Source organism: Scyliorhinus canicula, chromosome 25, assembly GCF_902713615.1.
Source record: "Scyliorhinus canicula chromosome 25, sScyCan1.1, whole genome shotgun sequence".
NCBI classification, from domain to species: domain Eukaryota; kingdom Metazoa; phylum Chordata; class Chondrichthyes; order Carcharhiniformes; family Scyliorhinidae; genus Scyliorhinus; species Scyliorhinus canicula.
This window is the reverse complement of record NC_052170.1, coordinates 24,324,306-24,444,075: the sequence shown is the minus strand read 5'-3', so window position 1 is coordinate 24,444,075 and position 119,770 is coordinate 24,324,306. Positions and strand designations below refer to the sequence as shown.

Genomic DNA, 119,770 nt, shown 5'->3' with positions numbered 1-119,770 from the left:
AGTTATTTTCTCCCTCTTATCTTTGCATTACACATATTAGCAGCAATTTCCCCCCGTTCCTTACATCCTGTCCCGTTCCAGCCAGTGATTGGCAGTGAAGGTGACTTTTTGTCCCCAAACTCTACCCCCCCCCCCCGACTCACTGCAATACTAACCATGTCTCCTGTCTGTGATGTAGGTGGAGCTGACGCTCAAGGATCAATTCCCGCACCTGAAGCTTCAGTTGAGTCTCGGAAAATATTAGCCCTGGGCTGTGGCTTCTCCAGAAGATTGACGGTGATGGATTTTACCAGTGAGCACCTGGTGACCTGTGTGTTTACAGCTTCGCTCAGTAATAGCCCTGCCTTACAGCGTTAAGCAGCGAGCAAAGGGTTAATCGCTCGCTGTATGTTAATGTTACATTGGGATTGATTCTTCTCCATATTAGGGAATGTGGGAGCTTTTAGTTTTGGCTTTGTGGAATAGGGAAGTATAACCTCCATTTGGAAGTCCTGACCACTGGGCTGTTGGACAGAGACTGACCCCAAATGACCCTTTTTAACCTTCTGCTAAATGAGAGGATTTTATAAAGATCTGTGTCCAGTTGCTGAATTCCGAGATTTGTCAGCACCGAGAATGGGTGTCCTGACAACAGTTAATCCCAACACAATCTCTGGGTAGATATCATCCTTTCCCTCAGGGTTCCTCGAGAATGGTGTTGTTGGCACAGAATAAAATCCAGGATTCTTGTTTTCTTCACAGAAACATCTTTCTGTTGAGCAAAGTGAAATATTTGGTAACTGATCCCAGGAGCCCAATGAAACAAGGGAAGGAATCAGCTTTTCTGATATGTGGTGGGTCCAATCAGATCCTCCTTATCTGGAGGAGCGACATTCCTGACGGAGCAGAGAGCAATGTGTTCCCACCTTCACTCATGACAACCAATAGACCCGGTGAAAATGTCCTGTTGGTCACATCTCTGCAGCGTGAAGCTGGGAAACTGCTGGTGTGAGCAAGACATGATCAGGACTGATATCAGGGAAAACTCCTGCAGACACTGAACTCTCAGCCAGTCAGGCAGCGGCTGTGGAGAAAAACCCAGACCATGTTTCAGCTCAATGCTTTAGCTCCTGACCCTGAAACAGTAACTGTGATTCTCTCCACAGTTACTGCCTGACCGGCTCAGCATTTACAGCTCGTTGGTTTTTCTCTTGTTTCTATGACACAATCAGGTCTGTGAGCTTCCCATTAATGGACTTTTACAGACACAAACCTGGGGTCAAAAAGGTCTCGAATGAAGCAGTCGACTGTCCTGAGGATTTGGATTGTGGACAGTTTGTTTCACTGAATATTCAGCTGGGAAGTTTAACATGTCCGAGTCTCTCACCATCACATGTGGGCCGATCGGTTAAGCGGGTGTTTCAATGTTATTGCATAAAGTGTGTGCTCAATAAATCTATAAATGCTCAACCACAATGTGTGAAAGGTGTTTCTTTTGGAGAAATGTACAGATGGTCTGATTGGGAGTGAAAACCATCCTGTTCCAGATTGAAACTCATTCTGACGCTGAGACTGATGTTTGGCTTGGTTCTCCGAGTGGGATCTTTCTGTTCTTCTGTCCTCCACCTGCTTCATCTTCCTCTCTTCCACAGCCCACTGTGAACTTAGTGCCCCCAAGCCACCCCCTCGGTGCCCTCTGGCCCCAGCCAACCCATCAGCTGAATGGGCGCACTCCAGCACAGCCAGTGCCACCTTGTTGGCTGGGATGTTGTGTGTGGGGAGTGTAATGTGTACAGGCAGCTGCAGCGTGTCAGCCTCCCGAGGGTCAATCACGGACCCGGCGGCTCCTGCACCGCTTCCCATTGGAATCGATTGTGTTCCACCTGGCGCTGGTTCAAACCCCCCACGGTCGCTGAATCGGTCCGGGCTCAGCAACAGTTTTGATGTTGTGAAAGTTCCGAATCCTGACCCGGCGTCAGCTCTTAGACTGAGAAACGGGAAATCCAGCCCATAGAATTCCTACGATGCAGAAGGAGGCCATTCAGCCCATTGAGTCTGCAGAATCACAGAATAATACAGCACAGAAGGAGGCCATTCGGCCCATCGAGTCTGCAGAATCACAGAGTAATACAGCACAGAAGGAGGCCATTCGGCCCACCGGGTCTGCACCGACACGAGAAACACCTGAGCTGCCAACCCAATCCCATTTGCCAGCAATTGGCCCATTGCCTTGAATGTTAAGATGTGTTAACTGCTTATCCAGGTACATAGAACATAGAACAGTACAGCACAGAACAGGCCCTTCGGCCCTCAATGTTGTGCCGAGCCATGATCACCCTACTCAAACCCACATATTCACCCTATACCCGTAACCCAACAACCCTCCCCCGTAACCTTACATTTATTAGGACACTACGGGCAATTTAGCATGGCCAATCCACCTAACCCGCACATCTTTGGACTGTGGGAGGAAACCGGAGCACCCGGAGGAAACCCACGCACACAGGGGGAGGACGTGCAGACTCCACACAGACAGTGGCCCAGCCGGGAATCGAACCTGGGACCCTGGAGCTGTGAAGCATTTATGCTAACCACCATGCTACCCTGCTGCCCCTCATTTTAAAGGATGTGAGGCAACCCGCCTCTACCCCCCCCCCCCCCACCACTCCCCTTCCCAGGGTAAAAATGGTTTATCCTCAAATTCCCCTAAACCTCCCGCCCCTCACCTTGAACTTGTGTCTCCTCATAACTGACCCTCCAACGAAGGGGAATAGCTGCTCCCTATCCACCCTGTCCAACATCCTTTGATGTTGGGACGTTGTCCTCCCTCATTCTCCCGTCTCTATGTCCCTTATTTCCAGGTGAAGCTGTCGTTCCAACTCTGCCACCCAAACCAGAGACCACTCTGCCACCCAAACCAGAGACCACCTTGCCACCCAAACCAGAGACCACTCTGCCACCCAAACCAGAGACCCCTCTGCCACCCAATCCAGAGGCCACTCTGTTACCCACACCAGAGACCACTCTGCCACCCAAACCAGAGACCACTCTGCCACCCAGACTAGAGACCACTCTGCCACCCACACCAGAGGCCACTCTGCTACCCACACCAGAGACCACTCTGCCACCCAGACCAGAGACCACTCTGCCACCCAAGCCAGAGACCACTCTGCCACCCACACCAGAGACCACTCTGCCACCCAAGCCAGAGACCACTCTGCCACCCACACCAGAGACCACTCTGCCACCCACACCAGAGACCACTCTGCAACCCACACCAGAGCCCACTCTGCCACCCACACCAGAGACCACTCTGCCACCCACACCATAGACCACTCTGCCGCCCACAGGAGGATTGGCTGACTGGCAGAAGGCAGAGAGTGGGGATAAAGGGGTCTTTTTCAGGATGGCAGTCGGTGACTGATGGTGTTCCGCAGGGGTCAGTATTGGGACAACTATTCACAACATACATTAACGATCTGGAAGGAGGAACTGAGGATATTGGTCATGGAATAGAATCCCGACAGTGCAGAAGGAGGCCATTCTGCCCATAGAGTCTGTACCGACCCCCTACACAGGCCCAATCCCCCACCCTATCCCCACTATCCCACGTCGGGATATTTTAGCATGGCCAAGCCACCAAGCTGTACATCTTTGGATTATGGGAAGAAATCTACGCAGACACAGTAAGAACATGCAAACTTCACACAGAGTTACCCGAGGTTGGAATCGAACGATGGGTCACTGGCATTGTGAGGTAACAGTGCTAACCACTGTGCTGCCCCACTGTGCCACCGTGGGGCAAAGTTTGTAGATGATTCAAAGATATACAGAAACATAGATAGAAAATAGAAGCAGGAGGCCATTCGTCCCATCGAACCTGCCCTGCCATTCATGATGATCATCAAGTTCAATACCCTGATCTCGCCTCCCCACCCCCCATATCCCTCGATCCCTTTCGCTCTTATTCCTTCTTGAAATAACACAATGTTTTTGCCTCAGCGACTTTCTGTGGGAGTGAATTCCACAGATTCACCGCTCTCTGGGTGAAGACATTTCTCCTCACCTCAGTCCTAAAAGGTTCATCCCTTATCCTCAAACTATGACCCCTAGTTCTGGACTCCCCCACCACATAATAATAAAACAACAATAATATAATCATCAATTATTGTCACAAGTAGACTTCAATGAAGTTCCTGTGAAGAGCCCCTCGTTGCCACATTCCGGCATCTGTTCGGGGAGGCTGGTCCTGGAATTGAACCCGTGCTGCTGGCATTGTTCTGTATTACAGGCCAGCGATTTAACCCACTGTTCATTGGGAACATATCTTTCTGAATCTACCCTGTCTAATCCTGTTAGAATTTCTAAGTTTCTATAAGATCCCCTCTCACTCGTCTGAACTCCACTAAATATAATCCTAATTGACTTCGTCAATCCTCATTTGATAGTCCCGCCATCCCAGGAATCAGTCTGGTAAACCTGTGTTGCACTCCCGCTATCGCAAGAACATCCTTCCTCAGATGAGGAGACCAAAACTGCACACAATGCTCCAGTATGGCCTCACCAATGCCCTATTCAATTGTAGGATTCCTGTATTAAAATGCACACCGTTTGCCTTCTTTACTGCCTGCTGTACCTGTACGCTTACTTTCAGCGACTGATGCATGAGGATACCAAGGTCTCATTGACTATCCACCTCTCTCAATTTACACTCAAATCATAATCTGCCTTGCCAATTTTGGGACCAAAGTGGATAACCATATGTGGAGGGACAGATAGTGTTGAGGTACCGGGGCAGCGGAGGAAAAACATCGACAGGCAATTGTTAGGATATTGTTGTAACACCTTTTGTCTGCCCTGTGTTCCCCTTTTTATCCCCGCCCTGCTGCCTGCTTTGATCTACGATATTCTGGTTAGCTGCTACAACATTACTGCACCCTTTGGGATTTCCATTTACTTTACAGTCTTTGGACACCGGAACACCCCTGTCCTCATGGACCAGGCCAAGACGTCCCCTTTAGGTTCTGTGGCAGAGACTGTGTACTTGCAGGCACGGAGATGGGTTGAAGTGTGTCTACTTCAACACAAGAAGCATCAGGAATAAGGTGGGTGAACTGAAGGCATGGATCGGTACTTGGGACTACGATGTGGTGGCCATCACGGAAACTTGGATAGAAGAGGTAAATTAGTAAATTTGGTACTTGGTAATGAACCAGGGCAGGTGATAGATTTATTAGTGGGGGAACGTTTTGGAGATAGTGATCTCAATTTACTGTGTAGTAAAATTAAAAGGTAGCACAATTGCTTCACAGCTCCAGGGTCCCAGGTTCAATTCCCGGCTTGGGTCACTGTCTGTGCGGAGTCTGCACGTTCACCCCGTGTCTGCGTGGGTTTCCTCCGGGTGCTCCAGTTTCCTCCCACAGTCCAAAGATGTGCAGGTTAGGTGGATTGGCCATGATAAATTACCTTTAGTGTCCAAAATTGCCCTTAGTGTTGGGTGGGGTTACTGGGTGATAGGGATAGTGTGCTGTTGGGTAGGGTGCTCTTTCCAAGAGCCGGCGCAGATGGGCCGAATGGCCTCCTTCTGCACTGTATATTCTATTTTTAAAAATTCTATAATGGAGAGGGATAGGTGCCTGCAAAAGGGCAAGGTTTACAATTGGGGGAAGGGTAAATACAATGCTGTCAGACAAAAATTGAAGTGCATAAGTTGGGAACATAGGCTGTCACGGAAGGACACATTTTAGAAGATCCAATTCAAGAGCGAACTCTCCGGTAAATGAAAAAGCCCTGGGGAAAATTAATGTACAGAGAGATCTGGGTGTTCAGTTTCATTGTACCCTGAAGGTGGCTGTTTAGGTCGATAGAGTGGTCAAGAAGGCATACGGCATGCTTTCCTTCATCGGAAGGGATATTGAGTACAAGAGTTGGCAGGTCATGTTACAGTTGTATCGGACTTTGGATCAGCCACATTTGGAATACTGCGTACAGTTCTGGTCGCCACATTACCAAAAGGATGCTTTGGAGAAGGTGGAGAGGAGGTTCACCAGGATGTTGCCTGGTATGGAGGCCGCTAGCTATGAAGAAAGGTTGAGTAGACTAGGATTATTTTCATTAGAAAGACGGAGGTTGAGGGGGGGACCCCATTGAGGTACAAAATCATGAGATGTCTCGACAGGGTGGAGAGCAAGAAGCTTCGAATTCATAGGAATAGGAATCATAGAATTTACAGTGCAGAAGGAGGCCATTTGGCCCATCGAGTCTGCACTGGCTCTTGGAAAGAGCACCCTACCCAAGACCCCATCCACCCTATCCCCATTACCCAGTAACCCCACCCAACACTAAGGGCCATTTTGGACACTAAGGGAAATTTAGCATGGCCAGTCCACCTAAACTGCACATCTGTGGACTGTGGGACGAAACCGGAGCACCCGGAAGAAACCCACAAACACATGGGGAGAACATGCAGACTCCGCACAGACAGTGACCCAAGCCGGAATCGAATCTGGGACCCTGGAGCTGTGAAGCAATTGTGCTAAACACAATGTTACAGTGCTGTCCTAGTGGATGTAGTGTACATGGATTTTAGTGAGGCATTTGATAAGATTCCCCATGGTAGGCTGATGCATAAAGTAAGGAGGCATGGGATAGTGGGAATTTAGGGAAGTTGGATAACGAACTGGCTAACCAATAGAAGTCAGAGAGTGGTGGTGGATGGCAAATACTCAGCCTGGAGCTCAGTTACCAGTGGCGTACCACAGGGATCAGTTCTGGGTCCTCTGCCGTTTGTGATTTTCATTAATGACTTGGATGAGGGAGTTGAAGGGTGGGTCAGTGAATTTACAGATGATACAAAGATTGGTGGAGTTGTGGATAGTGAGGAGGGTTGTTGTTGGCTGCAAAGAGACATAGATAGGATGCAGAGTTGGGCTGAGAAGTGGCAGATGGAGTTTAATCCTGAAAAGTGTGAGGTTGGCCATTTTGGAAGGACAAATATGAATGCGGAATACAGGGTTAACGATAGGGTTCTTGGCAATGTGGAGCAGCAGAGAGATCTTGGAATCTATGTTCATAGATCTTTGAAAGTTGCCACTCAAGTTGACAGAGCTGTGCAGAAGGCCTATGGGGTGCTAGCTTCGTTAGCAGAAGATTTAAGAGCCGCGAGGTGATGATGCAACTGTACAAAACCTTGGAAGGGCCACATTTGGAGTACTGTTTGCAGTTCTGGTCTCCTCATTTTAGGAAGGATGTGGAAGCTTTGGAAAAGGTCGGTGGAGTTGTGGATAGTGCTGAAGGATGTTATAGGATACAGAGGGACATTGATAAGCTGCAGAGCTGGGCTGAGAGGTGGCAGATGGAGTTTAATGCGGAAAAGTGTGAGGTGGTTCACTTTGGAAGGAGTAACAGGAATGCAGAGTACTGGGCTAATGGCAAGATTCTTAGTAGTGTCGATGAACAGAGAGATCTCGGCATCCAGGTACATAAATCCCTGAAAGTTGCCACCCAGGTTAATAGGGCTGTTAAGAAGGCATATGGTGTGCTAGCCTTTATCAGCAGGGGGATTGAGTTTCGGAGTCACAAGGTCATGCTGCAGCTGTACATAACTCTGGTGCGGCCGCTCCTGGAGTACTGCGTGCAGTTCTGGTCACCACATTATAGGAAGGATGTGGAAGCTTTGGAAAGGGTTCAGAGGAGATTTACCTGGTTTGGCCTGATGTTGCCTGGTTTGGAGGGAAGGTCTTACGAGGAAAGTCTCAAGGACTTGAGGTTGTTTTCGTTAGAGAGGAGAAGGCTGAGAGGTGACTTAATAGAGACATATAAGATAGTCAGAGGGTTAGATAGGGTGGACAGTGAGAGTCTCTTTCCTCAGATGGTGATGACCAACACGAGGGGACATAGCTTTAAATTGAGGGGTGATAGATATAGGACAGATGTCAGAGGCAGTTTCTTTACTCAGAGAGTAGTAGGGGTGTGGAACGCCCTGCCTGCAACAGTAGTAGACTCACCAATTTTAAGGGCATTTAAGTGGTCACTGGATAGACTTATGGATGAAAATTGAATAGTGTAGGTCAGATAGGCTTCAGATGGTTTAACAGGTCGGCGCAACATCGAGGGCCGAAGGGTCCGTACTGCGCTGTAATGTTCTATATTCTATGTTCTAAAGGAGATTCAGGTTGGTGCAATTCTGTCCTTCTACCACCAGATGGTATTTTACCCAAGAGTTCCAGATCGGTGCACTTCCACCCATCTACCACCAGATGGAGTGAGACAACTAGGATGTTGCCTGGAATGTAGAGTAGGTCTTCCGAGGAAAGGTTGAGGGTGTTAGGCCTTTTCTCATTAGAACAGAGAAGGATGAGGGACGACTTGGTTTATAAGATGATCAGGGGAATAGATAGAGTAGACAGTCAGAGACTTTTTCCTCAGGTGGAACAAACCATTACAAGGGGACATGAATTTAATGTGAATGGTGGAAGATATAGAACAAAGAACAAAGAAAATTACAGCACAGGAACAGGCCCTTCGGCCCTCCCAGCCTGCGCAAATCCAGATCCTTTATCTAAGCCTGTTGCCTATTTTCCAATGATCTACTTCCTTCTGTTCCCGCCCGTTCATATATCTGTCCAGATGCTTCTTAAATTATGCTATCGTACCCGCCCTACCACCTCCGCTGGTAAAGCGTTCCAGGCACCAACCACCCTCTGCATAAAAAACGTTCCACGCACATCTCCCTTAAACTTTCCCCCTCTCACCTTGAAATCGTGACCCCTTGTAATTGACAACCCCACTCTTGGAAAAAGCTTGTTGCTATCCACCCTGTCCATACCTCTCATAATTTTGTATACCTCAATCAGGTCTCCCCTCAACCTCCGTCTTTCCAATGAAAACAATCCTAATCTACTCAACCTTTCTTCATAGCTAGCACCCTCCATACCAGGCAACATCCTGGTGAACCTCCTCTGCACCCTCTCTAAATCATCCGCATCCTTCTGGTAATGTGGCGACCAGAACTGCACGCAGTATTCCAAATGTGGCCTAACCAAAGTCCGATACAGCTGTATCATGCCCTGCCGACTCTTGTACTCAATACCCCGTCCGATTAAGGCAAGTATGCTGTATGCCTTCTTGACCAAACTATCGACCTGCGTTGCCACCTTCAGGGTACAATGGACATGAACTCCTAGATCTCTCTGTACATCAATTTTTCCCAGGGCTCTTCCATTGACCGTATAGTCCGCTCTTGAATTAGATCTTCCAAAATGCATCACCTCGCATTTGCCTGGATTGAACTCCATCTGCCATTTCTCTGCCCAACACTCCAATCTATCTATATTTTGCTGTATTCTCTGACAGTCCGCCTCGCTATCTGCAACTCCACCAATCTTAGTATCATCTGCAAACTTGCTAATCAGACCACCTTTACCTTCCTCCAGGTCATTTATGTAGATCACAAACAACAGTGGTCCGAGCACGGATCCCTGTGGAACACCACTAGTCACCTTTCTCCATTTTGAGACACTCCCTTCCACCACTGCTCTCTGCCTCCTGTTGCCCAGCCAGTTCTTTATCCATCTAGCTAGTACACCCTGAATTCCATACGTCTTCACTTTATCAAATGCTTTACTGAAGTCTATGTATATGACATCTACAGCCATTCCCTCATGAATTCACTTTGTCACTTCCTCAAAGAATTCTATTAGGTTTGTAAAACATGACCTTCCCTGCACAAAACCATGCTGTCTATCACTGATAAGTCTATTTTCTTCCAAATGTGAATAGATCCTATCCCTCAGTATCTTCTCCAACAGTTTTCCTACCACTGACGTCAAGCTCACAGGTCTATAATTCCCTGAGTTATCCCGGCTACCCTTCTGAAACAAAGGGACAACATTAGCTAATGTGCTCCGGGACGTCACCCATGCTCAAGGATGCTGCAAAGATAGCTGTTAAGGCCCCAGTTAATTCGTCCCTCACTTCCCTCAGTAACCTGGGATAGATCCCATCTGGTCCTGGGGACGTGTCCACCTTAATGCCTTTTAGAATACCCAAAACCTCCCCCTTCCTTATGCCGACATGACCTAGAGTATTTAAACATCCATCCCTAGCCTCAACATTCATCATGTCCCTTTCCTTGGTGAATACCGATGCAAAGTACTCATTAAGAATCTCACCCATTTCCTCTGATTCCACACATAAATTCCCTCTTTTGTCTTTGAGTGGGCCAATCCTTTCTCTGTTTACCCTCTTGCTCCTTATATACGAATAAAAGGCTTTGGGATTTTCCTTAACCCTGTTAGCCAAAGATATTTCATGACCCCTTTTAGCCCTCTTCATTGCGAGTTTGAGATTTGTCCTACTTTCCCGATATTCCTCCAAAGCTTCATCAGTTTTGAGTTGCCTCGATCCTATGTATGCTTCCTTTTTCATCTTAGCTAGTCTCACAATTCCACCCGTCATCCATGGTTCCCTAATCTTGCCATTTCTATCTCCCATTTTCACAGGAACATGTCTGTCCTGCACTCTAATCAACCTTTCCTGAAAAGACTCCCACACTTCAAATGTGGATTTACCCTTAAACAGCTGCTCCCAATCCACATTCCCGAGCTCCTGCCGAATTTAGTTATATTTGGCCTTTCCCCAATTTAGCACTCTCCCTTTAGGACCACTCTCGTCTTTGTCCATTAGTATTCTAAAATTTATGGAACTGTGATCGCTATTCCCAAAGCAATCGCCGACTGAAACGTCAACCACCTGGCCGGGATCATTCCCCAATACCAGGTCCAGTATGGCCCCTTCCCGAGTTGGACTATTTACATACTGCTCTAAATAACTCTCCTGGATGCGCCTTACAAACTCTGCTCCATCTATGCCTCCAACACTACATGAGTCCCATTCAATGTTGGGGAAGTTAAAATCTCCCATCACAACCACCCTATTGCTCCTGCATTGTTCTATAATCTGTCTACATATTTGTACCTCTACTTCACGCTCGCTTTTGGGAGGCCTATAGTAAAGTCCCAACCCTTCCTATTTCTTAGCTCTATCCATATTGCCTCAGTGTTCGAATCCTCCATCGTGCCCTCCTTAATCACAACTGTGATATCATCTCTGACCAGTAATACAACTCCTCCACCCCTTTTACCTCCCTCTATATCCCTCATGAAGCATCTATACCCTGTGATATTTAGTTGCCTGTCTTGCCCATCCCTCAACCAAATTTCAGTAATACCAATAACATCATATTCCCAGGTACTAATCCAAGCCCTAAATTCATCTGCCTTACCTGCTACACTTCTCGCATTAAAACAAATGCACCTCAGACCACCTGTCCCTTTGCGTTCATCATCTCTTCCCTGTCTACTCTTCCCCTTCGTCACAATGAGTTTATTATCCAGTACCTCACTGGCTTTAGTTACTGCCGCATTACTGACCTCTAACTTCCTAATCTGGTTCCCATCCCCCTGCCACATTAGTTTAAAACCTCCCCAACAGTGTTAGCAAAAGCACCCCCAGGACATTGGTTTCAGTCCTGCCCAGGTGTAGACATCCGATATAGGGGGGATGTCAGAGGTAGGTCCTTTACCCAGAGTAGTGGGGCATGGAATGCACTGCCTGTGCAGTAACCCACCAGTCACTGCCATTTGGAAAATGTTTATTCCTACTTTTCCCTGATGACCAGTTTTCTATCCGTCTCAATACACAACCCCAATCACATGTGGCACTTTGTCGAAAGCCTTCTGAAAGCCCAAATAAATCACATCCACTGGCTCCCCCTTGTGGTGATGTGCATCACTGTAAATACACAAGGGGTTAATGTAAATACATGTCGACTAGCTAGACACTAGAGGGAGCACCAGAGACAACATTCACACACACAACCAATAGATCAGTTAGATAGGCAAGCATCCAGCAGAGGGCAGCAGAGCAGAGCTACTGATTGGCTGTTCCGGGAAGATTTGCATACGTGCAGTGCGGTCAGCCTAATTTGAAGGTGGTTTGTGGAGGGGCTGTTGTCAAGTGACAGTTAAACCCGAAACACTTCCTCAGTGTTTCCCCCCCTACCTCCTCCTCTAACCAAAAAAAAACAACAACGGTCGTTGGGAAGTGGGAGCAGGGGCCTGACGTGAAGGTGAGTGAGTACTTTTAAATTTGCTTACCTTTCAGCGGGAGCAGCCTCCGGATTTTCAGCGGTAGCAGGGGCCTGTCAGGAAGGTGAGTGAGTGCCTTTAAATTTGCTTACCTTACAGCGGGAGCGGCCTCCGGATTTTCGGCGGGATCAGGGGCCTGTCGGGAAGGTGAGTGCCTGTAACAAGTCGGGCGGTTGCTAAACCCGAGACACTACACTTGCAGTGTCCCCCACTCTTCCACCTCCTCTAACCAAAGGGTTTGAGGGAATATCAGGTAAGAAGCTTGCGCAGGTCAAAGAGACACAGCCGGAGTGAGGCACATCCAGAGTGGGAATTGCAACTTGGTAATTTGATGCAGTGAGGTAATTCGGTGCAGAGTGGGAGAAGGTGCTTTTTCAGAGGTGCTTTTTGACCCTGGTAAGTGACTGGTAAGTAGTTTTTCTTTTCATTGTCTAATTTATCTATTTTGATTTTGAAATTGTCGTTGTATAAGTTTACCTAAGGTTTAAGACATGGCAGGAGATCCCAGATCCATGCCATGCTCCTCGTGTGCGATGTGGGAGCTCAGGGACACGTCCACTGTCCCTGGCTCCTTCACGTGCAGGAAGTGTGTTCAGTTGCAGCTCCTGTTAGACCGCTTGACGGCTCTGGAGCTGCGGATGGACTCACTTTGGAGCATCCGCGATGCTGAGGAGGTCGTGTACAGCACGTTTAGCGAGTTGGTCACACCGCAGGTGAAAATTAATGAGGGAGATAGAAAAAGGGTGACCAAAAGACAGAGCAAGAGTAGGAAGGCAGTGTAGGTGTCCCCTGCGGTCATCTCCCTGCAAAACAGATATACCGCTTTGGATACTGTTGAGGGAGATGGCTCACCAGGGGAAGGCAGCAGAAGCCAGGTTCATGGCACCGTGGCTGGCTCTGCTGCGCAGCAGGGCAGGAAGAAAAATGGCAGGACGATAGTGATAGGGGACTCGATCGTAAGAGGAATAGACAGGCGGTTCTGTGGATGCAATCGAGACTCCAGGATGGTATGTTGCCTCCCTGGTGCAAAGGTCAAGGATGTCTCGGAGCAGCTGCAGGACATTCTGGGGGGGGAGGGAGGGGGAAGGGTGAACAGCCAGCTGTCGTGCTGCACATAGGCACCAACGATATAGGTAAAAAACGGGATGAGGTCCTACAAGCTGAATTCAGGGAGTTAGGAGTTAAACTAAAAAGTAGGACCTCAAAGGTAGTAATCTCAGGATTGCTACCAGTGCCACGAGCTAGTCAGAGTAGGAATGTCAGGATAGATAGGATGAATGCGTGGCTCGAGAGATGGTGCAAGAGGGAGGGATTCAAATTCCTGGGGCATTGGGACCGGTTCTGGGGGAGGTGGGACCAGTACAAACCGGACGGTCTGCACCTGGGCAGGACTGGAACCAATGTCCTGGGGGGGGGTGTTTGCTAGAGCTGTTGGGGAGGGTTTAAACTAATGTGGCAGGGGGATGGGAACCGATGCAGCCAAGTTGGAAGGTAGTAAAACAGGGACAGAAGCAAAAGGAAGTAAGGGGAAAAGTGCAAGGCAGAGAAGACATAGTCAAAAATCAAAAAGGGCGACAGTACAAGGTACAGTGACTAAGGGGAGCTCAGTGAATAGGCCCAGTAATACTAAAAGGAGTAAAACTGGAGATGTTAAGATTCAAAACAGAGGTAAAAAAACCAACATAAGTGTACTTTACCTGAATGCTCGTAGTATTCGGAATAAAGTAAATGAGTTGATGGCGCAAATCATCGTGAATGACTATGATTTAGTGGCCATTACTGAAACATGGTTAAAGGATGGTCATGACTGGGAGTTAAATATCCAAGGGTATCAAACTATTCAGAAGGACAGAGTGGATGGTAAGGGAGGTGGTGTAGCTCTGTTATTTAAGGATGACATCCGGGCAATAGTTAGGGATGATACCGGTGCTATGGAGGATAAGGTTGAATCCATTTGGGTGGAAATCAGGAATAGTAAGGCGAAAAAGTCACTGATAGGAGTAGTCTATCGGCCACCAAATAGTAACGTTATGGTGGGGCAGGCAATAAACAAAGAGATAACTGATGCATGTAGAAATGGTACAGCAGTTATCATGGGGGATTTTAATCTACATGTCGATTGGTTTAACCAGGTCGGTCAAGGCAACCTTGAGGAGGAGTTTATAGAATGTATCCGCGATAGTTTCCTAGAACAGTATGTAATGGAACCTAAGAGGGGACAAGCGGTCCTAGATCTTGTCCTGTGTAATGAGACAGGATTGATTCATGATCTCATAGTTAGGGATCCTCTCGGAAGGAGCGATCACAATATGGTGGAATTTAAAATACAGATGGAGGGTGAGAAGGTAAAATCAAATACTTGTGTTTTGTGTTTAAACAAAGGAGATTACAATGGGATGAGAGAAGAACAAGCTAAGGTAGACTGGGAGCAAAGACTTTATGGTGGAACAGTTGAGGAACAGTGGAGAACCTTCCAAGCGATTTTTCACAGTGCTCAGCAAAGGTTTATACCAACAAAAAGGAAGGACGGTAGAAAGAGGGAAAATCGACCGTGGATATCGAAGGAAATAAGGGAGAGTATCAAATTGAAGGAAAGAGCATACAAAGTGGCAAAGATTGGTGGGAGACTAGAGGTCTGGGAAATATTTAAGGGGGAACAGAAAGCTACTAAAAAAGCTATAAAGAAGAGTAAGATAGAGTATGAGAGTAAACTTGCTCAGAATATAAAAGCAGACAGCAAAAGTTTTTACAGATATATAAAGCAAAAAAAAGTGGCTAAGGTAAATATTGGTCCTTTAGAGGATGAGAAGGGAGTTTTAATAATGGGAGATGAGGAAATGGCTGAGGAACTGAACAGGTTTTTTGGGTCGGTCTTCACAGTGGAAGACACAAATAACATGCCAGTGACTGATAGAAATGAGGCTATGACAGGTGATGACATTTGAGTGGATTGTTATCACTAAGGAGGTAGTGATGGGCAAGCTAATGGGGCTAAAGGTAGACAAGTCTCCTGGCCCTGATGGAATGCATCCCAGAGTGCTAAAAGAGATGGCTAGGGAAATTGCAGATGCACTAGTGATGATTTACCAAAATTCACTAGATCTCTGGGGTGGTCCCGGTGGATTGGAAATTAGCAAACGTGACACCACTGTTCAAAAAAGGAGGTCGGCAGAGAGCAGGAAATTATAGGCCAGTGAGCTTAACGTCGGTAATAGGGAAGATGCTGGAATCTATCATCAAGGAAGAAATAGCGAGGCATCTGAATAGAAATTGTCCCATTGGGCAGACGCAGAATGAGTTCATAAAGGGCAGGTCATGCCTAACTAATTTAGTGGAATTGTTTGAGGACATTACCAGTGCAGTGGATAACGGGGAGCCAATGGATGTGGTATATCTGGATTTCCAGAAAGCTTTTGACAAGGTGCCATACAAAAGTTTGCTGCATAAGATAAAGATGCATGGCATTAAGGGTAAAGTTGTAGCATGGATAGAGGATTGGTTAATTAATAGAAAGCAAAGAGTGGGGATTAATGGGTGCTTCTCTGGTTGGCGATCAGTAGATAGTGTTGTCCCTTAGGGATCCGTGTTGGGCCCACAATTGTTCACAATCTATATAGATGATTTGGAGTTGGGGACCAAGGGCAATGTGTCCAAGTTTGCAGATGACACTAAGATGAGTGGTAAAGCGAAAAGTGCAGAGGATACTGGAAGTCTGCAGAGGGATTTGGATAGGTTAAGTGAATGGGCTAGGGTCTGGCAAATGGAATACAATGTTGACAAATGTGAGGTTATCCATTTTGGTAGGAATAACAGCAAACGGGATTATTATTTAACCAATAAAATATTAAAGCATGCTGCTGTGCAGAGAGACCTGGGTGTGCTAGTGCATGAGTCACAGAAAGTTGTTTACAGGTGCAGCAGGTCATTAAGGCAAATGGAATTTTGTCCTTCATTGCTAGAGGGATGGAGTTTAAGACTAGGGAGGTTATGTTGCAATTGTATAAGGTGTTATTGAGGCCACACCTGGAGTATTGTGTTCAGTTTTGGTCTCCTTACTTGAGAAAGGATGTACTGGCACTGGAGGGTGTGCAGAGGAGATTCACGAGGTTAATCCCAGAGCTGAAGGGGTTGGATTACGAGGAGAGGTTGAGTAGACTGGGACTGTACTCATTGGAATTTAGAAGGATGAGGGGGGATCTTATCGAAACATTTAAAATTAATTTAAGGTAAAGATAGATAGTTTTTTGAAGAAAAAAGGGATTAAGGGTTATGGTGTTCGGGCCGGAAAGTGGAGCTGAGTCCACAAAAGATGAGCCATGATCTCATTGAATGGCGGAGCAGGCTCGAGGGGCCAGATGGCCAACTCCTGCTCCTAGTTCTTATGTTCTTATAGGACATGACCAATGGGCATCCATGATACACACAGAGGTGACACGACCACAGGAGGGCATTACACCAACTCATATATACTGTACACCACACACATGATCTGTCTCTTTCCAGTGGAGACAGTCAGTGAGTACAGACACAGGGTTGATTCGATATCATTCCCATCACGTGGATTGTAGCAGACTGGTTTGTCAGTCTGTGTAGCTATAGTAGGATTAAAGGTAGTGTTGAACCCGAGTTATATAAGTCTATATAGTTTAATAAACGTGTTGAAGTTATCTCCACGTCTGATCCTTCCTTTGTCAAGTGCACCACAAGGAAGCCGTTTATGCTACACCGAGAGCATAACAAGACATGGTACCAGGGGTGAAGTGTTTCAATCCGTATTGCCATACCTCAGCGTACAGTGACAACCAGCAACAATACCCAGACAAGATGTTCGAGTTCCAAGCTCCGCAGCAGCTCCAGTGCCACGGCAATCTCCGCGAAAACTGGTGGTCATTCCGGCAAAGGTTTGAACTCTTCCTGGTGGCATCCGACCTACAAGACGTGGCCGATGCTGAATAGACAGAGCTTCTGCTCACCACCGCCAGTGCCAGAGCAGAAGAAATCTTTGAAAACTTCTCCGAAAGTTCTCCAAAAAGCAAAACAGGAGCAACTTCCAGGCAGTCCTGGAAAAATTCGGTAAATACTGTGAAGAAAACATACTCCAACCAGCCAGAAAAGGTAAGAGAAGCGTCTGTACTTACCACGAGGCCAAGATCCTGGAGCTGAGAACAATTTTGATCGGCGGCCATCTTTGTGAAGGAACTGACGAACGGGAATGTCCGTTTGTGCATGCGCGGGAAGTCGTGCATGCGCAATGGCGAATACGGCCCGCAGTCCCGCGACAGCGATGTGCGCATGCGCAAACGCTTCCTAAGTCTGACGCCACATGCGTCATGGCGTCAAAGGCCCCGGACCACGCCCATTAAAGGGGAAATGTCGCAAATCACAGAAAAAATTTCTTAAAGCTGTAAACCAAACCTCTTTCACCTGGAATGACTGCACAATGCCTCAATTTGAACCAGAACATGAAACTTACCTCCAAAGAACCCTGCAACAAGCCCAAACAGATGATTCCAACCTGGAATACTTTGAGTCCGACCTTTATATTTTCTCTGGACCTCGTGATCCCCATGCCAGCTTCGACGGAGACAGTGATGATATGGTCCTTGAAGACGATGATGAACCTTTCACCTTGGGAGGCTACCCCCATACTGCATCCAACGCAGACGCGGATTCATCCTTCACATTTGAGGATCTTCAGCCCAGCATCTGCGACATCCCAACTCGCGAGTGCAGGATCTGCTGCGGCCGGAAACCAAGAGACAGAGAGCGGGACAAGCCCACAGAGAGCGGCCTGCTGCCACACAGAGTGTGGTCCACGCACCGCTTAAGGGTTCCCGACTCTACGAAAGAAGACTCCAGAGCGCAGTCCTTGCACACACAATACGTGACTCCAGTGTCACCAGCGGCGAGCTCGTGGACAGCCTCCCCGATAGAAGCAATGCAAGACTCCAACGCGCAGTCCTTGTAGGCACAAGACCATAAGGGTCTACCAACCTCCTCTGACCAACTAGCAGCAGACGATGCAAGTCTGCCATGCTCAAGCCAACAGCAAGAAGACCATGACGGTCTCTCATGCTCCAGTGCAGAACAAAGCGACGGTGACAGTCCAAACCCAAGTGAACAGCAAGCAGCTACTGAGGCTCTACCCACGGTATGTGAGACAAGTGACAACTGCATCCGACCTCCCATGCCAGATGTGCAAAGTGACAAACCTCAACTAGTGTGTACCGAGGCACTCGACGATCACTGTGACACCACAGGAGACTCCGCTGACACCACGATACTTCCAACCACATTCGCTCGAGCCTCTCTACAAGTCAATGCATTCCTGCATGTTCCAACTCCAGATGTGCAGCTTCAAGAAATCTCAGCGGACTCCAGTGAACCTGCTAAGACTCCGGACGAGGAGCACCGACAAACCACACCTGACTCGGGTGACACAAACGAGACTCCGGACGGGGAGCACCAACGAACCAACACTAACTCAGGTGAAACAGACCAGACTCCAGATGGGGAGCAACCAAACGCCAACGCTGATTCAAGTAAGCCGGACTTAACTCCAGACAGGGAGCGCCGTAACCACAGTGACGGCACGCTCAGGGTGACAGCAGATGCCACAACGCACACTGACACGGGTAACTGTGTGACGGACTGGTTTTATCCACAGAGTGTGGACCTTGAGTGCAGCGAACACAACATCACGACATCTGAATACCACATCAATCACACAATGCGTACCAACGACAGAGACTACACCAATGGAACTACGACTGGTACGACATGGTACGACTCTGCCCACGAAGGACACAGTTACTGCTCAGCTCAGTACATACCATGGCTGGAAGATGCATTTTCCCAATTCACGTGTGCTGCACTACCAACAGGCAACCTGGCTTTCAGGACAGATGCCATCCAACATCGCTATCACAAGCATCGGAAGAAAAAAAGACTCCAAATCAGACAACAAAGTGATTTGACCACTTCTTGTTTCCTTATGCACAGGAATAATGATGGCGTTATCAAGGACATGCCACCATCAAAATCACCAACTCACCAACCCAACAAGAAAGACATTCAGCCATGATAATGAGTTTTGGACTCACACATATGATTTGGACTTATTGTTTAATCACTGTTTTCCTGACTTGTACATACCACAATTTATCTTCCTGTTTTTATTTTGTGTTAAATTTTCTTAAAGTGTACAGAAAATATGTAACATATAAAAAAGGGGGATGTGGTGATGTGCATCACTGTAAATATACAAGGGGTTAATGTAAATACACGTCGACTAGCTAGACACTAGAGGGAGCACCAGAGACATCATGCACACACACACTCAACCAATAGATCAGTTAGATAGGACACGACCAATGGGCATCCACGATACACAAAGAGGTGACACGACCACAGGAGGGCATTACACCAACTCATATATACTGTACACCACACACATGATCTGTCTCTTTCCAGTGGAGACAGTCAGTGAGTACAGACACAGGGTTGATTCGATATCATTCCTACCACGTGGATTGTAGCAGTCTGGTTTGTCAGTCTGAGTAGCGAGAGTAGGATTAAAGGTAGTGTCGAACCCGAGTTATAGAAGTCTATATAGTTTAATAAACGTGTTGAAGTTATCTCCACGTCTGATCCTTCCTTTGTCAAGTGCACCACAAGGAAGCCGCTTATGCTACACCGAGAGCATAACAAGACACCTCTCATCAACTGCACTGGAATTCTGCAAGGGTGTACTAGTAGGTTTGTCAAGCAGAATTTCCCTTTTGCAAGTTCAACCCCAATTTCCCAACGCCATTTCCTGACTCATCCCAATTTCCTCCCTCTCACTAAACCCGATATTCCCAACTTCGCTGGGCTATAACTGGTGTCCTCCTTTGGAGGACTGAACCAAAGTAGGTATTTAGTTGGCCATTTTCATTTGACTGTAAAGGACCCAAATTTGTCTTCAATATTTTTCATTTTTCTTCACATACCTACAGAAACCTGTTACACAGTCAGTGTTTCCCCTCAATCTCATTCTATTTTCTACCTTGTGAATCAATCCCTTCGTCCTCCTCTGCCGAATTTTTAAACTTCTCCCAATCCTTGAGCTGCAGTCTTTTCTGCCCAATTTGTAACTCGCTAATTTTGCGACATGGATTGGCCACCTGCCATTTATTAATGTGCCAGACAGGAATGAAAAGTTGTTGCAGTTCACATGGGATCCTTGAATCCCTTTTGAAGTAACATTCCCCAGTCGATTGAAGCCAACCTCCAGAGCATTGTGGTTTCCTTTTGTTAGACTCGGGACGCTCGTCTCAATCAACGCCGTCACTCTCCATATTCGCATTTGTGCGAAGTCCCATGGGGATGGGTGACCATAACTGGATTTTCAATTATTCTTTTCCTTACGCAGGATCCAGTTGAGGATGGCCTGTTCTCCAGTTGGTTCTCCTGACAGAACAATTCAAGCTCATATCAACATTGAGAGCAGGGCCAGCAGACACAGGACTAACCATTGTGTCCAACCCGGACTGTAAATGTCCTGGGAGTGATTGATGGGAGTGTAGAGAGAGCTGGTCTAACCTGGGATGTCCATCCAGTGCTGTACCCACTTTGCAATGTAGATTCTCAATCTATTGGCTACTAAATAAGGAGTGAGTGAAAGCCATATTCCAGCTGGAGGTCCACAATGTTGAGATGCTGAGAGTTGGACGGCCGAGCTGAAAGATATTGGAAGGCTCACAAGAAATCTCAGCAGAATAGCAGAAAAACAAAGGAAAAAAATCAAGTGATTCCCAAAACCGGTGACATCTTAAGGTTTGGTTCCTGCAGATGTGGAAGAATCCTGAAGAAATGGGAATTCTGGACTGGAATTAATTTCAGAACGAGAAGAGGGGCTGTTCAGATGAAGGCGCAAGAAATACCAAAAACAGCGTTTATACAAAAAAGTCCTGCTTGGTTTAACTCTGGCAAAGTGAAAGATGGTTGAAATGTGAAGGCTCTGGTACAATTTCTTCAGTGGAATTTCACACTAATTCTTTCAGAGATCATTGTGAAGTCACATGGGCTTGTCACCTGTTCCAACAGGTTCACAAATCCACTGGTCAGATCCTGCTGCCTCTGTGATTTTAGACAGCTTTGACAATTACTGAAAAAGATGTGGTCCAAGTTAACCTATCCTGCTTCACTGTGAGCCACAGCCACTGCTTACAGCAAAGATCCAACATTCCAATACAGTGTGCCCCCTCCCCAGGGGGGGGTGAACAGCACCCTGGGAATACAGTGTTCCCCCTCCCCAGGGGGGGTGAACAGCACCCTGGGAATACAGTGTGCCCCCTCCCCAGGGGGTGAATACCACCCTGGGAATACAGTGTGCCCCCTCCCCAGGGGGGTGAACACCACCCTGGGAATACAGTGTGCCCCCTCCCCAGGGGGTGAATACCACCCTGGGAATACAGTGTGCCCCCTCCCCAGGGGGGTGAACAGCACCCTGGGAATACAGTGTGCCCCCTCCCCAGGGGGGTGAACACCACCCTGGGAATACAGTGTGCCCCCTCCCCAGGGGGTGAACAGCACCCTGGGAATACAGTGTGCCCCCTCCCCGGGGAGGGTGAACATCACCCTGGGAATACAGTGTGCCCCCTCCCCAGGGGGGTGAACAGCAGCCTGGGAATACAGTGTGCCCCCTCCCCGGGGAGGGTGAACATCACCCTGGGAATACAGTGTGCCCCCTCCCCAGGGGGGTGAACAGCACCCTGGGAATACAGTGTGCCCCCTCCCCAGGGGGGTGAACAGCACCCTGGGAATACAGTGTGCCCCCTCCCCAGGGGGGTGAACACCATCCTGGGAATACAGTGTGTCCCCTCCCCAGGGGGTGAACAGCACCCTGGGAATACAGTGTGCCCCCTCCCCAGGGGGGTGAACACCACCCTGGGAATACAGTGTGCCCCCTCCCCAGGGGGTGAACAGCACCCTGGGAATACAGTGTGCCCCCTCCCCAGGGGGTGAACAGCACCCTGGGAATACAATACTATATCGGAGAGACCAAACGCAGACTGGGTGATCGCTTTGCTGAGCATCTTCGGTCTGTGCGCATTCAGGATCCTGACCTTCCTGTTGCTTGCCATTTTAACAAAAGACCCTGCTCCCATGCCCACATATCTGTCCTTGGCCTGCTGCAATGTTCCAGTGAAGCGCAACGCAAACTGGAGGAACAACATCTCATCTTCCGGTTAGGCACGCTACAGCCTTCCAGCCTGAACATCGAATTCAACAACTTCAGATGATCAGCCCCACCTCGACCCATTTGTTTTCATTTCATTTTAACTGTCTTTTACCATTTCTTTCTTTCTTAATATACATTTAATTCCCCCCCCTCCAATCTTATCCACCTTTCCTGCACCTTTCTCCTCTTTGCTTCCCCCTTCCCCTCCCCCCACACCTACAGTTCATCCTCTGATGTTAGTTTCCTTGCTGTTTGACCTTTCACATCTTTTGTCCTCTCTGGGGTCTGCCCTTGGTATCTGTGGCCATTAGCACCCGGTTTCCCTGGGTTTCTGTGGCTATGATTCATCTTTCATTCTCACTCCACAGTATAAATATTTCCCACTTTCTCTGTCTGTTAGCTTTGACAAAGAGTCATCGGACTCGAAACGTTAGCTCTTTTCTCTCCCTACAGATGCTGCCAGACTTGCTGAGATTTTCCAGCATTTTCTCTTTCGTTATACATTTCCCGTGCTCCCTCTAGTGATTGCTTAGTTGTAGTGCATTTACATTGACCCCTTGTATCTATACATAGATATGCAGATCAGTACATCCCCCTTTTTGCTTTTACATATTTTCTGTACAGTGTTGAAGAAAATTGTACAAAACAGTGAGATTAATTATGATATGTATATCTATACAAGTGGTGATGATATTGGATATTATACAAAGCCAATTAATATTTGAGTCCAATCTTTACGAGTCCAAGCTGTATGAATTTATTTGGTTGATATTTTTTCCTGTTGTTGACGTGGTGATGTTGATATTGTAACTTCTTTGTGAATGTCGCCCATGTTCTTGGTTTGTAAAGTATCCAAGTAATCACAAGGTGTTCGAATGGTCGAACACTGTTGAGTGACGTGGACTTTTTTCTGTGCATGTGGTATCCATTAGTGTGTCATCTGCCTTGAAAGCTGGTGTGCTTGTTTGTTCTGGAGCAAATGTGAATTTGTGACATTTGTTGCCATGCCATGTTATGCTTGTCGTCTTGTCTTTGTTTTGAAGTGTGCTGTTGCATTGTCCTTCATGTGCCGAGTTGTACCATGTTGTACAGGTCGTCGTTTCATTGTTGTCATTTGTCTTTGTTGTTTTTGTTGTCGTACTTGTTTTTTTGTCAAGATTGTTGTTTTTGTTTTTGTTGTTGTTTTTGTCATGCTTGTTGTTGCTGTTGTCTTTGTTATGCTTCTTGTTGTAGTTTTTGTTGTGCTTGTTGTTTTTTATGGTTGTTCTTGTTTCTGTTGTGCTTGTGGTTTTTGTTCTTTTTGTTCTCACTGGACTCGAGTAGCTCTACTCCTCTGATCTGCTTCTGTACAGACGAGCTGAGATCTGTCAGTCTCGCTATGATCCTGCACATCCTGTCTGTCGATTGTGATCACATTGTCACTGTTTTCACATACAGTGGGTAGACTTGCATTGTCTTTTTGTTGATAATGTGAGCTGGGTAGACTTTCATAGTCTTTTTGTTGTTCATGTGAGTTGGATGTACCTTCATGATCTTGATCGTGCATGGAGTTCGCAATGGAGTCTTTAATTGCTTCTATTTAGGAGTCTGGCAATGACCCCTCTGTGGAGTATTTCATCACTGTGTGGAGTCATGCAGTGTCCTCTCTGTGGAGTCAATCTGTGCTCTCAACGGAGTTGGTCAGTATTCTTATGTCGCGTTGTGTTCTTGGGTACTTGACAGGTTGCTGTCATCCAATGTATCGATGATCTGTCATTGCATCATGGTATTGGATTCATGTACCATGAGTAGAGTCGTGTTGAGCGTTTTAACAGTGTTGCCGATGCTATGATTAGTATATCCGAATAACTCCACCATGTCTGAGTAGTATTTCTCGATAAACAAATCATCTTCTTGTTTCGGATCTGTCAATATTCACTTTGGGTGGTGCAAACTGCTTGTTCCAGGGTGCTGCAAAATATTTTCGCTGGTCGACGTTCAGGCATTGTTGTGCCTTTTTGAGGTTGAATTGTTTTGTGCCTTTAAAGGTCTTTGTGATTTTTGGGCATCTCCCCTTTAAGTGGGCGTGGTCTCAGTCTTCTGACACCGTGACGCTTGTGACGTAAAGCTTGGGATTGCATGTGCAATCGATTTTTCTTTACTGTGCGCTTTTTTGTAAACTGTGCTTGCGCATGCGCAGTTCCATCTTTGAACTGTGCGCTCTTTGTGTCCAACTGCGCATGCGCGACTTGCGGCCAAAACTACTTTTTTCAATTTGTGCTTGAACATGCACAGAACAATCTAAATCCAAAATGTATTTTTTAATAGCGCTTGCGCAGTTCCATCTTTGATCTGTGCGCTCTTTGTGTCCATCGGCGAATGGTGTTCGATCTTCTGCTAACTGTGCAGACTGTGCATGTGCAGGACGATCTGCGCCCAGAACTTCCTTTTTTTCAATTGCGCATGCACGGTTGTGGTTCCCTGCACATGCGCAGATCCAGATTTGCGTCTTTTGTTCCCCAGGCAGTTTAAAATGTGCTCAGACGCCATTTTAACTGCTTCAGACCCCTGGAGAAGATCTTTATCGGCCTTTTTACTTGTTTAAAAACTTAAGTTATTATTTTCTTGTGATGTGCACTTTCAATCGCGATTTCAAGCACATTCAATCACGATTCTGCGCGTCAAACCTTTGTTTTGGTAATGCATTACCAAATGAAAAATATTGAAGACAAATTTGGGTCCTTTACAGTGAAATGAAAATGGCCAACTAAATACCTACTTTGGTTCAGTCCTCCAAAGGAGGACACCAATTATAGCCCAGCGAAGTTGGGAATATCGGGTTTAGTGAGAGGGAGGAAATTGGGATTAGTCGGGAAATGGTGTTGGGAAATTGGGGTTGAACTTGCAAAAGGGAAATTCTGCTTGACAAATCTACTAGTACATCCTTGCAGAATTCCAGTGCAGTTGATGAGGGGGAGCCAGTGGATGTGATTTATTTGGACTTTCAGAAGGCTTTCGACAAAGTGCCACATGTGATTGGGGTTGTGTATTGAGACAGATAGAAAACTGGTCAGCTGGGAAAAGTAAGAATAAACTTTTTCCAAATGGCAGTGACAGGTGGGGGACGACAGGGATCCGTGCTCGCACCCCAGCTATTCACTATGAATGATTTTAGATCAGGCAACTACTTTATCTCCATTTGGTAGATGCAACCAAAGGGCAGCACTGTAGCATTCTGGATAGCACAATCGCTTCACAGCTCCAGGGTCCCAGGTTCGATTCCGGCTTGTCTGTGCGGAGTCTGCACATCCTCCCCGTGTGTGTGTGGGTTTCCTCCGGATGCTCCGGTTTCCTCCCACAGTCCAAAGATGTGCAGGTTAGCTGGATTGGCCATGATAAATTGCCCTTAGTGTTGGGTGGGGTTACTGGGTTATGGGGATAAGGTGGAGGTGTTGACTTTGGGTAGGGTGCTCTTTCCAAGAGCCAGTGGAGACTCGATGGGCCGAATGGCCTCCTTCTGCACTGGAAATTCTATGAAAACATCAGTCGTGGAGAGGAGATGTTCTTGAGAGAAGTGACTGTTCAACGAGTGTTGGTGGTAAAGAAGGCGAATGGTGTGTTGGCCTTCACAGCGAGGGTTAGAGTACAGGAGCCGGGATGTCTGACTGAAATTATACAGGGCCTTTGTGAGAGCACACCTGGAGTATTGTGTGTAGTTTTAGTCTCCTTCTCAGAGGAAGGATCTTCTAGCTATAGAGGGAATGCAAAGAGGGTTTACCAGACTAACTGCTGAGATGGCAGGACTGGTATGAGTGAGTCGGGAAGGATTAGATTAGATTAGTTTTGAATGAGGACGGATCTCAGAGAAACCTATAATCTTCTGTAAGGAGTTAAACTCTTTGAAGAAGGGAATCAAAAGGATTTTGGGTGGTAGGGAATTTGGGGACAGGTTAGGGGTTGGGTGGGGACAGATTGGGGTTGGTGAAGCGACCTCAGGCTTGAATGACCAACTCTACCTAATGATGTGTTGTGTAAGCTGGGTCTGCATACACAGTGCGGTCGAATGACGTACGCACCTCCGCAGGCTGGTCGTCGGCCTCGCTGTCCCCCCGGTCGTGGCGCGCATGCGCTGGAGTCCGGGAAAGTTCGCCAAATGGCCACTCTCATCATGACTCAGGCCGTGCATTTGTTTGATGGCCTGCACTCGTTCTGCCTCGTGGGGGTTTAGCTTTGCCGTTTCTGCCGCCCTGATGTGGGAGTACCGGTTGTTAGCGTGCTCGTGGAGAACGCACGTTTCGATGGAGATGGTGAGGGTGAGCTGCTTGATTTTCAGGAGCTGCTGGCGAAGTGAATCGGAGTGGATCCCGAAAACGATTTGATCCCGGATCATGGAATCAGTTGCTGAGTCATAGTTACATGGCTGCGCGAGGATGCGGAGATGGGTCAACAAGGACTGAAAAGGTTCATCCTTACCCTGAAGCCTCTGCTGGAAAATGTATCGTTCAAAGCTCTCATTCACCTCAATGTCGCAGTGGCTGTCGAACTTCAGCAAGACTGTTTTAAATTTCGTCTTGTCTTCGCCTTCAGTGAATATAAGGGAGTTGTAGATGTGGATGGCGTGGTCCCCGGCTGTAGAAAGGAAGAGTGCGATCTTCCTGGCATCCGATTTGGCCTCGAGGTCGGTGGCTGCGAGATAGAGTTGGAACTTCTGTTTGAAAACCTTCCAGTTTGCACCGAGGTTGCCGGCGATGCGGAGCTGCGGAGGAGGGCAGATGTTGTCCATGTTACTGGATGGCTGATTACGGATTAACGCTGATTACCTCAAGGCGAGTCTGTCAATTCTCAGCATCCAGACCTGGTACCATGATGTGTTGGGCTGGCTGCCTCTATGTGGACTGTATTTGATGCAGTGTCGAGAGAGAAGGCTTCCAACTCGATGAGATGCAACAAGATTTTATTTAACATCTAACTATATTACATGCTTAACTCTGGGTTGACACTATACTGACTTGGCTGGAATTATTGCTGACCAAATTATTGCTGAGCCAAACGCTGAATCAGCCAGTGCCATTCCCCTCCCAAGGCTGAATTCACAGACACTGGGAGAGTTTCTCTCTCTGCATCCTCAACATTGGATCCCATGAAGTCTCCCGCCTTCAGGGAAAACATGGGCAAGGAAACCTCCTGCTGATAACTACATACCAGCCACCATCAGCTGAGAAGTCAATTCTGCTGCTGAGCCCCACTTGGAGGAAGCACTGAGGGTGGCGAGGGTGCAGAATGTGCTCTGGGTGGGGGGACTTCAATGTCCATCACCAAGAGTGACTCAGTTGTACTGCTGCAGAGAGCTGGTTCTGCACTGAACCTGCAGAGACACTGCTGAATTAGGATTCCGAAACCCTTTTGTGTTTCAGATTTCCGGAAACCTTCCCCATTTAGAAAATGCCCCTATTCTACCTAATCCCAATACCCTCCACGCAGACAGCCACAAGAGGTAAGGGTTTGGGAGGATTTAAAAATGGGGATTAAAGGGAAAAGGTTGAGTGGAGTTAATGCTGCCGTTGCTGCCGCCTCTCGGAATAGATTTATTTGAGGTTCAGGTTGGTGCAATTCTGTCCTTCTACCACCAGATGGTGTTTTACCCAAGAGTTCCAGGTCGGTGCAATTCCACCCATCTACCACCAGATGGAGCTAGAATCAGGTTGTTCAGGTCAACGCTGCCCCCCAGGCCCTGACAAAATCTCCCCCTGCCCGCGGATCGGCTCTCCCAACTACGCCGGCTCTGGACTAACTCTACAGTTGTTTGCTGATTTCCCAACACAAAAAAGCACACGTGAACGGCCCACTATGTTGTGCCGAACTTTTGCCCTACATTAAGAACAAATCAAACTCCACCCCATCATTCTACCGTAATCCATGTACCTATCCAATAGCCGCTTGAAGGTCCCTAATGTTTCCGACTCAACTACTTCCACAGGCAGTGCATTCCATGCCCCACTACTCTCTGGGTAAAGATCCTACCTCTGACATCCCCCCTATATCTTCCACCATTCACCAGGCTAAATCGCTGGCTTTTAAAGCAGACCAAGCAGGCCAGCAGCACGGTTCGATTCCCATACCAGCCTCCCCGGACAGGAGCCGGAATGTGGCGACTAGGGGCTTTTCACAGTAACTTCATTGAAGCCTACTCGTGACAATAAGCGATTTTCATTTCATTCATTTCATTTATGTCCCCTTGTCATGGTGTGTTCCACCCGGGGAAAAAGTCTCTGACTGTCTACTCTATCTATTCCCCTGATCATCTTATAAACCTCTACATATTCGCCCCTCATCCTTCTCTGTTCTAATGAGAAAAGGCCTAACACCCTCAACCTTTCCTCGTAAGACCTACTCTACATTCCAGGCAACATCCGAGTTGTCTCGCTCCATCTGGTGGTAGATGGGTGGAAGTGCACCGATCTGGAACTCTTGGGAAAAACACCACAGAACATAGAACACTACAGCGCAGTACGGGCCCTTCGGCCCTCGATGTTGCGCCGACCTGTGAAACCATCTGAAGCCTATCTGACCTACACTATTCCATTTTCATCCATATGTCTATCCAGTGACCACTTAAATGCCCTTAAAGTTGGCGAGTCTACTACTGTTCCACACCCCTACTACTCTCTGAGTAAAGAAATTGCCTCTGACATCTGTCCTATATCTACCACCCCTCAATTTAAAGCTATGTCCCCTCATGTTGGTCATCACCATCCGAGCAAAAAGACTCTCACTGTCCACCTTATCTAACCCTCTGACTATCTTATATGTCTCTATTAAGTCACCTCTCAGTCTTCTCCTCTCTAACGAAAACAACCTCAAGTCCCTGAGCCTTTCCTCGTGAGACCTTCCCTCCATACCAGGCAACATCCTAGTAAATCTCCTCTGAACCCTTTCCAAAGCTTCCACATCCTTCCTATAATGTGGTGACCAGAACTGCACGCAGTACTCCAGGAGCGGCTGCACCAGAGTTTTGTACAGCTGCAGCATGACCTCGTGGCTCCGAAACTCAATCCCCCTGCTTATAAAGGCTAGCACACAATATGCCTTCTTAACAGCCCTATTAACCTGGGTGGCAACTTTCAGGGATTTATGTACCTGGATGCCGAGATCTCTCTGTTCATCTACACTACCAAGAATCTTGCCATTAGCCCAGTACTCTGCATTCCTGTTACTCCTTCCAAAGTTAACCACCTCACACTTTTCCGCATTAAACTCCATCTGCCACCTCTCAGCCCAGCTCTGCAGCTTATCTATATCCCTCTGTATCCTATAACATCCTTCAGCACTATCCACAACTCCACCGACCTTCGTGTCATCTGCAAATTTACTTACCCATCCTTCTACACCCTCTTCCAGGTCATTTATAAAAATGACAAACAGCAGTGGCCCCAAAACAGATCCTTGTGGTACACCTCTAGTAACAGAACTCCAGGATGAACATTTGCCATCAACCACCACCCTCTGTCTTCTTTCAGCTAGCCAATTACTGATCCAAACCGCTAAATCACCTTCAATCCCATACTTCCTTATTTTCTGCAATAGCCTACCGTGGGGAACCTTATCAAACGCCTTACTGAAATCCATATACACCACATCAACTGCTTTACCCTCATCCACCTGTTTGGTCACCTTCTCAAAAAACTCAATAAGGTTTCTGAGGCATGACCTACCCTTCACAAAACCGTGTTGACTATCGTTAATCAACTTGTTCTTTTCAAGATGATTATAAACCCTATCTCTTATAACCTTTTCCAACATTTTACCCACAACCGAAGTAAGGCACACAGGTCTATATTTACCAGGGTTGTCTCTACTCCCCTTCATGAACAAGGGGACAACATTTGCTATCCTCCAGTCTTCCGGCACTATTCCTGTCGACAAAGATGACATAAAGATCAAGGACAAAGGCTCTGCAATCTCCTCCCTGGCTTCCCAGAGAATCCTAGGATAAATCCCATCTGGCACAGGGGACTTATCTATTTTGACATTTTCCAAAATTGATACCACCTCCTCCTTTTGAACCTCAATTCCATCCAGCCTGGTCGACTGAACCTGAGTATTCTCCTCGACAGCATTGTCTTTCTCCAGTGTAAACACTGATGAAAAATATCCATTTAACGCTTCCCCTATCTCCTCTGATTCCACACACAACTTTCCACTACTATCCTTGATTGGCCCTAATCTTACTCTAGTCATTCTTTTGTTCCTGATATACCTAGAGAAAGCCTTAGGGTTTTCCATCTGGTGGTAGAAGGACAGAATTGCACCAACCTGAATCTCCTTTGCACCTTTTCCAAAGCTTCCACATCCTTCCTAAAATGAGGTGACCAGAACTGCAAACAGTACTCCAAATGTGGCCCTTCCAAGGTTTTGTACAGTTGCATCATCACCTAACGGCTCTTCAATTCAATCCCTCTGCTAATGAAGCTAGCACACCATAGGCCTTCTGCACAGCTCTGTCAACTTGAGTGGCAACTTTCAAAGATCTATGAACATAAGGGCATAAGAACATAAGAACTAGGAGCAGGAGTCGGCCATCTAGCCCCTCGAGCCTGCTCCGCCATTCAATGAGATCATGGCTGATCTTTTGTGGACTCAGCTCCACTTTCCGGCCCGAACAGCATTACCCTTAATCCCTTTTTCTTCAAAAAAACTATCTATCTTTACCTTAAAAACATTTAATGAAGAAAAACACAGACCCCAAGATCACTCTCCTCCTCCACATTGCCAAGAACCCTACCGTTAACCCTGTATTCCGCAAGCATATTTGTCCTTCCAAAATGGACAACCTCACACTTTTCAGGGTTAAACTCCATCTGCCACTTCTCAGCCCAACTCTGCATCCTATCTATGTCTCTTTGCAGCCGACAACAGCCCTCCTCACTACCACAACTCCACCAATCTTCGTATCATCTGTAAATTCACTGACCCACCCTTCAACTCCCTCATCCAAGTCATTAATGAAAATCACAAACGGCAGAGGACCCAGAACTGATCCCTGTGGTACGCCACTGATAACTGAGCTCCAAGCTGAATATTTGCCATCCACCACCACTCTCTGACTTCTATTGGTTAGCCAGTTCATTATCCAACTTCCCTAAATTCCCCACTATCCCATGCCTCCTTACTTTCTGCATAAGCCTACCATGGGGAATCTTATCAAATGCCTCACTAAAATCCATGTACACTACATCCACTAGGGCCGCACTGTAACATTGTGGTTAGCACAATTGCTTCACAGCTCCAGGGTCCCAGATTCGATTCCGGCTTGAGTCGCTGTCTGTGCAGAGTCTGCACGTTCTCCCCGTGTCTGCGTGGGTTTCCTCCGGGTACTCCGGTTTCCTCCCACAGTCCAAAGATGTGCAGGTTAGGTGGACTGGCCATGCTAAATTGCCTGTAGTGTCCAAAATTGCCCTTAGTGTTGGGTTGGGTTACTGGGTAATGGGGATAGGATGGATGGGGGGCTTGGGTAGGGTGCTCTTTCCAAGAACCAGTGCAGACTCGATGGGCCGAATGGCCTCCTTCTGCATTGTTAATTCTATGATTCTTATTCCTATAAATTCTAAGCTTCTTGCTCTCCACCCTATCGAGACATCTCATGATTTTGTACCTCAATGAGGTCCCCCCCTCAACCTCCGTCTTTCTAATGAAAATAATCCTAATCTACTCAACCTTTCTTCATAGCTAGCAGCCTCCATACCAGGCAACATCCTGGTGAACCTCCTCTCCACCTTCTCCAAAGCATCCACATCCTTTTGGTAATGTGGCGACCAGAACTGTACGCAGTATTCCAAATGTGGCTGATCCAACGTCCGATACAACTGTAACATGACCTGCCAACTCTTGTACTCAATATCCCTTCCGATGAAGGAAAGCATGCCGTATACCTTCTTGACCACTCTATCGACCTGCACATCCACCTTCAGGGTACAATGGACCTGAACACTCAGATCTCTCTGTACATCAATTTTCCCCAGGGCTTTTTCATTTACCGGAGAGTTCGCTCTTGAATTGGATCTTCTAAAATGTGTCCTTCCGTGACAGCCTTTGTTCCCACCTTATGCACTTCAATTCTTGTCTGACAGCATCGTATTTACCCTTCCCCCAATTGTAAACCTTGCCCTGTTGCACGCATCTATCCCTCTCCATTACTAAAGTGCAAGTCACAGAATTGTGGTCACTATCTCCAAAATGTTCTCCCACTAATAAATCTATCACTTGCCCTGGTTCATTACCAAGTACCAAATCAAATATGGCCTCTCCTCTGGTTGGACAATTTACATTCTGTGTTAGAAAAGCTTCCTGTACACACTGCACAAACACCACCCCATTCAAACTATTTGATTGAAAGAGTTTCCACTCAATATTTGGGAAGTTGAAGTCACCCAAGACTACTACCCTGTGACTTCTGCAAAATCCAAAATCTGTTTCCCAATCTGTTCCTCCACATCTCTGCTGCTATTGCGGGGCCTATAGAAAACCCCCAACAAGATGATTGCTCCTTTCCTTTTTCTGACTTCAACCCATCCTCCCTCAGTCGGCAGATCTGAGGAATTAAACAAATGAATGTGATAAAAAATAGGATTATTAGTTAAAATAGTATAGATAATAGGGCCGGTGCGATGGTAGTGAGCTCACAGACAAAGAACAAAGGAATTTAGCAAAGCCTGGCTAGAGGGGGAGGGTAGCCTCATGGAGAGAATGGTGAAAAGGATGCTGGGTAACAAGGGGCCCAGGATTGATAAATGCAAAGTGACCCAAGCAGGATATATGGCCAGGTCAGGAGGTGTATAGAATGACCAATGGGAAGCTTATATGTGAATCTTACTGTGATTTGGAATATATCTGTAGAGACCCTTTGTCCTCGGTCTCTCTTGCTCTGGGCTCCCAGAAGACAGCTGGGTGTGTGTTCTGAGGTCCTACAAGTAAGCCAGCCTTGCAAGTTGCTTATTATTAAATGATACTATACCTACAAATCCATCTCTCATTTTATTGAGCCAGACTACCGGGTGAAGAATTTAACTATATCAACATTTGGTGCCTGAAACCCGGGTTTCTCCAGACGATCACCGGCCAGCTGCGAACTCAAAATTAGGCTGATTTTGGACACGGAAAGTGGACATGGGCTCACAATGTGAGTAGCTTAAAATCACCACGTTGATCTCCCCTTTCTCATGGACTGATTGGCCTGGTCAATCGCGGCTGGTACGGTACGATAGTCTCGACGAAATCAAAGGTCAGTCTGGGGATTAGAAAAGTGGGAAAATCAGTCGATGTAGGTACGACTGAGAGTTGATTTAACTGATGGGATGTCTTAATCGTGACAGTTCAGTTAAGGGTTGGTTTAACTGATGGGATATCTTCATAGCGACAGTTCAGTTAAAGGTTGCTTGTGGGATTCAGTTCCACGTGTGTTTTGGAAACTATAGTTGGTTAAGTTAAAATTGTATCCTTCGACTGTAGTGGCGAACAACGCAGTCTAGAGGACTAGCTCGAGATAATGGGGAATTGCTTGGATAATACGAGTGATCCAAACAGTTCTTTGCAAATATTATGTGATATTTATCCGGATAAAGCGAGAGATTTTAGAAAACTATCAGCAACTTTAAGAAAGAAATTGGGAGACGGATGGCCACTAGGGGGCACTAAATATCTGGACTTAATTAAACAAATTCAGGGTGAAATTTGGAAGAAACATCAAAGCCTCCGAGCGAAAGAGTTGATTGGATTATGGAGACAATATTGTCAAGAGGAGAGGGATAAGATCATGTTGTCAAGTTGGCAAGACAATGCCCTTAAAATGGGGATTCCAATTAGTGAAGGCGGGACTCAGAAAACTCTAGAGGTCTTGAAAAAGGAGTGTGCATTCAAAAAACGCGCGAGTAAAGAGAGGGAGCTGCCTACTGGGGCAGACTCGAGTAAGAAAAATGGGCTACGTAGTTCAATGGCTGGCCTTGCATTGATAGAGGTAGACGGTGACTTAGATAATTGGACCATGTCGGGTAGAGTCCCCACTGCACCAGTAGCATTGCCTGCAGTAATTCCAGAGCCCTCAGGATATCATAAATTATATCCAGTTGCTCCTTCCCAGATTCACATCAAACCAGCCTCTCCAGTCCCTTCGGTTGCGGTTAGAGAAGAGGAGCTCGGTTCCACAAGCCCCGTTAGTTGTAGGACCAGATCCCGGACAATAAGAGAGGGGTCTGATCCTACACGGCAACAATTACCCATACCACAGGGATCCCTTAAGGCCGAAGTCTTGAGACAGACAAATGTAGGAACAAAGAAAACGGGGGGAATGGTTCTGAGGGGCCGGAGCTCCCCCTAGTGGAAGGGAAAGACGTTGAAGTCTCTGAGGAGCCAGAGGAATCCGCTAAAGCGCCCCCTAGTGAGACTCTGAGACAGTTGCCGGTTAGGAAGATACCGAATCCTGACGCTGAGACAGCCGCAGCCCAACCCACTATCGATATTTATTTCCCATGGAGACCCAGTGAGATGATGGCTATTCTGGCTGCAATCCCAGACAGGAAGAAATCTCCTGCTGCTTTCGTGGACTATCTGAGAACCACCATCTCGGTCTATCACGCTGATTCACGGGACCTCTGGGACCTCGTCCACCAGGTTTTAACCGCAGCAGAATACCGCAGTCACCTTAACCATTTACATTAGGCTAGCCACGCCGCACTCCAGCAAGCCCATGCCTTGGACGATGATAGACAGACACAGATCCTGAATGTGTTGAATGCCACGTTTCAAAAACCCATAAACATCTCTATTATCTTAGACCTCAAACCTAAAAAGCCTGAGGAGCCAGAGGAATTTCTGGAATGCTTTAATGAACTCTACCGTGCGCAGTCAGGCGACTTGCTGTATCAGAATGGCCAGAATTCCCCTCAGTACTGTGCTATGTTAATGCATTGCCTACCACCTTCTGTGGCTACTGCCGTGAAATGTAATAACATGAATTGGACAGAGAACGACCCTTCCCAGATGGCCCGGGCAGTCAGATTTTATTGGAAGGAGGGTGTAGGCCAGGAAGGAGGCTCAGTTACAAAGATTAAGACTGAGTACGTGATGAAAAAGGATGGTCTGAGACCCCAACCAGCAGCAGATACAGTGACTTCCCAGCTGGAACCCCAATATTGCCATCTTGGGTGGGTGGATCAACATGGGGGAGGATATCAAACCCACCCGAATGGACCCGCAGCCCCTATTTATGGCCCACCGTCTGCACCAACAGCTTTACAACTGCCGTCCCCTCTGAGGGGGGTCATTGGTCTACTGGGAAAAGAGGACGGGGCAGATATAGAGGGAACAATGCATGTTTTAATTGTGGCCGTACAGATCACTGGCATCAGGAATGCCCCTTTAAAAGACAGCCAGCAGGAGGAGACTACCTGAACCAAAGGAGGGGGTACCCACCGAGGGGAGGACAGACAATGTACACCGGCTTCTCCCAGGCAAACCCTTTCCCAACACAAGATTGACTAGCTAATTTAGTCATACGGGCTCTCCAATTGGACAGGGAACCTATTATCTCCCTGCAGATAGGAGATCAACATCACCCATTTGTAATCGACACTGGAGCAGCCATGTCTTCAGTGCAATCAGAACTTCAACTACCACTATCCCCCCACACCCAGCATTTGTCGGGGTTCCAAGGCCAGGTGTGTGAGTATCCTATCTCTGACCCTGTGGTAGTCACTTATGAGAATAAGTCTACAGATCATCGGTTTGTGGTGACTACTGGATTGGACTGTAACTTATAGAACATATAGAACAGTACAGCACAGAACAGGCCCTCCGGCCCTCGATGTTGTGCCGAGCTTTGTCCGAAACCAAGATCAAGCTATCCCACTCCCTGTCATTCTGGTGTGCTCCATGTGCCTATCCAATAACCGCTTGAAAGTTCCTAAAGTGTCCGACTCCATATCACAGCAGGCAGTCCATTCCACACCCTAACCGCTCTCTGAGTAAAGAACCTACCTCGGACATCCCTCCTATATCTCCCACCCTGAACTTTATAGTTATGCCCCCTTGTAACAGCCACATCCACCCGAGGAAATAGTCTCGAGTTGGGTGGTGGACAGGGGAGATTTGGATGAGCTTGGAATGTCTGAAGGGTATAAAGCAGGCGGGAGGCTGGGAGGCATTGGAACAGTCAAAGGTATGGATCAGGGTATCTGCAGCAGATGAGCTGAGGCAAGGAAGGGAGTCAACCTGGTCAGGCCCACATCTGTCAACACCAGCATGATGCCACCACAAAACACATCTGTCAGTATTCTGCACCCTGCTCTGCTCCTGTATCACCTACAACTCATCATCCCCCTTCCCACGGCACCTTGCAATCACAGAAGGTGCAACATCTGTCCCTTTACCTCCTGCCTCCTCACTGTCAATGGCCCGGAACACTCCTTTCAGGTTAAGCAGCACTTGCACCTCCTTCAATTTGGTCGACTGTAACCACTGCTCGCAATGCTGTCTCCTCTACATTGGGGAGACAAAATGCAGACTGGGTGGCCACTTTGCCAAACACCTTAGATCGACCGCAAGCATGACTCCAACTTTATTACTTGCAGTTGTAACTCAGCATCACACCCACATGACATAGAATCACTACAGTGCAGAAGGATGCCATTTGGCCCATTGAGACTGCACCAACCCTCTCAAAGAGTATCCCACCTAGGCCCCCTCCCCCACCCTTTCCCCGTAACCCAGGAACCACACCTAACCTTTAGACACTCAGGCGTGATTTATCATGGCCAATCCAGCTAACCCACACATCTTTGGACTGTGGGAGGAAATCGGAGCACCCGGGGGAAACCCATGTCGACACGGGGAAAAAGTACAAACCCCACATAGATCCAGGCTGGAATTGAACCTCGGTCCCTGGTGCTGTGAGACTGCAGTGCTGACCACTGTTTTTGGCCAGAGATTTACTGTGTATCTCCCAGCTACAGCTCGAGTGCGGGGATGAAGGGGTAACGGTTCAATCATGGAGGACGGGACAACAGTGCTGTATTTCTGTCATGCCACAGTGGTGGGCGTTAGATATTGAACATTCACTGTGCCAAGTTACACTGGCCTATGATCGAACCGGACAGAACAGGGAGTTGGAGGACAAATACCAGCCGTTAATTGGGACCGAATGGCGGATCAAGATTACAGCCACAGTCACGGGAAAAGAAGGTACAGCCGATTTTGTTACAATACCACCACATTTATGGCTACAGTCAGCTTCTGTAGGCCCTCACATTACACGTCAAGTCCAAGACCAATACCATGCCAAGGATTTGGGGCCTCTGGTAAGGAGGGCAGTGGATCATTCAGATCCAACAGAGTACACACTTCAAGTCATGCCAGACGGCACTTCCATAAAATATTTTGAGCTCCCTGAAACTATTAACACAACAGCATCATCTGGGACGTGACGTTTTGGAATATGTCAGCCCGCAGGTCTGGGCAGAATGCCCATCACAAGGGGACAGACAAATGTTACACCTATTAAGGTACCCATTCAGGACAATGTAACACTGCCTTCCATTCGGCAATATCCCCTGAAACCCCAAGCTGCCCCGTCTATAGACAAATTAATCCGAGAACTGTTGCAACAGGGTATTCTGGTCCTTTGCCAATCAGAATGTAACACCCCAATACTTGCGGTGCCCAAACCAGGCAAACCAGACCAGTACCGGTTAGTACAGGATTTACGTTCTATCAATGCCATCGCGCAGCCGTTACATGCTCTCGTCCCTAATCCCGCACACATACTGGCTCCAATTCCAGCTCGAGCCCGGGTCTTCACTATAGTTGACCCCCAGCACGCTTTCTTTGCCCTTCCGCTCGCATCTGAAAGTCAATATTTGTTTGCCTTCACTTATAATGGACAGCAGTATACCTGGACCCGACTGCCTCAGGGATTCATCAACTCACCTACGCTCTTCTCCAGATGTCTGCAGACCCAACTCCAGGCCTTGACGTTGGAGCATGGTTCCACTCTAGTTCAGTATGTTGATGACCTATTGGTAGCGAGTCTCGATGAGCCCAGTAACAGGGATGATGTGATCCAGTTATTAAACCACCTAGCCTCGTTGGGTTACGTTGTTTCACAATCAAAGGTCCTGGTGGCTCAGACAAAGGTCAAGTTCTTAGGGGTTTTACTTACAGCCACAGACAGAAGTCTTGAACCCAGTAGGCTTGAACCCATATGCTAATTCCCCGCCCCTACCACAGCCAAGGAGGTCCGTCATTGGCTGGGTATGGTGAATTATTGTAGGCAGTGGATACCAAACATCGCTGTCTATACAAAGCTGCTGACGCCTTACACGAGCGAAGGGGGGGATTTTACTCTCACCACCGAGGCACTCGAGGCCTTCCGTTGCCTAAAGCAGGCCTTGTTACAAGCACCGGCACTCGGCAGGCCCCTGTACGGCCGACCGTTCCAGATATACTGTACTGTTCTGGAAGGGTGTTTAACAGCGGTACTCACCCAGCAACATGGGGATAAGCACCGGCCCGTGGCATATTACTCTTCCAAACTTGATCCAGTGACGTTGGGCTACCCTGTTTGCACCCAGATCCTGGCAGCGATATACAATAGTCTGCAGGCTGCTGCCAATCTAACTCTCCAACAGGACATTACGGTGTATAGCTCCCACTCGGTCATCGCACTGTTGGGACAACTGCAGACTCAGCATCTTACCGCAGCTCGTCAGAATAGGTATGAAATATACCTTTTAAACAATCCACGTCTGACATTTAAATATTGTACCACTATCAATCCAGCCTGTTTTCTTAGCGGTCCCCCTGACCATGAAGACGCGCCTGGCCACGACTGTCCACCCCTGATTCAGGAAGCTACTTCGATAAGGGAAGATCTGAGCGATATTCCGTTAGATCAACCTGACATGATGATGTATGTTGATGGCAGTGCATTAATAAGCCCCACTGGCCGGAGACTATCCGGTTACCCAATCGTGGATCAGGATGGCCTGACCCTAGAAGCGGCCGCTTTTCAGACCCCTTATTCAGCCCAACAAGCCAAACTTTTTGCCCTTACCCGTGCATGTATACTTGGGGCAGATCGCCGGGTAAATATTTACACTGACTCACGATACGCCTTCGGGGTGGTTCATGACTTTGGACAGCTCTGGAAGCAATGGGGATTCCTTACCTCGGCAGGCACGGAGATATCACACCGGGGTTTAGTTAATGACCTACTGCAGGCCCTCCTTATGCCCGCGCAGATTTCCCTCATTAAATGCGCGGCCCATACAAACGGTGAGACCCCGGTTGACGTTGGTAATGAACGTGCAGATTGTGCAGCGTGGACAGCCGCGCAAATTCAGCAAGTGATGGTGCCTAAAATATTGAGTCAGACTAAACGTTCTGCACTAAATAGGTCTGCCTCTGACAAGCCAATGCCAACCATCCAAGACGTCATAAGGTTACAGGAGGACGCTCCGGAGCAAGGATACTATTTTTTCTTTAATGGCACAGCGACCAATGTTTTGTCACCCCCATTTCCCCGCCAAATTGCTATCGGGACTCTAGTCCCTACCACAGTCCCCTGCCCCACTGAGTGGATACTGAACCATCAATTGGCGCGCCGGGCAGTCTCAGCCGAATTCTGCGAAGGTTGGAAGAAACCTCAGGTCCCAGCACCCAACCGGGGCCACTCAGCCGGATGGGGAATTCTGAGCGCCTTGACACTGGGGGGTGTGGGGGGTTCCATGGCGGTCAACGAATGGAATTATTTTATTTGCGGCCTTACCATCCTGGGAAACGAGACCTTGGGGGCCCTTGGTGCAATAACAAAGGAACTATTTCAACTGCGGTTGTTTGCCATGCAGAACCGGTATGCTCTTGACTATCTTCTGGCCCGTGAAGGTGGGGTATGCGCCATAGTGCAGGGTAAGTGTATCACGGGAGTTCACTACATTTATGGATCGCATAAGGGGCCACCTGGACGGTATGCAGGACCCTGGCTCTTGGGGTAGCTGGGATTTCGGAGGTTGGAAGGATTGGTTGATAAATATGGCCATGTATCTAGCAGTGGCACTCGGCTGCATCTTTGTGGGCCTGGCCGTCCTAAAATGCGTGATGGGTAAAATGCGCTGGAACAGATAGCCGCCCCTAGAGTCTTGGCTGTTCGGATCCACGAGGATGCAGCGGATGATGGGGTGCTGCAACAGGAATTAGAAATACAGCGACGAATGTTCCTAGATGAGGGGCCGTGATTGCGGCTTGAACCGATAGGTTATCATGAAATGATAAAAGGAGGGAATGAGGAATTGAACAAATGAATGTGATACAAAATAGGATTATTAGTTAAAATAGTATAGATAATAGGGCCGGTGCGATGGTAGTGAGCTCACAGACAAAGAACAAAGGAATTTAGCAAAGCCTGGATAGAGACCCTTGGGGGAGGGTAGCCTCATGGAGAGAATGGTGAAAAGGATGCTGGGTAACAAGGGGCCCAGGATTGAGGAATGCAAAGTGACCCAATCAGGATATATGGCCAGGTCAGGAGGTGTAGAGAATGACCAAAGGGAAGCTTATATGTGAATCTTACTGTGATTTTGAATATATCTGTAGAGACCCTTTGTCCTCGGTCTCTCTTGCTCTGGGCTCCCAGAAGACGGCTGTGTGTGTGTTCTGAGGTCCTACAAGTAAGCCAGCCTTGCAAGTTGCTTATTATTAAATGATACTATACCTACAAATCCATCTCTCATTTTATTGAGCCAGACTATCGGGTGAAGAATTTAACTATCAATTCCTCTGTATCCTATAACATCCTTCAGCACTATCCTCAACTCCAGCGACCTTCGTGTCATCTGCAAATTTACTAACCCATCCTTCTGCACCCTCTTCCAGGTAATTTATAAAAATGACAAACAGCAGTGGCCCCAAAACACATCCTTGCGGTACACCACTAGTAACTGAACTCCAGGATGAACATTTGCCATCAACCACCACCCTCTGTCTTCTTTCAGCTAGCCAATTACTGATCCAAACCGCTAAATCACCTTCAATCACATACTTCCTTATTTTCTGCAATAGCCTACCATGGGGAACCTTATCAAACGCCTTACTGAAATCTATATACACCACATCAACCGCTTTACCCTGATCCACCTGTTTGGTCACCTTCTCAAAAAACTCAATAAGGTTTGTGAGGCATGACCTACCCTTCACAAAACCGTGTTGACTATCGCTAATCAACTTGTTCTTTTCAAGATGATTATAAACCATATATCTTATAACCTGTTCTAACATTTTACCCACAACCAAAGTAAGGCTCACAGGTCTATAATTACCAGGGTTGTCTCTACTCCCCTTCTTGAACAAGGGGACAACATTTCCTATCCTCCAATCTTCCGGCACTATTCCTGTTGACAAAGACGACATAAAGATCAAGGACAAAGGCTCTGCAATCTCCTCCCTGGCTTCCCAGAGAATCCTAGGATAAATCCCATTTGGCCCAGGGGACATATCCATTTTGACATTTTCCAAAATTAGTAACACCTCCTCCTTTTGAACCTCAGTCAGTCATGTGTCGGGGGGTCAGCCCTGTGTCGGGGGGTCAGTCCTGTGCCGGGGGGTCAGTCCTGTGTCTGGGGTCAGTCCTGTGTCGGGGGGTCAGTCCTGTGCCGGGGGGGGGGTCAGTCCTGTGCCGGGGGGGGGGTCAGTCCTGTGTCGGGGGGTCAGTCCTGTGCCGGGGGGGGGGGTCAGTCCTGTGCCGGGGGGGGTCAGTCCTGTGCCGGGGGGTCAGCCCTGGGTCGGGGGGTCAGCCCTGTGCCGGGGGGTCAGTCCTGTGTCTGGGGTCAGTCCTGTGTCGGGGGTTCAGTCCTGTGTCGGGGGGGTCAGTCCTGTGTTGGGGGGTCAGCCCTGTGCCGGGGGGTCAGCCCTGTGTCGGGGGGTCAGCCCTGTGCCGGGGGGGTCAGTCCTGTGTCGGGGGTCAGTCCTGTGCCGGGGGGGTCAGTCCTGTGTCGGGGGTCAGTCCTGTGTTGGGGGGTCAGCCCTGTGCCGGGGGGTCAGTCCTGTGTCGGGGGGGTCAGTCCTGTGTCAGGGGTCAGTCCTGTGTCTGGGGTCAGTCCTGTGTCGGGTGTTCAGTCCTGTGTCGGGGGGGTCAGTCCTGTGTCAGGGGTCAGTCCTGTGTCTGGGGTCAGTCCTGTGTCGGGTGTTCAGTCCTGTGTCGGGGGGGTCAGTCCTGTGTTGGGGGGGGTCAGCCCTGTGTCTGGGGTCAGTCCTGTGTCTGGGGTCAGTCCTGTGTCGGGGGGTCAGTCCTGTGCCGGGGGGTCAGTCCTGTGCCGGGGGGGTCAGTCCTGTGCCGGGGGGTCAGTCCTGTGTCGGGGGGGTCAGTCCTGTGTCGGGGGGTCAGCCCTGTGTCGGGGGGGTTAGTCCTGTGTCGGGGGGTCAGTCCTGTGCCGGGGGGGTTAGTCCTGTGTCGGGGGGTCAGTCCTGTGTTGGGGGGTCAGTCCTGTGCCGGGGGGTCAGTCCTGTGTCTGGGGTCAGTCCTGTGTCTGGGGTCAGTCCTGTGCCGGGGGGTCAGTCCTGTGCCGGGGGGTCAGTCCTGTGTCTGGGGTCAGTCCTGTGTCTGGGGTCAGTCCTGTGCCGGGGGGTCAGTCCTGTGCCGGGGGGTCAGTCCTGTGTCGGGGGGTCAGTCCTGTGTCGGGGGTCAGTCCTGTGTCGGGGGGGTCAGTCCTGTGTCTGGGGTCAGTCCTGTGTCGGGGGGTCAGTCCTGTGTCGGGGGGTCAGTCCTGTATCGGGGGGGGGGGGGGGTCAGATTATGAAACCACAAAGTGTAAAAGCAGCATCAGAATCTGTAAGTTATATTTTTAATTATTTTGAGTTCCTGTGGGTTGTGATCTGATTGGACCAGTGTCCTCCCAGAGTGAGACACAGGTCGACACGGTGGCACAGTGCTTAGCACTGCTGCCTGACAACACCTGGACCCAGGTTCGATTCCGACCTCGGATGACTGTCTGTGTGGAGTCTGTACGTTTTCCCCGTGTCTGTGTGGGTTCCTTCCGGATGTTCCGGATTCCTTCCACTGTCCCAAGATGTGCCGGTTCGGTGGATTGGCCATGCTAACTTGCCCTGAGTTGGAGCTACAGGGATGTGGTGGGGGGTTGGGCCGAGATGGGGTAACAGGGGAAGGATGGGGGGAGTGGGCCGAGGTAGGGTGCTCTTTCAGCGAGACTGTGCAAAGTCGATGGGCTGAGTGGCCTCCTTCTCCACTGTCGGGATCTGATGATTTTGTGGATCCCACTCACATTTCTGTCATTTTTGTCCATTTTGTGCTTCAATAAATCTTTGCTTAATCCTTTCCTCCTGTACCCAGCAGAAAGCCCCACCCCCCAGCTCCACACCCACTGTAACCGCGGAGATCCTAAAGATCAACAACGAGACCTTGGGTAAAATACAGGCAACAACATTTCCTACAGATGAATTGGGTGGATGTATATTTTTGGAAAGGAAGAGTTTATTTTGATGATTTCTGTAATGTTTAGTTTAATTGTGCCTTCACTGGAGTCAGTGAGTGGGACTTCCCGGCCATTCCTATTGGTGTGATTCCGGTCCCACTGACAGAGCCCCCTCCCCCTGCCGTGGGGCGGAGGGTGTAAACACCGGGAAGCCCCATTGACAGCGATGGGACTGAAAGATCCTTCCATTGGCCAATGGCCTCAGGAGCCACAAAACAGGCTGTAGGATGGCCAGGAAAATTGCCCCGTGCCCCGCAGATTCTCTGTTCGGGGTCTCCACTGTTTCACAGATCACCATGGAGATGTACCAGACATTTATCAGGGCTGGGTTATCCCCCAATCCACATCAACTCACAAACAACAACAGGGGACAATTACAAACAGATTTCTGCCAGGTTTTGATTGGTAGTTGTAATGTGTGTGGGTTGGTGGTTTCACTGGGCGTAGATTCTGGTGTGAAATAAGAACATCAGAACTAGGAGCAGGAGTCGGCCATCTGGCCCCTCGAGCCTGCTCTGCCATTCAATGAGATCACGGCTGATCTTTTGTGGACTCAGCTCCACTTTCCGGCCGGAAGACCATAACCCTTTTTTCCTTTATTCTTCAAAAAACGATCTATCTTTATCTTAAAAACATTTAATGAAGTAGCCTCAACTGCTTCACTGTGCAAGCAATTCCATAGATTCACAACCCTTTGGGTGAAGAAGTTCCTCCGAAGCTCAGTCCTAAATCTACTTCCCCTTATTGTGAGGCGATGCCCCCTAGTTCTGCTTTCACCCGCCAGTGGAAACAACCTGCCCCCATCTATCCTATGTATTCCCTTCATAATTGTATATGTTTCTGTATGATCCCCCCCCTCATCCTTCTAAATTCCAACGAGTACAGTCCCAGTCTACTCAGCCTCTCCTCATAATCCAACCCCTCCAACTCTGGGATTAACCTAGTGAATCTCCTCTGCAAACCCTCCAGCACCAGTACATTCTTTCTCAGGTAAGGAGATCAAAACTGAGCACAACACTCCAGGTGTGGCCTCACTAACACCTGATACAATTGCAGCATAACCTCCCTAGTCTTAAACTCCATCCCTCAAACAATGAAGGACAAAAAACCTGTTGCACCTGTAAACCAACTTGTTGTGACTCATGCACCAGCACAACCAGGTATTTCTGCACAGCAGCAGGTTTTAATATTTTATTATTGAAATAATAATCCCTTTTGCTGTTATTGCTACCAAAATGGATCTCCTCACAGTTGTCAACATTGTATTCCATCTGCCATACCCTAGCCCATTCACTTAACCTATCCAAATCCCTCTGCAGACTTCCGGTAAATGTGGTGATTTACATTTCAGAATCCAGGACTGTGAATGACAGGGGCTGGATTACATTACCCAATGCAGAGCACATGACACAAGGCACAGTCACATTTCCCCCTCCAGCCATTCTATTGGGTAAGCTTTGCTCTCCAGGGAGAATTGTCGTCCGCTCTGTTTTCCTCATAAGGAGACAGAGGGTCCCATAGAATGTAGTCAACACTGAGGAACAGGCAATCTTACTGAACCTCCTCCAGCACACACGGGAACACCTCATGAGGTGTGTCTGTAAGTAGTCAGGTATGAATTAGAATTTAGAATATGCTGAGAGGTGTATCACTGTTTTTAAAGATGGGCTCAGGTCTGTGTGTGTTCTCCAGTCCCAATACAGAGCTCCTGAATGAGCTGTGTCATTGAGGAGACTGGAGATGGGTCTGGATGCTGAATACAGCAAGTTACAAACAAGCATGGTTTAGAACAAAGAGAAGAAAGAACAAAGAAATATTACAGCACAGGAACAGGCCCTTCGGCCCTCCAAGCCTGCGCCGCTCCAGATCTAGGAGCAATAGGGTGGTTGTGATGGGAGATTTTAACTTCCCCAACATTGAATGGGATTCGTGTAGTGTTGGAGGCGTAGATGGAGCAGAGTTTGTAAGGAGCATCCAGGAGAGTTTTTTTTAGAGCAGGATGTAAATAGTCCATCTCGGGAAGGGGCCATGCTGGACCTGGTATTGGGGAATGATCCCGGCCAGGTGGTTGATGTTTCAGTCGGCGATTACTTTGGGAATAGCGATCACAATTCCATAAATTTTAGAATACTAATGGACAAAGATGAGAGTGGTCCTAAAGGAACAAAATTCGGCAGGAGCTCGGGAATGTGGATTGGGAGCAGCTGTTTAAGGATAAATCCACATTTGAAATGTGGGAGTCTTTTAAGGAAAGGTTGATTAGAGTGCAGGACAGACATGTTCCTGTGAAAATGAAAGATAGAAATGGCAAGATTAGGGAACCATGGATGACGGGTGAAATTGTGAGACTAGCTAAGATGAAAATGGAAGCATACATAGGATCGAGGCGACTCAAAACTGATGAAGCTTTGGAGGAATATCTGGAAAGTAGGACGAATCACAAACACGCATTAAAGAGGGCTAAAAGGGGTCATGAAATATCTTTGGCTAACAGGGTTAAGGAAAATCCCAAAGCATTTTATTCATATGTAAGGAGCAAGAGGGTAACTAGAGAAAGGGTTGGTCCACTTAAGGACAAAAGAGGGAATATATGTGTGGACTCAGAGGAAATGGGTGAGATTCTTAATGAGTACTTTGCATCAGTATTCACAAAGGAGAGGGAGAAGACGGATGTTGAGGCTAGGGATGGATGTTTAAATACTCTCGGTCAAGTAGTCATACGGAAGGGGGAAGTTTTGGGTATTCTAAAAGACATTAAGTTGGACAAGTCCCCAGGACCGGATGGGATCTATCCCAGGTTACTGAGGGAAGCGAGGGCCGACATAGCTGGGGCCTTAAAAAATATCTTTGCAGCATCCTTGAGCACGGGTGAGGTCCCGGAGGACTGGAGAATTGCTAATGTTGTCCCTTTGTTTAAGAAGGGTAGCAGGGATAATCCAGGGAATTATAGTCCTGTGAGCTTGACGTCAGTGGTAGGCAAACTGTTGGAGAATATACTGAGGGATAGGATCTATTCACATCTGGAAGAAAATAAACTTATCAGTGATAGGCAGAATGGTTTTGTGCAGAGAAGGTCATGTCTTACAAACCTAATAGAATTCTTTGAGGAAGTGACAAAGTTAATTGATGAGGGAAGGGCTGTAGATGTCGTATACATGGACTTTAGTAAGGTGTTTGATAAGGTTTCCCATGGCAGGTTGATGGAAAAAGTGAAGTCGTACGGGGTTCAGGGTGTACTAGTTAGATGGATAAAGAACTGGCTGGGCAACAGGAGACAGAGAGTAGTGGCGGAAGGGAGTGTCTCAAAATGGAGAAAGGTGACTATTGGTGTTCCACAGGGATCCGTGCTCGGACCACTGTTGTTTGTGATCTACATAAATGACCTGGAGGAAGGTATAGGTGGTCTGATTAGCAAGTTTGCAGATGATACTAAGATTGGTGGAGTTGCAGATAGCGAGGAGGACTGTCAGAGAATACAACAAAATATAGATAGATTGGAGAGTTGGGCAGAGAAATGGCAAGTGGAGTTCAATCCAGGCAAATGCGAGGTGATGCATTTTGGAAGAACAAATTCAAGAGCGGAAGGATCTTGGGGAAAATTGATGTGCAGAGAGATCTGGGAGTTCAGGTCCATTGTACTCTGAAGGTGGCAACGCAGGTTGATAGAGTGGTCAAGAAGGCAGACAGCATGCTTGCCTTCATCGGACGGGGTATTGAGTACAAGAGTTGGCAGGTCATGTTACAGTTGTATAGGACTTTGGTTCGGCCACATTTGGAATACTGCGTGCAGTTCTGGTCGCCACATTACCAGAAGGATGTGGATGCCTTGGAGAGGGTGCAGAGGAGGTTCACCAGGATGTTGTCTGGTATGGAGGGTGCTAGCTATGAAGAAAGGTTCAGTAGATTAGGATTGATTTCGTAGGAAGGACGGAGGTTGAGGGGGGACCTGATTGAGGTATACAAAATTATGAGAGGTATGGACAGGGTGGACAGCAACAAGCTTTTCCCAAGAGTGGGGGTATCAGTTACAAGGGGTCACGGGTTCAAGGTGAGAGGAGGAATGTTTAAGGGAGATATGCGTGGAAAGTTTTTTCCGCAGAGGGTGGTGGGTGCCTGGAACGCTTTACCAGCGGAGGTGGTAGAGGCGGGCACGATAGCATCATTTAAGAAGCATCTAGACAGGTATATGAATGGGCGGAACAAAGGGAAGTAGACCTTGGAAAATAGGAGACAGGTTTAGATAAAGGATCTGGATCGGCGCAGGCTGGGAGGGCCGAAGGGCCTGTTCCTGTGCTGTAATTTTCTTTGTTCTTTGTAAAACTGTCGCCTATTTTCTAAGGACCTGTATCCCTCTGCTCCCTGCCCTTTCATGTATCTGTCTAGATACACCTTAAATGACGCTATCGTGCCCGCCTCTACCACCTCCGTCGGCAATGCGTTCCAGGCACCCACCACCCTCTGCGTAAAGAACTTTCCATGCATATCTCCCTTAAACTTTTCCCCTCTCACTTGAACTTGTGACCCCTAGTAATTGAGTCCCCCACTCAGGGATAAAGCTTCTTGCTATCCACCCTGTCCATACCTCTCATGATTTTGTACCTCAATGGGGTCCCTCCCTCAACCACCGTCTTTCTAATGAAAATAATCCTAATTTACTGAGCCTCTCTTCATAGCTAGCACCCTCCATACCAGGCAACAACCTGGTGAACCTCCTCTGCACCTTCTCAAAAGCATCCACATCCTTTTGGTAATGTGGCGACCAGAACTGTACGCAGTATTCCAAATGTGGCCGAACCAAATCCGAACCGAACTTTGGCAGAGCAAAGTGTGCAGAGGACACTGAAAGCCTGCAGAGGGATATCGATAGTAGGAAGAAGGAACTGAAGGCACTGTTGCTAAGTTTGCAGATGATATAAAGATCTGTAGAGGGAGGGACAGGTAGTTTTGAGGAAGCAAGGGGGCTGCAGAAGTATTTGGACAAGCTGTGAGAGTGGGCAATGAATTGGCAAATTGAATACAATGTGGAGAAGTGTGAGGTTATGCACTTTGGAAGGAGGAATTTAGGCAAAGACTATTTTCTAAATAGGGAAATGCTTTGGAGATCAGAAGCACAAAGGGACTTGGGAGTCCTTGTTCACGATTCTCTTAAAGTTAATGCGCAGGTTCATTCGGCAGTTAGGAAGGCAAATGCAATGTTAGCATTCATGTCAAGAGGGCTAGAATACAAGACCAGAGATGTAATTCTGAGGCCGTAGAAGGCTCTGGTCAGACCCCATTTGGAGTATTCTGAACCGTTTTGGGCCCCGTATCTAAGTAAGGATGTGCTGGCCTTGAAAAGTGTCCAGAGGAGGTTTACAAGAATGATCCCTGGAATGAAGAGTTTGCCGTATGAGGAACGGTTGAGGACTCTGGGTCTGTACTGGTTGGAGTTCAGAAGGATGAGGGAGGATGAAACCTACAGGATGCTGCGAGGCCTGGATAGAGTGGACATCGAGAGGATATTTCCACTTGTAGGAAAAACTAGAACCAGAGAGCACCATCACAGACTAAAGGGACGATCCTTTAAAACAGACATGAGGTGGAAATTCTTCAGTCAGAGGGTGGTGTATCTGTGGAACTGTTGCACGTTTTACTTGAGTGTATTACGCGTTTATTGGAGTGTATTAACACGCCTCCGTTTAAAGGCCGTGTGCTTAACACTACTACAGCTCTGTGTATGTAATTCTGCTCGGAGTCGCCAGGTGCCGTATTTAGACACCTCACAAGTATATCAAGGTCAGGTTCAAAGTAATAAAACTGTACACCGATTAGTAAGTTCAAATGATTGATATTTATTATAACCAATATAATAAATACGCATGCATACGCTAAAGACTAATACTTATTTCTACTATTAAACGACTAAATACTTATCTAAGTAGGAACCAGCAAGGTCAGGGGACAATGCCTTTTGTTCCTTTCTGGACTGCACCTTCTGGTCACTAATAGTCGGCTAGAGTATAAGCAATGCCGGGGTCACGTAGCGAGCGTCGTTTTGGCACTTACTGATCTATGGCTGGTGCTCAACGGCCGGTGATGAAAGACAGGATCTGGAGGCTGGGGTCGGAGTCAGGATGCAACAGCCTAGGCCGGAGTCTGGAAGCAACAGAGCCGGAGAAAAACAGAACGGACCATGTGCGGGGTCTACTTTTATAGGTCCGAGAGGTCCGTGCCCTTTGGGGCGGGCTCTTTCACCTGCTAGGTATCGATTGGGTCTTCTCCCAATCGATATTTTCCAAACCCCCAATCTGAGGGTCTCTTCTCGATGGGTGGGGCGGTCTCTATGGTGCGTTGTGATGGATACTTATGGTGCCGTTTCGTCTGGGCGTCCACTCAAAGTATCCATTCAAACCCAAATGTTTCTATTGTGTGGGCCCAGATCTGGATCACCTCATTACTATGCAAATCGTTGTTGCCATTTACACCTTAAGCTGAGATCCTGCACCTGGACATAAACTGGTTTTTGTACGTGCAGAATGCTAATTAGCCTTCTGCAAACTGCTTGTCCTTACTAAGACTGTTTTCTCCCTGCAGCCTTAGCAGTTCTCCATTTTGGTAGCCCAGTGTCCATCTTAGGTGGCTACAGAACTCTTTGTCGTAGTAGGCTGGAGGCAAAATCACGCAGTGTCTTTAAGACAGAGATAGATAGGCCTTGATTAATAAGGGGATCAGGGGTTATGGGGAGAAGACAGGGGAATGGGGGTGAGAAACATATCAGCCATGATTGAATGGCGGAGCAGGCCTGATGGGCCGAGTGGCCTAATTCTGCTCCTATGTCTCATGGTCTTATGGTCAGTGGCAAAGTCCTGTGTTGTGGTCAGTCCAGTGCCGGGGGGTCAGCCCTGTGCCGGGGGGGGTCAGCCCTGTGTCTGGGGGGGTCAGCCCTGTGTCAGGTGGGTCAGTCCTGTGTCTGGGGTCAGTCCTGTGTCCGGGAGGGTCAGCCCTGTGTCGGGGGGTCAGCCCTGTGTCGGGGGGTCAGTCCTGTGTCTGGGGTCAGTCCTGTGCCGGGGGGGTCAGTCCTGTGTTGGGGGGTCAGTCCTGTGTTGGGGGGTCAGTCCTGTGTCGAGGGGGCGGGGGGGGGGGGGGGGGGGTCAGATTATGAAACCACAAAGTGAAAAAGCAGCGTCAGAATCTGTAAGTTATATTTTTAATTATTTTGAGTTCCTGTGGGTTGTGATTTGATTGGACCAGTGGCCTGCCAGAGTGAGACACAGGTCGACACGGTGGCACAGTGCTTCGCACTGCTGCCTGACAACACCAGCACCCAGGTTCGATTCCGACCTCGGATGACTGTCTGCGTGGAGTCTGTACGTTTTCCCCGTGTCTGTGTGGGTTCCTTCCGGATGTTCCGGGTTACTCCCACTGTCCCAAGATGTGCCGGTTCGGTGGATTGGCCATGCTAATTTGCCCCGAGTTGGGGCTACAGGGATATGGTGGGGGTCGGGCCGAGATGGGGTTACAGGGGAAGGACGGGGGGAGTGGGCCGAGGTAGGGTGCTCTTTCAGAGGGACGGTGCAAAGTCGATGGGCTGAGTGGCCTCCTTCTCCACTGTCGGGATCTGATGATTCTGTGGATCTCACTCACATTTCTGTCATTTTTGTCTATTTTGTGCTTCAATAAATCTTTGCTTAATCCTTTCCTCCTGTACCCAGCAGAAAGCCCCACCCCCCAGCTCCACACCCACTGTAACCGCGGAGATCCTGAAGATCAACAACGAGACCTTGGGTAAAATACAGGCAACAACATTTCCTACAGATGAATTGGGTGGATGTATATTTTTGGAAAGGAAGTGTTTATTTTGATGATTTCTGTAATGTTTAGTTTAATTGTGTCTTCACTGGAGTCAGTGAGTGGGACTTCCCGGCCATTCCTATTGGTGTGATTCCGGTCCCACTGACAGAGCCCCCTCCCCCTGCCGTGGGGCGGAGGGTGTAAACACCGGGAAGCCCCATTGACAGCGATGGGACTGAAAGATCCTTCCATTGGCCAATGGCCTCAGGAGCCACAAAACAGGCTGTAGGATGGCCAGGAAAATTGCCCCGTGCCCCGCAGATTCTCTGTTCGGGGTCTCCACTGTTTCACAGATCACCATGGAGATGTACCAGACATTTATCAGGGCTGGGTTATCCCCCAATCCACATCAACTCACAAACAACAACAGGGGACAATTACAAACAGATTTCTGCCAGGTTTTGATTGGTAGTTGGAATGTGTGTGGGCTGGTGGTATCACTGGGTGTGGATTCTGGTGTGAAATAAGAACATAAGACCTAGGAGCAGGAGTCGGCCATCTGGCCCCTCGAGCCTGCTCTGCCATTCAATGAGATCATGGCTGATCTTTTGTGGACTCAGCTCCACTTTCCGGCCGGAACACCATAACCCTTTTTTCCTTTATTCTTCAAAAAATGATCTATCTTTATCTTAAAAACATTTAATGAAGGAGCCTCAACTGCTTCACTGTGCAAGCAATTCCATAGATTCACAACCCTTTGGGTGAAGAAGTTCCTCCGAAGCTCAGTCCTAAATCTACTTCCCCTTATTGTGAGGCGATGCCCCCTAGTTCTGCTTTCACCCGCCAATGGAAACAACCTGCCCGCATCTATCCTATCTATTCCCTTCATAATTGTATATGTTTCTGTCTGATCCCCCCCCCCCCCTCATCCTTCTAAATTCCAACGAGTACAGTCCCAGTCTACTCAGCCTCTCCTCATACTCCAACCCCTCCAACTCTGGGATTAACCTAGTGAATCTCCTCTGCAAACCCTCCAGCACCAGTACATTCTTTCTCAGGTAAGGAGATCAAAACTGAGCACAACACTCCAGGTGTGGCCTCACTAACACCTGATACAATTGCAGCATAACCTCCCTAGTCTTAAACTCCATCCCTCAAACAATGAAGGACAAAAAACCTGTTGCACCTGTAAACCAACTTGTTGTGACTCATGCACCAGCACAACCAGGTATTTCTGCACAGCAGCAGGTTTTAATATTTTATTATTGAAATAATAATCCCTTTTGCTGTTATTGCTACCAAAATGGATCTCCTCACAGTTGTCAACATTGTATTCCATCTGCCATACCCTAGCCCATTCACTTAACCTATCCAAATCCCTCTGCAGACTTCCGGTAAATGTGGTGATTTACATTTCAGAATCCAGGACTATGAGTGACAGGGGCTGGATTACATTACCCAATGCAGAGCACATGACACAAGGCACAGTCACCTTTCCCCCTCCAGCCATTCTATTGGGTAAGCTTTGCTCTCCAGGGAGAATTGTCGTCCGCTCTGTTTCCCTCATAAGGAGACAGAGGGTCCCATAGAATGTAGTCAACACTGAGGAACAGGCAATCTTACTGAACCTCCTCCAGCACATATGGGAACACCTCCTGAGGTGTGTCTGTAAGTAGTCAGGTATGAATTAGAATTTAGAATATGCTGAGAGGTGTATCACTGTTTTTGAAGATGGGCTCAGGTCTGTGTGTGTTCTCCAGTCCCAATACAGAGCTCCTGAATGAGCTGTGTCATTGAGGAGACTGGAGATGGATCTGGATGATGAATCCAGCAAGTCACAAACAAGCATGGTTTAGAACAAAGAGAAGAAAGAACAAAGAAATATTACAGCACAGGAACAGGCCCTTCGGCCCTCCAAGCCTGCGCCGCTCCAGATCTAGGAGCAATAGGGTGGTTGTGATGGGAGATTTTAACTTCCCCAACATTGAATGGGATTCGTGTAGTGTTAATAGAACATAGAACGATACAGCGCAGTACAGGCCCTTCGGCCCTCGATGTTGCACCGACATGGAAAAAGAAAACTAAAGGCCATCTAACCTACACTATGCCCTTATCATCCATATGCTTATCCAATAAACTTTTAAATGCCCTCAATGTTGGCGAGTTCACTACTGTTGCAGGTAGGGCATTCCACGGCCTCACCACTCTTTGCGTAAAAAACCCACCTCTGACCTCTGTCCTATATCTATTACCCCTCAATTTAAGGCTATGTCCCCTCGTGCTAGCCACCTCCATCCGCGGGAGAAGGCTCTCGCTGTCCACCCTATCTAACTCTCTGATCATTTTGTATGCCTCTATTAAGTCACCTCTTAACCTTCTTCTCTCTAACGAAAACAACCTCAAGTCCATCAGCCTTTCCTCATAAGATTTTCCCTCCATACCAGGCAACATCCTGGTAAATCTCCTCTGCACCCGTTCCAAAGCTTCCACGTCCTTCCTATAATGAGGCGACCAGAACTGTACGCAATACTCCAAATGCGGCCGTACTAGAGTTTTGTACAACTGCAACATGACCTCATGGCTCCGGAACTCAATCCCTCTACCAATAAAGGCCAACACACCATAGGCCTTCTTCACAACCCTATAAAACTGGGTGGCAACTTTCAGGGATCTATGTACATGGACACCGAGATCCCTCTGCTCATCCACACTACCAAGAATTTTACCATCAGCCAAATATTCCGCATTCCTGTTATTCTTTCCAAAGTGAATCACCTCACACTTCTCCACATTAAACTCCATTTGCCACCTCTCAGCCCAGATCTGCAGCTTATCTATGTCCCTCTGTAACCTGCAACATCCTTCCGCACTGTCTACAACTCCACCGACTTTAGTGTCGTCTGCAAATTTACTCACCCATCCTTCTGCACCCTCCTCTAGGTCATTTATAAAAATGACAAACAGCAACGGCCCCAGAACAGATCCTTGTGGTACGCCACTCGTAACTGAACTCCATTCTGAACATTTCCCATCAACTACCACTCTCTGTCTTCTTTCAACTAGCCAATTTCTGATCCACATCTCTAAATCACCCTCAATCCCCAGCCTCCGTATTTTCTGCAATAGCCGACCGTGGGGAACCTTATCAAACGCTTTACTGAAATCCATATACACCACATCAACTACTCTACCCTCGTCTACCTGTTCAGTCACCTTCTCAAAGAACTCGATAAGGTTTGTGAGGCATGACCTACCCTTCACAAAACCATGCTGACTATCCCTAATCATATTATTCCTATCTAGATGATTATAAATCGTATCTTTTATAATCCTCTCCAAGACTTTACCCACAACAGACATTAGGCTCACCGGCCTATATTTACCGGGGTTATCTCTACTCCCCTTCTTGAACAAAGGGACCACATTTGCTATCCTCCAGTCCTCTGGCACTATTCCTGTAGCCAATGATGACCTAAAAATCAAAGCCAAAGGCTCAGCAATCTCTTCCCTGGCTTCCCAGAGAATCCTGGGATAAATCCCATCCGGCCCCGGGGACTTATCTATTTTCACCTTGTCCAGAATTGCCAACACTTCTTCCCTACGCAACTCAATGCCATCTACTCTAATAGCCTGGGTCTCAGCATTCTCCTCCACAATATTATCTTTTTCTTGAGTGAATACTGACGAAAAGTATTCATTTAGTAATGGAGGCGTAGATGGAGCAGAGTTTGTAAGGAGCATCCAGGAGAGTTTTTTTTAGAGCAGTATGTAAATAGTCCAACTCGGGAAGGGGCCATGCTGGACCTGCTATTGGGGAATGATCCCGGCCAGGTGGTTGATGTTACAGTCGGCGATTAATTTGGAAATAGCGATCACAATTCCATAAATCTTAGAATACTAATGGACAAAGATGAGAGTGGTCCTAAAGGAACAAAATTCGGCAGGAGCTCGGGAATGTGGATTGGGAGCAGCTGTTTAAGGATAAATCCACATTTGAAATGTGGAAGTCTTTTAAGGAAAGGTTGATTAGAGTGCAGGACAGACATGTTCCTGTGAAAATGAAAGATAGAAATGGCAAGATTAGGGAACCATGGATGACGGGTGAATTTGTGAGACTAGCTAAGATGAAAAAGGAAGCATACATAGGATCGAGGCAACTCAAAATTGATGAAGCTTTGGAGGAATATCGGGAAAGTAGGACGAATCTCAAACATGCAAGAAAGAGGGCTAAAAGGGGTCATGAAATATTTTTGGTTAACAGGGTTAAGGAAAATCCAAAAGCATTTTATTCGTATGTAAGGAGCAAGAGGGTAACTAGAGAAAGGATTGGCCCACTTAAAGACAAAAGAGGGAATTTATGTGTGGACTTAGAGGAAATGGGTGAGATTCTTAATGAGTACTTTGCATCGGTATTCACAAAGGAGAGGGAGAAGACGGATGTTGAGGCTAGGGATGGATGTTTAAATACTCTCGGTCAAGTTGTCATACGGAAGGGGGAAGTTTTAGGTATTCTAAAAGACATTAAGGTGGACAAGTCCCCAGGACCGGATGGGATCTATCCCAGGTTACTGACGGAAGCGAGGGTCGAAATAGCTGGGGCCTTAACTAATATCTTAGCAGCATCCTTGAGCACGGGTGAGGTCCCGGAGGACTGGAGAATTGCTAATGTTGTCCCTTTGTTTAAGGAGGGTAGCAGGGATAATCCAGGGAATTATAGACCTGTGAGATTGACGTCAGTGGTAGGCAAACTGTTGGAGAATATACTGAGGGATAGGATCTATTCACATATGGAAGAAAATAGACTTATCAGTGATAGGCAGCATGGTTTTGTGCAGAGAAGGTCATGTCTTACAAACCTAATAGAATTCTTTGAGGAAGTGAAAGTTAATTGATGAGGGAAGAGCTGTAGATGTCGTATGCATGGACTTTAGTAAGGCGTTTGATAAGGTTTCCCATGGCAGGTTGATGGAAAAAGTGAAGTCGTATGGGGTTCAGGGTGTACTAGCTAGATGGATAAAGAACTGGCTGGGCAACAGGAGACAGAGAGTAGTGGTGGAAGGGAGTGTCTCAAAATGGAGAAGGGTGACTAGTGGTGTTCCACAGGGATCCGTGCTCGGACCACTGTTGTTTGTGATCTACATAAATGACCTGGGGGAAGGTATAGGTGGTCTGATTAGCAAGTTTGCAGATGATACTAAGATTGGTGGAGTTGCAGATAGCGAGGAGGACTGTCAGAGAATACAACAAAATATAGATAGATTGGAGAGTTGGGCAGAGAAATGGCAGGTGGAGTTCAATCCAGGCATATGCGAGGTGATGCATTTTGGAAGATCAAATTCAAGAGCGGACTATATGGTCAATGGAAGGATCTTGGGGAAAATTGATGTGCAGAGAGATCTGGGAGTTCAGGTCCATTGTACCCTGAAGGTGGCAACGCAGGTTGATAGAGTGGTCAAGAAGGCATACAGCATGCTTGCCTTCATCGGAAGGAGTATTGAGTACAAGAGTCGGCAGGTCATGTTACAGTTATATAGGACTTTGGTTCGGCCACATTTGGAATACTGCGTGCAGTTCTGGTTGCCACATTACCAGAAGGATGTGGATGCCTTGGAGAGGGTGCAGAGGAGGTTCACCAGAATGTTGCCTGGTATGGAGGGTGCTAGCAATGAAGAAAGGTTAAGAAGATTAGGATTGTTTTCATTGGAAACCCGCATCTATCCTATCTATTCTGTTCTTGAAAATACAGAAAAATGTATCATTTGAAACATGGAAGTCTGGCAATATCTGATCTGAAAGGATACAGGGAAAGATCCCACAAAAGGTTAATAGCAGCTGCAAAGAGCAGGATTATAAAATGCAGATTCTTGCTCACAAGCAGGCTTATCAAACACACAGGTTTCATGTGGTAAGCTAAAACAATGGCTCACACCTTCATGGAATGTAACTATCTCACGAAGCATCTGGAAAGGTATGGATGAGAGTTTCAATTGAATTAAGTGACGAATGTTTAAAGCAGGCAGGTCTTTCAAGTCATAACCAAGTTAAATTTTAGCATACAGCTAAAAGCAAAGTCTCACACCTTAATTGAAATAAACTCTCTTAGTAAACAACTGGAAAATTAAACGATTCGAAATCACAGAATTAAAAGTAACACCTATTGAAACCAAAGGAACTTTGAACATCACAAAGGATAATGTAATCAGATCTGAGGTGACGCTATGCGCAAAATGAATAATTAGTTGTATTCAAATGTTTACATCAAAGATACTTTTTAACAATCAAAGGGAAATAAGTTAATTTACAATAAGTCTCTAAAAACTTAATAATTGTTAGAAAGAGAATTTAAACCCAGGGAGCAGAAGCAGAAGAGCAACAACAACAATAGAAACAGCAACAGGAGAGAAGTGGAGGAGAACTCAGAGAGAGAGAGAGCTCGGTCATGGGAAAGACAAGGCAAGCAGCCAAGTTTAAACAGTTATACATCTAAGGAAGACTAGAATTTAAACAGGAGTCAGAGTCAGCTTAGAGATAGCTAGCAGAGATGGCTCCTATAGCTCAGTACATGGATCAATAAGACACAGCAACAGAGCTAACCAGCGAATACATCCCAAAATGACCAGAATTTAAAGAAGATTGAGTGTCAAGGTGGGCCTGAAGGTCCCTACAACCAACCAGCGGGATCCAGAAGCAAGATCTTTTTACCTTTCTGTAAAGAAAGAGTTTGCAGCTTTTAAAAGAAAAAATATAATAATAAAATAACTTAACTTAACCTGAAAAAGTGGTTTATTCCTGAAAATCTACGTTACTTACTTAGCAGTGCAGGACCCAGGACATCGTGTTAATTACGCCCAGCCGGTTTTTTTTGCTTTCTCCATGGTATCCAGCGTGGAGGCCTAGAATATTAGAAGTTTCTAGGTAAAGCGAGGCTAGAATATTAGAAGTTTCTAGCTGTGCAGAATGGGGGCTAGAGTTGGGGCGAGAATATTAGAAGTTTCTAGCTGAGCAGAATGGGGGCTAGAGTAGGGGCTAGAATATTAGAAGTTTCTAGTTCCCAAGAAACGGTTGGAATATTAGAAATTTCTAACCGGCACAAAGGCTAAAATATTAGAAGTTTCTGGTCTACGTGTGAGTCAGACTTTACATGCCGAGTTTAGTCTGGAAAGTCATTTGTGATTGACTTTCGTAAGGATATTCTGTGGATCGAGGGGACTGAAACTCAGGTTGGGTGTGAATCAGCAGACTAGAAGATGCTGACCCTGAGTGAAAGTCTGCAAGACATCTTGGTGACAGCACTAAAAGTCTTGCATCCATTACTAGTAAAAGGAGGCCAAAAAATAAATCGTCCTTAGAGTAAGGCAGATTGTGCGGAAATTTTCTGGAAAATAGGGACGCCTAGAATCTTCAGAGACCAATAACCAATCGACCCTTAACTAAAACAGGAAGATAGCGCCTTAGTCAGCATTGGATAGGGCCCAGAAAGGGTACTTATCCTTAATTTCAGATTGCAACTGAAAGGGACAACCAGGAACAGAACTTGAATTCCGAAAAATGGCAATGAGAATAATCCTCTTGCTCTGAAATATGGTCAAGAGAGTTGTAACAATGAAACAAGAGTGGAAAAGCTTAACAGAGGCAAAAAAAAACTCCTGCAGAAGTGAAACTTATCAGCATGGAGGGGTCTCAATTTTTGTTAAGAGTAACTAAAACCCTGCAGAATAGAGGTCCAAGATCTCAGTGGATAAATGTGAGTGTGTGTTTAATAAGGATTTGTGAAATCCTGCAGAGTAAAGATCCAAGATCTGAGTGGATGAATGAGTGTGTGTATGTCTAATAAGGAATTGTGAATTTCCTTTAAATATAGAATTTACAGTGCAGAAGGAGGCCATTCGGCCTATCGAGTCTGCACCGGCTCTTGGAAAGAGCACCCTACCCAAGGTCAACACCTCCCCCTATCCCAATAACCCCCCACCCAACACTAAGGGCAATTTTGGACACTAAGGGCAATTTATCATGGCCAATCCACCTAACCTGCACATTTTTGGACTGTGGGAGGAAACCAGAGCACCCGGAGGAAACCCACGCAGACACGGGGAGGATGTGGAGACTTCGCACAGACAGTGACCCAAGCCGGAATCGAACCTGGGACCCTGGAGCTGTGAAGCCATTGTGCTATCCACAATGCTACCCTGCTGCACAAAATGTTTGTATTTTTAAAAAATGTTGTATTTTGTAAAGCTGATTTTCACATAAATTGGAAGTTATAAATGGCAGGAAGAAATGTGATCCGTATGATGAGTAAATCAGTATGTTCAGAACTAAATTGGTCTCAGAATAAACAGATAAAGAGTTTGTGCTGGGCAGCAGTCAGCTGTTGCAGACTTTGAAACTGCTGCCTTGAAATTGACACTGCAGGCTCCGCAGGGTCCTAGTGCCCGACCAACACTTAGTGTCACTATCTTAAATAATGATGTTTAGAATGTTAAATACCTTGAAGAAGGAGCATTAGAGAATAAAGATATTGGACCAGGAGTTAGATTAGGAGAATTAATTGCAGTATCAGGAAATGAGAATCTGATTGCAGGAAAAGATTTAATAAAAATTGATGCAGAAACATAAAGATATTAAAACCAATTGATAATACAGAGGAAATTTGTGTGAAGCTACCAATTAAAACTGCAGGAAAAATAATCCATGAAGTTGTAAAATGTAAAGATGAGATTGTTCAGATTCTGGGTAAACATACAGTTGAATTAGAGAAGCATGGTGTCTGGAGCAAAAGACATTGTATCACAATTAAAGCACATGATCCTATTGGTGGGAAGACAGTGAATTAAAACCTGTTAGCAGCATTGGTTGGACAGATGATCAAGTTAAAATGTCATGTTTGGAACTTACTTTCATAAAAATCCGGTCGTAATCAAAATAAAGTAATTAAAGTAAATGCAGTAGCAATATCAGGAAAGTATCGGTAAGGTATTGACCAGATTAGATCACTGGGTGAGCAGAGGAGGAGTTTGAGATTCTTCGAATCTCACTCAGGGGTGCAATGACAAAAGGAGGAAGCTTAACAGGCTTTAATTGCATGATGTACAACAATGATAAGGAAAATAAACCAGTTCAAAAAGAAATGGTGGCAAAAGAAATCCGGAAGTCCTGGAGAGGGCACTTCTGGGGGAATCCAAATGAAAACAGAAGGTACAAATTCAAGAATAGGGCCCTCTCCACCCTTGATCTGTTCATTTGATTTTTCAGATGGAAAAAATAAATAACAAACCAGTTTACAAGAAGGAAGAGAACTACACTCCAGAGAAGAATCTTTTAGACAGGATTTGGGGAAAACTAATGATACAATTGGCTACATATTTGAGGGAATTAAATGCCAAAATCCGGAGGAAAACTTTATGGGTTAGAAACAAATCAAAATATCAAATTATTACTGAACAGTGAAACCTCCGGTCAGACATCTCTAACTGGACATCAGCTGATGGATGATCTGTGGTTTCCACGGGGTATGTACTACGCGGTGGAGTTATTAAGGGTCTCGGCAGACAGCAGCGACTGATGAGGAACCCCAACATGATAAATGACAATCATTTAAGAATTTTTGTAGCTTGATGCCACGGTGGGAAAATTGTTACCAATGCAGCAAAACAATATTGCATTGAAGAGCTGTAATCGTTATTAAAGAAAGAAATGTCATGCAAATTGGTCGGGACTGCTATATGTATGATAAGGGGGGTATGTGTGTCGTTAAAGAACTTGATCCGCATTTCTAAACTGTGTGAATGTTTTAATAGAGGGGTAGTTTAGTGTGTTTTCTTGATTTAACTACATAGAACATTATGAATAATATTGATGTTGTTTATATGCCATATTTAGTATGTAATAATTATTCGTCCCAAAGCCACGAAGGGATGTTTCGATATTGTACTTTATTTCTAGTATTTAAATTGTGATAACAGTTGCAAATACATAAAGTTGCAACACAGTCTATTTGTGTGGTTAGGTAATGAGTATTGTGTTAAGGTAAGACTTAATTTTTTTTACTGTGTATTTAACAATAGGGAGAATTTATGTTGAAAAGTGACAGTTCAATGTGGTTTTGCAAATGCTGTAATGGAAAATATACACTTTAATGTTGTAAGGGAAATGATGACAGACGAAAGGGATTTGAAGGAAATTTGTCAGAAAGACATTCTCTCATGTAAACCAGGGGTTGGCAGACATACATGCTTCACGACAATGTTAGACATTAATGTGGGGAAGTTAGGAATATAAGCAGGATCAATTGAACCTTTTAAATTAATGAAGCAAGGGGATCAGTGGGTGGTACATGATATCATAATTACCATTCCAATGACAAACGGAAAGCAATTTGGATGACGGAAAAATGGGACACCTAACAGCCAGTGATGGACAAAAGACCTTTTTGGTTACTAATGGACTGAGGTGTGTGCTGTTTCTGAGGGACATGAGGAAGCTTCTATGGCGCTGCTACCCCAAGGAAGTAAAATGCTTTGGAGGTAGTAAAACACACGGAAAGCAATTGTGTTACTTTCCTGAGCGGCTATGGCTATGGTTCACGGTAATTGGACTTGAGGAAGAAAAACAAGACTCTTATCGACACTGGTCTGAGATATGGATACATATACGAGTTTATTTTGGTGCACAAATTAAAATTGCAACACATGCATACAAATGACAAAGATCGGGGATATATGTTAGTACAATTGGATGGGGGGGGGACAATTAACCAAATAATATAGTTATGTTTCAAATGTCAAGACGGGGTGTTCTTGAAAATACAGGAAAATGTGTCATTTGAAACATGGAAGTCTGGCAATATCTAGTCTGAGAGGATATATGGGAAAGATCCCACAAAAGGTTAATAGCAGCTGCAAAGAGCAGGATTATAAAATGCAGATTCTTGCTCACAAACAGGTTTATCAAACACACAGGTTTCATGTGGTAAGCTAAAACAATGGCTCACACCTTCATGGAATGTAACTATCTCAGGAAGCATCTGGAAAGGTATGGATGAGAGTTTCAATTGGATTAAGTGACGAATGTTTAAAGCAGGCAGGTCTTTCAACTCATAACCAAGTTAAATTATAGCATACAGCTAAAAGCAAAGTCTCACACCTTAATTGAAATAAACTCTCTTAGGAAACAACTGGAAAATTAATCGACTCAAAATCACAGAATAAAAAGTAACACCTATTGAAACCAAAGGAACTTTGAACATCACAAAGGATAATGCAATCAAATCTGAGGTGACGTTATGCCCAAAATGAATAATTAGTGGTATTCAAATGTTTACATCAAAGATACTTTTTAACAATCAGAGGGAAATAAGTTAATTTACAATAGGACTCTAAAAACTTAATAAGTGCCTTTTAAACACAAATTCTTTATTGGGTTTATTAGTCACGATCGATCTTCGATTGATGACCCTTAATTTTGGATGTCCCACAAACATAAACATTTGGTCTATGGTGTGCTAGCGTTCATTAGCAGAGGGATTGAATTTAAGAGCCGTGAGGTGATGATGCAGCTGTACAAAACCTTGGTAAGGCCACATTTGGAGTACTGTGTGCAGTTCTGGTCACCTCATTTTAGGAAGGATGTGGAAGCTTTGGAAAAGGTGCAAAGGAGATTTACCAGGATGTTGCCTGGAATGGAGAGTAGGTCTTACGAGGAAAGGTTGAGGGTGCTGGGCCTTTTCTCAATCGAAAGGAGAAGGATGAGGGGCGACTTGATAGATCAGGGGAATAGATAGAGTAGACAGTCAGAGACTTTTTCCCCGGGTGGAATAAACCATTACAAGGGGACATAAATTTAAGGTGAATGGTGGAAGATATAGGGGGGATGTCAGAGGTAGGTTCTTTACCCAGAGAGTAGTGGGCGCATGGAATGCACTGCCTGTGGAAATAGTTGAGTTGGAAACATTAGGGGCCTTCAAGCGGCAATTGGATAGATACATGGATTACGGTAGAATGATGGGGTGTAGATTAATTTGTTCTTAATCTGGGACAAAAGCTCAGCACAACATTGTGGGCCGAAGGGCCTGTTCTGTGCTGTATTTTTCTATGTTCTATGTTCTATGTAATTGTTAGAAAGAGAATATAAACCCAGGGGACAGAAACAGAAGAGCAACAACAACAAGAGAAACAGCAACATGAGAGAAGGGGAGGAGAACTCGGAGAGAGAGAGAGAGCACGGCCATGGGAAAGACAAGGCAAGCAGCCGAGTTTAAACAGTTATACATCTAAGGAAGACTAGAAATTACACAGGAGTCAGAGTCAGCTTAGAGATAGCTAGCAGAGTTGGCTCCTGTAGCTCAGTACATGGATCAACAAGACACAGCACAGAGCTAACCAGCGAATATAACTCAAAATGACCAGAATTTAAAGAAGATTGAGTGTCAAGGTGGGCCTGAAGGTCCCTACAACCAACCAGCAGGATCCAGAAGCAAGATCTTTTTACCTTTCTGTAAAGAAAGTGTTTGCAGCTTTTAAAAGAAAAAATATAATAATAAAATAACTTAACTTAACCTGAAAAAGTGGATTATTCCTGAAAATCTACGTTACTTACTTAGCAACACAGGACACAGGACATCGATGCTACTAAGTGGTAAGTAGATAAAATCTTCGGAGAAGGTATGGGTTATACTGGGGGATAACTTGAAAATATAGTTTGACCTGAATAGCACCCATCGAAGCCTGCATCGGAGTGAGGGAGTGAGAATCCCTGTTCACCATTTAGAATATCGACCCTTTTTTGGTATGGGGGGAATTCTAATAATGTGGTGAGTTTTCAAAAACAATTCCCTTCATAATTTTATATGTTTCTGTAAGGTCCCCCCCCCCCCCCACCCCCCCGTCATCCTTCTAAATTTCTAAATTCCAACGAGTACAGTCCAAGACTACTCAACCTCTCCTCATAATCCAACCCCTTCAGATTTGGGATTAAACTAGTCTCCTCTGCACACCCTCCAGCACCAGTACATTCTTTCTCAGGTAAGGAGACCAAAACTGAACACAACACTCCAGGTGTGGCCTCACTAACACCTGATACAATTGCAGCATAACCTCGCTAGTCTTAAACTCCATCCCTCAAACAATGAAGACAAAAAACCTGTTGCACCTGTAAACCAACTTGTTGTGACTCATGCACCAGCAAAACCAGGTCTTTCTGCACAGCAGCAGGTTTTAATATTTTATTATTCAAATAATAATCCCTTTTGCTGTTATTCCTACCAAAATGGATCTCCTCACAGTTTTCAACATTGTATTCCATCTGCCATACCCTAGCCCATTCACTTAACCTATCCAAATCCCTCTGCAGACTTCCGGTAAATGTGGTGATTTACATTTTAGAATCCAGGACTGTGAGTGACAGGGGCTGGATTACATTACCCAATGCAGAGCACATGACACAGGGCACAGTCACATTTCCCCCTCCAGCCATTCTATTGGGTAAGCTTTGCACTCCAGGGAGAATTGTTGTCCGCTCTGTTTCCCTCATAAGGAGACAGAGGGTCCCATAGGCAGAAGTCAACACTGAGGAACAGGCAATCTTACTGAACCTCCTCCAGCTCACACGGGACCACCTCCTGAGGTGTGTCTGTAAGTAGTCAGGTATGAATTAGAATGAATTTAGAATATGCTGAGAGGTGTATCACTGTTTTTGAAGATGGGCTCAGGTCTGTGTGTGTTCTCCAGTCCCAATACAGAGCCCCTGAATGAGCTGTGTCATTGAGGAGACTGGAGATGGATCTGGATGATGAATCCAGCAAGTCACAAACAAGCATGGTTTAGAACAAAGAGAAGAAAGAACAAAGAAATATTACAGCACAGGAACAGGCCCTTCGGCCCTCCAAGCCTGCGCCGTTCCAGATCTAGGAGCAATAGGGTGGTTGTGATGGGAGATTTTAACTTCCCCAACATTGAATGGGATTCATGTAGTGTTGGAGGCGTGGATGGAACAGAGTTTTTAAGGAGCATCCAGGAGAGTTTTTTTTAGAGCAGTATGTAAATAGTCCAACTCGGGAAGGGGCCATGCTGGACCTGGTATTGGGGAATGATCCCGGCCAGGTGGTTGATGTTTCAGTCGGCGATTACTTTGGGAATAGCGATTACAATTCCATAAATTTTAGAATACTAATGGACAAAGATGAGAGTGGTCCTAAAGGAACAAAATTCGGCAGGAGCTCTGGAATGTGGATTGGGAGCAGCTGTTTAAGGATAAATCCACATTTGAAATGTGGAAGTCTTTTAAGGAAAGGTTGATTAGAGTGCAGGACAGACATGTTCCTGTGAAAATGAAAGATAGAAATGGCAAGATTAGGGAACCATGGATGACAGGTGAAATTGTGAGACTAGCTAAGATGAAAAAGGAAGCATACATAGGATCGAGGCAACTCAAAACGGATGAAGCTTTGGAGGAAATTCGGGAAAGCTTCTTAATTGTGTCTTCACTGGAGTCAGTGTGTGGGACTTCCCGGCCATTCCTATTGGTGTGATTCCGGTCCCACTGACAGAGCCCCCTCCCCCTGCCGTGGGGCGGAGGGTGTAAACACCGGGAAGCCCCATTGACAGCGATGGGACTGAAAGATCCTTCCATTGGCCAATGGCCTCAGGAGCCACAAAACAGGCTGTAGGATGGCCAGGAAAATTGCCCCGTGCCCCTCAGATTCTCTGTTCGGGGTCTCCACTGTTTCACAGATCACCATGGAGATGTACCAGACATTTAGCAGGGCTGGGTTATCCCCCAATCCACATCAACTCACAAACAACAACAGGGGACAATTACAAACAAATTTCTATTAGGTTTCGATTGGCGGTTGGAATGTGTGTGGGTTGGTGGTTTAACTGGGCGTGGATTCTGGTGTGAAATAAGAACATAAGAACTAGGAGCAGAAGTCGGCCATCTGGCCCCTCGAGCCTGCTCTGCCATTCAATGAGATCATGGCTGATCTTTTGTGGACTCAGCTCCACTTTCTGGCCGGAACACCATAACCCTTTTTTCCTTTATTCATCAAAAAATAATCTATCTTTATCTTAAAAACATTTAATGAAGGAGCCTCAATTGCTTCACTGGGCAAGGAATTCCATTGATTCACAACCCTTTGGGTGAAGATGTTCCTCCGAAGCTCAGTCCTAAATCTACTTCCCCTTATTGTGAGGCGATGCCCCCTCGTTCTGCTTTCACCCGCCAGTGGAAACAACCTGCCCCCATCTATCCTATCTATTCCCTTCATAATTGTATATGTTTCTGTATGATCCACCCCCTCATCCTTCTAAATTCCAACGAGTACAGTCCCAGTCTACTCAACCTCTCCTCATAATCCAACTCCTTCAGTTCTGGGATTAACCTCGTGAATCTCCTCTACACCCTCCAGCACCAGTACATTCTTTCTCAGGTAAGGAGACCAAAACTGAGCACAACACTCCAGGTGTGGCCTCACTAACACCTGATACAATTGCAGCATAACCTCGCTAGTCTTAAATTCCATCCCTCAAACAATGAAGGACAAAAAACCTGATGCACCTGTAAACCAACTTGTTGTGACTCATGCACCAGCACAACCAGGTATTTCTGCACAGCAGCAGGTTTTAATATTTTATTATTGAAATAATAATCCCTTTTGCTGTTATTCCTACCAAAATGGATCTCCTCACAGTTGTCAACATTGTATTCCATCTGCCATACCCTAGCCCATTCACTTAACCTATCCAAATCCCTCTGCAGACTTCCGGTAAATGTGGTGATTTACATTTCAGAATCCAGCACTGTGAGTGACAGGGGCTGGATTACATTACCCAATGCAGAGCACATGACACAAGGCACAGTCACATTTCCCCCTCCAGCCATTCTATTGGATAAGCTTTGCTCTCCAGGGAGCAAATCAGAATTGTCGTCCGGTCTGTTTCCCTCATAAGGAGACAGAGGGTCCCATAGACAGTAGTCAACACTGAGGAACAGGCAATCTTACTGAACCTCCTCCAGCTCACACCGGAACACCAACTGAGGCTCCGGTAAGTAATCAGGTATGAATTAGAATTTAGAATATGTTGAGAGTTTTATCACTGTTTTTGAAGATGTGCTCAAGTCTGTGTGTGTTCTCCAGTCCCAATACAGAGCTCCTGAATGAGCTGTGTCATTGAGGAGACTGGAGATGGATCTGAATGATGAATCCAGTAAGTCACAAACAAGCATGGTTTAGAACAAAGAGAACAAAGAACAAAGAAATATTTAAGCACAGGAACAGGCCCTTCGGCCCTCCAAGCCTGTGCCGATCCAGATCCTCTATCTGAAACTGTCGCCTATTTTCTAAGGATCTGTATCCCTCTGCTCCCTGCCCTTTCATGTATCTGTCCAAAATACGCTATCGTGCCCACCTCTACCACCTCTGTCGGCAATGCGTTCCAGGCACCCACCACCCTCTGCGTAAAGGATTTTCCAGGCATATCTCCCTTAAACTTTTCCCCTCTCACCTTGAACTCGTGACCCCTAGTAATTGAGTCCCCCACTCAGGGATAAAGCTTCTTGCTATCCACCCTGTCCATACCTCTCATGATTTTGTACCTCAATGGGTTCCCTCCCTCAACCACCATCTTTCTAATGAAAATAATCCTAATTTACTGAGCCTCTCTTCATAGCTAGCACCCTCCATACCAGGCAACATCCTGGTGAATCTCCTCTGCACCTTCTCAAAAGCATCCACATCCTTTTGGTAATGTGGCGACCAGAACTGTACGCAGTATTCCAAATGTAGCCAAACCACATTCTTATACAACTGTAACATGACCTGCCAACTCTTGTAATCAATATCCGTTCCGATGAAGGAAAGCATGCCGTCTGCCTTCTTGACCACTCTATCGACCTAAACAGCCACCTTCAGTGTACAATGGACCTGAACCCCCAGATCTCTCTGTACATCAATTTTCCCCAGGGCTTTTTCATTTACCATATAGTTCACTCTTGAATTGGATCTTCCAAAATGTCTCACCTCGCATTTGCCCGGATTGAACTCAATCTGCCATTTCTCTGCCCAACTCTCCAATTTATCTATATTCTGCTGTGTTCTCTGACAGTCCCTTCACTATCTGCTATTCCACCAATCTTAGTGTCATCTCCAAACTTGCTAATCAGACAACCCGTACTTTCCTCCAGATCATTTATGTATATCACAAACAACAGTGGTCCCAGCACAGATCCCTGTGGAACACCACTAGTCACCTTTCTCCATTTTGAGAAACTCCCTTCCACCATTACTCTCTGTCTTGGGCTGCCCAGCTAATTCTTTATCCATCTACCTAGTCCACCCTGGACCCCACGAGACTTCACTTTCTCCATCAGCCTACCATGGGGAACCTTATCAAATGCCTTACTGAAGTCCGTGTATATGACATCTACAGCCCTTCCCTCTTCAATCAACTTTGTCACTTCCTCAAAGAATTCCATTACGTTGGTAAGACATGACCTTCCCTTCACAAAACCATGTTGCCTATCACTGATAAGCCCATTTTCTTCCAAATGGGAATAGGTCCTATCCCTCAGTATCTTCTCCAGCAGCTTCCCTACCACTGATGTCAGGCTCACCGGTCTAAAATTACCTGGATTATCCCTGCTACCCTTCTTAAACAAGGGAACAACATTAGCAATTCTCCAGTCCTCTGGGACCTCACCCATGCTCAAGGATGCTGCAAAGATGTTTGTTAAGGCCCCAACTATTTCCTCTCTCACTTCCTTCAGTAACCTGGGATAGATCCCATCCGGACCTGGGGACTTGTCCACCTGAATGCCTTTCAGAATACCCAACACATCCTCCCTCCTTATGCCGACTTGACCTAGAGGAATCAAACATCTACCGTATATACTCGCGTATCATGCGACTTTTGAGAACCTAAATTATAACCGAAATTTGGGGGGTCGCATGATACGCGAGATACAAAATTTGCGGGTGTGAAGTGCTGGCCAAGATTAGGCTGTTAGGCTGTTAAGCAGACCGTATCCATTTACGGTAAGTCAAATAGTACCCAGTAGTTAATGAAACTATTATATTTATGAAATATAAAACAGGAATACATATGTAGGTTAATTAACATTTAATAAAATAAAAACACTTTTAAAACAAACTATTACAGGTAAACTAAAATCCTTCAAATTCGCTTTCATTGTTATCAGTGTCATCATCGAATAAAGCTTGGAATTCTCCTTCATTTCGACCCGCGATTTGCGCATTTATAGGAAGGAGTTTCCTTCAATTTTTCTTTTTGTTTTCTCCAGTTTCGGACACAGCTTTCTCCGACACCAAACAGCTTTGCAGCTTTAACGTTGTTGCTTTGTTCCGCTTCGGCAACAACTTGCAGCTTCAATTTGGCAGTATATTTCTTCGCAGATCTTTTCTCCATAGTGGCTAAGGGTAGAATGTATTAGATCGTTGTTATGTGTTACGGTACTTGTTACGTGTTAGGTAACTGTTTATTATCGTGATTAGAAACAGCAAAACAGCTGTTTCTCATTCGGTTGTTTATAGCGGAAAGCCTAGCCCAGTGCCATCTGGTATCTCAAAAAAGCGACTCGCATGATACATAAGATATATGATAAAATCATGTTTTGGGGCCGAAAATTTAGGGGTCGCATGATACGCGAGATCGCAGGATACGCGAGTATATACGGTATCCCTAACCTCAACATCTGTAGATAGATAAACTCAATGTTTACTATCCCACTCCCAGAGAGACTTCACTGACTATAGATAGATAAACTCAATGTTTACTATCCCACTCCCAGAGAGACTTCACTGACTATAGATAGATAAACTCAATGTTTACTATCCCACTCCCAGAGAGACTTCACTGACTATAGATAGATAAACTCAATGTTTACTATCCCACTCCCAGAGAGACTTCACTGACTATAGATAGATAAACTCAATGTTTACTATCCCACTCCCAGAGAGATTTCACTGACTATAGATAGATAAACTCAATGTTTACTATCCCACTCCCAGAGAGACTTCACTGACTATAGATAGATAAACTCAATGTTTACTATCCCACTCCCAGAGAGACTTCACTGACTATAGATAGATAAACTCAATGTTTACTATCCCACTCCCAGTGAGACCACTGACTATAGATAGATAAACTCAATGTTTACTCTCCCACTCCCAGAGAGACTTCACTGACTATAGATAGATAAACTCAATGTTTACTATCCCACTCCCAGTGAGACCACTGACTATAGATAGATAAACTCAATGTTTACTATCCCTCTCCCAGTGAGACCACTGACTATAGATAGATAAACTCAATGTTTACTATCCCTCTCCCAGTGAGACCACTGACTATAGATAGATAAACTCAATGTTTACTATCCCTCTCCCAGTGAGACCACTGACTATAGATAGATAAACTCAATTGGGCGCGATTCTCCGCAAATGCGGCGAGTCGTAAAGGCTGACCGTGAAACTGCCCGTTTTTCACGGCAGCCTCCCCGCCCCCTTCCGGGACACGATTCACCCGCCCCGTGCGGGGCTAGCAGTGGGGCCCCGTGAAGCACGGCATCGCGGGCTTAGCGACTGTCGCTATGTCCGCGCGCCAAGCGTCACGCCGGCTGACGTCATCACGCAGGTGCGTCAAACCCGCGCATGCGCGGGACGTCATGCCCCTCAGCCGCCCCGCAGACTGATCCTGCGGGGTGGTGGAAGAACAAATAGTGCGTGGGTATCGGATCCGCTGCCCGCGATCGGTGCCCACCGATCGCAGGCCCATGCCACCCGTGGTGCGGCCGTGCCAATCGGTGCCATGGTTGTCCGGGACGGGCACTTTGCAGCCATTTTCACGAACGCTGAAAGCAGGTGTGATCGCAGCCGTGAAAACGGCCGTAAACTCCCCGGTACTCGGCCCATTGGCCCGCGGAGAATCGCACAATTCAGTATTGATCCGAGCTACAAAATATGGTCCATTGTCTGAGCTCACCATTTTGGAAACCCCAAAACAAGGAATGACTTCCGTTAACAACAACTTCACTACTGTATGTGCCGTAAAATTAGTGGTGGGGAAGGCTTCAATCCATTTACTAAACACATCGATTATTACTAAACAATATTTATAGCACTGTGCTTTTGGCAATTCGATAAAATCAAGCTGTGTACAAGCGAAAGGACCATCTGACAAGGGAGTGGTTCCTGGAGGGCATTTAATACCTTTACCCTTATTATGTTTCATGCAAATGACGCATCGATCCTGCCGTGTTTGCGCTGCTGTATTCAAATCTGGGTGTCACCAAGTTTTTAGGAGTAGCTGTACCACTCCCTCCTTGCCAAGATGGGTACAAGAATGCAATTAATCAACAAGTACCGGCAATAAAGAATTCGGAATACAAACTTGACCAGCTGGAGTCAGCCAGAGGTCTCGTGTCAAGGAGTGCGAACACCCCATTGACTTCCATAGTGTTCGCTCAGAATCAGAGGCGTCCCTCTGTAAATTTTGAACTTTAGTTATCTCTGGCATGCCCTTCGTCCTCAATGCAGGTACCTGGTTTAGAGCCTGATTAGCCCCACTGGGAACAATTAAAGAGGTTGATGAAGCTGCAGTTTTAGCAGCTGAATCAGCACGGGCATTTCCTAATTGAACAGGAGTGTCACCCTTCGTGTGCGCAACATATTTAATAACTGCCAATTGATGGGGAAGCTGAATAGTATCGAGGAGATTTTTAACCAAAATGCATTTTGAATGGGAGTTCCCGCAGAGGTGAGAAAACCTCGGTGTTGCCAGAGGCGGCCAAAATCATGGGTCACGCCAAAGGCATACCTAGAATCAGTGTAAACATTAGTACTTTTGTCTGTGGCCAAAATACATGCTTGAGTAAGGGCGACTAGCTCGGCTTTTTGTGCAGAGACAGGGGTCTGGGCGGCTGCTGCTTCCTGCACGTCAGTGTCGGTTACCACGGCATATCCCGACTGTGGGACGGGAAATGGAAGAACTGCCATCAACATCAAAAATTAGATCTGGATTATCAATAGGCCTGTCTGTTAAATCCGGGCGAGGCGTGGTAAGGAAGTGATTCCGAAGTAAACAATCGTGTGGTGGGTCCCCAAGGTTATCGGGGGGCTGTTCGAGGAACACAGCAGGATTTAAGGTTGAACAATAATGAAAAGAAAGGTGGGGTTTTGCAATAGTGAAACCTCATAGCGGCTCAAGCGCGCTTGAGTCAGATGCTGGGTTTGCTGAGCCGTTAGGAGAGACACAATAGAGTGCGAAGTATGCACTTGTACTGGCTGGTGAAGGGTCAGATTAGAGGCTGCCTGTGCTAACAAATGGACAGCCATAAGAATGTGGGTGCAGGGAGGTAGCCCCCAAGCTACAGGATCTAATTTAGTAGACCAGTAGGCGACCGGGCGACGCCGGTCACCGTGTTCTTGTGTAAGAACACCAGTGGCACATTGATCAAGAACATTAATGTACAGCTGAAAGGGTCTGTCATACATAGGTTGTCCTAGTGCTGGGGCGGTAGCCAGGGCATTTTTCAGAGTAATAAATGATTGCTTTGCTGAATCAGGTAGTTCAAACTTAAGAGGAGCATTTTGAGAGGAGTACGGAGTTAATTCTTTAGTATGTACAGTAACATTCGGAATCCATTGTCTGCGAAAGTTCACTAATCCTAAAAAGGCTCGCACCTGCTTGGGTGATGTAGGAAATGGGGTCTGCAGTATAGGAGTAATGCGTTCCTGAGTAAGCGAGCGATCAGTAGCACTTATTAGGACACCCAAATATTTGACCTGTCGTTGGCCTTTATGAACTTTAGCGGGCGGGATCACATATCTCCATGAATGAGGACGGATGAGCAGGTAAAAGGTGTCACACTGGTTAGCGATGAAATCAGGGCTGACAAGGAGTAAGTCATCAACATATTGAATGATGGTGGAGCCACCAGGAGGTGCTAATGTCGCTAACCGGGAGGGCAATGCCTGTGAGAAAATGGTTGGAGAATGAATGAAGCCCTGTGGGAGCCTAGTCCAAGTGTATTGCTTTCCCTTAAATGTAAAGGCAAACAAATACTGTGATTCAGGGGCGAGGGGTATCGCAAAAAAGGCATGTTGTAAATCAACAAGGGTGAAAATAGTGGCTTCCAGTGGGACATTACTAAGGATTGTCACCGGGTTTGGGACAATAGGATGTAAGGGTTCCACTATCTGATTAATACGCCGGAGGTCTTGGACCAAACGCCATTCGGATGGTCTTCCTATCTTTGGAACTGGAAGAATCGGGGTGTTACAGGGCGATTGGCATGGTATCAAAATTCCCTGTTGAAGGAACGATTGAATCATGACCGAGACTCCTTCTTCAGCCTCGGGGCGCAAAGGGTACTGTGAAATCAAGGGCAAGGGCATAGCAGGTTTGACTCTAATAACAACGGGAGGGACATTAGTGAGACCAGCTTCGTGTTTGGAGGCTGCCCATAAATCTGCGGGTAGTTCAGGAGTCGTAGATTGGGCTGAACGATGGTGGTGCAGTGTGCCAATGAGGACAAATGGGCGTTTAAAATATTCTAAAGTGCCTGCGGGTAGGGTTTGACTTCCATTAAGGAAAGGATCAGCTTGTCCTCTTAGTGCAGCTGCCAGAAATCCCAAGGACTTGGCACTGTAGCTTTCGTTGACAGAAAGGGTCACGTGGGGTGATACAAGTCTCGACTGACGCCATAGGCTGTGGGGTAAATCGGCAAGAAAGGCAGACCCTTCTTTTCTCTTAGCGAGGCCAACAAAGGAAACGGATTGTAGAGAACCGATGGCGTCTTGGTAAATGCTCTCCAAAGCGGGCGAGCATCCTGTATGATCGTAGCAAAGAGTGACATGTGGATTGGGAATATCTAAGGGAGGTGAAAAGTGTGAGGGATCAAAATTAATCGACCACCACTGTGGAGTAGTGAATAGGGGAAAATTTTGAAGCTGGGCCTGTGGGATAGGTGATATGGTAATGCCGTTATCAAGGCTTGGGTCACTATATTCTCTCATCTGGACTCTATCGGGTGTTTTAATAGCTGTGCCAAAGTGTCATTAATCTTTTGTAAGACTTCCTGCAGTTTGTAGATTTTTATTTTTTTAAACAATGGTACTCAGGGTTAACGTTAGCTGCCAGCATAGAACAGAGAGCAATCGGGCCCAGGCTTAGAAGTTATTAAATTCTGCAGCTGGTGACCTGGTATTTGAGACAGTTCTAGAAACATTCCATTATCAATGCACTTGTATTACCGCTCCGAATTTGCAGTGTCTGTCTGCCTAATAGAGATAGATAGAGAAATACAGCACAGAACAGGCCCTTCGGCCCACGATGTTGCGCCGAACTTTTGTCCTAGGTTAATCATAGAATTTTGGACAATTTTTCATGGCCAATCCACCCAACCTGCACATCTTTGGACTGTGGGAGGAAACCGGAGTACCCGGAGGAAACCCACGCACACACGGGGAGGATGTGCAGACTCCACACAGACAGTGACCCAAGTCGAAATCGAACTTGGGACCCTGGAGCTGTGAAGCAATTGTGCTATCCACAATGCTACCGTGCTGCCCTTAAGAAGTTAACCTACACTCCATTATTCTACCCTAATCCAAGTACCTATCCAATAGCCTCTTGAAGGTCCCTAACTTTTCCGACTCAACTACTACCACAGGCCCCCACTACTCTCTGGGTAAAGAACCTACCTCTGACATCCCCTCTATATCTTCCACCATTTATCTTAAATTTATGTCCCCTTGTAATAGGGTCAGGTGTCGCTAGTTGAGGTACATCCTTCCTGGGAGAGTGCTATGAGTAGTCAATTTTCAATGTTTGCTATTTAACCAGTTTTTTTTTTGAAAGAGACATTACTGGATGTTTATTATTTTTTTTATTTCAAATGAACTGAACCACCGCCGAGTCTATCTGGACGGCCTGAAATGATCTGAAGTTATTTTAGACAAGAATCCATTGTTAAGTTCCTAACCTTAATCTTGTATTGACTTTGCTCCCTTTTTTTCATTTTGGGCGATTTGTCATCCTCAGATATTCCTGAACAAAAACTAATGGAGTGTTTTAGCCCCTTTCTGATCAAGGTGGATAGCCTAACTTGGTTCTTTTCCCATATGCGCATTCCGTTTTCAAGACCTGTTAATTCTATACCCAATTTTAATTCTTTATCCTGCCAGTTGGCTAACAAGGGGGCATCCTTCAATTTTGGACAATAATCCCCCCATAGAGCAACTAACTTTTTAGCAGTTGATCCCCTATTATTTTCCCAAATCACTTGTTGAGCTTCTATGACTGTTGATAGGTCTTTAGTTCCCCCCAGTATTGTTCACACAGCGTTTGCAGTGCGCTGCCATTTTCAAAAGTTGTATCTAAACTTTTACCCATTGCACCCTTTGTCTGATGCCAGATGGTCCTTCCGATTACAATTTTAACAATTGATTAAGGAAATTACGTGTGTGATCTTTTATGTCAGTGTCCGCACGCATTCTGCCCTGTTTATGTGTTATTAAGCAGAGTTCTCCGCATCTGCAGGAGATTATAATTTAAATCACGGAGTAATCGCGCTCCGGGCAAACCAATTAACAGCTCGAAGGTAACACTGTAAATATTCTATGTCACCCGCCTTACAAAGTTAACGGGAACCTTTTATCGCGAAGGTTTCAGGTAATAACAAGGACCATGTTGGCATTGATATCTCTTTACCTCTTTCAAATAATCACAGCTTGAAACATAATTTTTAAAGTCAAAGTCTGATAAATGAAATATGAATTCTTTCCCTCTCTCTCTTATCTATCTCTCTCCCTCTCTACGTAACTCTGTCTGTCTTTGGAACTCTTGTTGCTCTTTCTCTTTATCTGCCTACCTCTCCATCTCTGCCTCTCCCTGACTCGCTCTCTTTCGCTCTCTCAACTTTCGTTGTCTCTAACAGATCCTGTCTCTGTCCCTGTCTCTCTCTCTCTCCTTCAACCTCTTCCTCTGTCTCTCTTTCTCTCTCTTGGATTCAGCCCTTGTCCTTGGGGAAAAATTTTGAACAAAAACATTTTTCATTCTCCTTCGAAAACTTTATCTGTGTTATTCCATTTAAGTCAATTTGCATTGATTAATTTAAGAGGCATTAGCTATTCTTAGAGACGTGTAGTTTTCTTTGTCAATTCAAAAAAGACCAACTGTCTGCTGAAATGGTTAATGTTTCCTGCAGAATCTAAGGGGCGGAGAACTTGGTGTGATGCCTTTTGCGTCTTTTCACGTAATCTAAAAGCTTATTCATAGTTAATTACTTCTATTCGTAAAGTTAATTCGAAAGGCATTTTCTTATAAACTGAAATAGTGTGAACTGAACAACTTTGAAGAGAGAAAGCTTAGGAACATTTACAAGAGGATATGTGAATGTTTTGCCCTTAGTTTAAAAACAATTCGAGTATTCATTTTGTTCTCCTTCAGAAGAACCACCTGTTATCATAATAAGGCCAGTACAACATACCAAGCAGTAGTTCGTTTACATTATCTGATCTACTAAATTTCATTCAAAATCAATGTTAAAATTCAGTCATTATCCCCAGCATGCTTCTAAATTGGTAACTCATTAACTTCACTTCCATAATTCCCTTCTTGTGGATCTTTTAATCAACACTTTTTAGTAAATTATCATGTCCTCCGTAGAAAAGGGTTGTTTATAATGTATGGAGAATGGACGTATGACAGTTCCCTATGTGTTATGAGCCTGGCAGCAAGGGGGCAAGGTCAAGGTGGCTAGGGCTGTTCTCCTGTGTCAGTAAAACAATATCTTACACATTACAAGGGGGAGGCTGGAGGAAAAGTTTCCTTCTCATTAGGTTGGAGTGATAAATCAAGAAAAGCCTGATTAACAGAGGTAAAGGGTTGTTGCATATTTACAGCTTGCGTATGTGACCGAGTGCGTGTCGCTACGGGGGAAACGTTAGCGGGCGTTTCATTGGTAATGGGATCAGAAGGGGGAGTCAGGACTTGGGACAGTGGCATTGTAGGATCGGGGAGTGCAGGATGAGGGTGGGGTCCAGGGTTGAAATCGTCCTCCCCTTCCGTATCACCTGAATAGTGGAACAACGGCATTCCAGAGCAACTGGGAGGATCCTCTTTTCCTATAATATTATGGGCCAGCCCTACATTACTGCCAACAGGAGGTTTGTTATTGCCAGATTGCTGTTTTAGTATTTTGACTGTTTTCTATCCCATTCACACAATCATCAATACCTCTTTTGCGGGCGTTATCTCTTCAACTCATAAACAGTGATTGTTCGTTGCGTTAAGTTTGAAGCTGGCGTTTCTCTGCCAAATAATTTTTTCAGCGACAATGCAATTATCGTAGTTCCAAGTTCCCTGTGTAACCTAGTGGCCAGATATCGTTACCTAATGTATTGTTTAAAGCAGCGCTGCAGACAGTCTACGTTCATGAGAAGGGTTTTCTAAACACATGAAAAATACAGGGGAATTGCCCCTAGTTTTGTCTAAAGTTTGTCCCATAATGTGTCCCTGGCAAAAATGTTTTTAAAAAATTTCTGGTACCAAATCAAATTGGAGGGTCCTTGACCCCCAAAAAAAATACTCACAGGGTCCCTGACCCCAAAACTTACTCACAGAATCCCTGACCCCAAAACTTAATCAAAGGGTCCCTGACCCAAATTTATTGACAGCCCGTATAAATCTGATCTGGATGGAAAACAAGATCAAAAAGGTCCCTGACCTGCGGCTAATCACAATCGGGTCCCTGACCCCAAAATTACTCACAGTCAAATTTAGATTCGAGAACCGTCACCTGTTTAGTTACTTCCGTCAGGGATGAGGGGTCAAGCCAGCAATCCGAGAGAGAGAGAGAGAGAGACCAAGGTGAATCATACCTTGTGTCGGCGTCTGTCTCTTTACTCCGGTCGTAGCTTCGATCACTTTTACTCAGTCCCTCACGGAAGATCACTCAGGATATTGGATTTTTTCTCGCAGCGCCAAATGTCGTAGTCAATATTTTCCCCGCTTCTGGACTGTGATAAAAAGATTCAACAAGGTTCGTTAGGAAAGCAAAACTAAGCTTTATTTACGAACTACAACTGCTAGCAGTATGGCTGAGACTTGAAGTCGGAAGGCAGCCAAGTACAAACTGCCAAGTCTGGATGTTACAGAAAATAGGTAGACATTTATACATTATAAAATCAAGATAACGTGAATACAGCTTGGTCAGGAATTTGATCAAAAGTAAAACATAAGTAATAATCATTAAAATGGCGTCACCTTGCTGACCTTTAGAGGACTCAGGATCTCATATCACTATCTTGTCTTTTGGTGCATGTTTAAGAAACGGAGCAGATTTGTTTCAGTATCGAAAATAACTATTTCTAGTTTATCTTGTGTATTTAGATTGCTCTGGGGTGGGACGACTGAGTTTTAATCTGAGTTTAGAGTCAGCAAGTTTTCGGGTCAAGTTTACCTTGGCTGCTTGTATTTGTGCCTTAGGTTATGCGAAGTCAGTTTAAACTTTATAGTACCAAGAAACATGACTAATTTTCCCATCATGCCATTATTTACTTAACACAATACCACGGGGGGGAGAATAGCGGGAGGCCGTGAAAATTGTCGGGAAGGCCCTCCCGCTATTCTCCGACCCGTCGTGGGCAGCGGAGAATCGGGCCCAATGTTTACTATCCCACTTCCAGAGAGACTTCACTGACTATAGATAGATAAACTCAATGATTACTATCCCACTCCCAGAGAGAGACTTCACTGACTATAGATAGATAAACTCAATGTTTACTATCACACCCACAGTTTAACATTCTCTCTCATTTTCCCATGGCCGGAATTCTCTCTCATACGGATTGTCTCTTTTCCTTTGCAGGATATGCCGAGTGAGATGAAGACATTGTTGCTGATTCTGGGATGTCTGAGTGAGTAACTTTCATTCAGGACGCTCGGCTATTGTACAACAAATACAATCTTCTCCATTCAGTATCTTCCCCTCAAAACCTCGAGAGCTTCTTCCTGACCAAAGAATTGGTTTGAAAGAGAGAATGTGGTTTTTGAAGAGATTTTATTGAAGGATGTGTATTTAGGAGGGTGTTCGGGGACGAGAGGAAGGTGGAGTGACTGAGAGTTTTCGGGAAGACATTCCCCAGCTCGGAATGTTGGGATGAGCTTGTGGCCTCCAGTGATTGGGTGACGGGGTTGTGTTGGACGCAGACGGATGAAGTTTTAGGCTCAGGTCAGAGGAGATTGTGACACAATGAATGGTTTGGGAGGATTGAAATTTGAGGATGATCGGGAGAGTTTGTACAATTATCTCAGTGAGAGAGTTTGCCGGGGAAGGTGACGCGCTGGAGGGAGGAGGCACACTGGAGGGTGGCGATGTGCTGGAGGGTGGCGATGTGCTTGAGGGTAGCGAGGTGCTGGAGGGTAGCGAGGTGCTGGAGGGAGAAGGTACCCTGGAGGGTGGCGACGTACTGGAGGGTAGCGAGGTGCTGGAGGGAGGTGGCACGCTGGAGGGTGGAGGCTCGCTGGAGGGATTAGGCACGCTGGAGGGTGGCGAGGTGCTGTAGGGAGGAGGCACATCAGAGGGAGGAGGCACGCTGGAGGGAGGAGGCACTCTGGAGGGTGGCGAAGTGCTGGAGGGAGGAGGCACATCGGAGGGAGGAGGCACGCTGGAGGGTGGCGAGGTGCTGGAGGAAGGAGGCACGTCGGAGGGAGGAGGCACGCTGGAGGGTGGCGAGGTGCTGGAGGGAGGAGGCATTCTGGAGGGAGTCGAGGTGTTGGAGGGAGGAGGCACATCAGAGGGAGCAGGCACGTCGGAGGGAGGAGGCACGCTGGAGGGTGGCGAGGTGCTGGAGGGAGGAGGCACGCTGGAGGGAGGAGGCACATCAGAGGGAGGAGGCACGTCGGAGGGAGGAGGCACGCTGGAGGAAGGAGGCACGCTGGAGGGAGGAGGCACATCAGAGGGAGGAGGCACGCTGGATAGGTGGCGAGGTGCTGGAGGGAGGAGGCACACTGGAGGGAGGAGGCAAGCTGGAGGGAGGAGGCAAGCTGGAGGGAGGAGGCACGCTGGAGGGAGGAGGCACGCTGGAGGGATGAGGCACGCTGGAGGAGGCAAGATGGAGGGAGGAGGCACGCTGGAGGGAGGAGGCAAGCTGGAGGGAGGAGGCACTCTGGAGGGAGGAGGCACGCTGGAGGGATGAGGCACGCTGGAGGAGGCAAGCTGGAGGGAGGAGGCACGCTGGAGGGATGAGGCACGCTGGAGGGAGGCGAGGTGCTGGAGGGAGGAGACACGTCGGAGTTGGAGGTTCGCTGGAGGGTGGAGGCACATTGGAGGAAGGAGGCACGCTGGAAGGTGGAGGCACGTCGGAGGGAGGAGGCACGCTGGAGGGAGGAGGCACGCTGGAGGGTGACGAGGTGCTGGAGGGAGGAGGCGCGCTGGAGGGAGGAGGCACGCTGGAGGGTGGCGAGGTGCTGGAGGGAGGAGGCACGCTAGAGGGAGGAGGCACGCTGGAGGGTGACGAGGTGCTGGAGGGAGGAGGCACGCTGGAGGGGGGCGACGTGCTGGAGGGACGCGGCGCGCTGGAGGGTGGAGGCACGTTGGAGGGAGGAGGCACGCTGGACGGTGACGAGGTGCTGGAGGGAGGAGACACGCTGGAGGGAGGTGAGGTGCTGGAGGGAGGAGGCACGCTGGAGGGAAGAGGCACGCTGGAGGGAGGAGGCACACTGGAGGGAGGAGGCACACTGGAGGGAGGAAGCACGCTGGAGGGAGGAGGCACACTGGAGGGAGGAGGCACATTGGACGGAGGAGGCACGTTGGAGGGAGGAGGCACGCTGGAGGGTGGCGAGGTGCTGGAGGGAGAAGGCACGCTGGAGGGAGGAGGCACGCTAGAGGGAGGAGGCACGCTTGAGGGAGACGAGGTGCTGGAGGGAGAAGGCACGCTGGAGGGAGGAGGCGCGCTGGAGGGAGGAGGCACGATGGAGGGAGGAGGCACGCTGGAGGGAGGAGGCACGCTGGAGGGAGGAGGCACGCTGGAGGGAGGAGGCACGCTGGAGGGTGGCGAGGTGCTGGAGGGAGGAGGCACTCTGGAGGGAGGAGGCAGCTGGAGGGAGGCGAGGTGCTGGAGGGAGAAGGCACGCTGGAGGGAAAAGGCACGCTGGAGGGAGGAGGCACGCTGGAGGGTGACGAGGAGCTGGAGGTAGGAGGCACGTCGGAGGGAAGAGGCACGCTAGAGGGAGGAGGCACGCTAGAGGGAGGCGAGGTGCTGGAGGGAGAAGGCACGCTGGAGAGAGGCGCGCGGTGGAGGGAGGAGGCACGATGGAGGGAGGAGGCACTCTGGAGGGAGTAGGCACGCTGGAGGGAGGCGAGGTGCTGGAGGGAGAAGGCACGCTGGAGGGAGGAGGCGCGCTGGAGGGATGAGGCACGCTGGAGGGTGGCGATGTCCTGGAGGGAGGAGGCACGTCGGAGGGAAGAGGCAAGCTGGAGGGTGACGAGGAGCTGGAGGGTGACGAGGAGCTGGAGGTAGGAGGCACGTCGGAGGGAAGAGGCACGCTGGAGGGTATCGAGTTCCTGGAGGGAGGAGGCACGCTGGAGAGTGGCGAGGTGCTGGAGGTAGGAGGCACGCTGGCGGGTGATGAGGTGCTGGAGGGTGACGAGGAGCTGGAGGGTAGCGAGGTGCTGGAGGTTGAAGGCACGGTGGAGGGAGGAGGCACGCTGTAGGGTATCGAGTTCCTGGAGGGAGGAGGCACGCTGGAGAGTGGCGAGGTGCTGGAGGTAGGAGGCACGCTGGCGGGTGATGAGGTGCTGGAGGGTGACGAGGAGCTGGAGGGTGGCGAGGTGCTGGAGGGAGGAAGCACGTCGGAGGGAAGAGGCACGCTGGTGGGTGGCGAGGTGCTGGAGGTAGGAGGCACGCTGGAGGGTGATGAGGTGCTGGAGGGTGACGAGGAGCTGGAGGGTAGCGAGGTGCTGGAGGTAGAAGGCACGTCGGAGGGAAGAGGCACGCTGGAGGGTATCGAGTTCCTGGAGGGAGGAGGCACGCTGGAGTGTGGCGAGGTGCTGGAGGGAGGACGCACGTCGGAGGGAGGAGGCACGCTGGAGGGTGGTGAGGTGCTGGAGGGAGGAGGCACGTCGGAGGGAGGAGGCACGTCGGAGGGAGGAGGCACGCTGGAGGGTGGCGAGGTGCTGGAGGGAGGAGGCACGTCGGAGGGTAGAGGCACGCTGGAGAGTGGCGAGGTGCTGGAGGGAGGAGGCACGTTGGAGGGAGGAGGCACGCTGGAGGGTGGTGAGGTGCTGGAGGGAGGTGGCACGTCGGAGGGTAGAGGCACGCTGGAGAGTGGCGAGGTGCTGGAGGGAGGAGGCACGTCGGAGGGTGGAGGCATGCTGGAGGGTGGCGAGGTGCTGGAGGGAGGAGGCACGTTGGAGGGTGGCGAGGTGCTGGAGGGAGGAGGCACTTCAGAGGGTGGAGGCACGCTGGAGGGTGGCAAGGTGCTGGAGGGAGGAGGCACGCTGGAGGGTGGAGGCACGCTGGAGAGTGGCGAGGTGCTGGAGGGAGGAGGCACGCTGGCAATTAGTGAAGAACTGGTGCGAGGTGGGTGTTGTTGGAAGGCAGGTGATGGATGGCGATGAGGCACTGGGGGAGGTGAGGTTCTGGAGGGAGGTGAGATGTTGGAGGGAGGGTTTGGGTGGAGGGAGGGATTTGGAGGCAGCATTTTGGATGGAGCGTTTTGGATGGAGGTTTTTAGGAGGGAGGGATTGAGTGGAGGGACTGTTCAAGAGGTGGAGGGTTTTGGGAAGGACGAGTTGGGTAGGGAGGGTTTTCAGAGGGAGTGTTTTCGGAGGGAGTGTTTAGCAAGGGAGGGTATTGAGGTGGAGGATTTGGCGAGGGGCGTTTTGTGAGGGGTTTCAGAGGGAAGGTTTGAGTGGAGGGAGGATTTAGTGAGGGGGATTTGTGATGGAGGGTTTAGAGAGGAGGTGTTTTGGTGGGTGGATTTTGGAAGCGGGGTTTGGGAGGGAGGGGTTTCAGAGGGAGGGTTTGAGTGGGAGGAGGGTTGGGGCAGAGGGAGGGAGGCATTTGGACTCCCTGGCACGACCCCCCCGTCCAGTCCCTGACCACCCTGGGGGTCTCCAATGGCCTAGGACACCCCCCCCCCCCCTCCCCCCAGGTGCCGTTACGTCTGCGCCACGTTTGTGTGGACCGGTATAAACGGAGGCCTGGTGAGCTCTCCCGGGCACGGCCGTTAAATCCTGGGAACCGGGAGATTCCAGCGTCTGGGAATTTAAATGAGCCGAAAGGATGTGGATCCCACAGAGTGAAACATGGGGAATATCGGGAGATTCCCAGGAGAAGTGAGGTCAACATCCTGGAAAGTTTGGGGGAATCTTGGGTGTGAAATTCACTGGAACAAGTTGTTGAGGTTTTCAGGCTGAAAGAATAAGTTTTAAAAATACAAAGGGGTCGATCCAATGGCCACGCTGAGCACTAGAATCAGCTCGCCATGGCGCAGGGCGGCCGGTAAATGCCAGGAGAGCCGGGATCGACCCGGCTCCCACCGTCTCCCGACATACATACACTGTGGGCGGGATCAGTATTTGGATCAGATTCCCGAGGAGTCTGAGGCTTTGGGATTCAGGCCCTTCACCTCTGAGACCTCGGGCGAGCGCTATTCAGCACTGCACCCCACAATCGGGAACCAGACCCAACGGCACTCGGGGGGAGGGTAGGGTCTCCCGTGGGGGTCTCCCGGGGGTCTGGAGACCCTCAGATGCATGCCCTTTGGGCAGGGTGGTGCCCCGGCACTGGTGACGTCCAGGGCGCCCTGGCTGTGCCACCTGGGTACCCTGGCTGTGCCACCTGGGCACCCTGGCTGTGCCACCTGGGCACCCTGGTTGTGCCACCTGGGCACCCTGGCTGTGCCACCTGGGCACCCTGGCCGTGCCACCTGTGCACACTGGCTGTGCCACCTGGGCACCCTGGCAGTGCCACCTGGGCACCCTGGCTGTGCCACCTGGGCACCCTGGCTGTGCCACCTGGGCACCCTGGCTGTGTCATTTGAAGTTGGCTTCCCGCTCTCTCGTTACACTGGGGAGTTCTGGCGAGCGGAGCTCCCTGATGTACAAAACGGGGCCTGTGTGCAGCCTCGGCCACGTGTTCCCCGCTGAGGCTCCATATACAGCGCGAGTCACGTTGTATATCCATGTGTGTCTCGGCATGGCGAGTACTCGGAAACATGCGGCTAAACCTGCTCCCAATGGAACATTCCCAATTAGTGAATCGAGCCAAAGTCTGATGTTTGATGGAGCTGGGAGTCGGGGGGTGAGGGTGGGGAGTTCCGGGTGCTGGTCTCGGGAAGGAGCAGACATTCCCGCTTTCATTTCAGGGATTTGATAGCAGAGCAGTGGGTGAAACGGAGGTTTTTAATGTTTCAATGGAGACGAGTCAGTGTGGAACATTTCCTAAACTTTATCTTTACAATCTTTACAGATTGCTGCCATTTATTGTCTGCCGACCCGTGTGTGAATCACACAGTCCTGAACCAGCCATGGAGAAGCACAAAGTGTGCTAATACTGACTGTTCTAGTTTGAAATGTGATAAAAACCTTACCACTGGATGGTACAGATTCAACGGGTAAGTCCAGGGGAAACTCAATTCAACTCAATTAAATCAGTCCAAAGATGCCATGCTAAATTGCCCGTAGTGTCCTAAAAGAAAAGTAAGGTTAAGGGGGGGTTGTTGGGTTACGGGTATATGGTGGACACGTGGGTTTGAGTAGGTTGATCATTGCTCGGCACAACATCGAGGGCCGAAGGGCCTGTTCTGTGCTGTACTGTTCTATGTTCTATGTTCTCTCACGCTCCCAGGAATATCCCCGTCTCTCCCGCTCCCGGGAATATCCCGTCTCTGCCGCTACTGGGAATATCCCCGTCTCTCCCTCTACCGGGAATATCCCCGTCTCTGCCGCTCCCGGGAATATCCCTGTCTCTCTCTCACTCGCTACCAGGAATATCCACATCTCTCTCTCTCGGGAATATCCCCGCCTCTACCTTACCCGGGAATATCCCCGTCTCTCCAGCTCCCGGGAATATCCCAGTCTCTCCCGCCCCCGGGAATATCCCCGTCTCTCGCGCTCCCGGGAATATCCCCATCTCTGCCGCTCCCGGGATTATCCCCGTCTCTCCCGCCCCCAGGAATATCCCCGACCCTCCCGCTCCCCGGAATATCCCCGTCTCTCCCGCTCCCGGGAATATCCCCGTCTCAACCTACTCCCGGGAATATCCCCGTCTATCCCGCTCCCGGGAATATCCCCTTCTCTCCTGCTCCCATGAATATCCCCGTCTCTCCCGTCCCCGGAAACATCTCCGTCTCTGCCGCTCCCGGGAATATCGCTGTCTCTGCCGCTCCCTGGAATATCCCCATCTCTGCCGCTCCCTAGGAATATCCCCGTCTCTCCTTCTCCCGGGAATATCCCCTTCTCTGCCGCTTCCGGGAATATCCGCGTCTCTGCCGTTCCCGGGAAAATCCCTGTCTCTCCCGCTCCTGGGAATTTCCCCTTCTCTCCCTCTCACGGGAATATCCCCGTCTCTGCTGCTCCCGGGAATATCCCCGTCTCTCCCTCTCACAGGAATATCCCCGTCTGTGCCGCTCCCGGGAATATCCCCATCTCTCCCGCCCCCAGGAATATAACCGTCTCTCCCGCACCCGGGAATATCCCCTTCTCTCCCTCTCACAGGAATATCCCCGTCTGTGCCGCTCCCGGGAATATCCCCGTCTCTCCCTCTCCCGGGAATATCCCCGTCTCTGCCGCTTCCGGGAATATCCCCGTCTCTCCCGCCCCCAGGAATATACCCGTCTCTCCCACTCCCGGGAATATCCCCATCTCTGCCGCACCCGGGAATATCCCGTCTCTCCTGTCCCGGGAATATCCACGTCTCTCCTGCTCCCGGGAATAAGCCAATCTCTCCCGCCCCCGAGAATATCCCCGTCTCTCCCGCTCCCGGGAATATCCCCGTCTCTACCACTCCTGGAAATATCCCGTCTCTCACTCTCACGGGAATATCCATCTCTGCCGCTCCCGGGAATATCCCCCTCTCTCCCGCTCCCGGGAATATCCCAGTCACTCCTGCTCCCGGGAATATCCCCATCTCTCCCACTCCCGGGAATATCATCGTCTCTCCCGCTCCCAGGAATATCCCCGTCGCTGCCGCTCCCGGAAATATCCCAGTCTCTGTCGCTCCCGGGAATATCCCCGTCTCTCCCGCTCCCGTGATTATCCCCGTCTCTCCCGCCCCCGGGAATATCCCCGTCTCTCCCGCTCCCGGGAATATCCCTGTCTCTCCCGCTCCCGGGAATATCCCTGTCTCTCTCTCACTCGCTACCAGGAATATCCACATCTCTCTCTCTCGGGAATATCCCTGTCTCTCCCGCTCCCGGGAGTATCCCCGTCTCCTCGTCACGGGAATATCCCCGTCTCTCCAGCTCCCGGGAATATCCCCTTCTCTCCCACTCGCGGGAATATCCACGTCTCTCCCGTCCCCGGAAACAGCCCCGTCTCTGCCGCTCCCGGGAATATCCCCGTCTCTGCCGCTCACGGGAATATCCCCGTCTCTCCCTCTCCCGGGAATATCCCCTTCTCTCACGCTCCCGGGAATATCCCCTTCATTCCCGCTCCCGGGAATATCCCCGTCTCTGCCGCTCCCGGGAATATCCCCGTCTCTCCCTCCCCCGGGAATATCCCCGTCTCTCCCGCCCCCGGAAATATCGCCGTCTCTCACTCTCACGGGAATATCCATCTCTGCCGCTCCCGGGAATATCCCCCTCTCTCCCGCTCCCGGGAATATCCCAGTCACTCCTGCTCCCGGGAATATCCCCATCTCCCCACTCCCGGGAATATCATCGTCGCTCCCGCTCCCAGGAATATCTCCGTCGCTGCCGCTCCCGGAAATATCCCAGTCTCTGTCGCTCCCGGAATATCCCCGTCTCTCCCTCTCCCGTGATTATCCCCGTCTCTCCCGCCCCCGGGAATATCCCCGTCTCTCCCGCCCCCGGGAATATCCCCGTCTCTCCCGCTCCCGGGAATATCCCTGTCTCTCCCGCTCCCGGGAATATCCCTGTCTCTCTCTCACTCGCTACCAGGAATATCCACATCTCTCTCTCTCGGGAATATCCCCGTCTCTACCGTACCCGGGAATATCCCCGTCTCTCCCGCTCCCGGGAATATCCCCGTCTCTCGCGCTCCCGGGAATATCCCCATCTCTGCCGCTCCCGGGATTATCCCCGTCTCTCCCGCCCCCAGGAATATCCCCGACCCTCCCGCTCCCCGGAATATCCCCGTCTCTCCCGCTCCCGGGAATATCCCTGTCTCAACCTACTCCCGGGAATATCCCCGTCTATCCCGCTCCCGGGAATATCCCCTTCTCTCCCGCTCCCATGAATATCCCCGTCTCTCCCGTCCCCGGAAACATCTCCGTCTCTGCCGCTCCCGGTAATATCGCTGTCTCTGCCGCTCCCTGGAATATCCCCATCTCTGCCGCTCCCTAGGAATATCCCCGTCTCTCCCGCTCCCGGGAATATCCCCGTCTCTCCTTCTCCTGGGAATTTCCCCTTCTCTCCCTCTCACGGGAATATCCCCGTCTCTGCTGCTCCCGGGAATATCCCCGTCTCTCCCTCTCACAGGAATATCCCCGTCTGTGCCGCTCCCGGGAATATCCCCATCTCTCCCGCCCCCAGGAATATACCCGTCTCTCCCCCCCCGGGAAAATCCCCTTCTCTCCCTCTCACAGGAATATCCCCGTCTGTGCCGCTCCCGGGAATATCCCCGTCTCTCCCTCTCCCGGGAATATCCCCGTCTCTGCCGCTCCCGGGAATATCCCCGTCTCTCCCATTCCCGGAAATATCCCTGTCTCTCCCTCTCCCAGGAATATCCCCTTCTCTCCCGCTCCCGCAAATATCCCCGTCTCTCCCGTCCCCGGAAACATGCCCGTCTCTGACGCTCCCGGGAATATCCCCGTCCCTGCTGCTCCCGGGAATATCCCCGTCTCTCCTGCTCCCGGGAATATCCCCGTCTCTCCCGGGAATATCCCCTTCTCTGCCGCTCCCGGGAATATCCCCGTCTCTCCCGCTCCCGGAATATCCCCGTCTCTGCTGCTCCCGGAAATATCCCCGTCTCTCCCGCTCATGGGAATATCCCCTTCTCCTCCCACTCCCGGGAATATCCCCGTCTCTCCGTCCCCGGAACATTCCCTTCTTCAGCCGCTCCCGGGAATATCCCCGTCCACTGCTGCTCCCAGGAATATCCGGTCTCTCCTGCTCCCGGGAATATCCACGCCATCTTCACGGGAATATCCTCCTTCTCTGCCGCTGATCCCGGGAATAGCCCCGCTCTCGCCGCTTCCTGGGAATATCCCCGTTCTCTTCTCCCGCATCCCGGGAATATCCCCTTCTCACCCGCTCCCAGGAATATCCCCGTCCCTCCCGCTCCCGGGAGTATCCCCGTCTCCTCGTCACGGGAATATCCCCGTCTCTCCAGCTCCCGGGAATATCCCCTTCTCTCCCACTCGCGGGAATATCCACGTCTCTCCCGTCTCTGCCGCTCACGGGAATATCCCCGTCTCTCCCTCTCCCGGGAATATCCCCTTCTCTCACGCTCCCAGGAATATCCCGTCTCTCCCGCTCCCGGGAATATTCCTGTCTCTGCCGCTTCTGGGAATATCCCCGTCACTCCCGCTCCCGGGGATATCCCCTTCATTCCCGCTCCCGGGAATATCCCCGTCTCTGCCGCTCCCGGGAATATCCCCGTCTCTCCCTCCCCCGGGAATATCCCCGTCTTTCCCGCCCCCGGAAATATCCCCGTCTCTCACTCTCACGGGAATATCCATCTCTGCCGCTCCCGGGAATATCCCCCTCTCTCCCGCTCCCGGGAATATCCCAGTCACTCCTGCTCCCGGGAATATCCCCATCTCTCCCACTCCCGGGAATATCATCGTCTCTCCCGCTCCCAGGAATATCCCCGTCGCTGCCGCTCCCGGAAATATCCCAGTCTCTGTCGCTCCCGGGAATATCCCCGTCTCTCCCGCTCCCGTGATTATCCCCGTCTCTCCCGCCCCCGGGAATATCCCCGTCTCTCCCGCCCCCGGGAATATCCCCGTCTCTCCCGCTCCCGGGAATATCCCTGTCTCTCCCGCTCCCGGGAATATCCCTGTCTCTCTCTCACTCGCTACCAGGAATATCCACATCTCTCTCTCTCGGGAATATCCCCGTCTCTACCGTACCCGGGAATATCCCCGTCTCTCCAGCTCCCGGGAATATCCCAGTCTCTCCCGCCCCCGGGAATATCCCCGTCTCTCGCGCTCCCGGGAATATCCCCATCTCTGCCGCTCCCGGGATTATCCCCGTCTCTCCCGCCCCCAGGAATATCCCCGACCCTCCCGCTCCCCGGAATATCCCCGTCTCTCCCGCTCCCGGGAATATCCCCGTCTCAACCTACTCCCGGGAATATCCCCGTCTATCCCGCTCCCGGGAATATCCCCTTCTCTCCCGCTCCCATGAATATCCCCGTCTCTCCCGTCCCAGGAAACATCTCCGTCTCTGCCGCTCCCGGGAATATCGCTGTCTCTGCCGCTCCCTGGAATATCCCCATCTCTGCCGCTCCCTAGGAATATCCCCGTCTCTCCCGCTCCCGGGAATATCCCCGTCTCTCCTTCTCCCGGGAATATCCCCTTCTCTGCCGCTTCCGGGAATATCCGCGTCTCTGCCGTTCCCGGGAAAATCCCTGTCTCTCCCGCTCCTGGCAATATCCCCGTCTCTGCTGCTCCCGGGAATATCCCCGTCTCTCCCTCTCACAGGAATATCCCCGTCTGTGCCGCTCCCGGGAATATCCCCATCTCTCCCGCCCCCAGGAATATACCCGTCTCTCCCGCCCCCGGGAATATCCCCTTCTCTCCCTCTCACAGGAATATACCCGTCTCTCCCGCTCCCGGGAATATCCTCATCTCTGCCGCCCCGGGAATATCCCGTCTCTCCTGTCCCGGGAATATCCCCGTCTCTCCTGCTCCCGGGAATAAGCCAATCTCTCCCGCCCCCGAGAATATCCCCGTCTCTCCCGCTCCCGGGAATATCCCCGTCTCTCCCGACCCCCGGAATATCCCCGTCTCTCCTGCCCACCGGAATATCCCCGTCTCTCCCGCTCCCGGAAATATCCCTGTCTCTCCCGCTCCCAGGAATATCCCCGTCTCTCCCGCTCCCGGGAATATCCCGTCTCTCCGCCCCGGGAATATCCCCGTCTCTCCCGCTCCTGGGAATATTCCCGTCTCTCCCGCTCCTGGGAATATTCCCATCTCTCCAACTCCTGGGAATATCCCTGTCTCTCTCTCTCTCCCGGGAATATCCTCGTCTCTCTCTCTCTCTCCCGCTTCCGGGATTGTCCCCGTTTCTCTCTCTCTCCCGCTCCTGAGAATATCCAGTCTCTCTCTCTCACCCGGGAATATCCCCGTCTCCCTCTCTCTCCCGCTCCCGGGATTGTCCCCGTCTCTCTCTCTCTCTCCGGGAATATCCCCGTCTCTCTCTCTCTCCCGGGAATATCTCCGTCTCTCTCTCTCTCGCTCCGGGAATATCCCGTCACTCCTGCCACGGGAATAACCCCATCTCTCTCTCCCGCGAATATCTCGTCTCTCTCTTCTCTCTCCGCGAATATCCCGTCTCTCCTGCCCCGGGAATATCCCCGTCACTCTCTCCCGCGAATATCTCCGTCTCTCTCTCTCTCTCTCCCGCGAATATCCCTGTCTCTCCTGCCCCGGGAATATCCCTGTCTCTCTCTCTTCCGCTCCCGGGAATATCCCCATCACTCCTTCCCCGGGAATATCCCCATCTCTCTCTCTCTCTCCCGGGATTGTCCCCGTCTCTCTCTCTCCTGGGAATATGCCCGTCTCTCCTGCCCCGGGAATATCCCCGTCTCTCCTGCCCCGGGAATATCTCCGTCTCTCGCTCTCTCCCGGGAATATCCCCGTCTCTCTCTCTCTCCCCCGGGAATACCCCCGTCTCTCCTGCTTCGGGAATATCTCCGTCTCTCTCTCTCTCTTCTGCTCCCGGGAATATCTCCGTCCCTCTCTCTCTCCCGGGAATATCTCCGTCTCTCGCTCTCTCCCGGGAATATCCCCGTCTCTCTCTCTCTCCCCCGGGAATACCCCCGTCTCTCCTGCTTCGGGAATATCTCCGTCTCTCTCTCTCTTCTGCTCCCGGGAATATCTCCGTCCCTCTCTCTCTCCCAGGGAATATCCCGTCTCTCTCTCACGGGAATATCCCGTCTCCCTCTCTCGGGAATATCTCCGTCTCTCTCTCTCTCTCTCCGCTCCGGGAATATCCCCGTCTCTCTCTCTCTCTCCCGGGAATATCTCTGTCTCTCTCTCTCTCCCGCTCCCGGGAATATCCCCGTCTCTCTCTCTCGCCGGGAATATGCCGTCTCTCTCTGTCTCTCCGCTCCGGGAATACGTCTCTCTTTCTCTCTCCGTTAATACTCCGTCTCTCTCTCCCGGGAATATCTCCGTCTCTCTCTCGAGGGAATATCCCCGTCTCTCTCTCTCGATCTCTCGCTCCGGGAATATCCCCGTCTCTCTCTCTCTCCCGGGAATATCCCGTCTCTCCTCTCCTCCCTCCCGCTCCGGGAATATCCCGTCTCTCTCTCTCCCGTTCCCGGGAATACCTCCGTCTATCTCTCTCCAGCTCCCGTGAATATCTCCGTCTCTCCTCTACGGGAATATCTCTGTCTTCTCTGTCTCCCGCACACGGGAATATCCCAGTCCTCTCTCTCTCTCTCCCGGGAATATCCCGTCTCTCTCTCTCTCCTCCCGTCTCTCTCTCTCTCCTCCCGTCTCTCTCTCTCTCTCCCGGGAATATCCGTCTTCTCTCTCCCGGGAATATCCCCGTCTCTCTCTCTCTCCTGCTCCCGGGATTATCTCCGTCTCTCTCTCCATCTCCCGGGAATATCTCCGTCTCTCTCTCTCTCCGGGAATATCTCCGTCTCTCTCTCGGGAACATCTCCGTCTCTCTCTCTCCCGGGAATATCCTTATCTCTCCCGCTCCCGGGAATATCCCCGTCGCTCCCAGCAATATATCCCTGTCTCTCTCTCTCTCCCGGGAATATCCTCGTCTCTCCCGCTCCCGGGAATATCCCCGTCGCTCCCGCTCCCGGGAATATATCCTTGTCTCTCTCTCCTGCCCCCGGGAACATCCCCGTCTCTCCCGCTCCCGGGAATAGCCCCGTCTCGCTCTCTTGCACTCCCGGGAATATCTCCATCTCTCTCCCGCTCCCGGGAACATTCTCTTCTCTCTCTCTCTCTCTCTCCCGCTCCCGGGAATAGCCCCGTCCCTCCTGCTCCCGGGAATATCCCCGTCTCTCTCTCTCTCCCGAGTATATCCCCGTCTCTCTCTCCTGGGAATATCCCTGCCTCTCTCTCTCTCTCCCGCTCCCGGGAATATCCCCGTCTCTCTCTCTCTCCCGGGAATATCCTCGTCTCTCTCTCTCCCGCTATAGGAATATCCCCGTCTCTCCCGCTCCCGGGAATATCTCCATCTCTCTCTCTCTCTCTCCCGTTCCCCGGAATATCCCCGTCTCTCTCTCTCTCCCGCTCCCGGGAATATCCCCGTCTCTCTCTCTCTCTCTCCCGTTCCCGGGAATATCCCCGTCTCTCCCTCTCTCTCCCGCTCCCGGGAATGAGTAATATTCCCTCCCCCACTGAGTTAATCTCACTGCACATTTCACACACTTCCTCCTGAATACAATGTGAAATGGAAACACAACATGCTGCAAATACTCAGCAGCTCAGTCAGCTTCTGTGGAGAGAATCTGAGTTAATGTTTGGTGTTGTGATAACTCCTCTGTCCTGACGAAGGGACATCACAAACAGAAAGGTTAATTCTGTTTCTCTCCACACAGGCTGCCTCACCAGCTGAGTAATTCCAGCTACATTTTATTTTGATTTCCCCATTCCAGCGACTGACTGTGTGATTGTTCTTTCAGTTCTGGTGAATCGACCATTCCTGATAAACTTGTCCCAGTGCGGAGCTGCTCCACAGATGCCCCGGGCTGGTTAAACGGTAATTTCAGAATCTATTATCTCAGATTTCCATTGACTGTCCAACATATTCACACTGGATACACTTTTCACTCTTTCTATCCCTCATTTCAGGCATTCATCCCATTCCGGATGATGGGGAAGTGACGAGGACAGTGTGTTTTCACTGGAGTGGATATCCCTGTCGCTGGAGTGTGGAAATAAAGATCAAACAGTGCAGCAATTACTTTGTTTATTACTTGGTGAAGACTCCCTACTGTAGCCTCGCTTACTGCACAGGTACATTGGGGTTTTTAAATGGAGTAAATGGGTAATTCTGGGATGTCCCAGGTCAGCAGCAGCGATGACAAAGTTACATCAGAGCCTCCCTGCTGTAAGGGACTGAAACCCAAAGTGTAATTTCCAGCGACGGTAACTGAATCAGACACTCGTATATCTCCTTTGTAACCCTTTCCCAATTCAGTAACCTTGCTGCAGTCGGAGGGGAAACACTCAAATCAATTCGGAAGGATGTGAGAAATGGACACTTGGATAATGATGATCTGATTGGACACAGTCGACATGGGTTAATGTGGGGAAAGATGTTGGACGAACATGTTGGGGGTGTTTTGAGGATGTTACTGACAGAATTGATAAAGGGGAATGTAGAGTTCCTGTATTTTCAGAAGGCTTTTGATAAAGTCACCAACAGGAGGTTGGTCAACAAACTACAGCAATGGGATAGGAGGCAAGATACTGATACAGATTAAGGATTGGTTAACAGGCTGAAAACAGAGAGTGGGAATAAAGGGCCCATTCTCACATTGACAGCCTCTGACGAGTGGGGCCCACAAGGATCAGTACTCAGGGCCCCAGCTGTTGACAATATAGATCAATGTAACCTTTCCAAGATTGTGAAAGGCACAACGTGAGTGGGAATGTGAGTTGTGAGGAAGATGCAAAGTGGCTTCACGGGGATTTGGGCAGATTTAGTGAGTTGGCAAGAACATGGGAGATGGAATATACCGTAGAAAATGTGAGGCGACCATTTTGTGGGAGGAACAGGTGTGTGGGTTATTTTTTAAATGGTGCGAGATTAGAAAGTGTAGATGTACAAAGGGATCTGGGAGCCCTCATCAATAAGGCACTGAGAGCTATCGTGCATTTACAACGAGCAATTAGGAAGCTAAAGGAATGTTAGACATTATGGCCAGAGAATTCCGTGCAGGAGTCGCCAAGTCTTGCTTCAAATTTATCGAACTCTGGTTAGACCAGAGCAGTGTGCTCTGGAGCAGTGTGTGTAGTTTTGGTTCCCTTACCTAAGGAAGGATTTTATTCCCAAAGCTGGAGTTTTCCGAAGGTTCACCAGACTTGTTCCTGGGATGTCTGGCCTGTCTCTTATGAAGAGAGATTGTGGAAACTGGACAAGAATTTGTGACAGGTTTGAAGAATGAGAGAAGGAAAGCCTTAGATTACAAGACGATATCGAGGAGCTGGTCAAAGAAACCTGGAAAATAGGAGCAGGAGGAGGCCATTCGGCCCTTCGAGCCTGCTCCACCATTCATTATGGCCGTGGCTAATCACCCAACTCAATAGCCTAATCCCGCTTTCCCCCATATCCTTTGATCCACTTCGGCATGAGAGCGATATCTAACTGCTTCTTGAAAACATCCAATGTTTTGCCTCTACTACTTCCTGTGATAATGAATTCCACTCTCTGGGTGAAGATATTTCTCCTCATCTCTGTCCGAAATGGCCGATGCCGCCGGACTAGGATGTGCTGAGGGTTTTGGCCAAGGATAGTATCATGACCAGTATGGGCTTGGAGGGCTGAAGGGCCTGCTCCTGTGCTGTGTTGTTCTTTGTATCCTCAGACTGTGACCCCTGGTTCACCCCCACCATCGGGAACATCCTTCCTGCATCTACCCTGTCCAGTCCTGTTAGAATTTAATCCTGAACTCCAGAGAATGCAATCCTAACCGACTCAATCTCTCCTCATACGTCCGTCCTGCCAGCCCAGGAGACAGTCTGGTTAGATGGGCAGAACAGAGGCAAATGGAAATTAACACTGAAAAGTGTGAGGTGATGCCTATTGGGGGGAATAAGAAGGGGAGGGAACATACAATGAATGGTAAGACCTCAGGAAGTACAGAGGGATCTGGCTGTGCAGGTCCATATGTCCCTAAAGGCAGCAGGATGATATATAAGGTCGTTAACAAGGTCTATGGGATACTTGCCTTTATTAACCCAGGCACAGAATATAAGAGCAGGGAGGTTATGCTGGGGCTGTATAAAACACTGGTTAGGCCACAGCTCGAGTATTGTGTACAGTTCTGGTCAGCACACTATAGCAGTGAGTGCATTAGAGAGGGTGCAGAGGAACCTGACCAGGATGTTGCCTGGGCTGCAACGTTTCAGCTATCGAGAGAGACTGGATAGGCTGGGAATGTTTTCTCTGGAGCAGAGAAGGCTGAGGAGGGAGCTGAGTGACTTGGACAGAATTATGAGGGACATGGACAGGGTGGATAGGGAGGTACTTTTCCCCTCAGTTGAGGGGTAACCGGGGGGCATCGATCTAAGGTAAGGGGCAGGAGATTTCGAGGGGATTTGAGGGAAAACCTTTTCATCCAGGTGGGAATGTGACTGAGCTCACACTGCAACCTAAACCACACTGAAATGGAGAGACAGGGTCGATGCGGCTGAGCTGTTTCCCCTGCCCGGGGAATCCAGAACCACAGGGCAAAAACCCAAAATAAGGGGAAGCCAATTAGGGCCGAGGGGGAGTGAGGGTTTAAAAATGATAAAATCACAGGGATGTGACTTTGGAATTCTCTATCCCAGGGCCTGTGGAAGCTGAGTCACTGAGGATATTTCAGGAACATGGAGATAGGGACTCGGATGAAGGGGCTGAATGTCTGCTCACTAACTTTGCTGATGACACAATGATAGGAAGGACAGTAAATTGTGAAGACGACTTAAGGAGGGTATAAAGGGACATCGAGAGGGTAAATGTGGGGGCAAAAATCACCTGGAAAATGGAGTATAACTTGGGAAAGTGTCCATTTTGACAGGAAGAATAATAAAGAAGCTGATTATGGAAATGGTAAGAGATTGCAGAGCTCTGAGGCACAGAGGGATCTGGGAAGCACAATCCATGGATCACAAAATAGGCCCCAACTCTGGGGGTCGGGTTTGCGGAATACCATGGGGGGGGGGGGCTTACTGAGGGGTGGAGGAGTCTGTTGTGGGGTCAGGAGGATGTGGACTGTCCCGTGTGGGGACCAGTCTGGGTAGGAGTCACATTTAAATGATTGCGGAGGCTGTTTTACCTCCTCTCTCTCATATGCTGAATTCTAGCAATGGTTTGAAGTGGAGTTTGGTGATTGTGGAGAAGAATATAAAATACTCAGCATGTCTGGCAGTGTCTGTGGTGAGGAACAGAGTTAACCTTGTCGGCTTCTGGCCCTCGGATGACAACAGTTTCTCAATCTGCAAGGCTCTCTGTTCCTCGCTCCACAGATGTTCCCAGATGTACTGAGTCTTTCCAGAAGCTTCTGGAAAGACTTCAGATTCCCGGCACTTTCTTTATTTTGCTTTGATGTTGGGATTTTGTCCTCACTCATTCTCCCGTCTTTGTGTCCCTTATTTCCAGTTCAAGCTGTCGTTCCAACTCCGCCACCCACGCCAGAGACCACTCTGCCACCCGCACCAGAGACCACTCTGCCACCCGCACCAGAGACCACTCTGCCACCCACACCAGAGACCACTCTGCCACCCGCACCAGAGACCACTCTGCCACCCACGCCAGAGACCACTCTGCCACCCGCGCAAGAGACCACTCCGCCACAAGTTGCATCTTCGATGATTGTCCCAAATCCGACATCACCATCGTCAGGTATCAACATCCGGAGGGGTTTTAAACTCAAACTTCCCCGGAAAATTCCCAGAGCAATCATCAAATCTCCAACTGAGAGAGTGGCTTTTATTATTCTGCAGGGAGTGAGTGAGGGAATGAGATGGAGTGAGTGAGTGAGGGGAGTGGAATGGAGTGAATGAGGGGAGTGGGATGGAGTGAGTGAGGGAATGGGATGGAGTGAGTGAGGGAATGGGATGGAGTGAGTGAGGGGAGTGGGATGGAGTGAGTGAGGGTAGTGGGATGGAGTGAGTGAGGGGAGTGGGATGGAGTGAGTGAGGGGAGTGGGATGGAGTGAGTGAGGGGAGTGGGATGGAGTGAGTGAGGGGAGTGGGATGGAGTGAGTGAGGGGAGTGGAATGGAGTGAGTGAGGGGAGTGGGATGGAGTGAGTGAGGGGAGTGAGATGGAGTGAGTGAGGGGAGTGGGATAGAGTGAGTGAGGGGAGTGGGATGGAGTGAGTGAGGGGAGTGGGATGGAGTGAGTGAGGGGAGTGGGATGGAGTGAGTGAGGGAACGGGATGGAGTGAGGCTCTCACACACATTCTCTCTATCTTGCTGTATATCTCTCTCTCTCACATTCTCTCTATCTTGCTGTTTTTCTCTCTCTCACACACATTCTCTCTATCTTGCTGTATATCTCTCTCTCTCTCACGTTCTCTCTATCTTGCTGTATTTCACTCTCTCACACACATTCTCTCCATCTTGCTGTATTTCTCTCTCTCACACACATTCTCTCTATCATGCTGTATTTCTCTCTCTCACACACATTCTCTCTGTCATGCTGTATTTCTCCCTCACACTCATTCCATCTTGCTGTAATTCTCTCTCTCACACACATTCTATCATGCTGTAATTTCTCGCTCTCTCACATTCTCTCTATCTTGCTGTATTTCTCTATCTCACATTCTCTCTATCTTGCTGTATCTCTCTCTCTCACACACATTATCTCTATCTTGCTGTACTTTTCTCTCTCCCACACATTCTCTCTATCTTGCTGTATTTCTCTCTCTCTCACGTTCTCTCTATCTTGCTGTATCACTCTCTCTCTCACACATTCTCTCTATCTTGCTGTATTTCTCTCTCTCCCACACATTCTCTCTATCTTGCTGTGTTTTTCTCTCTCTCTCACACATTACTCTCTATCTTGCTGTATTTCTCTCTCTCTCTCACACACTCTCTCTATCTTGCTGTATTTCTCTCTCTCTCACACACTCTCTCTATCTTGCTGTATTTCTCTCTCTCTCACGCACATTCTCTCTATCTTGCTGTGTTTCTCTCTCTCTCACACACACTCTCTATCTTGCTGTATTTCTCTCTCTCTCTCACACATTCTCTCTATCTTGCTGTATTTCTCTCTCTCTCACACATTCTCTCTATCTTGCTGTATTTCTCTCTCTCTCACGCACATTTCTCTCTATCTTGCTGTATTCCTCTCTCTCACACACTATTCTCTCTATCTTGCTGTATCTTTTCTCTCTCACACACATTCTGTCTTGCTGTATTTCTTTCTCTCGCACATTCTCTCTATCTTGCTGTATTTCTCTCTCCCACACATTCTCTCATTCTTGCTGTATTTTCCTCTCTCACGCACATTCTCTCTATCTTGCTGTATCTTTCTCTCTCACACTCATTCTATCTTGCTGTATTTCTCTCTCTCACACTTTCTCTCTATCTTGCTGTATCACTCTCTCTCACACTCATTCTGTCTTGCTGCATTTCTCTCTCACACACTCAATCTCTCTATCTTGCTGTTTCACTCTCTCTCACACTTATTCTCTCTAACTTGCTGTATTTTTCTCTCTCACACACATTCTCTCCATCTTACTTTATTTCTCTCTCTCTCAAATTCTCACTATCATGCTGTATTTCTCTCTCACATTCTCTCTACCTTTCGGTATCTTTCTCTCTCACACTCATTCTCTCTATCTTGCTGTATCAGTCTCTCTCACATTCATTCTCTCTATCTTGCTGTATCAGTCTCTCTCACACTTATTCTCTCTATCTTGTTGTATCAGTCTCTCTCACACACATTCTCTCTATCTTGCTGTCTCTCTCTCTCACACACATTCTCTCTATCTTGCTGTATTTCTCTCTCTCACACACATTCTCTCTATCTTGCTGTATTTCTCTCTCTCCTGTGACAGGGAGAAGGGAGAGAGAAACAGCAATTGAAGGAGGAACAAAGAGTGAGAGACGAGGTACTGATTTGGGATTGACGAGATTATCGGGAATAGGCAGGAAAGTGGTGTTAGATCCACAATGACCAGCCCTGATTCAGCAGAGCCGTCCTGATGGACTCAGTGATCTTGCTCAAAATCCTGATGTTGTTATTAATTTGGACGGGAGTCAGGAGGATGTGACACAGAGAGTAGATAGTAGACACAATATCGAGATAAAGAGAGAGTAAACAGGATATGGAATGGGGGAGAGGAAAGAGGCAATGGTAACATTGAGTGGGCAACATGAAATAGAGGGAAGAATAGGGCAGCACTGTAGCACAAGTGATTAGCACTGTGGCTTCACAGCTCCAGGGTCCCAGGTTCGATTCCCCGCTGGGTCACTGTCTGTGCGGAGTCTGCATGTTCTCCCCGTGTCTGTGTGGGTTTCCTCCGGGTGCTCCGGTTTCCTCCCACAGTCCAAAGATGTGCAGGTTAGGTGGATTAGCCATAAAATTGCCCTTAGTGTCCAAAAAGTTAGGAGGGGCTATTCGGTTACGGGGACTGGGTGGAAGTGAGGACTTAAATGGGTCGGTGCAGACTCGATGGGCCGAATGGCCTCCTTCTGCACTGTATGGTCTATGAATGTCCAGGCCCCAGTTCCTCCTGGGAGCTGTGCTCAATGAGTTTAACCTTCTAAAGCTGTGATTGTTGTCTTTAGGAATGGGTGGCAAACAGTTTCAACTGGTGATCACATTGCTGGGAGAGTTTGATCTTCAATCGATGCAGAAAGTCATGCTGGAGGTAAGAAACAATGTTGTGCCAAACTTTTGTCCTAGATTAATCATAGAATTTTGGACACTAAGGGCAATTTTTCATGGCCAATCCACCCAACCTGCACATCTTTGGACTGTGGGAGGAAACCGGAGTACCCGGAGGAAACCCACGTACACGGGGAGGATGTGCAGACTCCACACAGACAGTGACCCAAGCCGGAATCGAACCTGGGACCCTGGAGCTGTGAAGCAATTGTGCTATCCACAATGCTACCGTGCTGCCCTGAAGAAGAATTTAATCTACACTCCATTATTCTACCCTAATCCATGTACCTATCCAATAGCCGCTTGAAGGTCCCTAACGTTTCCGACTCAACTACTTCCACAGGCAGTGCATTCCATGCCCCCACTACTCTCTGGGTAAAGAACCTACCGTATATACTCGCGTGTCATGCGACTTTTGAAGACCTAAATTGTAACCTAAATTTGGGGGGTCGCATGATATGCGAGATACAAAATTCGCGGGTGTTTTACTTGCTGTTTTTTCTGATGGGAAGATGTTCAGCCACTTGACGTTTCCATTTGCGTTGATTGACACAAAATTCCTTCAGCATCATAAATGTGATGCTTCCTTCAAGTGCAGGAAGTAAGTTTGTCATTCTGCTGCCGCCCGGGGTCTAACTTGGTGAGAGTTTGTGGGCGTGGGCCTGCTTTGTGTCAACAGAGGCAGTGGCTGGAGTAAGAGCCTGAGTCTCCTCGCTGATGTGATTTGATGTGTCACTGCTGGACCTTCTGAGGGTTGCTTCGCATAAAGACAGTGATTTGAGTATTTGAACTCAATGATCTAATTGAGTGTTCATGTCACAACATATCAAATATTGTCTGTTCTCCCTTAATGAACTGGCCCAGCCAATGACACATCACCAAAAAAACTCAACAGAACTTCTGTTCCCCTTGAAGTGGTTATTTATTTTACTAGTCACCACCCTCCACAATCGCTACTCTGCTGGGCATTAATTGGCGAATGTGAATTCTGCCACTCTCTTGAACTCAGCTGAGTTCTTTTTCTGTTAGCAGCCACGGAGCTTCTTTAACAAAACAACAACACTTACAGTACAGTTTGTAACCGACCGCTTTTGTTCTAACCCAGGACTCCCACCGTCAGTTATAGAGTCATAGAAAATAGGTTAATGAACGAGAGGACATTAACAACAACAAAAACACAGGCAGCAGAGTACAAGGCTGGAAAGGTATGCGAATGTCATCGTTCGTGACGGTCGCAAGATCAGACAGGAACGAGTTGAATGCAGCAAAATTACTTTTGGCACATGAAGTAACTCATTAAAACGCAGATGGCCTCGGGACCCCCAGCATTCCAGCTTTCAAGGGTAAAACATGACAATTAGGGAAAGGAATTAAAGAAAATACGGCAGGTTTAACCCGCAGCATCCAGCCACGATTTTATTTTAAAGGCAAAGGATAATTTTTCCACCAGTCTCCTTATAAACACTCGTGATAATGATTCTACACCCGTGTGTCACTGACATTGTATTTTAACCACGAGAGCGAAACTCTCTTGTCTCAGCAGTTACCTCGGAGTGGGTCAGACTGAGCACAGTTTACAAACGTTAAGAAGCAGGGGAAATGAAATATAAGCAGGAAAGTATTTTAATGGATGGAGGGGGAATTGGAAACTGTTAATTATTTGGTGACCTTGTATTCGATTTGTTTGAGTCTTTGGGGCATACAATCAAGATTTGCCCCGGGCATCACCAGACCTCTGCACGCCACTGTGTTCAGCCACTTGATGTTTCCATTCAGAAAAACATGAATGGAAACGTCTAGTGGCTGAACATCTTCCCATCAGAATGCTGTGGTCAAAATCTGAAGAGTAGTATTCCTGATCATATGGGTAGTTTATTCAATACATGGCCGTCTTTTTCCGATACAGAATTTGTGGGTGTTTTACTTGCCGTTTTTATGAATGGAAACGTCAAGTGGCAGAACAACGCTAGTAAAGCCAGCTGGAAAGCTGTTCGATTCGCTAACAGCTTTCACAACAGAATCCACTCTGCAGAATCCACAGACAATGATACCATTTGGAAGTTTTAGTTTGGGCATTAATTTCCAAAAATGTGACTCGCATGATACATGAGATATCGCATAAAATCATGTTTTGGGGACGAAGATTTAGGGGTCGCATGATACGCGAGATCGCTTGGCTACAGGGATGGTGCAGGCGGGAGGGATTCAGATTTCTGGATAACTGGGGCTCTTTCTAGGGAAGTTGGGACCTCTATAGACAGCATGGTCTACATCTGAACCTGAGGGGCACCAATATCCTGGGGGGGAGATTTGTTAGTGCTCTTTTAAACTAATTCAGCAGGGGCATGGGAACCTGGATTGTAGTTTTGGGGTACGGGAGATTGAGAGTATAGAGGTCAGGAGCACAGATTTGACTTCGCAGGAGGGTGCCAGTGTTCAGGTAGGTGGTTTGAAGTGTGTCTACTTCAATGCCAGGAGTATACAAAATAAGGTAGGGGAACTGGCAGCATGGGTTGGTACCTGGGACTTCGATGTTGTGGCCATTTTAGAGACATGGATAGAGCAGGGACAGGAATGGTTGTTGCAGGTTCCGGGGTTCAGGTGTTTTAGTAAGCTCAGAGAAGGGGACAAAAGAGGGGGAGGTGTGGCGCTGCTAGTCAAGGACAGTATTACGGTGGCAGAAAGGATGCAAGATGGGGACTCTTCTTCCGAGGTAGTATGGGCTGAGGTTAGAAACAGGAAAGGAGAGGTCATCCTGCTGGGAGTTTTCTATAGGCCACCTAATAGTTCTAGAGATGTAGAGGATAGGATGGTGAAGATGATTCTGGAAAAGAGCGAAAGTAACAGGGTAGTTGTTATGGGAGACTTTAACTTTCCAAATATTGACTGGAAAAGATATAGTTCGAGTACATTAGATGGGTCGTTCTTTGTACAATGTGTGCAGGAGGGTTTCCTGACACAATATGTTGACAGGCCAACAAGAGGTGAGGCCACATTGGATTTGGTTTTGGGTAATGAACCAGGCCAGGTGTTAGATCTGGAGGTAGGTGAACACTTTGGAGACAGTGACCACAATTCGGTGACCTTTACATTAGTGATGGAAAGGGATAAGTATACCCCGCAGGGCAAGAGTTATAGCTGGGGGAAGGGCAATTATGATGCCATTAGACATGACTTAGGATGTGTAGGTTGGAGAAGTAGGCTGCAAGGGTTGGGCACACTGGATATGTGGAGCTTGTTCAAGGAACAGCTATTGCGTGTTCTTGATCAGTACGTACCAGTCAGGTAGGGAGGAAGGGGTTGAGCGAGGGAACCGTGGTTTACCAAAGAAGTGGAATCTCTTGTCAAGAGGAAAAAGGAGGCCTATGTGAAGATGAAGCGTGAAGTTTCAGTTGGGGCGCTTGATAGTTACAGGGAAGCGAGGAAGGATCTAAAGAGAGAGCTAAGACGAGAAAGGAGGGGACATGAGAAGTCTTTGGCAGGTAGGATCAAGGAAAACCCAAAAGCTTTCTATAGGTATGTCGGGAATAAAAGAATGACTAGGGTAAGAGTAGAGCCAGTCAAGGACAGTGGTGGGAAGTTGTGTGTGGAGGCTGAGGAGATAAGCGAGATACTAAATGAATACTTTTCATCAGTATTCACTCAGGAAAAAGATAATGTTGTGGAGGAGAATGCTGAGATGCAGGCTATTAGAATAGATGGCATTGAGGTGCGTAGGGAAGAAGTGTTGGCAATTCTGGACAAGGTGAAAATAGATAAGTCCCCGGGGCCGGATGGGATTTATCCTAGGATTCTCTGGGAAGCCAGGGAAGAGATTGCTGAGCCTTTGGCTTTGATTTTTATGTCATCATTGGCTACAGGATTAGTGCCAGAGGACTGGAGGATAGCAAATGTGGTCCCTTTGTTCAAGAAGGGGAGTAGAGATAACCCCGGTAAATATAGGCCGGTGAGCCTAATGTCTGTTGTGGGTAAAGTCTTGGAGAGGATTATAAAAGATATGATTTATAATCATCTAGATAGGAATAATATGATTAGGGATAGTCAGCATGGTTTTGTGAAGGGGAGGTCATGCCTCACAAACCTTATCGAGTTATTTGAGAAGGTGACTGAACAGGTAGACGAGGGTAGAGCAGTTGATGTGGTGTATATGGATTTCAGTAAAGCGTTTGATAAGGTTCCCCACGGTCGGCCATTGCAGAAAATACGGAGGCTGGGGATTGAGGGTGATTTAGAGATGTGGATCAGAAATTGGCTAGTTGAAAGAAGACAGAGGGTGGTGGTTGATGGGAAATGTTCAGAATGGAGTTCAGTTACGAGTGGCGTACCACAAGGATCTGTTCTGGGGCCGTTGCTGTTTGTCATTTTTGTAAATGACCTAGAGGAGGGCGCAGAAGGATGGGTGAGTAAATTTGCAGATGACACTAAAGTTGGTGGAGTTGTAGACAGTGCGGAAGGATGTTGCAGGTTACAGAGGGACATACATAAGCTGCAGATCTGGGCTGAGAGGTGGCAAATGGAGTTTAATGTGGAGAAGTGTGAGGTGATTCACTTTGGAAAGAATAACAGGAATGCGGAATATTTGGCTAATGGTAAAATTCTTGGTAGTGTGGAATAGCAGAGGGATCTCGGTGTCCATGTACATAGATCCCTGAAAGTTGCCACCCAGGTTGATAGGGTTGTGAAGAAGGCCTATGGTGTGTTGGCCTTTATTGGTAGAGGGATTGAGTTCCGGTGTTGTATTTTATATTTTCCCCGCGTCTTGACTGTGATAGAGAAATTCAAACAGCATTCATTAGATAAGCAAAACTGAACTTTATTCACTAATTAGAACTGCTAGCAGAAAATGGCTGATACTTGGAGTCGGAAGGCAGTCAATTACAAACTGCGGAGTCCGTCCCAAGTCTGCGCTAGTACAGAAAAAGAAGGCGGTTCTTATACATTATAGGATCAAGATAACATGAATACAGCTTGGTCAGGAATTTGATTGAAAGTAAAACATAAGTAATAATCGTTACAATGGCGTCACCTTCTGACCTTTAGGGGACTTGAGTTTCATATCATTTTCTTGTCTTTGTTTTAAGAAAGGGAAGAAGTTGTTTACATACAGAAAGAGACAGTTGTTCAGCTTGTTATGTATAAAGACTACTTCTAGCTCCAAGCCTTATCTAGACTCTCAGAGTCACCCAGTTCCCAAGACATGCTGACCTCGGCTGTCTCTGTATTCTGGGCCTTAGGTTATATGAAAATCAGTTTAAATTCACTTGTACCAAGAAGACTTGACTAGTTTTCCCATCATGCCATTATTTGCTTCACACAATACTACACTCCCCCCTTTTGTCATATCATGACAACTAGCTAAATAGGTATATCCATGATTCGTTTGAAAATGCATTTACACAAGCAGGAAAGCAATCCTATCCCTAATAGCATTAGTAGAAGTAGAAAAAAGGCCTTAAAGATCCAATCAAATAATCCATGACCCAATCACCCTAGCCAACCCGGCGGGTTATAGTCGTGAAATTCGCTGCCAATTTCCTGAATTTGAGCAGCCTGTTTCCTAATATGGTCGGCCAGGTTTGTGATATTTTCAGAGCCATCTGGAATGTAAGTACAGCACTCTTGGCCTATGATAGCACACGTTCCTCCCTGCAAGGCTAACAGATAATCCAAAGCCAGTCGATTTTGTAATGCCACGGTCCGGACAGCCACTAGCTCAGCTGAGACCTCGGCCAGTGCCTGTCTAGTGTCCCTGGCTTCTGTTGCCATTACGTTTGCCAGATGTTCCAATGCTGAGGCCATGTAGATCAGTTCGTTCATGCCTTGCCCGTTCCGTTTTAGAAATTGTTCTTTTTGCTCGCGAGGGGGAGTGCTTAAGGGTGCTTAAGGGTGGGTCGATGATGCATTTGGGGTATGACATATCCCAAAAAGCAGGACCCTGTCCAATCAATGGGGAGCCACGGATATGCTTTAGTGCCGCATATGAAATAGGTTCCATTGTAGGCTGTAAAATCATCAGCTGATGTTATCCAGGGGATTGTATTGGTAGGTTGCACCTACTTTGCCCCATTAACTTTCCTTTCCCTGATTTATTAAAACATATGGAACCTTGAACATTATATGAGTGGACAGTGAGGGAGGGTGGAGTTAAGGCATGATTATAGGTAGGTTGATACGAAGCTGAAAATTTAGTCATGTCATAGCCAGCAGATCTCCATATTTTCATATTCCCCCTCTATCTCCCCTGATGCCTGTTTGATTTTGTTGTTAAATCCATTGAACTGTCTCTGCGGTATGAAAGGGGAGGGATTGGAGAGGTATTCCTTCCCTTGAATGGACAGGAATGTGGGTGCAAACCCAACACTTGCTAATATTCAATTTTTCGGCGTAAAGATATGACATATGTAAATAGGTATTGGAAGGCAGGTCTCGTTTAGTTCGTTTTTTTACTACCGAGTGGCCATTGAGGCTAAATAGTCCAGAAAGTCCAAAAATTATACTGAAGATCTTCATCCTGTGTTCTCGTCTGGATTGGAGACTATCTTCTTGCAATGATGATGGTGCAGTGTGCCAATGTGGACAAATGGGCGTTTAAAATATTCTAAAGTGCCTGCGGGTAGGGTTTGACTATCATTAAGGAAAAGATCAGCTTGTCCTCGTAGTGCAGCTGCCAGAAATCCCAAGGACTTGGCACTGTAGCCTTCGTTGACAGAAAGGGTCATGTGGGGTGACACAAGTCTCGACTGACGTCATAGGCTGTGGGGTAAATCGACAAGAAAGGCAGACCCTTCTTTTGTCTTGGTAAATGCTCTCCAAATCGGGCGAGGTTACTGTATGATCGTAGCAAAGAGTGACATGTGGATAGGTAGATATAGGACAGATGTCAGAGGCAGTTTCTTTACTCAGAGAGTAGTAGGGGTGTGGAACGCCCTGCCTGCAACAGTAGTAGACTCGCCAACTTTAAGGGCATTTAAGTAGTTACTGGATAGACATATGGATGAAAATGGAATAGTGTAGGTCAGATAGGCTTCAGGTGGTTTCACAGGTCGGCGCAACATCGAGGGCCGAAGGGCCCGTACTGCGCTGTAATGTTCTATGTTCTATTGAGAGGGAGACAGAGGACAGACAGATTGAGGCAGCAACAGAGATGGATAGAGGGAGTGAGAGAGTGATGGAAAGGGACAGGGAGAGAAAGAGAGCGAGGGAAAGTTACAGAGAAAGTGGGAGAGAGAGAGTGGGGAAAGATACAGAGACAGAGAGAGAGAGAGAGAGAGAGCAAGGGAAAGATAAAGAGACAGAGAGAGAGGGAAGGAAAGATGCAGAGACAGAGAGAGAGAACGAGGAAAAGATAAAGAGACAGAGAGAGAGGGAGAGGGAAAGATACAGAGACAGAGAGAGAGAAAGATAAAGAGACAGAGAGAGGGAACGAGGGAAAGATACAGAGACAGAGAGAGGGAACGAGGGAAAGATACAGAGACAGAGAGAGAGAGAGAAAGATGCAGAGACAGAGAGAGAGAGAAATGGAAAGATGCAGAGACAGAGAGAGAGAGAGATGGAAAGGTACAGAGACAGAGAGAGAGAGGGAAAGATGCAGAGAGAGAGAGAGATGGAAAGGTACAGAGACAGAGAGAGAGAGGGAAAGATACAGAGACAGAGAGAGGGAACGAGGGAAAGATACAGAGACAGAGAGGTGATCTCGGGTCAGCAGTGCAATGTGAGAGGAAGCTTTTCTAACACAGTATGTAGATTGTCCGACCAGAGGGGAGGCCATATTGGATTTAGTACTTGGTAATGAACCAGGGTAGGTGATAGATTTGTTAGTGGGGGAGCATTTTGGAGATAGTGACCACAATTCTGTGACTTTCACTTTAGTTATAGAGAGGGATAGGTGCGTGCAACAGGGCAAGGTTTACAATTGGGGGAAGGGTAAATACAATGCTGTCAGACAAGAATTGAAGTGCAGAAATTGGGAACATAGAATGTCAGAGAATGCCATAAGTGAAATGTGGAACTTGTTCAAGGAACAGGTACTGCGTGTCTTTGATATGTATGTCCCTGTCAGGCAGGGAAGAGATGGTCGAGTGAGGGAACCATGGTTGACAAGAGAGGTTGAATGTCTTGTTAAGAGGAAGAAGGAGACTTATGTAAGGCTGAAGAAACAAGGTTCAGACAGGGCACTGGAGGGATACAAGATAGCCAGGAGGGAACTGAAGAAAGGGATTAGGAGAGCTAAGAGAGGGCATGAAAAATCTTTGGCAGGTAGGATCAAGGAAAACCCCAAGGCCTTTTACACATATGTGAGAAATATGAGAATGACTAGAGCGAGGGTAGGTCCGATCAAGGACAGTAGCGGGAGATTGTGTATTGAGTCTGAAGAGATAGGAGAGGTCTTGAACAAGTATTTTTCTTCAGTATTTACAAACGAGAGGGGCCATATTGTTGGAGAGGACAGGGTGAGACAGACTGATAAGCTCGAGGAGATACTTGTCAGAAAGGAAGATGTGTTGCGCGTTTTGAAAAACTTGAGGATAGACAAGTCCCCCGGGCCTGACGGGATATATCCAAAGATTCTATGGGAAGCAAGAAATGAAATTGCAGAGCTGTTGGCAATGATCTTTTCGTCCTCGCTGTCAACAGGGTTGGTACCAGAGGATTGGAGAATGGCGAATGTCGTGCCCCTGTTCAAAAAAGGGAATAGGGATAACCCTGGGAATTACAGGCCAGTTAGTCTTACTTCGGTGGTAGGCAAAGTAATGGAAAGGGTACTGAGGGATAGGATTTCTGAGCATCTGGAAAGGAACTTCTTGATTAGGGATAGTCAGCACGGATTTGTGAGGGGTAGGTCTTGCCTTACAAGTCTTATTGACTTCTTTGAGGAGGTGACCAAGCATGTGGATGAAGGTAAAGCAGTGGATGTTGTGTACATGGATTTTAGTAAAGCATTTGATAATGTTCCCCATTGTAGGTTCGTGCAGAAGGTAAGGAGGCATGGGATAGTGGGAAATTTGGCCAGTTGTATAACAAACTGGCTAACCGATAGAAGACAGAGAGTGGTGGTGGATGGCAAATATTCAGCCTGGAGCCCAGTTATCAGTGGTGTACCGCAGGGATCAGTTCTGGGTCCTCTGCTGTTTGTGATTTTCAGTAACGACTTGGATGAGGGAGTTGAAGGGCGGGTCAGTAAATTTGCAGATGATACGAAGATTGGTGGAGTTGTGGATAGTGAGGAGGTCTGTTGTTGGCTTCAAAGAGACATAGATAGGATGCAGAGCTGGGCTGAGAAGTGGCAGATGGAGTTTAACCCTGAAAAGTGTGAGGTTGTCCATTTTGGAAGGACAAATATGAATGCGGAATACAGGGTTAACGGTAGGGTTCTTGGCAATGTGGAGGAGCAGAGAGATCTTGGGGTCTATGTTCATAGATCTTTGAAAATTGCCACTCAAGTGGATAGTGCTGTGAAGAAGGCCTACGGTGTGCTAGCGTTCATTAGCAGAGGGATTGAATTTAAGAGTTGTGAGGTGATGATGCAGCTGTACAAAACCTTGGTCAGGCCACATTTGGAGTACTGTGTGCAGTTCTGGTCGCCTCATTTTAGGAAGGATGTGGAAGCTTTGGGAAAGGTGCAAAGGAGAATTACCAGGATGTTGCCTGGAATGGAGAGTAGGTCACACTCAGGGGCACAATGCTAAATTGCTGGGTTTGAAAGCAGGCCAGCAGCACGGTTCGATTCCGTACCAGCCTCCCTGAACAGGCGCTGGATTGTGGCGACGAGGGGCTTTTCACAGTAACTTTATTTGAAGCCTACTCGTGACAATAAGCATTTTTCATTTCATACGAGGAAAGGTTGAGGGTGCTAGGCCTTTTCTCATTAGAACAGAGAAGGATGAGGGGCGACTTGATAGAGGTTTATAAAATGATTAGGGGAATAGATAGAGTAGACAGTCAGAGACTTTTTCCCCGGGTGGAACACACCATTACAAGAGGACATAAATTTAAGATAAATGGTGGAAGAATAAGAGGGGATGTCAGAGGTAGGTTCTTTACCCAGAGAGTAGTGGGGGCATGGAATGGGCCTGTGAAAGTAGTTAAGTCAGAAACGCTAGGGACCTTCAAGCGGCTATTGGATAGGTACATGGATGAGGGTAGAATAATGGAGTGTAGGTTAACTTCTTAAGGGCAGCATTGTAGCATTGTGGATAGCACAATTGCTTCACAGCTCCAGAGTCCCAAGTTCGATTTCGACTTGGGTCACTGTCTGTGTGGAGTCTGCACATTCTCCCCGTGACTGCGTGGGTTTCCTCCGGGTACTCCGGTTTCCTCCCACAGTCCAAAGATGTGCAGGTTGGGTGGATTGGCCATGAAAAATTGTCCAAAATTCTTTGATTAACCTAGGACAAAAGATCAGCGCAACATTGTGGGCCGAAGGGACTGTTCTGTGCTGTATTTCTCTATCTATCTATCCTTCCTATAATGTGGTGACCAGAACTGCACGCAGTACTCCAGGAGCGGCCGCACCAGAATTATGTACAGCTGCAGCATGACCTTGTGGCTCAGAAACTCAATCCCCCTGCTGATAAAGGCTAGCACACCATATGCCTTCTTAACAGCCCTATTAACCTGGGTGGCAACTTTCAGGGATTTATGTACCTGGATGCCGAGATCTCACTGTTCATCTACACTACAAAGAATCTTGCCATTAGCCCAGTACCCTGCATTCCTGTTACTCCTTCCAAAGTGAACAACCTCACACTTTTCCGCATTAAACTCCATCTGCCACCTCTCAGCCCAGCTCTGCAGCTTATCTATGTCCCTCTCTATCCTATAACATCCTTCAGCACTATCCACCTTCGTGTCATCTGCAAATTTACTACCCCATCCTTCTCTACATCCTCTTCCAGGTCATTTATAAAAATGACAAACAGCAGTGGCCCCAAAACAGATCCTTGCGGTACACCACTAGTAACTGAACTCCAGGATGAACATTTGCCATCAACCACCACCCTCTGTCTTCTTTCAGCTAGCCAATTACTGATCCAAACAGCTAAATCACCTTCAATCCCATACTTCCGTATTTTCTGCAATAGCCTACCGTGGGGAACCTTATCAAACGCCTTACTGAAATCCATATACACCACATCAACCACTTTACCCTCATCCACCTGTTTGGTCACCTTCTCAAAAAACTCAATAAGGTTTTTGAGGCATGACCTACCCTTCACAAAACCGTGTTGACTATCGCTAATCAACTTGATCTTTTCAAGATGATTATAAACCCTATCTCTTATAACTTTTTCCAACATTTTACCCACAACCGAAGTAAGGCTCACAGGTCTATAATTACCAGAGTTGTCTCTACTCCCCTTCTTGAACAAGGGGACAACATTTGCTGTCCTCCAGTCTTCTGGCACTATTCCTTTTTTTTAATGAACAATTTTATTGAGGTAGTTTTTGGCTTTGTAAACAGTTACAGACATCATCAGAAAGGAAGCAAAAAAGGCAAAAATGTGCAAACATCCACGTACTTTCAATACTTCCATCGTAACATATTGCACAAGCCCGCTCCCCTCCCACCGGAACTACCCGCCATATTTTCCCTCCTACTCTACTCTACCCCCCCCCCCTCCCCCCACCCCCCTGCTGACGCTCACTCTCCCGCAAAGAAGTCAATAAATGTTCCGGCACTATTCCTGTCGACAAAGATGACATAAAGATCAAGGACAAAGGCTCTGCAATCTCCTCCCTGGCTTCCCAGAGAATCCTAGGATAAATCCCATCTGGCCCAGTGGACTTATCTATTTTTACATTTTCCAAAATTGCTAACCCCTCCTCCTTGTGAACCTCAATTCCATCCAGCCTGGTCGACTGAACCTGAGTATTCTCCTCGACAACATTGTCTTTCTCCAGTGTAAACACTGACGAAAAATATCCATTTAACGCTTCCCCTATCTCCTCTGATTCCACACACAATCTTCCACTACTATCCTTGATTGGCCCTAATCTTACTCTAGTCATTCTTTTGTTCCTGATATACCTATAGAAAGCCTTAGGGTTTTCCTTGATCCTATCCGCCAACGACTTTTCGTGTCCTCTCCTCACTCTTCTTAACTCTCCCTTTAGGTCCTTCTTGGCTAACTTGTAACTCTCAAGTGCCCTAACTGAGCCTTCATGTCTCATCCTAACATAAGCCTTCTTCCTCTTGACAAGTGCTTCAAATTCCTTAGTAAACCACGGTTCCCTTGCTCGACAATGTCCTCCCTGCCTGACAGGTACATACTTACCTCTCTCGCTATTTCTCACACTCTCCCTCCTGCCATCTCGCTCCCTCTAACCTTCAATGTTTTTCTCTCTCTCTCTCTCTCTCTTACACTTTGTCTCCGTCTGCCCTCTTTTACTTTCTGTTCGGTATCAGAGTAACACCATTGGCTGGTACAATAAAAACTCAGAAATCTATGGAATCGCTACATTGCAGAAGGAGGCCATTCAGCCCATCGAGTCTGCGCCGACCCTCTGAAAGAGCACCTTGCCGAGCCCCACACCCCGCCTGACCCCCATAACCCCACAACACCCCCTAACCGGCAAATCTGTGGGAGGAAACCAGAGCACCCGGAGGAAACCCACGCAGACACGGGGAGAAAGTGTCACCTCCGCCCAGTCACCTGAGGTGGGAATTGAACCCGGGACCCTGGCGCTGTGAGGCAGCAGTGTTAACCACTCAGCCACCGAGCTGCCCACGTGTTAGTGTCACATGTTCCGCAATGACATAATCGGAGCGTTTCACGGGCTTTTGTGGAGTTCACTATTGTGCCCTGTTTGAGCTGCATTTTGTAAACCCCTTCCTCAATGTGATACCAACTCGACGTGTGTCACCTCTGAGACCTTCTCTTTGGGGCTACAAGAAAGAATAAAACACCTTTTCTCTCTCTCTCGCCTCTGCCCCACTCTCTCTCTCTGCCTCCTGTCTGCCCCACTCTCTCTTTCTTTCTGTCTCGTGCCTGTCCCACTCTCTCTTTCTTTCTGTCTCTTGCCTGTCCCACTCTCTCTCTCTCCTCTGCCCCACTCTCTCCCTTTCTTTCTGTCCCACTCTCTCTTTCTGCCTTGTGTATGTCCCACTCAATCCCTGTTTCTTTCTATCCCACTCTCTCTCTCTCTTTCTATCCCACTCTCTCTCTCTCTTTCTATCCCAGTCTCTCTCTCTCTCTCTCTTTCTATCCCACTCTCTCTCTCTCTTTCTATCCCAGTCTCTCTCTCTTTCTACCTCAGTCTCTGTCTCTTTCTATCCCAGTCTCTCTCTCTCTTTCTATCCCAGTCTCTCTCTCCCCCTCTCTCTCTGCCTCATCCTGTCTCCCCCTTTCTCTGTTACTCTCACACCCTCTTCCACACTGTCTCTCACTAAGTTCATTTCTCCCTCTTATCTCTCCATTACACATATTGGCAGCAATTTCCCCCGTTCCTTACATCCTGTCCCGTTCCAGCCAGTGATTGGCAGTGAAGGTGACTTTTTATCCCCAAACTCTACCCCACAATCCCCCCCCCCCCCCCCCCCCCCCCCCACTCACTGCAATACTAACCATGTCTCCTGTCTGTGATGTAGGTGGAGCTGACGCTCAAGGATCAATTCCCGCACCTGAAGCTTCAGTTGAATCTTGGAAAATATTAGCCCTGGGCTGTGGCTTCTCCAGAAGATTGACGGTGATGGATTGTACCAGTGAGCACCTGGTGACCTGTGTGTTTACAGCTTCGCTCAGTAATAGCCCTGCCTTACAGCGTTAAGCAGCGAGCAAAGGGTTAATCGCTCGCTGTGTGTTAATGTTACATTGGGATTTATTCTTCTCCATATTAGGGAATGTGGGAGCTTTTAGTTTTGGCTTTGTGGAATAGGGAAGTATAACCTCCATTTGGAAGTCCTGACCACTGGGCTGTTGGACAGAGACTGACCCCAAATGACCCTTTTTAACCTTCTGCTGAATGAGAGGATTTGATAAAGATCTGTGTCCAGTTGCTGAATTCCGAGATTTGTCAGCACCGAGAATGGGTGTCCTGACAACAGTTAATCCCAACACAATCTCTGGGTAGATATCATCCTTTCCCTCAGGGTTCCTCGAGAATGGTGTTGTTGGCACAGAATAAAATCCAGGATTCTTATTTTCTTCACAGAAACATCTTTCTGTTGAGCAAAGTGAAATATTTGGTAACTGATCCCAGGAGCCCAATGAAACAAGGGAAGGAATCAGCTTTTCTGATATGTGGTGGGTCCAATCAGATCCTCCTTATCTGGAGGAGCGATATTCCTGACGGAGCAGAGAGCAATGTGTTCCCACCTTCACTCATGTCATCAATAGACCCGGTGAAAATGTCCTGTTGGTCACATCTCTGCAGCGTGAAGCTGGGAAACTGCTGGTGTGAGCAAGACATGATCAGGACTAATATCAGGGAAAACTCCTGCAGACACTGAACTCTCAGCCAGTCAGGCAGCGGCTGTGGAGAAAAACCCAGACCATGTTTCAGCTCAATGCTTTAGCTCCTGACCCTGAAACAGTAACTGTGATTCTCTCCACAGTTACTGCCTGACCGGCTCAGCATTTACAGCTCGTTGGTTTTTCTCTTGTTTCTATGACACAATCAGGTCTGTGAGCTTCCCATTAATGGACTTTTACAGACACAAACTTGGGGTCAAAAAGGTCTCGAATGAAGCAGTCGACTGTCCTGAGGATTTGGATTGTGGACAGTTTGTTTCACTGAATATTCAGCTGGGAAGTTTAACATGTCCGAGTCTCTCACCATCACATGTGGGCCGATCGGTTAAGTGGGTGTTTCAATGTTATTGCATGAAGTGTGTGCTCAATAAATCTATAAATGCTCAACCACAATGTGTGAAAGGTGTTTCTTTTGGAGAAATGTACAGATGGTCTGGTTGGGAGTGAAAACCATCCTGGTCCAGATTGAAACTCATTCTGACGCTGAGACTGATGTTTGGCTGGTTTCTCCCGAGTGGGATCTTTCTGTTCCTCTGTCCTCCACCTGCTTCATCTTCCTCTCTTCCACAGCCCACTGTAAACTTAGTGCCCCCAAGCCACCCCCTCGGTGCCCTCTGGTCCCAGCCAACCCATCAGCTGGATGGGCGCACTCCAGCACAGCCAGTGCCACCTTGTTGGCTGGGATGGTGTGTGTGGGGAGTGTAATGTGTACAGGCAGCTACAGCGTGTCAGCCTCCCGAGGGTCAATCACGGACCCGGCGGCTCCTGCACCGTTTCCCATTGGAATCGATTGTGTTCCACCTGGCGCCGGTTCAAACCCCCCACGTCGCTGAATCGGTCCAGGTTCAGCAACAGTTTTGATGTTGTGAAAGTTCCGAATCCTGACCCGGCGTCAGCTCTTAGACTGAGAAACGGGAAATCCAGCCCATAGAATTCCTACGATGCAGAAGGAGGCCATTCAACCCATCGAGTCTGCAGAATCACAGAAAACACAGCACAGAAGGAGGCCATTCAGCCCATCGGGTTTGCACCGACATGAGAAACACCTGAGCTGCCGACCCAATCCCATTTGCCAGCAATTGGCCCATTGCCTTGAATGTTAAGGTGTGTTAACTGCTTATCCAGGTACATTTTAAAGGATGTGAGGCAACCGGCCTCTACACCACCCCCCCCCCCCCCCCCCCCCCCCCCACCACTCCCCGTCCCAGGCAGTGCATTCCAGACCCTCACCCCCCTCTGGGTAAAAATGGTTTATCCTCAAATCCCCCTAAACCTCCCGCCCCTCACCTTGAACTTGTGTCTCCTCATAACTGACCGTCCAACGAAAGGGAATAGCTGCTCCCTATCCACCCTGTCCAACATCCTTTGATGTTGGGATTTTGTCCTCACTCATTCTCCCGTCTTTATGTCCCTTATTTCCAGGTGAAGCTGTCGTTCCAACTCTGCCACCCAAACCAGAGACCACTCTGCCACCCACACCAGAGACCACACTGCCACCCAAACCAGAGACCACCTTGCCACCCAAACCAGAGACCACTCTGCCAGCCAAACCAGAGACCACTCTGCCACCCACACCAGAGACCACTCTGCCACCCACACAGAGACCACTCTGCCACCCACACAAGAGACCACTCTGCCACCCACACCAGAGACCACTCTGCTACCCACACCAGAGACCACTCTGCCACCCAAACCAGAGACCACTCTGCCACCTACACCAGAGCCCACCCTGCCACCCAGACCAGAGACCACTCTGCCACCCACACCAGAGACCACTCTGCCACCCACACCATAGACCACTCTGCCACCCACACCAGAGACCACTCTGCCACCCACAGAAGGATTGGCTGACTGGCAGAAGGCAGAGAATGGGGATAAAGGGGTCTTTTTCAGGATGGCAGTCGGTGACTAATGGTGTTCCGCAGGGGTCAGTATTGGGACAACTATTCACAACATACATTAACGATCTGGAAGGAGGAACTGAGGATATTGGTCATGGAATAGAATCCCGACAGTGCAGAAGGAAGCCATTCTGCCCATCGAGTCCTTACCGATCCCCGACACAGGCCCAATCCCCCACCCTATCTCCACTATCCCACGTCGGGATATTTTAGCATAGCCAAGCCACCAAGCTGTACATCTTTGGATTATGGGAAGAAATCTACGCAGACACGGTAAGAACATGCAAACATCACACACAGTCACCCGAGGTTGGAATAGAACGATGGGTCACTGGCATTGTGAGGTAACAGTGCTAACCACTGTGCTGTCCCACTGTGCCACCGTGGGGCAAAGTTTGTAGATGATTCAAAGATATACAGAAACATAGATACAAAATAGAAGCAGGAGGCCATTCAGCCCTTCGAGCCTGCCCTGCCATTCATGATGATCATCAAGTTCAATACCCTGATCTCGCCTCCCCACCCCCCATATCCCTCGATCCCTTTCGCTCCAAGTGATATATCTTATTCCTTCTTGAAATAACACAATGATTTTGCCTCCCACTTCTGTGGGAGTGAATTCCACAGATTCACCGCTCTCTGGGTGAAGACATTTCTCCTCACCTCAGTCTTGATAGGTTCATCCCTTATCCTCAAACTATGACCCCTAGTTCTGGACTCCCCCACCACATCATAATAAAAAAATTTTTATAAATGTTTTTTATTGAGTTTTCATATTTTATATATGACAAATTACAAATTATTAGAGAGAGAGAAAAAAAAAGGAAAACGCAAAAATTTAACATGAATATTTACAGGTAAGCATCTTCATAACAACAATTGTGGCCGCCCCCTTTAGCCAGCATACATATTTTACATTCCCCAATATGGCCGAGGCACATGTTTATAGGCATTTATTTATAGTTTGGTTTTGGGCCTTGGCTTGCCATCAAACCCCCATACCGAGCCCGTAACCCCCCCCACCCTCCCCCCGGCTACCTTCCCCCGATTCCCGTCCATTTTCCCCTGGTTCTTGGCCACCCGACTATTCTTCCTCATGTACGTTGGCCACAAACAGGTCCCGGAATAGTTGCATGAATGGCTCCCACGTTCTGTGGAAGCCATCGTCCGACCCTCGGATGGCGAATTTGATTTTCTCCATTTGGAGAGATTCCGAGAGGTCGGACAGCCAGTCTGCAGCTCTGGGTGGTGCTGCTGACCGCCAGCCAAACAGGATTCTATGGCGGGCAATCAGGGAGGCAAAGGCAAGGGCATCCGCCCTCCTCCCCAGGAATAGATCTGGCTGGTCTGAAACCCCGAAGACCGCCACTATCGGGCATGGCTCCACCCTCACCCCCATCACTTTGGACATAGCCTCGAAGAAGGCTGTCCAGTACTCCACAAGTCTGGGGCAAGACCAGAACATGTGGGCGTGGTTGGCCGGGCCTCTTTGGCACCGCTCACATTTGTCCTCCACCTCCGGGAAGAACCTACTCATACGGTTTCTCGTTAAGTGGGCTCTATGTACCACTTTTAGTTGCGTCAGGCTGAGCCTTGCGCACGTGGAGGTGGAGTTGACCCTATGCAGTGCTTCGCTCCAGAGTCCCCACCCTATCTCCATCCCCAGGTCGTCCTCCCATTTCCTTCTTGTTGCGTCCAGTACGTTGTCGTCCCTATCTACCAGTCGGTCATACATGTCACTACAGTTCCCTTTCTCTAGGATACTTGCGTCCAGTAGGTCTTCCAGTAGTGTCTGTCGTGGCGGTTGTGGGTACGTCCTTGTCTCCTTTCGTAGGAAGTTTTTGAGCTGCAGGTACCGTAGCTCGTTCCCCCCAGCTAGCTGAAATTTCTCTGTCAGTTCGTCCAGTGTTGCGATCCTGTCGTCCGTGTATAGGTCCCTGACTGTCAGTGTCCCTCCGTCCTGCCTCCACCTTTTGAAGGTGGCGTCAGTCAGTGCTGGTTTGAACCTATGGTTGTTGCAGATGGGAGCCTTGTCCGACATTTTGTACAGGCCAAATTGCTGCCGCAGTTGGTTCCAGGATTGGAGGGTGGCTGTCACCACTGGGCTGGTGGAGTGTTTTTTGGGTGGGGATGGGAGTGCTGCCGTGGCGAGGGCCCGGAGGGAGGTTCCCATGCAGGAGGCCTCCTCCGCACGCACCCACTCGGCTTCTGGCTCCTGGATCCATCCCCTTACTCGCTCGGCTGTTGCCGCCCAGTGGTAGAATTGTAGATTCGGGAGGGCTAGCCCCCCCCTGGATTTTGTTTTTTGTATGACCTTCTTTGGGATCCTAGCATTTTTACCCCCCCCATACGAACGCCATGATATATTTGTCCAGCGCTTTGAAAAAGGCCTTGGGGATGTAGATCGGAATGGATCTAAACAGGAAGAGGAACCTGGGCAGTACGTTCATTTTGATCGTCTGGACTCTCCCCGCGAGGGAGAGCGGGAGTGTGTTCCATCTTTGCAGGTCCTTTTTAACTTCCTCCGTCAGGCTGGTGAGGTTCCATTTGTGGACCCCTTTCCAGTCATGGGCTATTTGGATCCCCCGGTAGCGGAATTTATTTCGGGCTTGTTTGAACGGCAGCCCCTTTAGTGCTGCCCCCCCCCCCCCCCCCCCCCCCCCTGCGGGTGTACTGGGAAGATCTCGCTTTTGCTCATGTTGAGTTTGTAGCCCGAGAAGGCTCCAAACTCTTTCAGGAGCGCGATGATTCCGTCCATGCTGCTTTGTGGGTCCGAGATATAGAGGAGCAGATCATCTGCATAGAGTGAGACTCTGTGCTCTCT

The 119,770-nt window shown here is 48.2% G+C and overlaps 1 protein-coding gene and 1 long non-coding RNA gene across 4 annotated transcripts; one reads left to right on the top strand and one right to left on the bottom strand.

Moving 5' to 3' along the window:
- The first annotated feature begins 67,415 nt into the window (after positions 1–67,415).
- LOC119957114 (pancreatic secretory granule membrane major glycoprotein GP2-like) lies at positions 67,416–115,435 on the top strand. 3 transcript variants are annotated; one of them, XM_038784814.1, is made up of 8 exons: positions 67,416–67,684; positions 79,515–79,563; positions 85,123–85,267; positions 93,651–93,727; positions 93,820–93,984; positions 97,337–97,579; positions 100,475–100,557; positions 114,163–115,435. In XM_038784814.1, exons 2-8 carry the CDS (start codon positions 79,518–79,520, stop codon positions 114,226–114,228), a joined length of 825 nt encoding a protein of 274 aa, XP_038640742.1. In that variant the 5' UTR covers positions 67,416–67,684; positions 79,515–79,517; the 3' UTR covers positions 114,229–115,435. The 3 variants fall into 3 exon arrangements, with proteins under 3 accessions (XP_038640742.1, XP_038640741.1, XP_038640743.1); XM_038784813.1 differs by having other exon boundaries at positions 67,417–67,672; XM_038784815.1 differs by lacking the exon at positions 97,337–97,579 and having other exon boundaries at positions 67,420–67,672.
- On the bottom strand, positions 78,577–101,559 carry LOC119957115. The gene is made up of 2 exons (XR_005458751.1): positions 101,064–101,559; positions 78,577–78,663 (listed from the first exon to the last, which is right to left on the bottom strand). It is a non-coding gene; the product is annotated as an uncharacterized LOC119957115 (long non-coding RNA).
- Positions 115,436–119,770: the final 4,335 nt, after the last annotated feature.

Bases quoted from the DNA above. Each gene is read 5' to 3' on its own strand.
- LOC119957114 (XM_038784814.1), top strand. From the start codon at position 79,518: ATGCCGAGTGAGATGAAGACATTGTTGCTGATTCTGGGATGTCTGA. The intron at 93,728-93,819 runs GTAATTTCAGAA...CCCTCATTTCAG, and splicing joins TGCCCCGGGCTGGTTAAACG to GCATTCATCCCATTCCGGAT. The intron at 100,558-114,162 runs GTAAGAAACAAT...TCTGTGATGTAG, and splicing joins TGCAGAAAGTCATGCTGGAG to GTGGAGCTGACGCTCAAGGA.